Here is a 126042-nt window from a genome sequence, read left to right on the forward strand (position 1 = left end):
GAGAAGGATTGGTGTTGATTTTTTTTAAAAATGTAATAATCACTAATGAAGTTATCTTGTTCTAGGCTTTTCTTTGTTGGGAAGTTTTTGATTACTGATTCAATTTATTTCTTTGTTACAGAGCTATTGAGATTTTCTTTTCTTTTTGAGTCAGTTGTGGTCATTTGTCTTTTTCTAGGAATTTGTCTATTTCACCTAGGTTACATAACTTGTTGGCATATCATTGTTCATAGTATTCTCCTATAATACTTTTTTCATTTCTGGAAGGTCAGTAGTAATGCCCTCACTTTCATTATTGATTTCAGTTGTTCAAAGCTTCTCTCTTTGGTCATTATAGCTAAAGATTTGTCAATTTATCAATCTTTTCAAAGAACCAATTTTTGATTTTGTCAATTTTATTGTTTTTCTATCCTCTATTCACTTATCTCTCTTTTAATATATACTATTTCTTTCCTCTACTATGTTTGGGTTTAGTTTGCTCTTTTTTTCTTGTTTTCTTAAGGTGTAAAAGTACATTACTGTTTTAAATCTTTTTTTATTGTAAACATTTATAGCTATAATTTTCCCTCTGAGCACTGTTTTCACTTCATCCCATAAGTTGTTGTAGGATGTTGTGCTTTCATTTTCATTTATTTCGAAGTATTTTAAAATTTATTTTGTAATTTTTTTTACCCATTGGTAGTTTAGGAGGGCATTGTTTAATTTTTACCTATTTGTGAATTTTCTAGTTTTCATTGTATTATTCATTTCTAGTGTCATTCCATTGTGGTCAGAAAAGATACTTTGTATGTTTTTGATCTTGTTAAAGTTTCTGAGGCTCATACTATGACCTAACATATAGTCTATCTTGGAGAATGTTCCATGCAAGATGGAATGAAGAACTAAAAACACAGCACAAGAGGATGTATTCAGTGTAGGTAAAATACCTTAAGAAGGAAATTTGTAGCTCCATTTATATTGGAATCCCACTGTCTACTCCTTTGGTTGTACTTTCCCATTCTACAGAGATGAACAGTATATTGAAATTTTTTTTTATTCTCCTGGTTTTCTTTATACTTTCGTTATTAATGACTGCATTTCTAATCAGAATGGATCTCACAATGTAGGTGTTCTTGTATTCCTTACTATTATTACACCATCTTAAGTTTCTGAGATGCTGATTCCTGTAGTTATATTTCATTGATGTTTCACCACTATGCATGATTCCAATTATTATACCACAGTGTATTTTTGGTGCTCTACTAATAGGCATTTCTTTCCTAAGGATTTATTATCACAATGTACCAAAGAATATTCTTGTTATTTTTTTCCTTGTGCTTACATGTCAAATACTTTTTCACATTGTGTACCAAGATTGTGCAATTGCTGGATTATTATGTAGGATCACACTCAGCTTTACTACATACTTAGTAAGAATTGCCATATTGCTCTCCAGAGTAGCTGTACACTCACCAGTAGAACCTATCATTTCCATTTGCCCAAATCATGCGTCTAAAGGGGAGGTTGCCTTTCTGGTTCCAAACATGGGCTCAGCAGTTAGGTAAACAGGGGAGATAATAATGCTTTTGTCTCTCAGTGACCGAGTGAGACTAAGCAATCTATGTAACTTCTCTCAGCCTCACCTTCTTGAGGTTTAAAAAGAAATTCTCAGCCATTAGAAACGACAAAAACCCAGTCCATGCTCATGGATTGGAAGAATTAATATACTGAAAACATCAATGTTACCCAGGGCAATGTACACATTTAATGCAATCCCTATCAAAATACCATGCACTTTCTTCAGAGAGTTAGAACTAATTATTTTAAGATTTGTGTGGAATCAGAAAAGACCCCCGAATAGCCAGGGGAATTTTAAAATAGAAAACCATAGCTGGAGGCATCACAATGCAGATTTCAGGTTGTACTACAAAGCTGTGGTCATCAAGACAGTGTGGTACTGGCACAAAAACAGACACATAGATCAATGGAACAGAATAGAGAACACAGAAGTGGACCCTCAACTTTATGGGCAACTAATATTCGACAAAGCAGGAAAGACTATCCACTGGAAAAAAGACAGTCTCTTCAATAAATGGTGCTGGGAAAATTGGACATCCACATGCAGAAGAATGAAACTAGACCACTCTCTTTCACCATACACAAAGATAAACTCAAAATGAATGAAAGATCTAAATGTGAGACAAGATTCCATCAAAATCCTAGTGGAGTACACAGGCAACACCCTTTTTGAACTTGGCCACAGTAATTTCTTGCAAGATACATCAATGAAGGCAAGAGAAACAAAAGCAAAAATGAACTTTTGGGACTTCATCAAGATAAGAAGCTTTTGCACAGCAAAAGAAACAGTCTACAAAACTCAAAGACAACCTACAGAATGGGAGAAGATATTTGCAAATGACATATCAGATAAAGGGCTAGTTTCCAAGATCTATAAAGAATTTATTAAACTCAACACCAAAGGAACAAACAATCCAATCATGAAATGGGCAAAAGACATGAACAGAGATCTCACAGAGGAAGACTAGACATGGCCAAAAAGCACATGAGAAAATGCTCCGTATCACTGGCCATCAGGGAAATACAAATCAAAACCACAATGAGATACCACCTCACACCAGTGAGAATGGAGAAAATCAACAAGGTAGGAAACAACAAGTGTTGGAGAGGATGTGGAGAAAGGGGAACCCTCTTGCACCGTTGGTGGGAATGTGAACTGGTGCAGCCACTCTGGAAAACTGTGTGGAGGTTCCTCCAAGAGTTAAAAGTAGATCTGCCCTACGACCCAGCAATTGCACTGCTGGAGATTTACCCCAAGGATACACATGCAGTGAAATGCCGGGACACCTGCACCCCGATGTTTCTAGCAGCAATGTCCACAATAGCCAAACTGTGGAAGGAGCCTTGGGGTCAATTGAAAGATGAATGGGTAAAGAAGAGGTGGTATATGTATTCAATGGAATATTACTCAGCCATTAGAAACGACAAATACCCACCATTTGCTTCGATGTGGATGGAACTGGAGGGTATTATGCTGAGTGAAATAAGTCAATTGGAGAAGGACAAACATTATATGGTCTCATTCATTTGGGGAAAATAAAAAATAGTGAAAAGGAATAAAGGGGAAAGGAGAGAAAATGAGTGGGAAATATCAGAAAGGGAGACAGAACATGAGACACACCTAACTCTGGGAAACGAACTATGGGTGGTGGAAAGGGAGGTGGGCGGGGGGTGGGGGTGACTGGGTGACGGGCACTGAGGGGGGCACTTGATGGGATGAGCACTGGGTGTTATTCTATATGTTGGCAAATTGAACACCAATAAAAAATAAATTTATAAAAAAATAAAATAAAAATAAGAAATTCTAACTCCTGCCTCAAGGGAGCACTGTGAATAGTTCAAGAAGAAATCTTTGTAAAGATCCCAACATGATATTTGGTGCATCATTCACAATGCCAATGTTTGCTTCCTTCCCGTCCCAACTGCTCTGATATTTAACAAGGATGTTATTTCTCAACCTCAATAGCATTACCGTGTTTTAGTGAGCATTTGTGAATGTAGGAAGAAGAGAACCACATATACTCACTTATTTAACATAACTACTTCAGTGCCATCTCTGTGATGTGCAGTGTAGTGGAGCTATGCTGGGGCAAAGTCCTTACCCTTTCCATGGAACGATTCTGTTTTTCCTGTCCTCAGTTAGTATCCTCTGTGTTCACATCAGGACTGCACACGACCTAGATGTCTGGAAAAATCTTTATGTCCAGGAAGAGGTGACTGGGGAGCTGGGGAGGGATGCTGGAATGCAGGTCAGAAGCTCTTCCTGGGTCTCAGTACCTGATTCATCCCAGGGTAAGTTCCTTCCCCTGCATGTCCTACACTGTCACATGGGTGTTCACTGAGCATCTGTCATTCTTCACACCCCCGGTGGCCCAGGGGCTGCAAAAGTTAAGGTAAGTTTCACATGGTCCAGGTCCTTATGGAAGTTATGTTAACTTTATGGAAGTTATGTTAACCTCTGTAGTACCTCCTTAATGTATACAGAGGAGGAAGGGAATCGTCAGAGACTTCCCAAACATGAGCTGGGCCTGACTCAGTGGGCAGGACTAATGGGAACTGAATGGGAAGGAGATGATGGGGAGTCCAGCCTGACTCCTAAAAAGTGGGGGCACCCAGTTGAGCAGACATGGCTCCGAGGTAACTAATTGGACACTCCAGGGGGTGAGACCATCTTGGTTTAGGAGCAATTGCAGGATTATTATGTATTTTCCTCTTTGTGAATTACATGATCTAGGAAGTCTGAGTGAAATAAAAGCCTTGCCTGACCTAGGAGATACTTGGTTGGAGGCATGTCCTCCTACCATTATCTCACCACCACTTTTTCTGATGCAGGCTTGGATACTAAGAACAGCCAGGCACCACTTCTTTCCATTTTATTTTATTTTGGAGGGGTGGGGACAGTGTCTAACCTTGTCTGCTCCAGGTCTGAGGTTTCTGCTTTTAGATATGGCCACTGATGGGGGTGAAGTGTCCACATCTAACCACTGTTTTTTCCCAGCACAGGAATTACAGGACAGTGGGATGTCAAGGGAACGTAAATGTTTAATAGAGAATTTTGATTGTTTCTTTAATTTTTCCTCTTTTCCAAGTTCATTTATATATTTTAGAAATGTATTTTCGACAGTATTCCACAAAGTAAATTATTTAAAACTTTCAGACCTGAAATTCTACCTCTAGAAGGTTCATATGCTCTTTGCCATAGAACACTGTGTCTGTAAAAAGAAGAGACTCATTTAAGAGCTGTCATGGGATCTTTTAGAAGAGGGAACCTCAATCCACAGCCTCCACAGCTTCTTTAGAGTACGCGCCCTATTGAACAACTCTGAGGTTCCGTTGCCCAACTGGCCCGTGTCCTGGTCATCCCTCTCAAAAGTGGAAGAGGTGAATCCTAGGACAAAGCTTCAGATAGGACAGTTGAAAGCTCTAGAGTCTTCAGTGCACTGTATGAAGCCACACAGCCCATGAGAATTCACTCTCATCAGGTTCCTTACAAATGTAAACATGTATCTGGAAAGGGTGAGCTGGTGGAATTACTAGATGATTAGAGATAATCAAACCATTATTTGTGTCTGAGGAAACTTCCCACAGGAAGTGAAGTTTAAACTGAAACCTGAGGGAGGCACTAATCAGTGAAAGAGGGGAGCGTAGAGCTAATCTGAGCCCTTAGCCAGGTATCATGATCAGGAAATACTCTATGACTTGGTTTGTCCCTGAGGAAATCCTGTGTGGAAATCCACTACCCAGCAGTTGGGCATCTCTGGAAAACTGTGTACCTTCACAGAACAATTATAGAGGTACCTGAACCCATTCTTTCTTTGCTCTGATCCCAGGCCTGTATTATGATTTTCATCAGTGGAACCATAGAAAAGAAGAAAACTGCTGAATGAAGAGATTTAGTCATGATTTTGTTTTACATACTCTTTTACAACTCACAATGCAAAATAGTTTTAATAGAAACTTTTTCCAAATAATAGTTTTCATTGGAGAAAATTAAAAATTGGAGACTAATATCATCTAATGATAAAATCCAGAATGGTGACATGGACATCATTTACCAGGAAAGGAGGGGCCCTGTCAGAAAGAATTTTCTAGAAGTTTACTTGGAAAATGAAATAATCTAGACGGAGCTCCCAGACATTAAATCAAATTAAATCATGTGACAAGAAATTTTCTCCATCTTCCTCCAGCATATGAAAAGCTGTGTTTATGTGTGTGCATGTATGTGTGTGTGTGTGTGTGTGTGAGAGAGAGAGAGAAAGAGACAGAGATAATGTTAAAAATGTATAGATATATAGTGAGGCACATGTATAAATGGTTGCATACAGATATATATTTTGTAAAACTTTCTGTAATTTCCCTTTAAAAATTACATGTGTATGTATATTAAATGTGTGTACATATAATATAAAGATATATTTTGACAATATTATTTTTATGATCAAATTTCCAATAAAGAATAAACTACAATGTTATGAAACCTTATCTCACTTTTTCCTGATTTCAAAGTTATATGCATTTGTTTCAAAATTAAATGCAGTGGAAAAATGTGTATTTATGTTAAAAAGGTTTTTGTTATATTTCTTTGATTCTAATACATAGCAAGATGTCCATCCTTGGTAATTTAGTTTATATTCTCCAGATATTTGTCTATGTGTATAGTACTGTATAGGTAGGTTTACATGAACACATATATTGTGTTCACCTAAATCTCTAGATTTTAATCAGTACATATTGTTATTATTATATCCATCTATGAGATGAGGAAAGATAGGCACTGAGAGGTTTAAGTATCTTCCCTAAGGCCACACAATTGTTATGTGTGCAGAGCTGTGACTGAAACTCACCATATTACCTCCAAAGTCTCTGCTATTATTACCTTCTTGCTCATCTCCAAAGCACCTATGCCATCTCATGTATTCTACATTTTACTTCTTGTTTACTGTCTATTATCAATTCTACTATATCATGAGCTCCATAAAGGCAAAGACTTTGTTCATTTTGTTCATGGTTGTATACCAAAGCATAGACACAGAGTCCTGTAGCCACCATGTAAAAATCTGATATTAATATAGCCACCACAGTTTTCTTATGCTTACTATTTGTGTGGTATATCTTTTCCTCTCTTTTTATTTTCAGCCTATTTGACCTTTATATTTAAACTGCATATCCTATAGACATCACATATTTAGATTGCATTTTAAATCCATTCCTATATTTTAACTGCAGTATTTAGTCTATTTACACTTAAAATAAATATCAATAAAATTAATATTTTATTTTTTTAATTTTTATTTATTTATGATAGTCACAGAGAGAGAGAGAGAGAGAGAGGCAGAGACACAGGCAGAGGGAGAAGCAGGCTCCATGCACCGGGAGCCCGACATGGGATTCGATCCCAGGTCTCCAGGATCGCGCCCTGGGCCAAAGGCAGGCGCTAAACCACTGCGCCACCCAGGGATCCCAAACATCAATAAAATTAGATTTAATTGTAATACTTTGTTATTTTTAATGTATCTCCTTTAATTTTTTTCTGTTCTTTCTTCATCTTCTTTTAGATTAAATGGATATATTTTAGAATTCCATTCTAAATTCCATTTGAGAGAGTGAGAGTGAGAGAGCACAAACAGGGGAGCAGCAGAGGGCAAAGGGGAAGCAGGCTTCTGGTGGATCAGGGAGCCCAATGCCGGGCTGGATCCCAGGACCCTGGGATCATGACCTGAGCTGAAGGCAGACACTTAACGGCCTGTGCCACCCAGGTGCCCCTTTTAATTTTTCTTTATATGACACTTTGTTTTGCTTTGACTAGTGACAAATATTTTTGCTGAATAAAAATTTATAGATTGACAGGTTGTTTTTTTCTTCTTTTAGTTCTTTAAAGATATTTTCCAACTATCTTCTGGCCTCCACTGTTTCTGAAGAGAAATCAGTTATTATCATCTATATTGTTGCTACTCTGTATATAATGGGATATCTTGACCTCAACTGCTTTTACCATTTTTCTCTTTGTCTTTGGCATTCACCAGTTTGTCTGTGATGCGCTTAGGTATGGTATTCTTTGTCATTGTCTTGCTTGGGATTTTCTCGGCTTCTTGTATCTGTAAATGTATGTCTTTCACCAAATTGAGGAAATTTCCCTCATTATTTCTTCAAACACTTTTTATTCCCCCTTGCCTCCCTTGTCTTCTTGTCTTCTGGCATTCAGGGTACACGTATGTTAGACCTTTGGTATTGTCCTTAGGTTATTGTGACTCAATTTTTTCTAATATTTTTCTCCTGTTATTCAAACTATATAATTTCTATTGATCTCACTTTAGGTTTACAGACTCTTTCCTCCATTACCTTCAGTCTTTTGTGAAGCTCATCCAGAAATTTGTTTCCTTTTAGATATATTTTTGAGGTCTCACATTTCCATTTATGAATATTTTCCATTTCTCAGTTGAAATTTCTTATATTTTCATGCATTATGAGAATATTTTTCTTTATATTTTTGAACACTGCTATAATAGATTTTCTGCTGTTTCCAACATCTAGCTCATTTTGGGGTCAGTTCTATTGATTACCTTTCCAATTTAGTATGGGTTACTCTTTTCTGCTTTTCTCAAATGTCAAATAATTTTGGGTTGTATCATGGATATTATGAATGATACCTTGTAGATTCTGAGTTTTGTTTCTCTAAGGATTATATTTGTTTCAGCAAGCAGTTAACTTGGCTCAATTTTGAATCCAATCTTTATCTCTCTTGCAAATAGCACTAACTGAAATATTTCAGCTCAGGCTAAAAGAACAGAAGCTTAGCATTTTCCTCATCATGTGTATGTAGTTCAAGGGTCAACCAGAGGTTTGGGCAGAAGACTTTATGCAGATTTTGTGGTACCTTCTTTGTGACTTTCACTTTTCAGTGAATTCCTTCCTCATTTTCCAGCTGCTGTGGTTGTCCCCAAATCTGTCCATTGAATCGTAAACTAGTAAGACTATATAGATGTCCATCTGACACTTCATGTGTAACAAGGCAAAAAGTCATAAAAACAGGCAGTACTATTTTTTTCCAGAGTTCATAATTGGGAGCTATGGGAGGATTGGTCCAATATGAGTTACTCTGCCATTACTGGATTTGAAACATATACTGTGCCTTTAATTATGAAAAAAAATGAGCCATTGGATGTCTTGCCCAAAGAATTTGGGAGCTATTTAATTGTGTAAGCAAGGACTGTCTACTTCAGTGGAGATAGAGGACAGAAATACAGATGAATTCTTTAGTTAGTGAGAAAAAAGTATATGGATTTCACATATATATCTCTATATTTAGGAAAGTGAAACATAAAATGAATCATTTTTACTGGAATGCCTTGCAAGGAAATGTGTGAGCTTTTATAATCAATTATTGGATCTGTCTTTCTTCTACAATGCACACTGTCTTAAACCATAGGAAGTGACAGGAAGCTCCCCTCATCTATACTCTTACCAAAAAAGAACTCTGCATATGTGTGAACATACATACACATGCATGTGTGAGATATTTATATATTTATATATAGTAGAAGTATAAAGATAGATATATTTTCTTTTTTAAACTTATTAATTAATTTCTTTATTGGAGTTCAATATGCCAACATATAGCATAACATCCAGTGCTCATCGCGCCAAGTGCACCCCTCAGTGCCCATCACCCAGTCACCCCAACCCCCACCCCACCTCCCTTTCCACTACCCCTTGTTCATTTCCCAATGTTAGGTGTCTCTCATATTTTGTCATCCTCACTGATCTTTTCACTCATTTCCTCTCCTTTTCCCTTTATTCCTTTCGCTAATTTTTATATTCCCCAAATGAATGAGACCATATAATGTTTGTCCTTCTCAGATTGACTTATTTCACTCAGCATAATACCCTCCAGTTCCATCCACGTCAAAGCAAATGGTGGGTATTTGTCGTTTCTAATGGCTGAGTAATATTCCATTGTATACATATACCACATCTTCTTTATACATTCATCTATCGATGGACACCAAGGCTCTTTCCACAGTTTGGCTATTGTGGACATTGCTGCTATAAACATCGGGGTGCAGGTGTTCCAGTGTTTCACTTCCTCTGTATCTTTGGGGTAAATCCCCAACAGTGCAATTGCTGGGTCATAGGGCCGTTCTATTTTTAACTCTTTGAGGAACCTCCACACAGTTTTCCAGAGTGGCTGCACCAGTTCACATTCCCACCAACAATGCAAGAGGGTTCCCCTTTCTCCACATCCTCTCCAACATTTGTTGTTTCCTGTCTTGTGAATTTTCCCCATTCTCACTGGTGTGAGGTGGTATCTCATTGTGGTTTTGATTTGTATTCCCCTGATGGCCGGTGATGTGGAGCATTTTCTCATGTGCTTCTTGGCCATGTCTATGTCTTCCTCTGTGAGATTTCTGTTCATGTCTTTTGCCCATTTCATGATTGGATTGTTTGTTTCTTTGGTGTTGAGTTTAATAAGTTCTTTATAGGTCTTGGATACTAGCCCTTTATCTGATAGGTCATTTGCAAATATCTTCTCCCATTCTGTAGGTTGTCTTTGAGTTTTGTTGACTCTTTCTTTTGCTCTGCAGAAGCATTTTATCTTGATGAATGAAAAATAGTTCATTTTTGCTTTTGTTTCCCTTGCCTTTATGGATGTATCTTGCAAGAAGTTACTGTGGCCGAGTTCAAAAAGGGTGTTGCCTGTGTTTTCCTCTAGGATTCTGATTGATTCTTGTCTCATATTTAGATCTTTCATCCATTTTGAGTTTATCTTTGTGTATGGTGTAAGAGAATGGTCTAGTTTCATTCTTCTGCACATGGCTGTCCAATTTTCCCAGCACCATTTATTAGATATTGTCTTTTTTCAAGTGGGTATTATTTCCTGATTTGTCGAATATTAGTTGACCATAGAGTTGAGGGTCCACTTCTGGATTCTCTATTCTGTTCCATTGATCTATGTGTCTGTTTTTGTGCCAGTACGACACTGTCTTGATGATCACAGCTCTGTAGTACAACTTGAAATCCAGCATGGTGATGCCCCCAGCTCTGGTTTTCTTTTTCAATATTCCCCTGGATATTTGGGTTCTTTTCTGATTCCACACAAATCTTAAGATGATTTGTTCCAACTCTCTGAAGAAAGTCCATGGTATTTTAATAGGGATTGCATTAAATGTGTAGATTTCCCTGGGTAACATTGACATTTTCACAATATTAATTCTTCCAATCCATGAGCATGGACTGTTTTTCCATCTCTTTGTGTCTTCCTCAATTTCTTTCAGAAGTGTTCTGTAGTTTTTAGGGTATACGTCCTTTACCTCTTTGGTTAGGTTTATTCCTAGGTATCTTCTGCTTTTGGGTGCAATTGTAAATGGAATTGACTCCTTAATTTCTCTTTCTTCAGTCTCATTGTTAGTGTATAGAAATGCCATTGATTTCCAGGCATTGATTTTCTATCCTGCCACACTGCTGAATTGCTGTATGAGTTCTAACAATCTTGGGATGGAGTATTTTGGGTTGTCTAGGTACAGTATCATGTCATCTGCGAAGAGGGAGAGTTTGACTTCTTCTTTGCCAATTTGAATGCCTTTTATTTCTTTTTGTTGCCTGATTGCTGAGGCTAGGACTTCTAGTACTATGTTGAATAGCAGTGGTGAGAGGGGACATCCCTGTCTTGTTCCTGATCTGAGGGAAAAGGCTCCCAGTTTTTCCCCATTGAGAATGATATTTGCTGTGGGCTTTTCGTAGATGGCTTTTAAGATGCTGAGGAATGTTCCCTCTATGCCTACACTTCAAGAGTTTTGATCAGGAATGGTTGCTGTCTTTTTTCAAATGCTTTCTCTGCATCTATTGAGAGGATCATATGGTTCTTGTTTTTTCTCTTGTTGATATAATCAATCACATTGATCGCTTTACGAGTGTTGAACCAGCCTTGCATCCCGGGGATAAATCCCACTTCGTCATGGTGAATAATCTTCTTAATGGATTGTTGGATCCTATTGGCTAGTATCTTGTTGAGAATTTTTGCATCTGAGTTCATGAGGGATATTGGTCTATAATTCTTTTTGGTGGGGTTTTTGTCTGGTTTTGGAATTAAAGTGATGCTGGCCTCATAGAATGAGTTTGGAAGTATTCCATGTCATTCTATCTTTCCAAACAGCTTTAGTAGAATAGGTATTGCTTCCTCTTTAAACATTTGATAGAATTTCCCTGGAAAGCCATCTGGCCCTGGAATTTGTGTCTGGGGAGGTTTTGGATGACTGCTTCAATTTCCTCCCTGGTTATTGGCCTGTTCAGGTTTTCTATTTCTTCTTGTTTCAGTTTTGGGTGTTTGTGGTTTTCCAGAAGTGCATCCATTTCTTCTAGATTGCCTAATGTATTGGCATATAGCTGCTCATAATACGTTTTTAAAATCGTTTGTATTTCCATGGTATTGTTGGTGATATCTCATTTTTCATTCCTGATTTTATTGAGTCTTTTCTCTTTTGTTTTTTAATAAGGCTGGCTCATGGTTTCTCTATCTTATTAATTCTTTCAAAGAACCAACTCCTGGTTTTGTTGATCTGTTCTACAGTTCTTCTGGTCTCTATTTCATCGAGTTCTGCTCGAATATTTATTAACTCTCTTCTTCTGCTGGGTGTAGGATCTATTTACTCTTTTTTCTCCAGCTCCTTTAGGTGCGAGGTTAGCTCTTGTATTTGGGTTCTTTCCAGTTTTTGGATGGATGCTTGTATTGCAATGTATTTCCCCCTCAGAACTGCTTTTCCTGTATCCCAAAGATTTTCAATGGTTGTATCTTCATTCTCATTAGTTTCCATGAATCTTTTTAATTTTTCTCTAATTTCCTGGTTGACCCTTTAATCTTTTAGCAGGATGGTCCTTAACCTGCACGTGTTTGAATTTTGTCCAAACTTCTTCTTTTGATTTAGCTCTAGTTTCAAAGAATTATGGTCTGAAAATATGCAGGGGACAATCCCAATCTTATGGTATCCGTTAAGACCTGATTTGTGACCCAGTATGTGGTCTATTCTGTAGAACGTTCCATGTGCTCTTGAGAAGGATGTGTATTCAGTTGCTTTTGGATGTAAAGTTCTGTAGATATCTGTGAAATCCATCTGGTCCAGTGTATCATGTAAAGCTCTCGTTTCTTTGGAGATGTTGTGTTTAGAATACCTATCGAGTATAGAAAGAGCTAGATTGAAGTCACCAAGTATAAGTGTATTATTATCTAAGTATGTCTTAACTTTGGTTATTAATTGATTGCTATACTTGGCAGCTCCCACATTCGGGGCATAAATCTTCATGATTGTTAGGTCCTCTTGTTGTATAGATCCTTTAAGTAGGATATAGTGTCCCTCTTCATCTCTTACTACAGTCTTTGGGATAAACTTTATCTGATATAAGGATGGCTACCCCTGCTTTCTTTTGAGGACCATTTGAATGGTAAATGGTTCTCCAACTTTTTATTTTCAGGCTGTAGGTGTCTTTATGTCTAAAATGAGTCTCTCGTAGACAGCATATAGATGGGTCTTGCTTTTTTATCCAGTCTGAAACCCTGTGCCTTTTGATGGGATCATTAAGCCCATTCACGTTCAGAGTTACTATTCAAAGATATGAATTTAGTGTCATCTTAAAACCTACACAGTAACTGTTTTTATGGATTGTTTCTTGGACTTCCTCTTTCTTTTATAGAGTCCCCTTTCTTGCAGAGCTGGTTTGGTGGTCACATATTCTTTTAGTTTCTGCCTATCTTGGAAGCTCTTTATCTCTCCTTCTGTTCTGAATGAGAGCCTTGCTGGATAGAGTCTTCTTGTCTGCTTGTTCTTCTCATTTAGGACCCTGAATATATCCTTCCAGCCGTTTCTGGCCTACCAGGTCTCTGTGGAGTGGTCTACTGTTAACGTAATACTTCTCCCCATAAAGGTTAGGGATTTCTTGTCTCTTGCTGCTTTAAGGATCTTCTCTTTATCTTTGGAATTTGCAAGTTTCACTATTAAATGTCGGGGTGTTGAATAGTTTTTATTGATTTTAGGGGGGATCTCTCTGTCTCCTGGATATGAATGCCTGTTTCCCTTTCCACATTAGGAAAGTTCTCAGTGATTTTTTCAAATACACTTTCTGGTCCTCTGTCCCTCTGGAACCCCAATTAAACGTAGATTTTTCTTTCTGAGGCTGTCATTTATTTTTCTTAACCTTTCCTCATGATCTTTTAATTGTTTTTCTCTTTTTTCCTCAGCTTCCGTCCTTGCCATCAACTTGTCTTCTATGTCACTCACTCGTTCTGCTACCTCATTAACCCTCATCGTTAGGACCTCCAGTTTGGATTGCATCTCATTTAATTGATTTTTAATTTCGACCTGATTACATCTAAATTCTGCAGTTATGAAGTCTTTTGAATCCTTTATGCTTTTTTCCAGAGCCACCAGTAGCTTTATAATTGTGCTTCTGAATTGGCTTTCTGACATTGAATTGTAACCCAAATTCTGTAACTCTGTGGGAGTTTTTGATTCTTTCTTTTATGGTAAGTTCTTCCTTCTAGTTATTTTGCTTAGTGAAGGGTGGCTAAAAGAAAATTGTACTGGGAAAAGGAAGGAAAAAGGGGGGATAAAGGGGGAAAAGAAAGAAAAAACAAAAAAATCGAGGAGGGGTATTCTCTGATTCTATATATTGTAAGTCCCTCGACTCCCCCTGGAGCTTTCCAGCGCTGCTTGGTTAAGAACTTGCTCTTCCCCTGTTCTTCCAGCTGGTCTTCTGGGGGGAGCAGCCTGCTGTGCTGATCTCAGGTGTGTGCACCTGGGGGAGCTGCCCCGCCCTTGCCAGGTGCATGGTTCAGAGGGGAGGTGTTTATCCTGTGAGGCCCCTTCTCCCTGGCGGCCCTGCTCAGTCTCAGGCACAAGGTGACACCAGGAGGAACAACAGTGGTGGCGGCCAGCTCTCCAGCCCTGGAGTCAGCTCCCACAGTAACTGCAACAGTCTCCTAGTCTGCAGTGGCCTGGATGCTCCAGGGGCGGGGGGTGCTGATCTGCATAGCTCGGGGCTACTGGCAGCAGGAGTGTCCTTGCTGTCCTGGGCCCTCCTGGCCTCTGCCTGTCCTGGGGGGAGCGCCGGATCCTGGGCTGTGTCCCCTGGAGCCTTGGGCTCCGGGGCCTGTACCGCTGGAATCGCGCTCCTGGGGCCGAAGCTCCCTCTGCGCAGAGCCGCTGCCTGAGCCACTGCCTGAGCTGCTCCCGGGGCCCCGCTGGGCACGAGCTCCAGCCCTTTAGGGAGCTCGGCCTGTGGTGTGTGGCGCACTCTCCCCCGGGGCGCACTTTCTCTGTTAGTGACACCGGGATCCTGGGGGCTCCACTGTCCCTCCTGGGATCCTGCCTGAGTTCCCTGAGTTCCCTGTGAGTGCCTTTCTTCCGGGAAGATTGGTAAAGTTCCTGCTTCTCCGGGACTGGGTTTTCCTGTCTTGGAGGCTCTCGCCCCTGGCTTTAGCCCAGATCCTCTTGTGGCCCCCTCCCCTACTGAATGCTTATTTATTTATTTTTTTTTTCCGTCTTCCTACCTTGATAGAAGCGTGAACTCTTCTCACTGTAGCATTCCAGCTGTTCTCTCTTTAAATTTCAGGGCCGAATTTGTAGGTTTTCAGGATGATTTGAAAGCTATCTAGGTAAGTTGGTGGGGACAGGTGACTTGGGGATCCTACTCTTCCACCACCTTGCCCCCTCCCCAAGATAAATATATTTTCAAAGGAAAATGCAATCTTATCATACCATATGTTTACAACATGTCTCTTTCAGATAACAACATATTTTCCAAGTAATTGAGTAAATTTCTAAAATAATTTTTAAGGTTTAATTCACACATTTAGCCTATATTTAGAATTTTTTATTTTGTTTCCTTTCATTAATTACAAAATTCATGTTTGCTCAAAACAAGTTATTATCTTGTATTTTCCTTTCCCTCCATCTATGCTATGTATTAATTTGGTTATATAAATTATACATCTATCTACCTATCTATATACGTAAGGAAACTGTATCCAAATATTAACTTTGTTTATCAGTAGGTATTTGGATTGCTGATTATTACCACCTCTATACTTGATTGTACTCTCCAGCAATTTACTGCTATTACAATTGCCATTTAAATGTCCACTGATACATGGTTCCATTGCAGATGGTTCCTTGGTTCTTGCCTTGTAGGGAACTCAGGGAATTCTGAACATTTGTCCCACATGTGTTATATTATTTATTCCTGTGAGAAAGGTAATTATCATCTCCATTCTCTAGAAAAGGAAACTGAAGTTTGAAAACAGGAAGGATATTGTCTAGGGTCACATAACTCCTTGAGGAAAAGACAGAGATGATAACCAATGCCTTTCAAACTGCCAACCCCATATTCCCTCTAGGATACCACCCAGTTCAGCTATAACATAATCCCTCAGCTGTAAATTACATGCTTACAAAATTCAGAATTTTTTTCAGATTGGAAAAGCATTAAGATGAAGTGAAAGGAGCTTATGTTTTAGGCTTGATTCGGCTTTCAAGGACCTTACCCTCTTTGTCCCTGCTTTACTTTCCTCATTTGTATAGTGGGAATTGTCAATCTGGCCTCCATTCATTGTAGTTAGAATTAAAGGATCTAAAAGATGCTGGCATGAGGTGAAAATCTAAAATAGTTTATCACCATTACCATAGGTATTCTTTCCCCATTAAAAAGACTGCTTTTATAAAACTACCTCAGTAACTCAAGAACTGGCTGACTCATGAGGCCATATGCTAAGGCCATTTAACTCTTATCTGCATGATAGAACCTATGAAGTCAATCCAGCAAGTTAAGACGACCAATTCTTGAGACTGAAAGACCACAAGGTTTCCAGTTGGGAGGTTTCTGGATGCTGGGAAGTCAAGATCCAGAGCCCCTCTTCTGTCTCTTTCAGGATAGATGTCCTTGTGTGCCTCAGTTGGGTTATATGTAAAGTAAGACTAATAGCATCTTACTTATAGGATTGTGGTGAGGAGAAACTGGGAAAACCCATAGAAAGTGTTTGGTGTATAGCAAAAAATGCTAGTCTGGACCTTAGCCACCTCTTCCATCCTCCCATAAAAGAGATGCCTGATACCATAATTCTTCTAGAGTATGTCTGGAAATATAACCATGGCAAGGAATATATATATATATATATATATATATATATATATATATATATGTTGCAAATGAGAATCAGAGTGATTTCTAAATGGTAAGGTGGCTTATCCAAGGGTTTTGAGAAAATGAGAAGCCATCTCTATCTATTTCTGCCATCTTCCACATTGGAGTATGTGGCTCTGATCTTTAATGTGGGGTCCCACAGTTTCTGCACACTATTCTGGCTTCTCAATTCTGATGCCAGAATGCTTACATCTGCCAAACCTCTTAGTACAGGGTCAGAGAAGGTAACCAATGCATGCCACTGACATTTGTATATATACATACAGAAATGCCTATACATTTATACAGGTACACACATGTGTAGAAATCCTCACAATAATAAGAAAAAGAAAACAGTGGTTATTGCTGAGTAGGGACATTGATCATGATTTTTTTCTTTCTGATAATTGTCTCTATTTTACACATTTTAAAATTTGGATATATTTTCCAAACATAATATAAATACATGTGAAGAATGTCCTATTGTTTAAAACTAAAAAAGTGCGGAACCTCTAGGATTTTTATAGTTTTTGTCTTAAAAATCTTCCATCCATATTTGGGTATTCCATCCATTCTGAGTTTACTTTGGGTATGGTGTAAGAAAATGGTCCAGTTTCATTCTTCTGCATGTTGCTGTCCAGTTTTCCCAACACCATTTGTTGAAAAGACTGTCTTTTTTCCCATTGGATATTCTTTATTAATTTGTTGAAGATTAATTGACCACATGATTGTGGGTTCATTTCTGAGTTTTGTATTCTGTTCCAGTGACTTATGTGTGCCTGTATCATGCTATTTTGATCACAGTGGCTTTGTAATATAACTTGAAGTTAATAATTGTGATGTGCCCAGCTTTTTTCCCCCCAAAATTGCTTTGGCTATTTTTTTTTTGTGGTTCCATATAAATTTTAAGATTGTTTGTTCTAGTTCTGTAAAAAATGCTATTGATATTTTGATAAGGGTTGTATCAAATTTATAGATTGCTTTGTGTAATATAGACATTTAAAATATTTTATTTTATTTTTTAAAGATTTTATTTATTCATGAGAGACACACACACACACAGAATCAGAGACAGGCAGAGGCAGAATCAGGATCCATGCAGGGACCCCGATGTGGGACTCTATCCCGGGACTCTGGGATGACGCCCTGAGCCAAAGTCAAATGCTCAACCGCTGAGCCACCCAAGCATGCCTAAAAAGATTTTATTTATTTATTTGAGAGAGGGATGGAGGGAGGGAGGGAGGGGGGAGAGAGAGAGAGAGAGAGAGAGAGAGAGAATGAGCTGGGGGAGGGGCAGAGGGGAAGGGAGAAGTAGACTCCCTGTTGTGCAGGGAGGCCAACATGGGGCTTGATCCCAGGACCCCGAGATCATGACCTGAGCCGAAGGCAAATGTTTAACTAACTGAGCCACCCAGGCACCGCTAGTATAGGCATTTTAACAATATTTGTTCTTCCAACCTATGAGCGTGGAATGTCTTTCCATCTTTTTGTGTTCTCTTTCATCAGTGCTTTATAGTTTTCACAGTACAGTTCTTTCCCCTCTTTTGTTAGGTTTATTCCTAGGTATCTTATGGTTTTGGTGCAATTTTAAGTGTGATTGAGTCCTCCATTTCTCTTTCTGCTGCTTAATTATTGGTGTATAGAAATGCAACAGATTTCTGTATGTTGATTTAGTATCCTGTGACTTTACTGGATTTGTATATCAATTCTAGCAATTTTTTTGGTGGAGTCTTTTGGGTTTTCCATATAGAGTATTATGTCAAATAGTGCAAATAATGAAAGTTTGACTTCTTCCTTGCTGATTTGTATGTTATTTATTTATTTATTTATTTATTTATTTATTGTTGCCTGATTGCTGAAGTTAGGACTTCCAGTATTATGACAAATAACAATGATGAGAGTGGATGTCCCTGTTTTGTTCCTGACTATGGACAAAAAGCTCTCAGTTTTTCCTGATATTAGCTGTAGATTTTTCATATATGGCCTTTATGATGTGGAGGTATATTCCTGCTACACCTACTTTGTTGAGGGTTTTATCAGGAATGGATATTGTACTTTGTCAAAGGCTTTTTCTGCATCTATTGAAATGATCCTATGCTTCTTATCCTTTCTATTTTTAATTTGATGTATCACATTGATTGATTTGTGAATATTGAACCACTCTGGCAACCCAGGAGTAAATCCCACTTTATCATGATGAATTATTATTATTTTTGTAATTATTTTTTAATGTATTGTTGGATTCAGTTTGCTAGTATTTTATTGATAATTATCGCATCCATATTCATCAGGGATATTTGACATCAACCATAGTTTCTTCTTTCTAGATATGTCTCATGAGGCAAGGAAACAGAAGCAAAAATAAACTTTTGGGACTTCATCAAAATAAAAAGCTTCTGCAAAGTGAAGGAAACAATCAACAACACAGCTAAAAGGCAGCCTACTGAATGGGAGAAGATATTTTCAAATGACATATATGAAAAAGCATTAATATCCAAAAATATAAAGAACTTACAAAACTCAACACTCCCAAAATGCGTAATCCAATTAAAAAATGTGTGGTAGACATGAACATTTTTCCAAAGAAGACATCAAGATGTCCAGCAGACATAATGAAGAGATGCTCAATATTACTCATCATCAGGGAAATACAAATTAAAACTACAATGACCCCGAGATCATGATCACTTCACACCTGCCAGAATGGCTAAAATCAACAAGACAAGAAACAACAGATGTTGGCAAGGATGTGGAGAAAGGGAAACCCTCTTGCACTGTTGGTGGGAATGCTAACTGGTGCAGCCACTCTGGAAAACAGTATGGGGGTTCCTCAAAAAGTTAAAAATAGAACTACCCTAAGATTCAGCAATTACTCTGCTAGGTATTTACCCAAGGAATACAAAAATAATCATCTAAAGGGATACATGCACCTGGATATTTATAGCAGCATTATCTATAATAGCCAAATTATGGAAATATCCCAAGTTTCCATTGACTGATGAATGGACAAGAAACAGTAAATATTTACAATGGAATATTACTCAGCCATAAAAAGAATGAAATCTTGCTATTTGCAATGGCATGGATTGAGCTAGAGAGTATTCTGCTAAGTGAAATATGTCAACCAGGAAACAGATTCTTAAGTATAGAGAACAAACTGATGGTTATGAGAGAGGTCGGTGGGGGCATGGGTTAAATAGGTTATGGGGATTTAAGAATGCACTTGTGATGAGCACCAGGTGTTGTATGGAAGTGATGAATTACTGTATTATACACCTTAAAATATTTTCTACTGTATGTTAACTAACTGGAACTTAAGTAAAGACTTAAAAAAATAAAATGTACAGGACCCCTGACTTTATAATATTTGTGGGAATTTATCTTGGATAAACTTTGCTTGATAATGCCACTTGATAAATAATGCCATTATGGATTTTGCTTGATAAATAATGCCACTATATACTTCATAAGTGTGTGTTTTTTAAAGCAGTAGTTGGGATAAAAGAATGGAGTGAGAGAACTGAGGAAACTGTCAGAAGAATTGTTAAAGCAATGGCTTTTTGTGGCTTTGACTGCCTAGCACAGACAGAGGGCTGATACTGAGACTATGGGGGTTGAACAGAGGGATGTGGCAAATCTGGAGGTTAATGTTAAGGTCAGCAAGAGCATTGGCAATAGAACTGAGGAATGAAATTCATACTTACATTAGTTTTTCCCTGGGAGTTTCCCTCCTGGAGGACATCATCACCCTTTCTGCATTTAATCATTGTGCTTGGGAAGGCAGTTAGGATCACAGAAGCCTGAGGTGTAGAGAAGAAGCAGAAGTGTTAAGACATAATACATGACATCGGCTTGCTTGGGAGCTGAGGGATACTCCAGTGCCTATTGTATGCCAGGCACTGTGGCTGCTACCTTGTCTGGCTTGTCAGATTTATCCTCTATATTACTGTGGTGTAGGGAGTTATCACATCCATTTTCTAGGTAAAGAGACTAGGACAAAATTCAGTGAATTATCTTGTCTGGGGTCACACAGCCACTAAATGAATAATCAATCAGAGATGAGAGCCAAAGTCCTAACTGCCAATCCTATATTCCTTTCAGGATACCATGGAGCCTCAATTAGAAATCCAATAGTTATAAGTCAGGTGATACAGATATACTGACTTACTGTGTAAGGTAGTGGATATTCTTTATTTTTGATAATCAGGTCCCAGTCTTTTCTCTCTGATGAGTTAACTGCATCATCTTGGACAGTTCCTTGGAGTTCTCATTTCCCAGTTGAATTACATGTAAAAGCCCTGGATTTAGGGAGGATCTTCTAGTCCTATTTAACTTATTTTTTAAATCAGTTTAATGTTTCACTGTTTCCTCATTTTAGCAATTAAGGTATCAATGTACAGGCACTCACTCAAGAACATCAGATGCAGACCTTTTCTAAACTCAATCTTAGCTGATGAACAGATGTGAGATAAGAGGTTCTGATTGAAGTGGATTTCCAAGACCTGGATCTGCTTTGTTCCATGGCAGACACACACACACACACACACACACACACACACACACACACACACACCAATGGGGTGTCAAATATAAGGAAAGGAGGGGACCTAGATGTGTGAGATGAGTGACAGCCAGGTCCCACCATCAGGACAGTCAGCTGTTTGGACCACCCTGAATGCACTTCCAGTTTCATCAAGCCTGAAGTCTTTTGTCTCTCTAGTCTGTCTCTCCAGTTGTGTTTGTGTGTCTGTATAGGAGGTATACAAAATATCTTAGCGCAGTGGTGACAGAAGCCTTAGTGTTAGCAAGTGCAAAGAGCAGAATCAGACTGCACTTTGCCTTCCTTTAATTCCCTCAATTTTTGGGAGGTTTGAAAAACTTTTCACATACTTGATTGCCATTTCTGACTTGAATGGCTTGTTTTTATTCATTGCCAATTCATTTTCTTTATGTTCCTCTCCCATCATTTTATTGTTTGGTTGGATGTTAGGGACAGTGTTCCACTGAGCTGGGAACAGAAGAAGTAGTACATTCATTTTACAAATATTTGTGGAGTGCCCACTTTGTATCAGGCATTGTTCAAGGTCAGGAGAATCAGCAGTAAAGAAAACAGTTACAAATTCCTGCCACCCTGAAGCTTATATTCTGGTAGTTATTGATTTTAAATATTGGAAAATTACTTATGGTGTTCAAAAAGAAATTTATTGGCACTGTTCTAGATGCAAGCGATATAGCGGTAAACAAAACAAAAATTTCTTTCCTGCTGCAGTTCCATTTGGGTGTCAGTCTGATAATTTGAACATGGTGGACCTAAGCATCTTTGAATTAAAAGTTCATTGACCAAAACCAGTGGGCTCACATGTTTATTTAAAAAAATTATATATTTTTTAAATTTTTTTATTTTTATTTATTTATGATAGTCACACAGAGAGAGAGAGAGGCAGAGACACAGGCAGAGGGAGAAGCAGGCTCCATGCACCGGGAGCCCGACGTGGGATTCGATCCCGGGTCTCCAGGATCGCGCCCTGGACCAAAGGCAGGAGCCAAACCGCTGCGCCACCCAGGGATCCCCAAAAATTATATTTTTTTGTGATGGTTTATTGAGATAGTATTCACATATCATATAATTTATCATTTATAGTATTCAACTCAATGGTTTATAGTATATTTACAGATATATGCAACCACAATTTTAGAACATTTTCAGCACCATAACTAGAAATTCTGTACTCTTTAGCTATCATTCTCTTATCCTCTCATTCTTCCCATAGTCCTAAGCGACCACTAATGTACTTTCTGTTTATATGGCCATGCTTATTCTGGACACATGATATAAATTGAATCATACCATATTGATAGTCAACAATTTATGACCTTTTGCATCTGGCTTCTTTCACTTAGCATAATTTTTTCAAGGTTCATCCATGTTATAGTGTGTATCATGTACAAATAGTATTATGTAGTGTGTATCAATGTACAAATAATATTCTATTATATGGATATACCACATTTCATTTATCCATTTATTCAGTGATGGGCATTGGGTTATTTCCACATTTTGGCTATTGTAAATATTGTTGCTATTAAGTTTAGTGTGTAAGTTTTTGTATGAATGCTTATTTTATTTTTTAAAGATTTTATTTATTCATGAGAGACACAGAGAGAGAGGCAGAGACATAGGCAGAAGGAGAAGCAGGTTCCCTGCGGGGAGCCTGATGTGGGACTCCATCCCAGGACCCTGGGATCACGACCTGAGCCAAAGACAGACGCTCATCCACTGAGCCACACAGGTGTCCCTGAATGCTTATTTTAATTCTTCTGTGTATATAACTAGAAGTGGAATTGCAGGCCACATCTTCATTTTTAAACCAAAACAGATATTATTTGTGCATAATTGACCAAAAGGAATGCACAAGTAAATAAACAGAACTGTTTTCATGGCATTACCAAATAGCTGATATGAACAAGAGCCAGCATGGAATATGGACAAATAGGATATCTGAAATTTTGAGAGAGGGCAGTTAGCAGTTAAGTTAATGTTGTCCCATACTTCACAAATAAAAGTTACAATTACAGAAAGCAGCCCGAGTTACTTTTGTTACTGAAAATACAAATTCACTAAGTCCATTCCCTGATTTTAGGCACTTAAAGTTGTATTAAATATTTGCAACACAATTCTTGTAAAGACATAAAGCAAACCACTCTGAAAACAGGCAAAACCTGTCTTTGAGTTTCCTAATTCAGACTACTGTATATCTCTTAAAGTGAGCTGGCACAGTTGGAATGCTATTCTTATATAACTTCACTCATTGGGTCAGAGGAAAATATCATAGCCAGAGGCAACTTGACACAGAATTGAATTTATTTAATACTTATTGTATTCAATTACCCCATCGTGACCTGCCAAGAGGAAGAATACAATCCTTTTTCTGATAAGAAAAGATGACATTACTAAATATAGCAAATGAAAGTTCAAAATATCCTATCAAACATTCTTGTAGTCTGTCATTAAAAAGTCACTTCAAATATGCCTCTCCTTTAAGTGCTTAAATGTTCTAGAATGTGTGTGTATATATTATATATATGTGTGTGTATATATACATATATATATATAATATTCTACTTAGAAAGGTTGTGTAGCACATTAGTGATGTGACATGGAAAACTTATAACTCCAGGAAGGCTAAACTCAAAACCTAAGGTGGCCACATTGGTAATGTAAATAATGAAAGTTGGTATATGTAAAAATCAAGGAAAGAACATTTGCTTCTACATGTGAATACTCTCCCTCCAGTTTTCTTGAAATGAACAACACTGTCTTTTGGTACCCTACTTTTGGTTAAATGGAGGCAAGAAATATTTCAGTTTTCTCTATACTGCAAGAAAATCAATAGCATAAGAGCAAAATAGAAACTAATGTTCTGTGTCAGTGTGAGGAGTCACACATTAGAGAGTGATAAATACTATGGTGGATGTCTGATGAAGGAACTGCTATCAGCTCCAGCCAGCTGTTTTCCTGAGAGAATGTAAAAATGTAGGCCCCATGTGGCCAAACCCAATTTCTCAAGATAAGCCAGAAAGCTGTATTTATATATGAAATCTCCCATTTTTTAAGTGTTGACAATTATTTAAATAATTAAACGTTATGTGGAAAAAATTGTGGCCTTCAGGTCATTAATTTTTGTCCTCTGTTGTAAACTAATATGAATTGAAGGAATATAAGACATTTAAACTAGATAAGTTAAAATCAAAAGACAGATTTGATTAATATTTCACAATTATCAGAATTAATATTGTGAAAATGTCAATGTTACCCAGGGCAATTTACACGTTTAATGCAATCCCTATCAAAATACCATGGACTTTCTTCAGAGAGTTAGAACAAATTATTTTAAGATTTGTGTGGAACCAGAAAAGACCCCGAATAGCCAGGGGAATTTTTAAAAAAGAAAACCATATCTGGGGGCATCACAATGCCAGATTTCAGGTTGTACTACAAAGCTGTGGTCATCAAGACAGTGTGGTACTGGCACAAAAACAGACACATAGATCAATGGAACAGAATAAAGAACCCAGAAGTGGACCCTGAACTTTATGGTCAACTAATATTCGATAAAGGAGGAAAGACTATCCACTGGAAGAAAGACAGTCTGTTCAATAAATGGTGCTGGGAAAATTGGACATCCACATGCAGAAGAATGAAACTAGACCACTCTCTTTCACCATACACAAAGATCAACTCAAAATGGATGAAAGATCTAAATGTGAGACAAGATTCCATCAAAATCCTAGAGGAGAACACAGGCAACACCCTTTTTGAACTCGGCCACAGTAACTTCTTGCAAGATACATCCACAAAGGCAAAAGAAACAAAAGCAAAAATGAACTATTGGGACTTCATCAAGATAAGAAGCTTTTGCACAGCAAAGGATACAGTCAACAAAACTAAAAGACAACCTACAGAATGGGAGAAGATATTTGCAAATGACATATCAGGTAAAGGGCTAGTTTCCAAGATCTATAAAGAACTTATGAAACTCAACACCAAAGAAACAAACAATCCAATCATGAAATGGGCAAAAGACATGAACAGAAATCTCACAGAGGAAGACAGACATGGCCAACATGCATATGAGAAAATGCTCTGCATCACTTGCCATCAGGGAAATACAAATCAAAACCACAATGAGGGATCCCTGGGTGGCTCAGCGGTTTAGCGCCTGCCTTTGGCCCAGGGCGCGATCCTGAAGACCCGGAATCGAATCCCACGTCGGGCTCCCGGTGCATGGAGCCTGCTTCTCCCTCTGCCTATGTCTCTGCCTCTCTCTCTCTCTATCATAAATTTAAAAAATAAAAATAAAAAAAAACACAATGAGACACCTCCTCACACCAGTGAGAATGGTTAAAATTAACAAGGCAGGAAACCACAAATGTTGGAGAGGATGCGGAGAAAAGGGAACCCTCTTACACTGTTGGTGGGAATGTGAACAGGTGCAGCCACTCTGGAAAACTGTGTGGAGGTTCCTCAAAGAGTTAAAAATAGACCTGCCCTACGACCCAGCAATTGCACTGTTGGGGATTTACCCCAAAGATTCAGATGCAATGAAACGCTGGGACACCTGCACCCCGATGTTTCTAGCAGCAATGTCCACAATAGCCAAACTGTGGAAGGAGCCTTGGTGTCCATCGAAAGATGAATGGATAAAGAAGATGTGGTTTATGTATACAATGGAATATTACTCAGCCATTAGAAACGACAAATACCCACCATTTGCTTCAACGTGGATGGAACTGGAGGGTATTATGCTGAGTGAAGTAAGTCAATCGGAGAAGGACAAACGGTGTATGTTCTCATTCATTTGAGGAATATAAATAATAGTGAAAGGGAATATAAGGGAAGGGAGAAGAAATGTGTGGGAAATATCAGAAAGGGAGACAGAACATAAAAACTCCTAACTGGGAAACGAACTAGGGGTGGTGGAAGGGGAGGAGGGCGGGGAGTGGGGGTGAATGGGTGACGGGCACTGAGGGGGACACTTGACAGGATGAGCACTGGGTGTTATTCTGTATGTTGGTAAATTGAACACCAATAAAAATTTAATTTATTAAAAAATTGTCTTTGTATAAAAATAAAGTCAATTAGAAAATCATAAGTAGAAAAAGAAAGGGAATGAAATTAAAAACTGAAACATGAAGAAGCTGACATTACATACTTTATCCAGATATAGTTGATTTAGTAACCATATATATGTAGATATATGAAAGTTTTCATTGTTTGGGTTATATGGAGATTAATGCAAATGTTTACCAAAATTTCAGAACTATCAAGGATAAATATAATATTCAATGAGAAAAATGGGGACAATACAGCCAGCCTCCCAAAAGCCCTCCTAAAATAAGAATCGTTCTCATTTTTGACATGCCATGAGTAGTGTAAATATGGCTTTCTTGTATTATACAGGGATTCTCAGTTTATAGGCTCTTGTACAATGACCACAGTCTCTTTTTTGGCAAGAAGTGATGATCTGTATTTCATAGATCAGGAAATCAAGGCACAAACCATGGTACAGAGAAAAGACTAGGAATAAATAAACTTTTATTCATGCAAATCTCAATTACAAGTTCACATAGTGAAGGCGGAAATGTTAACCAGATGTCTAGAATACAGAATGTCAGCACTAGTCTTTGCTAAGCCTTGAATACTATTTTAAAAATCTTATTAATGTAAAAGACTCCAGATATTTTTTGCCTTCATTTATAAAGTTTTATCTGCTAGTACATGGACTGGACAGTGTTTACAGAGAAAAAAATCTATTTGTCATTTGACTCTGAAAAAAACTCCACCAGTTCAAAAATCTCACTGCCAAAACTAAGCAGGAAGCATACAAAAACATAATTTCTAACTGAATAATTTTTCTCAAAATTAAACATTTTATTTTAATGTACTCACTAATGAAAGATTGAACGACAATATTTTTGCTTGTTGGTAATATAAATACAGACCCATACAAACTGAGAACAAAATGAAGGTTGCCTTCATTCCTATTTAAAGGATGTTTGACTCCCATCCTCCAAGAAAGCAGTCTCAACATGAATACTTTGTATTAAATTCTCAAAATAAATATGGCTGAATACAAAGCATCCTTGTTCTCCCATTGACCCAATTCATTTTCATACACTGGAAATAAAAATGGTTTGGCAGAAGGCATGAGAACAGTGTGTAAGTTTAAAGTGAAGAAGTGAATGTCCACAACGAAAAGGCAATAGACTGTCTACTGAAAATATTAACTTCTACATTGAACATTAAACTGAGAATTCCAAAAAAAAAAACAAAAATAAAATAAACTGAGAATTCCAATTTTACTATTTTCTACTATAATGGTGCCCAAATTTGATCACTATGCACTTAGATCAGCAAAATTATGTAGGGTCTTTATCTCTGTATAACTGCTCTAGTTCTCACTGGCTTCTGTTGCACCTGGCTTTGCCTACTCCAGCATTCTTTGTTCCCCTGATAATAGTCTCTCAAGTTAGCCTTGTCCTACAGCCAACCATTCTCCATCACGAGGTTTTGGTTATGTGAGTGGTGGTGGATGGGGTAAGAGGCAAAGGGCAGTGGTGGCTTACTTGATCCTACTGCCAGCAACCTGGCACTAGGTTGCTCCCTGCACTAGTGATTGCTGAGATGTGACAGATTTTGGCTGCAATTTTTCCCAGCCCTTTTATCAATGTAGTATTTTCATAAATAATTAAATGTATCTTTATTATCATATGTACATACATACAATACTTTATCATGTGTATGTATAAATGGAAAATAGTAGTGAAGGAGATAGATATTGCTGAGTAGCAAAATTCCTGCCTAACAGGATTTTGATGAAGAATATCAGATAAACTAAACTATAGAAAGTGTCTGGTCCTCTTTTCTATAAAAATGGGATTTTGATGTAAATGAAATAGCATGCCTGTAATAAAGAGCATATGAAAATATACACAAAAGACATGAAATCTATGCACATTTTTGAGCTTTGGTGCTATTTTTTTTCAGTGTAGTATATGTTTCCTGATGGGGTTGGAAAGAGGAAAGGATGTTAAATAATGAGTTATCTTGTTTGATTCTCTAGTCCTCAGTTCAACAGCAGAGAAACACATACACATACACACACTCACTCTTACATATAGAAAGGAATTGTAGTCATATCTCCAAGTGAGCATGACCTATAGGTAGTTGGAAAAGAGTCTGGGGATCAGAGGGAAGACTGGGAATGACACATGGACTCAAGCTACCTGTGTCCCACATATACGTGCTGAACAAATGAATGGCTGTAAGTCATTATCAACAAATGAAACTATATACGGTTTGAATATATATTATATCTATATATTCTATATATTTTTTCATATATATGTATAAATTCCTATGTATTAATTAAACATATTTAGATCTATTTATTTCATATTGCCTTTGTGTCTGCAAAAATTGATACTTTTCCTTTGCAAAAAAGATAGCATATTGAAATAATCACCACCTGCTGGTCAGAACCAGAATATATCTCTGTATATCTCTGGAGGTGGCTATGCAAGAATTTGGGGAGGATCTCTGGCCTGACCTAACAAACCCAGGTTTTTGGAGACTTGAATGGCACCGGCAGGCCTTCCTGCAGAATCAGATGCTACCTGGTTCTCTGAACTTGTGACAGGAAGTTCCATCCCTGTTTAATAAAGAGAAAGCTGCCAGTGTGAGTGTCTCTGAGGGAATGTGTATCTGTATTATGTGTGTGAGCATTTGTCTATGTATGTGGCTATTTTTGGCCATATCCTTTTAGACACACTTGTACATATACATATACATATACTTCTGCACTTTGGGGTATTATCACAATAACTGGGATTACATTGTGTATACCTCATGTGTTTATTTTTTTAACTTAGCAATTAACTATGAATTACTTTTCAGGTCAACAGATTATATGAAATCAGGGATCAGATCATAACAAGTTGTTTCCTGTTTTCCAAGATTTATTCTCATTTACCTTCCTCAATTATAAAGCTAATGTATGTTTGTAATTGAAAGAAATCAAACAATATAGGTACATTTACATGGAAAATAAATGATCTTATTTCTACCTCCTTTCATCCTGCTGAACTATCCTTTGTCAATGGTGTGGAGCACATTTTGCAGATGCTTTTCTGAAATGTATATGTGCAATATACAAGCAGATGCACAATATGTATGAGCAGATATGCACACTTTTTTTGTAAGAATGGGGTGGCAGCAAACTTTATCATGCAATTTATCTTTTTTAGCTATGGATAAAATTACTAGGACTTTTATTTGTAGGTTTATTGTTGTTGGATATCTTTTCATAAGTTTACTTACATTCCTATAGTTTTTTTTAGATATTTTGTTTTCATTTATGTATCTCTTTCCTGATTCAAGAGAATTGCTTGTGTACAAATTATGTGTTGCTGTAAATGTGAATAATTTCCCTTCTAATTTTTCATACATCTTTTAATTTTTAAAGCTCGTTGACTTTTATTTTTTTTATCTTTTTTTAAAGATTTTATTTATTTATTCATAGACACAGATTGAGAGGGGCAGAGACACAGACAGAGGGAGAAGGAGGCTCCATGCAGGGAGCCCGATGTGAAACTCGATCCCGGGTCTCCAGGATCACACCCCAGGCTGCAGGCGGCGCCAAACCGCTGCGCCACCGGGGCTGCCCTAGTTGACTTTTATGATGAACTCATTTGACATTGTCAATTCATTATCAAGGTTTTGAAGGAGTGTTTTGAAAAATGTTTATTGCTGAACTAAGGAGTTAATCATGATTTTGTTTTACATACTGTTTCATACCCTCCATTCAAAGTAGAATGTTTCATCTCGCCAAATGAGTATTTTCCATTGGAAAATAAAATTTAATTAGAAGCTCATGCCATCTGGTGACCAAATCCAGAATTGCAATTTGGCCTCACTTGAGCAAGAGGCCTGAAAATGAGGGAGAGAGATAAAGAGGCTTTCCCGGTGGAAGCCCTCTGGAGAAAACTTTCTGGGGTTTATATGGCAAAGGAAGTATTAAGTGGTGATACAGAACCCATGAATATTAACTCCTGTGATAGGGAGTTTTCTTTGGCCTTCTCTCAGATTAAATGAAGGAATGCATGTATGTGTATGTTATAAATATAAAGCTGTGTGTAACTTTTTTAAAAAATGATTTATTTATTTTAGAGAGAGGTGGGAAGGGCAGAGGGAGAGGGGAGAGAGAGTCCCAAGCAGACCTTGCTACCCGATGCTCTAGATCCCATGACCCTGAGATCATGACCTGAGCTGAAGCCAAGAGATATTTAACCAACTGTGCTATCCAGGTGCCCCTGTGTGTAACTTTTCCATTTTATAATATATTTAACACATTTAATGTTTGAAAATATATAACTCAGCATTATTTTTAAAGGAATTTTAATTAATTAATTAATTGATTAATTAATTAGTTTATTTATAGCATGTGCTGGCAGAGGGGCAGAGAATCTCAAGCAGACTTGACGCTGAGTGCAGAGCCAGATGTAGGGCTTGATCTCACGATCCTGAGCCGAAATCACGAGTTGGATGCTTAACCAACTGAGCCACCCAAGTGACCCAGCCTTAGTTTTGTAAGTAAAAACACAACTAGCTTTATCTTTTGCTCTCATAATTTTATCTTACTTTATGAATTAAAGATCACTGCACAGTGGCACCTGGGTGGTAGAGTTGGTTAAACATCTGGCTCTTGGTTTTGACTCAGGTCATTATCCCAGGGTCATGAAATGGAGCCCTACATTAGTCTTCACACTCAGCACAGTCTTTTTGGAGTTCTCTCTCCCTCTCCCTCTGCTCCTCCCCACCCCTGCCCCATCTCTAAAATAAATAAATCAATCTATAAAAAACATCAGTGCACATGTACCCCAAAGTCCCAGAAACACAGAAGAAATATATATTTGTGAGAATTATCTTATATCTCCCTTCTTCAATTTCCATGTCCCACCTCTAAATAATCACTTGATATATTTGTTAATATTCTCCATATATGTTGGTGTGGGATTGTTTATAATTTAAAATATGACACATGAAAATAGAAAATTTTCAAAAATTAGGTTATGTTGCACATTATGTTCTATATCTTGTTTATATATCTCAATGCCTCTGTTACATTTATTTTCATTTAGTTTTTGGTGTGGTTGAGCAATTTTACACGTCTGATTGCCATTCATTTTTCTTCCTTGAATTACCTGTTGGTACATGTGAACATGACTCTTTCATTTAGTCAGATTTCCTTTTTTGGAAATTAATGGTATATTAATTATGTCTGTAAATTATTTCGCAAATGTGTTGTGTCTGGTACAGACCCTTCTCTCTGCACTGATCCCCTACCTGCTTATTTTCCCCCTGGACTTACACTACTGAACTGTGACCAATCCCTTCTGCCTTTAGAAAGCTGACCTTTACTAGCACCCAGGTCTTACTTCTGAGATCCAAACCACTGTTCTAGGGGCATTATATCTGTGTACATTGTGGCCCTTTTGCTCTGACCCTGGGCAGTTTTGTTCACTAGCCTTCTCAGTGCAGAGTTGTAGACGTTTAAGTATGGCAGCTCTTAATATAAATTGTATATTTTAAAATAAGAAAGAAGGAAAACAGTCATTTCAGAATAAGGGTCATTATTATTTTATTAGTTTCATAAACAGTATTTAAAAATAACATCTTTGGGATTTTATTCCCTTAGCCAAATTAATATGTCAGGATACTAATCCTCTGGCCAGGACTCCCACACCAACTAGAAGATACTCATTATTAATTATTTGATGTATATGCTGTTGTTCTTTTCCAGTATATATCCTAATAAAATGCACAGATATTTATCCAAATATAAACTATATATTTTTACAAACTTGTGATCACTCTCTCATATTGTGTTGATATTTACCTGTTTCACTTAGAATGAGAGCTCATTTGGCATTTCATTGGTTATATGGTTGGGCATGTTTTTAAGGATCTTATGGGGCATTGAATGAGATTTTATGGGGCATGTTGCTTTGAATGAGAATTCTCTGTTGTAATCTTTGGGTCATTTTTCTGTTGATTAAAAGATTGAAGATGCTAACCTATCTACAATGTATCTTCCAAATATTCTCCCCACCTTTTTATATACTTTGTACTTTCAAATTTCGCTATATAGATGGTATAGCACATATACACAGACATGTATATACAGTGTGTGTGTATATATATATCTGAAGTATATATACAGACACATACTACCATATATATGTGAATATATATATTCAAATATAAAAGCAGTAAAGCTCATTGTTCAAGCAAAACCCTAAATAATACACTTAGCTTCATTGACTCCTTGCCCACATAACAGAGCAGGAAAACACTGGCACTTTGCGTAATTCCAGGTTTTAAGCTCCTGAGCAGTAATTTACAAGGTTATTTTCCCTGGGGAAAGTTATTTCACTTCTCTTAACTCTTATACCCTAATCTGAATAATGTCAACAATGAACAGCAACCTGAATAGCTGTAAGGATTAAGTTAAAGTATAAAGTACTCACTCACTAAAGTCTCTGTATAAATGTCAACAACCTTTTCTCAGTTCACCCTCCAAAAAGAAAAACAGCTCTGCTGTCAACATCAACCTTGCTTCACACCTCAGTTGATATAGATCAACTATATGGTTTGTACATCTGGGCATCCTGGCACAAGGTTCCATCTGTGTAATGAATATCTCATTGAGTAGCCATGTGATCATGACTCTAGGAGAGTTTAAAACAGTCAGTACTTAAACTTTGAAAACCCAATCTTGCAAAGGGAAGCTGTTGGATATATTGTGGGGAGAGAGAGAGAGAGAGAGAAAGAGAGAGAGAGAGAGAGAGAGAGAGAGAGAGAAACACCCTATTCTTGCTCCTGACTCCATGTGTGACTCTGGAAAAGCATAGTGCTCTGTGGGCCTATTTTGACAATCTGTAAAATGGAAATAACAATACATTCCTCACAGGGCTCTGGTGGAGAGAAACAGAGAAAAGCCTATAGAAACATCTGGCACATTGTAGGACTTGGGTAAACATCAGTAGTGCCCAGCCTGTCTTCTCCCTCTCATAAAATATTTGACTTTAAAGAGCATATCTCCCATAAACCAAAGAGCATATCTCCCATAGAGAGTATCCAGAACTGTAGCCAAGGAAGAGAAGCATACAGACATTTACCTGGTGCAGGAGCTTTAGTGTCATTCCTGTGTTGTGGGGTGAATTAAATGAGGAATTTTGAGAAAGGTAAGAGAATAAATTGCTGTTATTCCTGGTGTTTTCCTGTTCCCTCCTTTCACCTTCTTGCTTGTTACTGGTGGAGCAGTTTCTGAGCCTCAGAAAAAGAGGGCATATATGAGGAAAAAGCAATAAAAGGTCTACTGGAGAGAAGAGTAGCTTCAGGAGGCCTGTGCCCATGCCAAACCACAGGATCTAGAGTGAGTCACTTCCCCAGTGCTGGCCTCAGCCATAACACAGAAGAAATATAACATAGGAAAAGTGGTTCAGGAAGTGGGTTTGACCATGGGCTCTTTGAGTTACAAGATGCATGATCTTTAGTAAGCAGGTTCCTCTCTCTGAGTCTTACCTTCTTGTATTTAGTGGGAGTCAGGATGGTACCTGTCCCTTAAAGTTGTAGTGAAGATTAAATGAAACACTACATTGAAAGCAATCAGAGCAAGTGCTGAGTACATCTTTGTGTCATTCATTCTAATTATCACTACTCCCAGCCAGTTGAAAGGGGAGTTGCGCAGGTGGGCTTCACATTGCCACATAGTGTAATAGTTCTGTGGTGCTGTAAGTTCATCACTGCTGGGAACAGAGTGGTTGACATGCAGATTAAAGGAACATTGTAGAAAGCTCATGAGCAGGACCAGGTATTTATTTCCATTTTATAATATGAAACAGGTGTGACATTTCCAAAGCTACGGATTAAGATGCATTGTTCAAGAACTGGGACAGGTACAGTTGTAAAGGTTCAATAAAAATCAAAAGTTAAAAAATCGATACATGTCTTTATATATCTGTCCAAGCCCATAGAATGTATACCACCAACCGTGAACCCTAATGTAAACTATGGACTTTGGGTGATTATGACTTATCAATGTATGACTTATCATCAGCGGCAATAAATGTGCCACTCTGGTGAAGGATGTTGATAATGAGGGTGGTTATACATTTGTGGGAGCAGGAAGCAATTTTCCCTCAATTTTGTTGTGAACTTAAAACTGCTCTGAAACAGGGGCACCTGGGTGGCTCAGTGGTTGAGTATCTACCTTTGGCCCCAGGGTCCTGGGATCGAGTCCCACATCGGGCTTTCCGCAGGGAGCCTGCTTCTCCCTCTGCCTATGTCTCTGCCTCTCTCTCTGTGTCTTTCATGAATAAATAAATAAAATATTTTTTAAAAATTGCTCTAAAACAATAGTCTTTTAAAAATCAAAGTTAAATGCTTTCCTTGTACCCAGTGATTTAATACTAATTATAAAAATTAAGAAGATGGTTATAACATAAAAACTTCATATATGATATTACAGTTCTATGAAACGTCGGTGTAATGTATATACTCTATGTGTGCATATATGCAAACAAATTAAAGATGAAGGAATGAAACACAGCAAAGTGTTACTCTTTTTTTTCCAGTGATGGTGGGATTGCTGATTATTGATGTTTTCATCTCTGTAGTTAATGTATTTTAATTGCTTGGTAAAATGAATATATATTTAGGATAATGAACTTCAGCCCTGAAAGTTTTATTTGCTACTTATCAAAAATATCAAATATACTAAATATTACAAAAAGCTGTAAAATAAACAAATGTGTACCGACAACCTAGGTTAAGCAATAAATGTGACATATGCTTTGAGTCCATCCCCTTAATTGCACATCTGTCTTCCCTGCCCCCCAAATGTAACTAATAACTATAATGAGGTGTTTGTATGCTCCATAAATTGCTTTATACTGGAACTGTGAATGAAAACATCCCTTAAAAATGTTATACACACACAAGAATAAATACATATACATATATATTCATACTGTATGTGTGTTTGTCTTCCATTTGATAATTTGATATTATATTACATTTTTTGGATGTATATAAGGCCTGACTCCTGTGGTTTTAAGACATTCACTTTTATTACTATACAATATTACATTGTAAGAATGAATCACAATGCATTTTTTGGACCACCTTTGATGGACATTTTGTTTTTTTCTACACCTTTGCTCCCACAAACAATGCTGAAATGAACATTATTATAGATGAAGCCATGTGCCCACTTGCCGGATATTCTCTAGTTCCTTACTACTCAAAGTGTGATCCATGCAATAGCGGTTTCAGCATTACCTGGCATATTAGTTAAGGTTTTCCAGAGAAACAGGGCCAATAGCTTATGAGTGTGTGTGTGGGCATGTGTGTGTGGGCATGTGTGTGTGTGTGTGTGTATTTCCCTTTTATCTTTCAGTTTTATTGTGACATTATTGATGTACAGCACTGTGTAAGTTTAAGGTATACAGCATAATGGAGTGACTTACATATATTGTAAAATGATGACAGTGGGTATACTTAACATCCATCCTCTCACATAGATATTTTAAAAAGCAAAAAAATTTTTTCTTGTAATGAGAACTTTTAGGATTTCTTCTCTTAGTAATGTTCAAATACACCATAAAGCAATGTTAACTATAGTCATCATGTTGTACATTACATCCTCATTACTCTTTTATGTTATGATTGGAAGTTTGTACCCTTTGATTACTTTCATCCAATTTCCAGACCCTCTAATCCGCTGCTTCTGGTAACCACAAATCTGATCGATCTCTCTCTTTTTTAATGAGTTTAATTTGCTTTGTTTTTGGATTCCATATATAAGTGAGGTCATATAGTATATGCCTCTGTTTTTCTCTGACTTATTTCACTTAACATAATGCCTTCAAGATGCATCCATGTTGGGATCCCTGGGTGGTGCAGCGGTTTAGCGCCTGCCTTTGGCCCAGGGCGCGATCCTGGAGACCCGGGATCGAATCCCACATCAGGCTCCCGGTGCATGGAGCCTGCTTCTCCCTCTGCCTGTGTCTCTGCCTCTCTCTCTCTCTGTGACTATCATAAAAAAATAAAAGTTAAAAAAAAAAAGATGCATCCATGTTGTCACAGATGGTCAAGTTTTTTCTTTTCTATGGCTAATAGTTTATATATATACATAATTTATATATACATTTACATATATATATAATCCTCACAATGCACAAGGGTTCCCTTTTCCCAACAATTGCCAGCATTTATTATCTCTTGTCTTTATTTTTTAAATATTTTATTTATTTATTGGAGGGAGAGCATGAGCTGGGAGGGGAGAAGCAAACTCCCTGATGAGCAGGGTCCTGGAATCAGGACATGAGCCAGAGGCAGACACTTAACTGACTGAGCCACCCAGGAGCCCCTATCTCTTCTCTTTTTGGTGATAGCCATTCTCAGCAGTGTAAAGTGGTATCTCATTGTGGTTTTGATTTACATTTCCCTGAAGATTATTTTTTTAAACTTTTTAAAAATTTTTATTTATTTATGATAGTCACACACACACACAGAGAGAGAGAGAGAGAGAGAGAGAGAGAGAGGGAGGCAGAGACACAGGCAGAGGGAGAAGCAGGCTCCATGCACCGGGAGCCCGATGTGGGATTCGATCCCGGGTCTCCAGGATCGCGCCCTGGGCCAAAGGCGGGCGCCATACCGCTGCGCCACCCAGGGATCCCCTTCCCTAAAGATTATTGACGCTGAGTACCCTTTCATGACCTTTCAATGTCAGCCATTTCTATATCTTCTTTGGAAAAATGTCTTCAGGTCTTCACTCATTTTTAATCGGATTGCTTGCTGTTATCGAGTTGTATGAGTTCTTTATATATTGTGGATAGTAAACCTTTATATGGCATATGATATGGGCTTTGCAAAATTTTCTCCCATTCCATAGGGTTTTTAAAAATTTTGTTGTTGATCTTGTTTTTTTTTTTTTTTTTCTGTGCAGAAGCTTTCTAGTTTGATGTAGTTCCACTTGCTTATTTTTTATTTGGTTGCTTGTGCTTAAGGTGTCATAGCCAAGAAATCATGGCCAAGATTCATATCAAGGAGCATTCTTCCCTGTTTTTTTTTCCAGGAGTTTTGTGGTTTTAGTTCTTACAAATGGTGTAACATAGAAGTCTAGTTTTATTCTTTTACATGTGAATACCTAATTTTCCTAGCACCATTTATTGAAGAGATAGTCTATTCTCCACTGAGTATTCTTGGCTTGCTTGTCAAATAATAGTTGACATATATGCTCAGCTTTATTTCTGAGCTCTCAATCCTGTTCTATTGATCTATGTGTCTGTTATTATGCCAATACCGTGTGGTTTTGATTACTATAGCTTTGTGATATAGCTTGAAATCAGGAAATGTGATACCTTCCAGTTTGTTCTTCTTTCTTAGGATTGCTTTCATTATTTGGTGTCATTTGTGGTTCCATATGAATTTGAAGATTTGTTTAAGTTTCTGTAAAAAAAATCCATTAGAATCTTGATATGGATTGCATTGAATCCATAGATAGCTTTGGGTAGCATGGGCGTTTTAACAATATTAATTCTTTCCATCCACGAAACAGGATGCCTTTCCAATCATTTATATTTCCTTCAATTTCCTAAATCAGTGTTTTATAGTTTTCAGTGTAGTGACCTCTCACCTCTTTGCTTAAATTTATTTGTTAGTATTTCATTGTTTTCAGTACTAGCATAAATGAGATTTCTTTTTTCTCTGTTTCAAAGCTTTATTTAAATTCTAAGGAGTGATCATAAAGTATGATATTGATTTCAGGAGTAGAATTTAGCGATTCATCACTTACATATAACACCCATTGCTCAACACAAGTTGCCCTCCTTAATACCTATCACTCGTTCAGCCCATCCCTTACCCACCTCCCCTCCATCAACCCACAGATTGTTCTCTATAGTTAAGAGTCTCTTATGGTTTGCTTCCCTGTCCTTTTTCCCCCTTCCCCTATGTCCATCTGTTTTGTTTCTTAAATTCCACATATGACTGAAATCATATGGTATTGGTCTTTCTCTGACTTATTTCACTTAGCATAATACACTCTGGCTCCACCCACATTGTTGCAAATGGCAAGATTTCACTCTTTTTGATGGCTGGGTAATAATCCATTATATATTTCACCTCTTCTTCTTTTTTAAAAGATTTATTATTTATTTGAGAGAGAGTGGGGGGAGGCAGAGGGAGAGTCTTCAGGCAGATTCCCTGCTGAGCATGGAGCCTCAAGTGGGCCTTGATCTCACCAGCCATGTGATCATGACCTGAACCAAAACCAAGAGTTGGATGCTCAACTGACTGAGCCACCCAGGCTCCCCTACACCACCTCTTCTTTATCCATTCATCAGTTGATGGACATTTGGGCTATTTTAATAATTTGATCGTTGTTAATAACAACACTATAGACATCGGGATGCATGTGCTCCTTCAAACCAGTGTTTTTGTATCCATTGGGTAAATACCTAGTAGAGCAATTGCTGGGCTGTAAGGTAGTTTTATTTTTAACTTTTTGAGGAAACTCCATACTTTTTTTGGCAATGACTGCACCAGTTTGCTTTCCCTTCAACAGTATAAGAGTGTTCCCCTTTCTCCGAATCCTCGCCAACATCTGTTGTTTCCTGTGTTGTTAATTTTAGCCATTCTGACTGGTGTGAGGTGGTACCTCATCGTGGTTTTGATTTGTATTTCCCTGATGATGAGTGATGTTGAACATTCTTTCATGTATCTGATGGCCATCTGGATGTCTTCTTTGGAAAAGTATCTGATCATGTCTCCTGCCCATTTCATAACAGGGTTATTTGCTTTTTTGGGTGTTAAGTTTGATAAGTTCTTTGTAGACGTTGGATAATAACCCTTTATAGGATATATCTTTTGCAAATTTCTTCTCCCATTCTGTAAGCTGCCTTTTAGTTGTGTTGATTGTTTCCTTCACTGTGCAGGAGCATTTTTATCTTGATGAAGTCTCAATAGTTCATTTTTGCTTTTGTTGTAAATGGGATTGTTTCCTCTTTCAGGAATTCACTGTTGGCATATAGAAATGCTACTGATTTTTGCATGTTAATGTTTGTGTCCTGCCACTACTGAATTCATTGATTAGATCTAACAGTTTGGGGTAAAATCTTTAGGATTATCTTTGTATAAAATCATGTCATCTTCAAAAGAAATAGGTTAACTTCTTCCTTTACAATTCTGATGCCTTTTATTTCTTTTTAACACCTAAATCCTCTGGGAAGGACTTCTGGTACTATGTTGAGTAGAAGATGTCAAAGTGGGCACCTTTGTCTTAATCCTGATCTTTGAGAAAAGCTTTTAACTTTTCACCATTGAGAATGATGTTAGTGGTGGGCTTGTCATGTATGGCCTCTGTTATGTTGAGATATGTTCCTTCTATAACTAATTTGTTAAGAGTTTTTATCACGAACAGATGTCAGAATTTGTCAAAGCCTTTCTCTGCATCTATTGAGTGATCACGATTTTTTTTCATTTTATTAATACAATGTATCACATATACTGATTTGCAGATGTTGAACCATCTTCACATCCCAAGGATAAAGCCTACTTGGTCTTGGTGAATTATCCTTTAATGTGCTGCTGGAATTGGTTTGCAAGTATTTTACTGATATTTTTTGCATCTATGTTCATCAAGGATATTGGCCTATAGTTTTCTTTTCTAGTAGTGTCCTTTTCTAGTTTTGATATAAAGGTAATGCTAGCCTCGTAAAATGAATTTGGGAGTGTTCTTGCCTCTTCAATTTGTTGGAAGAGTTTGAGAAGGATTGACATTAATTTTTTTTTTATCAATGTTTGGTAAAATTCACCAGTGATGCCATCTGGTCCTGTACTTTTGCCCAATGGGAGGGTTTTTTGTTTTGGTTTTTTTTTTTTTTTTTAATGATCATCCAATCTTCTTATGCGTAATTGGACTGTTCAGGTTTTTTTTTTTATTTCTTCTTGATTCCATCTTAGTAGGTTGTATGTTTCCAAGAATTTTTCCATTTCTTTTGGGGTTATCCATTTTATTGGTGTATAGTTCTTCATTCTTTATTTTTTTTCTTGATTAGGGAGTTGGCTCATGCTATTGTGGAACCTGACATGCCCCAGGTCTGCAGGATAGGCTGTCACGTGGCTGAAGACCTAGGGAAGAGCTGCAGTTCAATTTTGAAGGTGGTTTGCTGGCAGAATTCCCCCTTCCTTTAGGGAGGTCGGTCTTTTCCTCTATTCAAGCCTTCAACTGATTGAACCCGACCCACCCACACAATGAAGAGTAATCTGCTTTTTTTTTAAACTGCTGTTGCAAGGTAACTTTTAATTTTTTTTCTTTTTCTATTCATTTTTTTAATAATAAATTTATTTTTTATTGGTTTTCAACTTGCCAACATACAAAATAACACCCAGTGCTCATCCTGTCAAGTGCCCCTCTCAATGCCTGCCACCCATTCACCCCAACCCCTGCCCTCCTCCCCTTCCACTACCCCTAGTTCGTTTCCCAGAGTTAGGAGTCTTCATGTTCTGTTTCCCTTTCTGATATTTCCTACCCATTTCTTCTCCCTTCCCTTATATTCCCTTTCACTATTATTTATATTCCCCAAGTGAATGAGAACATATAATGTTTGTCCTTCTCCGATTGACTTACTTCACTCAGCATAATACCCTCCAGTTCCATCCACGTCGAAGCAAATGGTGGGTATTTGTCATTTCTAATGGCTGAGTAATATTCCATTGTATACATAAACCACATCTTCTTTATCCATTCATCTTTCGATGGACACCAAGGCTCCTTCCACAGTTTGGCTATTGTGGACATTGCTGCTAGAAACATCGGGGTGCAGGTGTCCCAGCGTTTCATTGCATCTGTATCTTTGGGGTAAATCCCCAGCAGTGCAATTGCTGGGTCGTAGGGCAGGTCTATTTTTAACTCTGAGGAACCTCCACACAGTTTTCCAGAGTGGTTGCACCATTTCACATTCCCACCAACAGTGCAGGAGGGTTCACTTTTCTCCGCATCCTCTCTAATACTTGTGGTTTCCTGCCTTGTTAATTTTCCCCATTCTTACTGGTGTGAGGTGGTATCTCATTGTGGTTTTGATTTGTATTTCCCTGATGGCAAGTGATGCAGAGCATTTTCTCATGTGCATGCTGGCCATGTCTATGTCTTCCTCTGTGAGATTTCTGTTCATGTCTTTTGCCCATTTCATGATTGGATTGTTTGTTTCTTTGGTGTTGAGTTTCATAAGTTATTTATAGATCTTGGAAACTAGCCCTTTATCTGATAGGTCATTTGCAAATATTTTCTCCCATTCTGTAGTTTTGTTGACGGTATACTTTGCTGTGCAAAAGCGTCTTATCTTGATGAAGTCCCAATAGTTCATTTTTGCTTTTGTTTCCTTTGCCTTGGTGGATGTATCTTGCAAGAAGTTACTGTGGCCAAGTTCAAAAAGGGTGTTGCCTGGGTTCTCCGCTAGGATTTTGATGGAATCTTGTCGCACATTTAGATCTTTCATCCATTTTGAGTTTATCTTTGTGTGTGGTGAAAGAGAATGGTCTAGTTTCATTCTTCTGCATGTGGATGTCCAATTTTCCCAGCACCATTTATTGAAGAGACTGTCTTTCTTCCAGTGGATAGTCTTTCCTCCTTTATCGAATATTAGTTGACCATAAAGTTGAGGGTCAACTTCTGGATTCTCTATTCTGTTCCATTGATCTATGTGTCTGTTTTTGTGTCAGTACAACACTGTTTTGACTACCACAACTTTGTAGTACAACCTGAAATCTGGCATTGTGATGCCCCCAGCTATGGTTTTCTTTTTTAAAATTCCCCTGGCTATTTGGGGTCTTTTCTGATTCCACACAAATCTTAAAATAATTTGTTCTAACTCTCTGAAGAAAGTCCATGGTATTTTGATAGGGATTGCATTAAACGTGTAAATTGCCCTGGGTAACATTGACTTTTTCACAATATTAATTCTGCCAATCCATGAGCATGGAATATTTTTCCATCTCTTTGTGTCTTCCTCAATTTCTTTCAGAAGTGTTCTATAGTTTTGAGGGTATAGATCATTAACCTCTTTGGTTAGGTTTTTTCCTAGGTATCTTATGCTTTTTGGTGCAATTGTAAATGGGATTGACTCCTTAATTTCTCTTTCTTCAGTCTTATTGTTAGTGTCTAGAAATGCTTCTGACTTCTGGGCATTGATTTTGTATCCTGCCACACTGCTAAATTGCTGTATGAGTTCTAGCACTCTTAGGGTGGAGTCTTTTGGGTTTTCTATGTAGAGTATCATGTCATCGGTGAAGAGGGAGAGTTTGACTCCTTCTTTGCCAATTTGATTGCCTTTAATGTCTTTTTGTTGTCTGATTGCTGAGGCTAGGACTTCCAATACTATGTTGAATAGCAGTGGTGAGAGTGGACATCCCTGATTTGTTCCTAATCTTAGGGAAAAGGCTCCCAGTGCTTCCCAATTGAGAATGATATTTGCTGTGGGATTTTCATAGATGGATTTTAAGATGTTGAGGTATGTTCCCTCTATCCCTACAGTCTGAAGAGTTTTGATCAGTAATGGCTGCTGTATTTTGTCAAATGCTTTCTCTGCGGCTATTGAGAGGATCATATGGTTCTTGGTTTTTCTCTTGCTGATATGATGAATCACATTGATTGTTTTATGAGTGTTGAACCAGCCTTGTGTCCCGGGGATAAATCCTACTTGGTCATGGTGAATAATTTTCTTAATGTACTGTTGGATCCTATTGGCTAGTATTTAGTTGAGAATTTTTGCATCCATGTTCATCAGGGATATTGCTCTTTAATTCTCCTTTTTGATGGGTTCTTTGTGTGGTTTTGGAATTAAGGTGATGCTGGCCTCATAGAATGAATTTGGAAGTACTCCATCTCTTTCTATCTTTCCAAACAGCTTTAGTAGAATAGGTATGGTTTCTTCTTTAAACGTTTGATAGAGGAGGAGGGGCAAGATGGGGGAAGAGTAGGGTCTCCAAATCACCCATCCCCACCAAATTACCGAGATAACCTTCAAATCATCCTGAAAATCTACGAATTCGGCCTCAGATTTAAAGAGAGAACAGCTGAAACGCTACAGTGAGAAGAGTTCGTGCTTCTATCAAGGTAGGAAGATCCGGGGGAAAAGAAATAAAGAAACAAAAGGCATCCAAGGGGGAGGGGCCCCCCAAGCAGCCAAGTTAAGGCCGGGGCGAGTGCCCCCAGGACAGTAGAGCCCCGTCCGGAGAAGCAGGAGCTGCACCAATCTTCCCGGGTGGAAAGGGGCCCGCAGGGAGTTAGAGCAGGACCCCAGGAGGGCGGGGATACCCTCAGGTTCCCTGGGACACTAATAGACACCTGCGCGCCCAGGAGAGTGCGCCGAGCTCCCTAAGGGCTGCAGCGCGCACGGCTGGACCTGGGAGCAGCTCAGAGGGGCTCGGGCGGCGGCTCCGCAGAGAGGCGGCTCCGCGGCCGGGAGCGCGAATCCAATAGCGCAGGCTCCGGAGCACAGGGCGCGGGACACAGCCCAGGATCCGGCCACCCCCGGGACAGGCAGAGGCCCGGAGGGCCCAGGACAGCGAGGACGCTGCTGCCCCAGCTGAGAAGATCAGCGGCCCCGCCCCGGAGCCTCCAGGCCCTGCAGACGGAGAGCTCCAGAGTTACTGTGGGAGTTGAATCCCGGTTTCCAGAGCTGGCCCCGCCACTGGGGTTGTTCCTCCTGAGGCCTCACGGGGTAAACAACCCCCACTGAGCCCTGCACCAGGCGGGGGGCAGAGCAGCTTCCCCAAGTGCTAACACCTGAAAATCAGCACAACAGGCCCCTCCCCCAGAAGACCAGCTAGACGGACAAGTTCCAGGGGAAGTTAAGGGACTTAAAGTATACAAAATCAGAAGATACTCCCCCGTTTTTTTTTTAATTTTTGATTTCTGATTGCTTCCCCCACCCCTTTTTCCCCTTTCTTTCTTTTTCTTTTTTTTTTCACTTTTTTCCTTTTTTTTCTTCCTTTTTTTTCTTTTTTCTTTCCTTCTTTCTCTCTCTTTTTCTCCTTTTCCCAATACAACTTGTTTTTGGCCACTCTGCACTGAGCACTCACTCGTTCTTCCACCTCGTTAACCCTCGTCGTTAGGACTTCTAGTTTGGATTGCATCTCATTCAATTGATTTTTAATTTCTGTCTGATTGGATCTAAATTCTGCAGTCATGAAGTCTCTTGAGTCCTTTATGCTTTTTTCTAGAGCCACCAGTGGCTCCATTCAGTGCTTCTGAATTGGCTTCCTGACATTGAATTGTAATCCAAATTTTGTAACTCTGTGGGAGTGAGGACTGTTTCTGATTCTTTCTTTTGAGGTGAGGTTTTCCTTCTAGTCATTTTGCTCAGTGCAGAGTGGCCAAAAACAAGTTGTATTGGGAAAAGCAGAAAAGGAGAGAAGAGAAAGAAGGAAAGAAAAGAAAAAAAAGAAAAAGAAAAAAAGGAAGAAAAAAGAAAAAAGAGAGAAGAAAAAGAAAAAAGGAAAGAAAGGGAAAAAAAAGGGTGGGGGAAGCAAAAAATCAAAAAGAAAAAAAAAGAAACAGCACAGGGGAGTATCTTCTGATTCTGTATACTGTAAGTCCCTTGACTTCCCCTGGAACTTTCCAGTGCTGCTTGGTCAATAAGTTGTTTTTCCCCTGTCCGTCTAGCTGGTCTTCTTTGGAAGGGCCTGTTTTGCTGATTTTCAGGTGTTAGCACTTGGGGGAGCTGCTCTGCCCCCTGCCTGGTTCAGGGCTCAGTGGGGGTTGTTTACCCTGTGAGGCCCCAGGAGGAACAACCACAGTGGCGGTGGCCAGCTCTGGAGCCCTGGATTCAGCTCCCGCAGTAGCTTCAGAGCTCTCAGTCTGCAGGGGCCTGGATGCTCTGGGGGCAGGGCCGCTGATCTGCTCAGCTTGGGGCAGGAGCGTTCTTGCTGTCCTGGGCTCTCCTGGCCTCTGCCTGTCCCTGGGGGAGGTCGGATCCTAGGCTGTGTCCCCGGCGCCCTGTGCTCCCGGGCCTGCGCTGTTGGATTCGCGCTCCTGGCCAGGCAGCCCCATCTCCGCAGAGCCTCCGCCGGAGTCCCTCCGAGCTGCTGCAGGGTCCAGCAGTGCACACGCTGCAGCCCTTTAGGGAGCTCGGCGCACTCTCCCCAGGCCCAAGTGTCTGTTAGTGTCCCAGGGAGCCTGAGGGCATCCCCGCCCACCTGGGGTCCTGCTCTAACTCCCTGCAGGCCTCTTTCCGCCCGGGAAGATTGGTGCAGCTCCTGCTTCTCCGGGACGGGGCTCTCCTGTCCTGGGGGCACTCGCCCCGGCCTTAGCCTGGCTCCTCGTGGGGCCCCTCCCCCTTGGATGCCTTTTGTTTATTTCTTTTTCCCCCCCGTCTTCCTACCTTGATAGAAGCCTGAACTCTTCTCACTGTAGCGTTTCAGCTGTTCTCTCTTTAAATCTGAGGCCGAATTCGTAGATTTTCAGGATGATTTGAAGGTTATCTAGGTAATTTCGTGGGGACAGGTGACTTGGGGACCCTACTCTTCCCCCATCTTGCCCCTCCAATCGAGTAATCAGCTTTGCTCCAAGTCTACTGATTTAAATATTAATCTGATCAAAAACAATCCTCGTAGCAATCACCAAATAATGTTTGGGCAAATATCTGGGTACCACAGTCTACGTAAGTTAACACAGAAAATTAACCATCACAGCTGGGATCCTGTTACAACTGCAAAATTTCAGACCCTGCCGCAGACACTCCTCTCTCCAACCCCCAGAAATCATGCCATCCTACCATTACATTATTGCCTTTCTTTGATACCGGTTAGGGTGCTAACAGCCAGACACCATTTCTCCCTGCTTTATTTCAGTGGGGATGTGAGTGTCTAATCTTGTATGATCTAGGTCCAAGGTTTCTGCCCTTGGTTATGGTCACTGAAGGGGTGATGTGTTCACATTCAGTGACTGACTTTCTCCAGCACAGGAATTACAGGGTGGTAGAATCATAGGGAGCAGTGCTTGAAGAGAAATTCTCTGATCATTAAAGAAATAGTACCATTAAGGCCTTATGAGCAGGCAAGTAAGATAAATAGAATCCATATTTAGGAAGCTAAGCAGCAGTTATACACTAGAGCTAGGGGTGGAATTTCCCTTAGTTTGTATTTCCAAGAAATTCACACATCCCTATACAGATTCCTCGTGTAAATGTACATAGAGAACTAAAAAGTGGCAAGTGGTAAGAGATAACGTATGTGAGACCTGCCAATAGAGGCATAATTTGTAAACTGGTGGTACCTCACTTATGCCATCATTTATAGGATGGTAACTTGAAATTTGGTACTACTATTATTGTAATTTCAAAAATAATGCCTGCTTGTGGTCTAAACACATGGACATGGAGCACCCTTGTCAGCTCTCTGACAAATGCACTGGGCAAACAGGCTGACTCTTCCTCACTTTCGGTGCTAAAGTGAGATCCCTCCCACAGTGCACCTTCAGAGCTGGGGAGGAGGCAGTACAGGGGGTGGATGAAAAGACAAATGTAAGCATGGTGAGAGGTGTGAACAGGCCCATTTCCCGTTCACCTGTGTGCAAATCATAAAATTGTTGACGGTATGCCTTTGAATGCATTCAAACGATTAGGAATAAGAAGTGAAATATGTGAGTCCTCGTCTTCCTTCCTTCCACAACCCTCACTAGCTGGTAGGCAGCCCTTGCAAAGCCCCTGTTGTTTTAGGTCACATGCCTGCTTCTGCAGGCCTCCAGGTAGAGCATCTGACTGAGTGACACTCTTTCCAAAGGCTAATCCCTGGAAGCAGCGTGTGTCCTTTCTCATCAGAATTTTTTGACACACTACCTATGGAATTAGTACCTGCCAGGGACTGCCAGGGTGAATAATGTGGGGGAGAGGGCAGGGTCTTTCAGTCTTGGACTCATTAGCTCATGTTGGGACAGAGGAAGAGAGATGCAGGACACACAACATACAACGTGCAGCATCATTCTTTATTATGAAACTAAACAGCAATCATATGAGTGGGGAAAATACATGGAACAACTGATCCTCCCGGTGGTATGTCACCTGGCCTGGAACGTAACTTTGGCTTCTTGGTCAGCCAGGCCTCTTTTCCCAGTCATGGGCATTGGCATAGGCTGGAGAAAAGAGAAACGATGATGTGGATATCCAAGGCTTCTTTTAGGTGACTTGTTTGAAGGCCTCCTCTGGGATCTTGCTCTCATTCTGGAGGAAAGGATTTGAGACATCAGAAGAGCCAGAATCCAGAGTTTCATCCCCAGGCCACCCAGCCTCCACCTTCTTTGCCTTCTGGAAGGCCCAGAAGCACCCATCTGTAGCCTGCTTAATGATTCCCAGACCTCACCTTGAACACAGTGAAGATCTGACCAGCTCTGGTGTAGTTCCACTCATTTTCCTGTAGGCACCTGGAATGGGAGAACAGGTGATCTCCATTAGTACCACAGTACAGACGTGCTGACCTTGCAACGCTAAATCTATGCCACTCTTTTGCCAGGATGCATGTACCAGTATGAACATTATGTGTAATGATGAAGAAAGACCTAGTGAAAATGTCTATCACTGGCCCACTAGAATTTATGCCCACTAGAATTCAAAACAGAAAAATAGAGCTCTCTAAAAGAACAAGGGAACTTAATGTATTTTGATAAAGAAATTCAAGAAAATTTAAAAAGTATAAGTTTCCAATCATTTTTTGAGATATAGTACACATAACTTATTTTATTATTTTTTATGCACATTACATTTTAAAGTGTACAATTCAGTGTTTTCTTAGTCATAAAATTGTGCAACCATCACCATTATCTAATTCCCAAATAATTTTATCACCTTAAAAAGAAACTCCTTAAACATTAGCAATGACTCCTTATTCCTCCTCTTTCCCCAGACCCTAGAAACCACTAATCTGCTTTTGGTCCCTGTGGATTTGACTATGCTGGGCATTTCATATAAATTGAATCATACAATATGTGACCTTTCGGGGCTGGCTTCTTTCAGTTAGCCTAACGTTTTCAAGGTTCATCCATGTCATGGCATATATCAGCACTATATTCTTTTTTTATGACTGAATAATGTTCTACCATGTGGACGTACCAGATTTGTTTATCCATTCATCAGCTAAAGGACATTTGGGTTGTTTCCACTTTTTGGCTATTACAAATAATGCTGCTATGAACATTCCTGTACATGTCTTAGTCTGAACACATGTTTTCATTCCTCCTGGTAGATACTTGGGTGTGGAATGACTGGGTCATATGGTAACTCCATGTTTAACATTTTGGGGAGCTGCCAAAATGTTTTCCCCAACCCCTGCTCCATTTTATATTCTCAACAATAATACATGAGAACTCCAGTTGTTCCACATCTGCACCAACACTTGTTATCATTCATTTTATTGTAAAGCCAGCCTAGTGGGTGTGAAGCAGTAACTCAGTGTGTGGTTTTAATCTGCATTAAATCCTTAGTGACTAATGGTGCTAAGAAGTTTTTCATGTGCTCGTTGGCCTCTTGTATACCTTCTTTGGATAAATGTCTATTCAGGCCCTTTCTCCACGTTTTAAATTGGGTTGTTTGCCCTTTTACTGCTGAGCTGCAAGAGTTCTTCATATACTCCTGTCAGATATGTGATTTGCAAATATTTTCTTCCATTCCTTTGGTGGGATTTTTTATTCTTCTGATAGTGTCCATTGATGCACAACAGCTTTTAATTCTGATGAAGCTCAACTTATCTATTTTTTTTTTTTGGTTCCTTGTGCTTTTGGTGTCATATATAAGAAACACTTGCCTAATTAATGAAGAATTACACCAATGTTTTCCTTCATGATTTTTATAGTTTTAGCTCTTACCTTTAGATCTTTGATCCGTTATAGTCTATGTTTGTACACGATGTGAATCAGGGGTCAAAATTGATTGTTTTGCATGTGGATATCCAGTTGTCCCAGAACCATTTGCTGAAAAGACTATTTTTTTTCCAACGGAACTTTTCAGTACTTTTATTGACAATCAATTGACTGTAAATGTGAGGGTTTATTTGTGGACTCTCATTTCCACTCCATTGATTCATGAGCTGTCCATATGCCAGCATCGCATAGTTCTGATTACTGTACCTTTGCAGCAAGTTTTGAAATTAGGAAGTGTGAGACCTCTAACTTTGTTCTTTTCTTTCAAGCTTGTTTTGGCCCACTTACATATGAAGTTTAGGATAACCTTGTCAATTTTTGCAGAGAAGCACTGTTACATGGATTTTGAATCTGTAGATTGCTCTAGGTATTACTGCCACCTAAGAATATTAAGCTATTTAGCAATATTCCAACTAATAGAAATGGAACGTAGTTCCATTAAAAATTTTTTTCAACAGTTTTATAGATTTCAGGGTATAAGATTTGTGCTTTTGTTACATTTGTTTCCAAATATTTTACTACTTTGATGCTATTGTAAGCAGGTTTATTTTCTTAATCTTATTTTTGTACTGTTCATTTCAAGTACATAGAAACACAAATAGGTTTTGTATATTGGTCTTTTATCCCAGAATCCTACTGAGTTTATTAGTTCCAGTGGTTGTTTTGGTGGGTTCTTTCAGATTTTCTATATATAAGACAATGTTACTGAGCATTGTACTATTTTTAAAATACTTCACATATATATACCATGATACATTTTCCATGGGCCCACCTTTTTTTTTGAAAGTAAACTATCCTAAGTGCTATTTTTCCAAATTTCCTGTGAGTTTCTTTGATTCACCCTCCTCCACCCACATCACTGTCCCAATTCACCTTTTCCCCATGCACACCCAACACTTACTTCTGAGACCACTCGAGTTTCATCCCAGATTGAGTGGAGAAAGCCTGTACCATTTCCTGCTGCTCCTGGGAGAGGGTGACCATGGAGCTGGAGGTCAGTGTAGGCTCTTGTTTGGAAAACACACTCTGAGTCTCATCGGGGGTGGCATCTCTCACAAACAGCTCATCATTCACGATGCACAGACTGGAGGGAAAGTGGGCCCTCAGACAAGTGAATGGATATACAGCTCTAAGTCCTCAACCATGATCCTGGTCTCACTGCCACTCAGCAACGAGATTCCTTCCATACCCCTACTATGCTTGCCCCCCAGGTTCCTAGGCTGGTACTTCCACCCCCCCCACAGAGCCTGCGTTTGCAGGAACTACCTACTAGCCTCACTAGATGTATACTTAATCTGCAACCCAGGGAAGATTTTACACTCACATTTATTCCTTATAAAAGCCCAATGGGATGGACAGTCTAATCCCCATTTTCCAAGGAAGACAATGAGTCACAGAGAGGTCATGTGACTTAACCAAGATGACACACACCTAGTGAGTGCTGGGATCAGGAAGTGAACCCAGTGCTCTAACTCCAGAACCCATGGTGTTAACCACCAGACTAGACTGCTCCTGTTGGCTTTTCACAATACTGAGAAAACCAAGATGTCTACAACACCACACTCCCACACCCCTGAGCTCAGGCTGAGATGAGCATTACCACCTACAACGTAGAACTTACGTGGAATCACTGACAGGGGTAGCGATGAAGGTCCGGGTGAAGGCACGAATGGAACCCTGAGACTTTCCTTCCACTTCAACAACAAACAACAGTATCCCCTTAGAATCACACATGCTTTACATGCCCACACCGTGTTCCCCATTTGGAGTCTGAGTTTATAATCATGCTGAAGGGGACAATTGTCCAATGGGAGTCAGGGTGTCTGGTATGGGGATGGCAAGACTAGGAGCAATCTGTTCCCAAGTGACAGGGCCTCTACTAGGTGCTATGGCAACCATTTCACAAATTCGTTTTATTCATTTTTCACAGATGTCTGAAAGGTGGGCATTATTAGCTCCATTTTGTAAATGAAGAAATTTAGAGGTTAAGTAATCACCCCAAGTAGTTCTCAGAGTAAGGATCTGGGATGGCAGCCATCAAACTCCACAGACTGTGTCCCTAATATCCAAGCTGTGTGGGACAGACAGGCATAGATCCAGGTCAAACCAGGATGGTCTTAGAGCAGAGTGGAGGAAAGAAAACTCAGAGGGAATAAGAAAATAAGGAAAGGGATGAAGGAAGCTGGGAGAGTTCTGAGAGTGAGCCCAGCCAGTGGCAATGGAGCAGTGGGGCATCTGGGGAGGTGCTCTATGCACACTTACCTTCCCTGAACACCCCACTGACAGAGAAGCAGAGCATCTTCTCCTGAAAGGGAAGAGGCCGGGGCTAAGTCACCTACATGTCCTACCCTCCTGTGGCTTTCTGGGGCTGCCTTTGGGAGGAAGCAGGTGCTCACCGTCTGGAACCACATGTCCACCATGAAGGAGCTGAGGTCATGCTGTGTTTTGGGAAGCATATAGAGGGAGCACAGGATGTCATATTTTGTATGCTTCAGCAGCTGAACACATAGGGCTATTAGGGGAAGGAAAACCAAGCAAAGGTTAGGGGTGGCCACACCCTGGGCCCTATAATTATCCCTTCACCTCCCTTTCCCTGCTCAATCTTCCCCATCACACACGCACAGAAGTCCTTGAGATTCTTCATATTCCTGTTTTCCTTGAAGTACTCGCATAAGTTGCTTCTAGGAGAGAAAGAGAAACAGAAGGTGGATGTCTGGCCAGTGTGGGTGCTTCCAGGAGCTTTCTTGTGTCTCCTGGGGAGACAAAGGCCCCAGGAGCAGAGCGTGAGCTATGTCTACTCACGGCACTGGGTCTTTGGAATTGAAGGGAATGGCCAGGGAGAAGCAGGCCTCATCATGGTAGGCACCGAGGAGACCCTGACGGTTTCCAGAGTCATAGATCAAGTAGTACCTGTGGTGGAGTAATGAGGACTGTCTATCTCTGTGGTCTAGACCCCAAATGAGATTTCAAGATCCAATCAGCAGTCCTGAGCTTGGATAGCCTTGCTCATCCTAGCCATCCCCTTCCCCAGATTCCCAGGAGTACTTACTGCTGCAGGAATTGCAAGACTAGATTTTTCAGTTCCTCAGATCCTTTGTAGCTTTCCTGGAATAAAAAGACATTTGAGACTATGTGGCTGATAAAGCCTCCCTTGTAAAGCCCCAAATGTTTGATCATTTTCCCTCACCTTGGAGGGCTGTATTGAATATGGCATGTCAGTATCAATGATATCTGGTGGGGTTAAGTCCTGGCCATCCTAGAGAAAAGAAGAAAAAGTCAGCAGTGGAGACTAAGGAGGTGGTCATGGATGATCAGGGGAAAAGAGGAGTTCATGAGAGGGTGAGGGTCAGAGGTCAGTTATGAAAGGGCATTGGAAATTATATGAATAAGATTACAGTGGGTGTCTTCATCATGTCAAGACATCAAGTCTTTACTATTATATGCAACTCTTGCTTGTGTATGTGTGCATTTGTTTATATATGTGTTGGAATTTTTCCAGATCACATATTCATGTCTTTTTCAGGAGTCCTGGTCCCCTAAAATGGATAATTACACAAGCATGTAATCTAGGCAATACCCAAAAGGCTTGAGGGCAGGTGTGAAGGTGATAAATGTTAGTAAGAGACAATGATGAATGTAGGCACTTACCAGGCGTAACAGCTTGGGAAAACAATCCCTGATGGCACTGTCCAAAACCCAAAATAGAAAGAAATGACTGATAGGTCAGGGTTGTGAAACCTCCCTCCTTCCCTTTCCCCCCTCCCCTCCCTCTCTTTCCACTGGGTAGCTCCCACCTGACTGCCCTTATTCCCTTCTTCAGTGCCACAAGAAACAACATTTGGAGCCCAGGCACCAGGGCTGTCATCCCCTCCCTACCTCCCTTCATTCCTCCAGATCCCTATCTAGGACTCCAAAGAGGAGAGGGAATAGAGTGGGAGCCCAGTTCTCTGCTACCTCACTAGGGGTCCAGCATTCTTCAGGGGCACGACATCACTCCTGACATGAAAGGCCCAGGATGCTGGGGCAGGGAGGTGAGTGAGGCAAGGCCCAGGAGGCAGGGAAGGAGAGAGAGGGGGATGAAGACAGAAGAGGGGTTGCAGGTAGGAGGGGAGAGGTAGTAGAGACATAGAGGAACTAGAGATAAAGAAGGAAGAGAAAGCAAAGCAAAGGGAAGGGAAAGAAGCTCGACCATGGTGGTAGGGATCAAGTAGAAGAGAGAAGTGGTGGAAATGGCTCCACAGATGCAACCCTTTCCTTCATCTGCCCTGGTTGGCCCTAGCTCCAGAGGTGGGAATGGAAAACATACAGATGTTGGGCTGGAGGTCCATTAGATGCTGGTTGAAACTTTTTCACCTGTGTGACCTCAGACTAAGCTGGGCATGAGAAACGAGACAGCCACGTGGGCAGGAGACCATCCCCAGAAGTAGAAGGTCAAGCTCCAGGTCATCATGTGCCTGAGGGTCTTTGGCCTCCTCACATGATCACTGCCTGCCCTCCTGATGGCCTCTGCGCACCTGTGCCTGTTTCAGTTGGTTTCTACTCCTGAGGAATCATATCTGTCCTGGGCTACACAGAACTTCTCTGAAGGACCAGTTGGGATGATATGATGTGTGGAGGGAGATGACGAGGATGTGCCCTAAGAAGCCTGTCCTTCTGTCTCCTCAAGTACTTCTGCTCTTTGCCTTCCATCATTGCCTTGGAAAGCCCTCTGCTTATTGGCAGCCACCTGCTTCTGTCTCCTTTACTCAAGGATCCCTGGTTTCTCCCTAGGAGGGCTCAGCTCCTGGGTCCGAGGAATGGATGCCATGATGGCAGCCATTCATAGCTTCGGCCTTCAGCATGGGGCAGGAAAGCCACTATGGCAGCTTGAGATTAGAGTGGGGAACTCTTTTGGAGAAGGGAAGGAGGTCGCCTCTCAGAAAAAGGGAGGGAAGCCCCATCTCAGCAGGGAGTAGGAAGGCCTGTCTCAGCATTAAGCTTTGGGCTGGAGGACCCTTCTCAGTCCAGGGCACCAGCTTGTGGCTCTAGGGTAGTCATTCCTGGTCCTGGTGAGGAAGAGCAGCCCTGTTTCCTGGAGCACACTCTTGGAGGGTATTCTAAAGAACACTGAATGCATAAGGAGTGCACTTGATATAATAGTAAGCTGTGGTGTTATATGCAACCGATGAAGCACTAAATTCTACCTCTGAAAATAATAATATACTATATGTTAACTAAATTGAATTTAAATAAAATTTTTTTTTACATTTTTTAAAAAAGATCACTGAACACAGAGAGATGGAAATAGACCCCAGACCAGAACAGGTGAGCAGGTCAGAGGAAGGAAACTCCTTACAGGTGAGGGGCACGGGGCACAAAGAAAGGAGAAGGTGGGGCCTATGGTCCTTCCAGAGGACCAGGGTTGCACCTTCCTGCATATATGCATTCTCAAGCAGTTCAAGTTCCCAGGGCCAAAGGTTCCCAGGAAGGGTGACAGGGGTTCACACTGACCTTATGTAGGTGGGCTTGTCTGGAAAGGTGTCACACAAGGGGTTTCCTTCTAGCCAAAGCTCTTCAAGATTCAGCCCTTTCATCTTGTTTAACTCCCACACCAAGTTCAGCTGAGAAATATGAGGAGGAAACTGGAAAGGAGTCCCAGAGAAAGAGAGACACACGGGGGCCCCTGCACCCTTAGCCCTCACCTTTCCACACAGGTACCTTCTCTTGCCTCCTGTCATTGCTCTGATGAGCACTACCACCCACTATGAACCCCAACTTTGATCTAGCTTCCTCTTCCCACCTCATTTTTGGAGAGGTTCAGAATCTTGACTCTGGGGGCCTTCTGTATAATGTCAGACAGGCCATCCAGCCCATACAGTTTGTTGTTGCTCAAGTTCAAAGATAATAGCTGTTGGTAAAGAGGAGTTAGAGAGACAGTTACTATCTAGGGCCTCAGAGACAAATCTGTTCTCCACCTCATGAGTTCCACCCCCTAACGTTAATAACAGCACTGGGTCTAAGGCCTCACCTCAGGGAAATTCTCTTCAATGATCTGTAGGGTGGCAGCCATGCAGTTTCTTCGATTCAGGATTATATCAATATCATGGCCCACCAAATCTTCAGGAAGTAAAGAGGAGGCAATCAAAAGGCTGAGAGTGGTCCAGAGCCAGCACTAGCCCCTCTCCACATTACCATCTCCCAGTCTCCCTCCCAGGTAGATACCTATGGTCTAACCTGCCCTAGAATTACTACCATCAGGTAAGTATACCTGGGTCAAAGCGGAGACTCTGGAGATCAAGAGCTTGCTGGGAGACATCATAGCGTTTGTTCATGGTCAGCTGCAGAGAGAGTTAGAGCCACTGGAAGACTCTGATGGGGATAGGGAAATTGGGGGCTGGAGGAAGAAGAGGTGCGTCTGTGTGTGTGCACACAATGGACCTTGAGTCTGCATTACCTTCAGCTGTTCCATTTCTTCTGGCTCCAACTTGTACCGCACAGAGTAGGGTACACTTGAGGGATTGACAAAGATAGATATCTGCAAGAAGGAGAGATGGGTTAAGCACCAAGAATTTCATTCCAAAGATGTCCAGCCCCTGCTCTGTCCTTCTGCCACAGGACTAGGTAGAGGTAATACTCTAAACACAAACCTTCCGGTTCTCCTCGTCAAAAATCTTGTAGCTCACATCCTTCAAAGCAGAGGCAGTGCAAACATCCTGGACAAAGAACCGGGCCTGGTTTTTAATGTAGTGGAACTACAGGAAGGGGAGGCAATGATAATTTTAGAGCATAGAGTCATTCTACTCGGTGGGCTCCCCCTGCCCACCACTTCCCTGTGCCCACTCATCTGGCTTCACCATCCTCTTACATCCACTGGAACAAAGGGGACACTGCAGTGTCTCTGGATTGAATTCATTAGCCATGCCTTGTCATACTTTCTCCCATAGGGAATCTAAAGGTTAAAAGAAGGGATGGGGGTAAAGAGACACAACATGGAATTAAAGCTGGAAAACAAACCCAACAGCATCCTTGTCTGACCTTCTACTGAGCTGTACAGAGCTTCTAAAGAAAGAAGCAATGGCATTATTTCTTATTTTTCTGCCAAATGTGGGTTTCCTAAACCCTCCAATGGAGAGAAATTTCCATTGGAAATCTCTCCTCCAAATATTGCCATAAGGTTGTATAATGTGGTCTTCCTTTTTAATAAGGTCCATGATAGTCTAATATGCAGACCTTGCCAAGACACTCACGGTGATCTTGAACCAGCTCCCTGAGATTCCATCTTGTGTGTTCTCTTCCACTTCTCTCTTCAGATTTTTTCTATCTCTCCACACAGTAATATGGATATGGCCTTCATTATGCCATTTCACTCTCCTCTTGTTGCGTTGGGTGTTATAAGGAGTGCTGTGGGGGGGAATTGGAGAGGAGAAGGGTGGCCATAAATGTAAGTCTTCTTCCATACACCCTCACTACTCTGTCACCAGGACTACAATTAAGATTGTTTAACCATTATTCCACTTCTAGCATTCTTCAGTTTTCCAGTGAGAGAAGAAAATGAAGACCAGGGAGAGAAAAAGAGTTGCAGAGTCCCAGGGGCTGCTACATGCAAACCAGGCTGCCTGTTCACTTACTGTCTTACTTGGGGGTCCTCCTGGACATCCCCCATCGACACATTTTCATTATCCTCCTGGAGGTGTGAAGGCTGCGGCTCATATCCACCACGTTCATAATGAGAGTTCCTCTTGTCAAAATTACCTTGGAAAGAACTCCAAACTTTCTTTCTTCCTTGAGGTGAGCTACCACCATCATTGTATTCTCAAAAGGGGAACAAAAATACAAGTTTGAAGACATTATCAGTGGTCCACTTAGCATGTAGCATGTCTTATGCTAACAACACAGTAGGGCAAGCAGGGTGTCAACCTGCCCTCAGGGTTCAATCCCACAAATCTCAGAAAGGAAACTCCTCTGCCTGCCCAGATAAAACACCCTTATTTCATAGATGGCACTATCAGGGAGGAATCATAGGGGAGGAGGCAGAGGAAGAAGAAACTGTACTGAACCTTTTAAAGAATGAAGCATGATTTATTAAAAGAGAGAGAGAGAGAGAGAGATGTGTGTGTCCCTGTCTCAGAGGAAAGTAAAAGTGTGTGCATGAGCATCTGCATGTATGTTAATCTTATCTGTTTTACATTTGTATAATTATATTACAGATACATGTGTTTCAAATCACATTGGAAAGTGCATTATCACACAAAAGTGGACTCTAATGTACATTTTTCATGTATTATGTACTATATATGTATATCTAATTTTTGCTTCTTGTTTTTTTTAAATGCCCTGTAATTTTTTTTACATCTTGGCATTTTAATATTTGAATTGATTTTCACATTTAAAGTATTAGAATTCTCTATACAGTGTATTTCTAATTAAAGGCCAAATTATCCAGTGGAGCATAGCTTGGGATTTAGGACAATTCCAAGATTTGAGTCCATGCTGTACAGCTTCCCAGAAGAAGCACATATAGGAGACTATTTCCTAAGGATATTTACACCAATAATATACTTCTCCACTAGGAGTGCAGTAGAGTCTAATTTCCTACAGTATGCTTGACCATTCAGAAGTTATTCTTATGCTTTGACCCACACATTTCACTTTTAAAATTTATCATAAAATTATTCTATGCTGAAATACATACGTATAATTATATCACTGTGCTTTTTATAGGCTCTTTGACAGAAAGACCAGTGGCTGATATTGACAGAAGAGGGGTAGAAATTATTGTCTCTAGAATCAAGGATAGATGGGGAAGAAGGAGCATGGGTACCTGACATACAGAGGAAAAAGGCCAAGGGATAGATGTATGGGCCAGAAAGATGAGGGTAATCACTGGGAAGAGAATGAAACACAAATGGAAAAAAGCCTATGAGGAACCAAATTCATCCTGGCAATATGCATCATTCTAGAAACGTTCCTTTCTTTCCATGTATAACTTTTCTGTCTCTGTTACCTCATTTTCAAGCTGACCATCAGAGAAACAGTTTACACATAGTCTAAGAAAAGATAGATCATATAGGGGAACAGCATGCAGTGATGAGTCTCTTGGACAGAGGGCTAGAGTTCAGATCATGTCGGTCCCAGATACTACAGCTATGATTGCCCACTGGACTTTGGGTACTAGCCCAGTGCTCATTTTAGCACCAACACAGAGTCACACATCACTGGTTATGGGCATAGGATTTGAGGTCAGATCAATCAGAGTTTGAATCATGCTACTAAATTCTATGGTTCAGGGAAAGTAACTTTGACTCACCTTGTTCTTTTTCCCTTAAATTGAAAACAGTAACAGTTTGCCTCATAATTGTGAAAACTGAGTTAATATATGGAAATACGTAGAAAACACATGAAGAAAGCACTGTAAGTAAGTTATCTATTGCTAGGTCAGTACTTAGTACAACATCTGGTGCTCAGTAAAGGATGAATGTGTGTCATTTGCATTCATTGTTACTAGTCCTCTGGGAAATGAGAAGGGAAACGTGTATGGGAGAATGTTGTGGTGTCAGCTATTAATGTATTTCATAAAGTAGGAACAGTAAAACAGGATAGCCCTGGTGGGAAATGATATGCATTGATCTGATTAAGAGAACCAAAATAAAAAGCTTAGACTCTGAAAGAGGCATACTGAAAGATCTGAAAGGGAGCTTACATTCTCAGTTCCAATATTTTTGCTAAAAATGTCTTATTATTTAAAAAGGGTGGGGCATCTGGGTAGCTCAGTTGGTTAAGTGTCTGACTCTTGATTTCAGCTCAGGTCATGTGAGATCAAGCCCTGCATTAGGCTCCATGCCAAGTTTAAGATTCTCTCTCCCTCTCCCTGACCCTTTTTCCTACTTGTACTCTCTCTCTTTCCCCCTCTCTCTCAAAAATAGTAAAATTAAAGTGATAGGTTCAAAAACTAAAACAGAATACTCCTGACACCTTATGACACTATGTGAAAAAAAGAATACAAAACTGTATATTACAGAGTGATATCAGCAACATGCTTGACCAGGAAGCTACATGCCTTCTTCCTCCACAGAGACACTGAGTTAACAACAATATATTAACCAGAATACCTCTGTAAGAACTCTGGAGATCAACAGAAAATACAGCATCCAAGCCCTTATTATATATATATATATATATAAGGGATTTTATATAAAAGGGATTTAATAAATCCCTTTATAAATTTATAAATCCCCTTATAAATTTATATAAAGGGATTTATAAAATCCCTTTATATAAAAGGGATTTTAGCAAAGGGTTAGTGAAATTCATGTTGTTTTTCAGGATATTTCATGCCCCTCTGCCTTTGTATAATACCACAGAACAACTAGGAGGAAGCCGCCCATATTTCCTCTCCTTCCTTGGGATGGAAATAAGAGTGGACCATGTATTCAACATTCTGGCTTATTAGGAGGCTGATCCAGGATGATCAGAGGGAGAGACATAGGCAGAAGGAGAAGCAGGCTCCCTGCAAGGAACCCAATCTGGGACTTGATCCCAGCACCCTGGGATCAGGTCCTGAGCTGAAGGCAGATGCTCAACCACTGAGTCACCCAGGCATCCCTCTGTCTTGTTTAAATTATAAAAATTACTGGACTTGCATAAAAGTTTAGAAAGTGCTGAAAACAGAGGTGAATACTAGATTAGAGCTTCAGTTTCATACGCAGATGCCAGGGAGAGCAAGAGACCATAAAAGGTATGAAAAGTCCTAGAACTTCCAGCAAGGTTGACCTTAGTGAAAGTCATCCCCTGAATGAAGCCTGTACACAACAACTGGCAGAAGTGGTTGCCTTTTCAAATGCCCAATTCTTAAAAAATTACAAGGCCTACAAAGAAACAGGGAAATATGGACCAATTAAAAGAATAAAATTAAAAACTCCAGAAACTAACTGTAAAAAAAGGTAGAGCTATGAGTTATCTAACAAAGAATTTAAAATAACTGTCCTAAAGATGTTCAATAAGCTAAAAGCGAAAACAGACAACTAGACGAAACAGGAAAATAAGGTCTGAACAAAATGAGAACATCAACAAAATGATAGAAACTACTAAAAAGAGCAGAAATTCTGGAGCCAAAAAACACAAGAACTGAAAATTTTGTAAGAGGGGTTCAACAGTAGAATTGGTTAGGCTGAAGAAATAATTAATGGGTTTGAAGACATATCATTTGAAATCACTGAGTCAGAGAACCAAAAGGTAAAAGAATAAAGAAAAGTAAGGAGACCTATGGGACTTATGAGACATTATAATGAAGAACAATATGTGCATTAGAGGAATCCCAAAAAGAAAAGAGAAATGGGTAGAAAGCTTATTTGCAAAAATAATGGCCCAAAACTTCCCAAACTGGAGGAGAGACATGGACATGAAGATTCAAGAAGCTGAAGAAAGTCCAATAGGATAAATTCAAAGAGAATAGTAATCACTACATTATAAAATTGTCTAAAGTCAAAGACAAGGAGAGAATCTTGTAAGCATCAAGAGACAGGCAATTCATCATGTACAATGGAACTTTTTACAAGATTATCAGTTATCAGCCAAAATGTTGCAGGCTAGAAAGCAGTGAGATGATATACTCTTAAGTACTAAAGTAAAAAATTAAGTATCAACCAAGAATACTATATCTGGCAAAATTTCCCTTAACAAATGCAGGGGAAATGAAAACTTTTCCAGATAAACAAAAGCTGAGGGAATTTATTATCACTAGAATTTATCTTCAAGAAACACTAAAGGGAGTCCAAGTTAAAATGAAAGACTAGTAACAGAAACACTAAGCTGTATGAGAATATTAGGGTCTTCAGTAAAGGTAAATACATGGGCAAACATAGTAACCTGTACTATTGTAATTTTGGTGCATTTAATGACAATGAGAATTTAAATGACAGAAATATTTTTAAAAACATAAATATGTTAATGAATATACAATATATAAAGACGTAATGTGCAACTTCAATAGCATATAGTGGGGGTGTTGGAGGTATAAAGCAGTAAGTTTTGTATGCAACTGAAGTTAAATTGTTAATCAATTTAAAACAAATGCTATAACTGTAAAATATTTTATGTAATTACAATGAGAACCACAAAGAAAATATCTATAGAATATATGTAAAAGCAAATGAGAAGAGAACAAAAGCACATCACTACAACATATCAATTAAATACAGAGGAAGAGAGTGACAGAGCAAAGTAGGGATAAAAAAAGCCACAAGACATACAGAAAACAATGAACAAAACGGCAATAGTAATTTCTTCTCCATCAGTTATTGCTTTAAATGTAAGTGGTTTTATCTTCCCAATCAAAAGACGTAAATTGGTTGTATGGATTGCAAAAACAAGATCCAACTATATGCTGTCTACAAGAAATTCACTTCTATCTAAAGACATACATAAACTAAAAGTGAAAGGGTAGAGCAGCAATGGCTATACTAATACCAGACAAAATAAATATACATTAAGTCAAAACTGCCAGAAGAGAGAAAGGTCATTTTACAATAGTAAAAGGAGCAATTCACCAAGATGATATAACAATTATTTATGTATTTATGCACTAAACTACAGAGTTCCTAAATATATGAAGCAATCTTTGATAGAACTGAAGGGAGATATAGACAGCAACACAATACTAGTAGGAGACTAATATCTAACTTTCAATAATGAATAGAACAAACAGATGGAAGATCAATAAGGAAATAGAGGGTTTGAGCAAGAGTATAGATTAATTGGGCCAAAACAAACATATACAAAACACTCCAACAACAGCATACATTCTTCTCAAGTGCACATGTGACATTCTCCAGGATAGAGTGCATGTAAGGCCACAAAATCTTTTTTTAAAGATTGTATTTATTTATTCATGAAAGACACAGAAAGAGAGAGGCAGAGACACAGGCAGAGGGAGAAGTAGCCCCATGCAGGGAACCCAATGTGGGACTCAATCCTGGGACTCCAGGATCACGCTCTGAGCTGAAGGCAGATGCTCAAACGCTGAACCACCCAGGCATCCCACCACAAAATAAATCTTAACAAATTCAATAAGAATATTGAAATAATACAAAGCATCTCTTCCAATCACAATGGAATGAAACTAGAAATCAGTACGATGGGGAAAACTGGAAAAATCCATGAATACATTGAAATTAAACAACACACTCATAAGCCAATGGGTCAAAGAGGAAGTCACAAAAGAAATTAGAAACTATTTTGAGACAAATTAAAATGAAAATGCACCATATCAAAACTTACAGGATGCAGCATAAGCAGTACTAACAAGGAAGTTTATATTTATAGTTTTAAGTGTGTACATTAAAAAGATGAAAGATCCCAAATCAACAACATACTTTTATACTTCAAGAAATTAGAAAAAGGACAAGCTAAACCCAAAACTAGCAGAAGTAAAGAATTAAATAAGAGCAGAGATAAATGAAATAGAGAAAAGAAAAATAAGAAAAAAAAACAGTGAAACTTTAGAGTTGGTTTTTTGAAAAGATAAACAAAATTGACAAACCTCTAGATAGATTCACTAAGAAAAAAAATAAAGCTCCAAATAACTAAAATCAAAAATGAAAGAGTGACATTATAGCTGATACTACAGAAATGAAAAGCACTGTAAGAGTATACTATGAATAATTGTATACCAACAAATTGGAAAACCTAGAAGAAATAAATTCCCAGAAAAACAAGACTCAATCACAACTGCAGTAGAAAATCTGAACAGGGATCCCTGGGTGGCGCAGCGGTTTGGCGCCTGCCTTTGGCTCAGGGCGCGATCCTGGAGACCCGGGATCGAATCCTATGTCGGGCTCCCGATGTATGGAGCCTGCTTCTCTCTCTGCCTGTGTCTCTGCCTCTCTCTCTCTCTCTCTCTGTGACTATCGTAAATAAATAAATAAATAAAAATTAAAAAAAAAAAGAAAATCTGAACAGATCAGTAGGGAGCAAGGGGAGTGAATCAATTATCAAAAGCCTTCCAACAAGGGAGGCGGGGCAAGATGGCAGAAGACTAGGATTCCCCAAGTCACCCGTCCCCACCAACTTACTTAGATAACTTTCAAATCATCTTGAAACATACAAATACGGCCTGAGATTTAAAGAGAGAACAGCTGGAATGCTACAGTGAGAAGAGTTCGCGCTTCTATCAAGTACAACTTCTTTTTAGCCACTCTGCACTGAGCAAAATGACTAGAAGGAAAAACTCCCCACAGAAGAAAGAATCAGAAACAGTCCTCTCTCCCACAGAGTTACAAAATTTGGATTACAATTCAATGTCAGAAAGCCAATTCATAAGCACAATTATAAAGCTACTGGTGGCTCTAGAAAAAAGCATAAAGGATTCAAGAGACTTCATGACTGCAGAATTTAAATCTAATCAAGCTGAAATTTAAAATAAATTAAATGAGATGCAATCCAAACTGGAGGCCCTAACAACAAGGGTTAACGAGGTAGAAGAATGAGTGAGTGACATAGAAGACAAGTTGATGGCAAGGAAGGAAGCTGAGGAAAAAAGAGACAATTAAAGGATCATGAGGAAAGGTTAAGAGAAATAAATGATAGCCCCAGAAGGAAAAATCTACGTTTAATTGGGGTTCCAGAGGGCGCTGAAAGGGACAGAGGACCAGAAAGTGTATTTGAAAAAATCATAGCTGAGAACTTCCCTAACTTGGGAAGGGAAACAGGCATTCAGATCCAGGAGATAGATCCCCCCTAAAATCAATAAAAATCGTTCAACACTTCGACATTTAATAGTGAAACTTGCAAATTCCAAAGATAAAGAGAAGATCCTTAAAGCAGCAAGAGACAAGGGATCCATAACTTTTATGGGGAGAAGTAGTAGGTTAATAGCAGACCTCTCCACAGAGACCTGGGAGGCCAGAAAGGGCTGGCAGGATATATTCAGGGTCCTAAATGAGAAGAACATGCAGCTAAGAATACTTTTTCCAGCAAGGCTCTCATTCAGAACAGAAGGAGAGATAAAGAGCCTCCAAGATAGGCAGAAAGTGAAAGAATTTGTGACCACCAAACCAGCTCTGCAAGAAATATTAAGGGGGACTCTGTAAAAGACAGAGGAAGTCCAAGAAAACAATCCACAAAAACAGGGACTGAATAGGTATCATGATGACACTAAATTCATATCTTTCAATAGTAACTCTGAACGTGAATGGGCTTAATGACCCCATCAAAAGGTGCAGGGTTTCAGACTGGATAAAAAAGCAAGACCCATCTCTTTGCTGTCTACAAGAGACTCATTTTAGACCTAAGGACACCTCCAGCCTGAAAATAAAAGGTTGGAGAACCATTTACCATTCAAATGGTCCTCAAAAGAACCAGGGGTAGCCATCCTTATATCAGATAAATTAAAGTTTATCCCGAAGACTGTAGTAAGAGATGAAGAGGGACACTATATATCTTGTTGGATCTATCCAACAAGAGGACCTAACAATCATCAATATTTATGCCCCGAATGTGGGAGCTGCCAAGTATATCAATCAATTAATAACCAAAGTTAAGACATACTTAGATAATAATACACTTATACTTGGTGAATTGAACACAGTGCTTTCTAGAATCGACAGATCTTCTAAGCACAACAACAAAGAAACAAGAGCTTTAAATGATACACTGGACCAGATGGATTTCACAGATATTTACAGAACTTTACATCCAAAACACAACTGAGTACACATTCTTCTAAAGAGCACATGGAACTTTCTCCAGAGTAGACCACATACTGGGTCACAAATCAGGTCTTAACTGATACCAAAAGATTGGGATCAACCCCTGCATATTTTCAGACCAAAATGCTTTGAAACTACAATTAAATTACAAGAAGAAGTTTGGACGGATTTCAAATAAGTGGAGGTTAAGGACCATCCTGCTAAAAGATGAAAGGGTCAACCAGGAAATTAGAGAATAATTAAGAAGATCCATGGAAACTAATGAGAATGAAGATACAACCAGCAAAAGCAGTCCTGAGGGGGAAATACATCGCAATACAAGCATCCATCCAAAAATTGGAAAGAACTCAAATACAAAAGCTAACCTTACACCTAAAGGAGCTGGAGAAAAAAACAGCAAATAGATCCTACACTCAGCAGAAGCAGTGAATTAATAAATATTAGAGTAGAACTCAATGAAATAAAGACCAGAAGAACTGTGGAACAGATCAACAAAACCAGGAGCTGGTTCTTTGAAAGAATTAATAAGTTAGATAAACCATCAGCCAGCCTTATTGCAAAGAAGAGAGAGAAGACTCAAATTAATAAAATCATGAATGAGAAAGGAGAGATCACCACCAATACTAAGGAAATACAAATTATTTTAAAAACTTATTATGAGCAGCTATACGCCAATAAATTAGGCAATCTAGAAGAAAGGGATGCATTTCTGGAAAACCACAAACTACCAAAACTGGAACTGGAAGAACTAGAAAACCTGAACAGGCCGATAACCTGGGAGGAAATTGAAGCAGTCATCAAAAACCTCCCAAGACACAAAAGTCCAGGGCCAGATGGCTTCCCAAGGGAATTCTATCAAACGTTTAAAGAAGAAACCATACCTATTCTATTAAAGCTGTTTGGAAAGATAGAAAGAGATGGAGTACTTCCAAAATCGTTCTATGAGGCCAACATCACCTTAATTCCAAAACCAGACAAAGACACCACCAAAAAGGAGAATTATAGACCAATATCCCTGATGAACATGGATGCAAAAATTCTCAACAAGACACTAGCCAATAAGATCCAACAACACATTAGGAGATTATTCACCATGACCAAGTGGGATTTATCCCCGGGACGCAAGGCTGGTTCAACACTCGTAAAGCAATCAATGTGATTGATCATATCAACAAAAGAAAAACCAAGAACCATATGACCCTCTCAATAGATGCAGAGAAAGCATTTGACAAAATACAGCATCCATTCCTGATCAAAACTCTTCAGAGTGTAGGGATAGAGGGAACATTCCTCAACATCTTAAAAGCCATCTAAGAAAAGCCCACAGTAAATATCATTCTCAAACTGGGAGTCTTTCCCCTAAGATCATGAACAAGACAGGGATGTCCCCTCTCACCACTGCTATTCAACATAGTACTAGAAGGCCTAGCCTCAGCAATTAGGCAACAAAAAGAAATAAAAGGCATTCAAATTGGCAAAGAAGAAGTCAAACTCTCCCTCTTTGCCGATGACATGATATTGTACTTAGAAAACCCAAAAGACTCCTCCCCAAGATTGCTAGAACTCATACAGCAATTCGGCAGTGTGGCAGGATACAAAATCAATGCCCGGAATTCAGTGGCATTACTAGACACTAACAATAAGACTGAAGAAAGAGAAATTAAGGAGTCAATCCCATTTACAATTGCACCCAAAAGCATAAGATACCTAGGAATAAACCTAACCAAAGAGGTAAAGGATCTATACCCTTATAACTATAGAACACTTCTAAAAGAAATTGAGGAAGACACAAAGAGATGGAAAAATATTCCATGCTCATGGATTGGAAGAATTAATATTGTGAAAATGTCAATGTTACCCAGGACAATTTACACATTTAATGCAATCCCCATCAAAATACCATGGACTTTCTTTAGAGAGTTGGAACAAATCATCTTAAGACTTGTGGGGAATCAGGAAAGACCCAGAATAGCCAGGAGAATATTAAAAAAAACCATAGCTGGGGGCATCACAATGCCAGATATCAGGGTGTACTACAAAGCTGTGGTCATCAAGACAGTGTGGTACTGACGCAAAAACAGACACATAAATCAATGGAACAGAATAGAGAATCCAGAAGTGACCCCCAACTTTATGGTCAACCAATATTTGACAAAGCAGGAAAAACTATCCACTGGGAAAAAAGCCTCTTCAATAAATGGTGCTGGGAAAATTGGACAGTCACATGGAGAAGAAAGAATCTAGATCATTCTCTTACACCGTACACAAAGATAAACTCAAAATGGCAAAAGATCTAAATGTGAGACAAGATTCCATCAAAATCCTAGAGAAGAACACAGGCAACACCTTTTTTGAACTTGGCCACAGAAACTTCTTGCAAGTTACATCCATGAAGGCAAAAGAAACAAAAGCAAAAATGAATTCTTTTTCCTTCATCAAGATAAAAAGCTTCTGTAGAGCAAAAGAAACAGTCAACAAAACTAAAAGACAATCTACAGAATAGGAGAAGATATTTGCAACTGACCTATCAGATAAAGGGATAATATCCAAGTTGTATAAAGAACTCACTAAACTCCAAAGGAAAGAAACAATCCAATCATGAAATAGGCAAAAGACATGAACAGAAATTTCACAGAGTAAGACATAGACATGGCCAACAAGCACATGAGAAAATGCTCCGCATCACTGGCCATCAGGGAAATACAAATCAAAACCACAATGAGATACCACCTCACCCCAGTGAGAATGGTTAAAATTAACAAGCCAGGAAACAGCAAATGTTGGAGAGGATGTGGAGAAAGGGAACCCTCTTGCACTGTTGGTGAGAATGTGAACTGGTACAGCCACTCTGGAAAACTGTGGAGGTTCCTCAGAGTTAAAAATAGATCTCCCCTACGACCCAGCAATTGCCCTGCTGGGGATTTATCCCAAAGATACAGGTGCAGTGAAACGCCAGGACACCTGCATCCCGATGTTTCTAGCAGCAATGTCCACCATAGCCAAACTGTGGAAGGAGCCTCGGTGTCCATCGAAAGATGAATGGATAAAGAAGATGTGGTCTATGTATACAATGGAATATTACTCAGCCATCAGAAATGACAAATACCCAACTTCTGCTTCGGTGTGGATGGACCTGGAGGGTATTTTGCTGAGTGAAATAAGTCAATCTGAGAAGGACAAATATTATATGGTCTCATTCATTTGGGGAATATAAAAATTAGTGAAAGGGAATAAAGGGAAAGGAGAGAAAATGAGTGAAAATATCAGTGAGGGTGACAAAACACGATAGACACCTAACTTTGGGAAATGAACAAGGGGTAGTGGTAGGGAAGGTGGGCGGGGGATTTGGGTGACTGGGTGATGGGCACTGAGGTGGGCACTTGGCGGGATGAGCACTGGGTGTCATGCTATATGTTGGCAAACTGAACTCCAATCAAAAAATAAATTAAAAAAAAAGAAAAAAAAGAAAAAAAAGGAAAACAACAACAACAACAACAACAACAACAACAACAAACCTAACAATGTAAAGTCCAAGACCAGATGCCTTTCACTGGAGAATTCTATCAAATATTTAAGGAAGAATGAATGCCAAATGAAACTGCTCCAAAAAATTAAAGAAGGAACACTTCCAAACTTATTCTATGAGACCACCATTACCTTTATACCAAAGCCAGACAGAGACTATAGGAAAACTATAGGCCAATATTTCTGGTGAATATTGATGCAAAATCTTCAAAAAATGAGCAAACCAAATTCAACAGCATATTAAAAGATTTACACATCATGATCAAATGCAACTTATCCTTAAGATGCTTAAGATAGTGGGAATCCCTGGGTGGCGCAGCGGTTTAGCGCCTGCCTTTGGCCCAGGGCGCGATCCTGGAGACCCGGGATCGAGTCCCACATCGGGCTCCCAGTGCATGGAGCCTGCTCCTCCTTCTGCCTATGTCTCTGCCTCTCTCTCTCTCTCTCTCTCTGTGACTATCATAAATAAAAAAAAATTTTAAAAAAGATGCTTAAGATAGTTCATCATGTGAAAATCAATGTAATATGCTACATTAACAGAATGAAGGACAAAAACAAACTGATGATTACAGTTATGCAGAACATCATTTTACATAACTTAACACATTTTCATAATTAAACACTCGACAAAATAGGAATGGAAGGAAACATCAGTAATCAGGAGAGGGATGCAAATATAGACCACAATGAGATATCACCTACACCTATCAGGATGGCTACAAAAAACAAAAAATATACAGATCAAGTGTTGGTGAGGATGTGAAGAAATTGGAAGCCTTTTGCACTGTTGATGGAAATACAAAATACTGCCTTTATGGAAAATAGTACAGAGATTACTCAAAACATTAAAAATAGAATTACCATATGACCCAGCAATACAATTCTGGGTATATAGTTACAAGAATTGAAGGTAGAGTCTCAAAGAGATATCTACATATGCATGTTCATACCATTATTTATAAACAGTCAAGAGGTAGATGGTAAAATGCTCATTGACGGATGAATTTTGGTATATACATACAATAGGATATTATTCAGCCTTAAAATGCAACAAAATCCTGTCACATGATACAAGATGGATGAACCTTGAAAACATTATGGTAAACTAAATAAGCTGGTCATAATAAGACAAATACTGTATGATTCCACTCTTATGAGTTATCTTAGGTATTCAAATTCTTAGAAATGGACAATAAAATGGTGGTTATCAGGGGCTGGGGGAAAAGAGCAAAGAAAAGTTGCTGTTTAATATATAGTTTCAGTTTTGCAAGATGAAAAGTTATGGAGATTGATCTCACAACAATGAGAGTATACTTAGCATTGAACTATATACTTAGAAATGATTATGTTGGTAAATTTTGTGTTCTGTGTTTTTTTTACCACAATTAAAAAAATATACATTATAATACATTACTTAGAAGTAAATATTAGTGATTTTGATTTATAAATATAAAGAAGTCAAGATAAAAACATAAGAATGTCAATTGTGTTTATAAATGTGTGGTTGGAATGCAGATAGTTTTAGACTTTCATGTTTACCACTTCACTTGTATACAAGGCTGGGTTCAGGTTTTGTCAGGTGCTCAGGGGGAAGCACTATTCCTATTGACTCACTACACAGTGAAATAGAAACAATTTATTATTGATAATCAGAATCCCTCTGTCTTCTCTCTGATTAATAAGCTGCAACAATTTGGATAATTCACCAAATTTATCCTGGTCCCAAATTACTTATATGTAAAAATCAGGGATTAGAGCTAATCACCATCTTGATCAGGATATAAAGCATATACCACACTTCAAAGGTTCCCAATAAGTCTATCTCTCATCTCCATGTAAACCTTGATCTAAATTCTGTCATTACATACTCATCTTGCCGGTTCTAGAATGTCGTATGAATGGAATCATACATTCTGTATGCCTTTGTGTCTGGATTCCTTAAGTCAGCACAATGGTTTTGAGATTCACCATGTTTTTGCCTTTTTATTGTTCAGTAATATAGCATTGTATGTATCTGTATACCTTTGATATTGTTTCAATGAGATTTTAGGAAGAAATGAAAGTAGATCTTTATGTTAAATCAGCCATTTTTCTTGATCAGTTTTCTATTGTTTTATAGTGGATATAATTTCTTCCTTTATCACTCCTTTTCTCTCTTGAAAATATTATCTTAAGGTCCCGTTCAGCTTTTTCTATTTTTAAAATATTTCTTTAGTGCAAATAATTTGATTTGTTGAGTTTGTTCTGTTGCTTCCATCCTTACCCTGGGTTTTGATTATCTCTTGCAAAGAAAGCTTCACTGCCAAGTCAGTGCTGTGCTCATGGGTGCTTGGCTTTCATCTACACCTTGTTTATTACTATTGGCATATTATATATATTTATTAATGTAATATTATTATTCCAAAACTATAACTATAAAATTTTCAAATGAAATATAGTTAAATACTTGCATTACCATCATTTAAATTACTCAGTTCTGAACCTTGTTCATACACCGGAGCCACTTGGGGATTTTGAAAAAAGAGGGAGGAGTTAAGATGGCTGAGTAGTAGGGGGATCCTAAGCTTGCCTCATCCCTTGAACACAGCTAGATAAATATCAAATCACTCTGAACACCCAAGAAATTGATCTGTACTGAGAGAACAAAACTGCATATCTATAGGAAGAGAAATGATCACCTCGTGGAAGGTAGGAGCTGCAGAGAGTTGATTTAGTGGAGAAAAGACCTGCAGGTGCTGCAAAGTGGAGGGTGCTTTGATCAAGGAGAGAAGGGGAAGGGGGTGAGAGAAAGGGAGGGGGACAGCAGATAAGGATTACACAAGAAAAACATCCCCCAAACCACTGACTGGGAAAAGGAGAGGGGTTGAGTACCGCAAGTTATAAGCAGCAGAGTGCAAAGTCTAAAGTTTTAGAAGTCTATGCCATCACCAGGGTCGTGCCTGGGGGCTTAGTGGTGCTCCTGTGGGGACGGAGGGCAGAGACCCTGGAGTAGGCACTGTGGTCTGAGATCCCCTAGGTCACACAGTGAGAAACAGTTCTTGGAGTGCATTTGGGAGTGATGGCACAGCCTTACTGGGGACAAAAGAACTGGCAGTGCCAACATGCTGCCCTGTTGCCTAGCACAGGAACAAAGACACAGGTTGAGGGCAGCAAACCTTGGTGCCAACTTTTTGCCGTGCTTTATCGCAAACTCCAAACCGCATCATGGTTGTGCCACTGCTCCTCTGGGACAAACCCTCAAACCACAGATTTGTGGTGAGACCCTCTCCCAGAGGACCAGTGTAGGTTCAGGCCATGTGGGTCTCTAAAATTTCGAATTTTGAAACCCAGCTGAATGCCTGAGATAAAACACAGGAGTACTGTGCCACCTGGCAAGCAGACAGCTCAGACACAGGCAGGGTGAAGGCAGGGATCTGACAGAAGCCAGAGACACAAGAGGAGTGACTGTATGCTCTTCTGTGAAGAGTGGCAGGTGCGAACTCCCTGCTCCAGAGAGGAGAGTTGGTTGAGGCCATTCCCTATTCCCTCCAATCAGCATTGAAAGACTTCAGTGAGCAACACAGTGCCCCCAGCGGAGGCTGGAACTGCTTACAACAAGCCAGGGCCCTGCACCTGGCTGGAGCATCTTTCCTTAGGCAAGTCCTCCCATGAATCAGTGCAGCAGGCCTCACCCCTAGAAGATCAGCATAAACCCCTTGCAGGCACCAAGTTTACTGATCATAGGGTGCTGCAAAGCTTCAGCTCTAGAAGAAGTAGGATCTAGCTTCTTCTTTTTTAAAATCTAGCTTCTTTTAACAAGCAGACCAAAGGACACCTAGTTATGCCACACAGTGAACAAGGCCTCAGACATGAGAATTTCAAATAATTCTCATGTGTCATAGAATATTATTCTTTTAAATTTAAGAAATAAAAAATAATAATATAAAGTTTTTTTTTAATATAAGAGGACTATTGAGAAATAATGCATGAAAAGGGAAAGGTACTGTTCAATCCTAATTAGTTACAGAAATGCAAAGAATTGGAAATAATAGCAAACCAAATCCAGCAATGGGTAAAACAGATAACACAACATAACAAAGTTGTGTTTAACTCAAACTTTCAGTGTGGTTTAACATTAGGAGATCCATAATATAATCCAGCATATTAATAAGATAAAGGAGCAGGGAAAGGATAATCATCCCAAAGATTTCAGAAAAAAAAGGCATACAATAAAATTCAATAACCAATCAAGATTAAACAGCAACAACTCTCAGCTAACCAAGAATAGGGCAATATTTCTTTAAACTAATAACAGGTATTAAAAAAAAAGGACTACAACGAACACCATACATAATTGTGAAACATTAAGAGCATTCCATAATATATCAGAAGAGGCAAGAATGTCTCCTTTAATCAGTTCTTTTTTTAAGATTTTATTTATCTGAAAGAGGGCCTGAGTGGGGAGATGGACAGAGGGAGAAGGAGAGAATCTTAAGCAGACTCCAATCTCAGGCAGACTCCACACTAAGCGCAGAGCCCAACATGGGGCTCAGTCTCACAACCCTGAGATCATAACCTGAACCAAAATAAAATCAGTCGCTCAACCAACTGAGCCACCCAGACACCCCTCATATAATCAATTCTGTTCAACATCTTACTGAGTCTCCTAGGCAGTGAGTGAAGTTAATAAAAATAAATAAATGCATACATACATACATAAATTAGTAAGTGTGTAAAAGTGAAGAAACAAAACTGTCTTCATAAAAAACTTCAGAGAACCACAGAAAAGTATAAGAATAGAGATTAACCAATTTATTGGATGTAATACTAATATACACAAAAGAATTTTTAAAATTGAAAATAATATTTCATCATGAATATATCATTTACAATAGCAAAAGGATTTGGTTCTCTGAAATATTCTATGAATTGGCCCACACTTGGCAACTCCTTCACTTGTAAACTCCATGATGTTCTGTTACAGCAGCCTGAATGGACTAAGACACTACCTCTCTCTTTGATATTCAAATTACATATTAGCATAGTTATCTTAAAAATATGACAATATAAAAATCCTTTTACCTTCACTTCTGTATTTTTTATATTTCTCATATGGAAGAACATATTTTTGTTGTTGCTGTCTTTCAGACATAGCATTTTGTATGTCAAACCTGGAAGTGCTGAAATGAGAAAAAAATAAAGTGGATATAATATAATAAAAATATTATACATGACAATATTCTTTATCTATCAAACAACATTTCAAAACTCCACAAATGAAACACAATCCTTTACTTGTTGAATTTTACTCATTCACTACCATCTATATGTTCTTTATTAAATGTATCACCTGTAATTTTAGTTAATATTTTTTCTTAAACAAATTTACTATTTTTTCCACATGAAGAACAGGAGGAAGGGAAAGTTTTCAAGGATTCTAAGAAGCAATGGTTAGAAAATCAGGAGGAAAGTCAGAAGCAAAGAGTGTCTGATTGGCTTAGTTTAAGCCATTTAGAGATCTCTAACACAAAAAATATGCACCCAATGTGTACTTTGAAAAACTGTTGAACTACAAAGCAAATATAAGAAAGACATTTTAAAACTTCATATAATGGCTACTGTCACACTTAAAAATATTTTTGAGCATAGTTGAGCATTTCATCTTTATACTGAAAAAATATCCAATTTTTAATTTTTATTTTATTTTATTATTTTTATTATTTTTTATTTATTCATGAGACAGAGAGAGAGAGAGGCAGAGACACAGGCAGAGGGAGAAGCAGGCTCTATGCCCGGAGCCTGACGCGGGACTTGATTCCGGGACTCCAGGATCGCGCCCTTGGGCCAAAGGCAGGCGCCAAACCGCTGAGCCACCCAGGGATCCCCAATATCCTTTTTTTATTTTTAAGTCTCTCTTCTTCTGTTTCTCTACAGAATTAAAGAGAAAGAAATTAAGGTCAGATTTGGAATTGTTTATATGAATTTGCATCTAGAAGGTCTTCCGTGTCTTTGATAACATGGCCAGACAAGGGCAGAGGAGTCCAATACAGACCGCTAATATAGCAGGGTGATAATCAAGAATAGGGCTTTAGTGTGGGGGTGGGGAAGAGGGAAGGGAAGGGGGTCCCACCGCGTTTCTAGAGACGAGAAAATCGACAAGAAATCTAGAGAAGTCCATAAACCCCTCCTGCGTCCTCTCAGGGCAATTCTCTGAGTAAACATCTAGTATTTACTGGTGCCCCACCCACTCAAGTGCGGCTTGCCACGGAGGGCTATAAAAACTGATGGAAAGGTTGGAATCTGAAACACTCTCACGAAATTCTCCCTGTGCCAGGGTGCAAACCGTGGTTATAAAGGTCTTTTGTACAAATAGGTCTGACTCCAAAAAGCTAAGTTGAAGACACTTCAGGAGATTCCACACACTTAAAGGCACACTCTCACACGACCGGAGGGAGCTCACATAACTGTAGGATCAGCGTAACCCGCAGTTGTTGGGATCTACCTGACTTCCAGGGCCTTGACTGGCAGGGTCCACATGACAGAGAGATCGAAGTCGCCTCACGGTTCAGAATACCTCAATTTTCGCTTGACTGAGAAAGCTGAGCCTCACGTGACCATGGGATATAGACGACCAACAGCGATTGGGTAGTGGAGTGTTCACGTGACTGCCACGCACTGGAGACATATGGCTGCGACTAAGCTCTACAGAGTTCCACGATCCTTATGTGATAAGGACAAATAAACCTGATATATGGCCATAGCATCCATATACGACCATCAGAAGCAGGACACCCATGTAACTTTGAGAGCCGAGACTTCCAGATGCCACTAACTAGTAAGGGCCACATGTTTGGAAGAATCCACGCGATGGGCAGGATTTAGGAGTCCGTGGTGCTGTAGTGATTTAAAGCTGAATCTACCGCAGGATCACAGTGGCAACCAGTCCAGATCTGAGACCAGGTGAACTCAAGAGTTCAGAAGCCCATGGTGTTGACATGACCAGTATGTCTTGGCCTGCCACATAACTGTCATGTCCACATGATGGCCGTATTCATGTGACCACAGCATTAGGAACTCACAATGCTCACATGCTGGGTCAGCTCCGTGACATTTGGGTACAATAACAGTAGGGCTCTCTCAGGCTGCATGTTTTAGGAGACCATTTTCTTCATGAGATCCGGAGATTTGAGATTGCGCACATTCCTGGGCTCCCTAGTGATGATGGCGGCTCCAAATGACCTTCCTCAGCACACAAGCTTGGGTTTTACCTGCCCCAACCCTTCTTTTTTTTTCACCCCTTCTTTAACATGCTAATCCTATTTTTCTTTTTTTTAAATGGTACAACCACTTTATTTTTTTAAAAGGTTTTATTTATTCATTATATATATATATATATATATAGAGAGAGAGAGAGAGAGAGAGAGAGGGAGAGAGAGAGAGAGAGAGAGAGAAGCAGGCTCCATGCAGGGAGCCCGACATGGGACTTGATCCCAGGACTCCAGGATCACGCCCTGGGCTGAAGGCAGCGCTAAACCGCTGAGCCACCTGGGCTGCCCTCCTGTGTATTTTTTTAATAAGACATGAAATTTAACACATAAGTTAATACATAGCAATGAAACAGGTCCTCCCTAAAACTATAACAATTGCCATACTTGGGCAGCCCGGGTGGCTCAGTGGTTTAGCGCCACCTTCAGCCCAGAGCGTGATCCTGGAAACACAGGATCGAGTCCCAAGTCAGGTTCCCTGTGTGGCGCCTGCTTCTCCCTCTGCCTACGTCTCTGTCTCTGAGTCTCTCATGAATAAATAAAATCTTAAAAAAAAAACAATTGCCATACTATAAAGATTACTTCAAAAGCCTAGGCAGTTAAACAGCGAATACCCACCATTTGCTTCCCTGTGGATAGAACTGGAGGGTATTATGCTGAGTGAAGTAAGTCAATCAGAGGAGGACAATCATTATATGGTTTCACTCATATGGGAAATATTTAAAAAAAAACAGTGAAAGGGATTATAGGGGAAAGGAGAGAAAATGAGTGGGAAAAATCAGAGAGGGTGACAAAACATGAGAGACTCCTAACTCTGGGAAATGAACAAGGGGTAGTGGAAGGGGATGTGGGCAGGGGGATGGGGTGACTGGGTGACAGACATTTGAGGGGATCACTTGATGGGATGAGCACTGGGTGTCATACTATATGTTGGCAAATCGAACCCCAATTTATATATATATATATATATATATATATATATATATATATATATATATATAATATCAAGTAGAAAAAAAAGCTTAAGGAGTGGTTACAGATAAGCATTATTGACCTAATTTCATGCAAGTCTAAAAGAAATTAAAGTAAATCAAATAAGTGAATTTTAGCTGTTAATTTGAAAAAATGTAAAACAGTTACTATGTGTCAAGGGCTTAAAATCTTAACTCATTTAATAGTGGTAATTCTATACAGTAGGTACTATATTATTCTTATTTTCACAGATGAAGAAGTTGAAGCACAGATGTGTTAAGTCATTTACCTAAGAAGTCAGAATTTATAGGTGTCAAGATCAGGATTGACACTCTGGATCCAGACTTTGTGTTCTGATCACTCACCAGATTCTCCAAAGAAAATTAATACTAATTCAGCCTTCCTTATTCAGACTAAGTGGAAAGCCATCCTCAGTTTCTGAAAAGTTGAGATAATGGAGGACCTCTTTGAAAGAATTTAAATAAATTCAAGTACTACCAGTAATTGAAACAAATAAAACATTTTTAAGGGCTAATTTAGGCCCTTAGATTTATTTTAACATGTAAATATAATTGTAATAATATATGAAGTATTCATTTATATAATAGGTGGTACATAATGCTAAATGCTAGTTGAAAACATCTCCTTTTTTAAAATAAACACCAAAAAGAGAAATTTTGTAGAATTTTAAAAAAGATTTTATTTATTCATTAGAGGAACACAGAAAAAGGTAGAGATATAGGCAGAGGGAGAAGCAGTCTCCCCATGGGGAGCTCAAGGCATGACTTGATCACAGGACCCCGGGATCAGGCCCTGAGCAGAAGGCAGATGCTTAACCACTGAGCCACCCAAGTGTCCCAATATGCAGAATTTAAACATCATATCTGGCTCTTGGCTAGAATTACAAAAATTAAAAATGGGTGGAATCTGAATTAGATATTACTGTGTTTCTACTTTGAGCTTTCCTAGAGCAGAAAAGGGGGAAAAAGAACATACAATATAGATTTTTTTAAATTGCAGTTTTATGAACACCTCTTTTGCTGATTTGTGTGGAAAACTGAAGCTTTGTTATGTAGATCCATAATATATTTGTTTTTTTAAAGATTTTATTTATTTATTCATAAGACACACACACAGAGAGAGAGAGAGAGAGAGAGAGAGAGAGAGAGAAAGGCAGAGACATAGGCAGGGGGGAAAGCAGGCTCCATGCAGGAATCCCAATGTGGGAATAGATCCTGGGACTCTAGGATCACACCCTGAGCCAAAGGCACATGATAAACCACTGAGTCATCCAGGCCTCCCTCCACAATATATTTGATGTGGCCTTTCTCATTTACTGACTTTGGCAAACTTAATGCTATACTGGCAATGGTATTATTTTGCTGGATCCCTTCAATACAACATAATTACATAAATAACCTGAAGAAAATTCAACAGACCAAATTTTTCAGCATGATTAAATTTTAATATTTTAATAAGGAGGACAACAAACTGGTTTTTAATTTTTTATTTAAATTCAATTTTTATTTAAATTTTTATTTAAATTCAATTTGCCAGCATAGAGTATAACACAGACTGTGTGTTTGTAGGTTTTTTTTTAAATTGGAGTTCGATTTGCCAAAATATAGTAAATCATCCAGTGCTCATCCTGTTGAGATGCCCCCCTCAGACCGGTCACTCAGTCACCCCGTCCCCCTTCCCAGATCCCCTTCCACTACCCCAGAGTTAGGAGTCTCTCATGTCCTGTCACCCTCTCTGATATTTCTCATTCATTTTTTATACTTTCCCCTTTAATCCCTTTCAATATTTTTTATATTTCCCATATGAATGAAACCATATAATGTTTGTCCTTCTCCGATTGACTTACTTCACTCAGCATAATATCCACCAGTTCCATCCATGTTGAAGTAAATGGTGGGTATTCGTCATTTCTAAAGGCTGAGTTGAATTCCATTGTATATATATACCATATCTTCTTTATCCATTCATCTTTCGATGGACACCGGGGCTCCTTCCACAGTTTGACTATTGTGGACATTGCTGCTACAAACATTGGGGTGCAGGTGTCCAGGTCTTTCACTGCGTCTGTATCTTTGGGGTAGATCCCCAGCAGTGCAATTACTGGGTCACAGGGTAGCTCTATTTTTAACCTTTTGAGGAACCTCCACACAGTTTTCCAGAGGGGCTGTACCAGTTCACATTCCCACCAACAGTGTAAGAGGGTTCCCATTTCTCCACATCCTCTCCAACATTTGTTGATTCCATTCCGGTCTTCTTAATTTTCCCCATTCTCACTGGTGTGAGGTGGTATCTCATTGTGGTTTTGATTTGTATTTCCCTGATGGCAAGTGAGGTAGAGCATTTTGTCATGTGCCATGAGTATGTCTTCTTTGGTGATATTTCTGTTCATGTTTTTTTTGCCCATATCATGATTGGATTGTTTGTTTCTTTGCTGTTGAATTTAAAAAGTTCTTTATAGATCTTGGATACTAGCCCTTTATCTGAAAGGTCATTTGTGAATATCTTCTCCCACTCTGTAGATTGTCTTTTAGTTTTGTTGACTGTTTCTTTCGCTGTGCAGAAGCTTTTTATCTTGATTAAGTCCCAATAGTTTATTTTTGCTTTTGTTTCCCTTACCTTCATAGATGTATCTTGCAAGAAGTTGCTGTGGCCAAGTTCAAAAAGGGTGTTGCTTGTGTTTTACTCTAGGATTCTGATGGGTTTTTGTCTCACATTTAGATCTTTCATCCATTTTGAGTTTATATCTGTGTATGGTGTAAGAGAATGGTCTAGTTTCATTCTTCTGCATGTGGCTGTCCAATTTTCACAGCACCATTTCTGAAGAGACTGTCCTTTTTCCTATGGATAGTCTTTGTTGTTTTGTCGAATATTAGTTGACCATAGAGTTGAGGGCCCATTTCTGGGTTCTCTATTCTGTTCCATTGATCTATGTGTCTGTTTTTGTGCCAGTACCACATTGCCTTGATGATCACAGCTTTGTAGTACAACTTGAAATCTGGCATTGTAATGCCCCCGGCTCTGGTTATTGAAAAAATATTCTCCTAGCTATTTGGGGTCTTTTCTGATTCCACACAAATCTTAAGATCATTTGTTCCAACTCTCTGAAGAAAGTCCATGGTGTTTTGATGGAGATTGCATTAAATGTGTAAATTGTCCTGGGTAACATTGACATTTTCACAATATTAATTCTTCCAATCCATGAGCATGGAATATTTTTCCATCTCTTTGTGTCTTCCTCAATTTCTTTCAGAAGTGTTCACTAGTTATAAGGGTATAGATCCTTTACTTCTTTGGTTAGGTTTATTCCTAGATATCTTCTGATTTTGGGTGCAATTGTAAATGGGATTGACTCCTTAATTTCTCTTTCTTCAGTCTCATTGTTAGTGTCTAGAAATGCCCCTGATTTCTGGGCATTCATTTTGTATCCTGCCACATTGCCAAATTGCTGTGTGAATTCTAGCAATCTTGGGGTGAATTCTTTTGGGTTTTCTAGGTACAGTATCATGTCATCTAGGAAGAGGGAGAGTTTGACTTCTTCTTTGCCAATTTGAATGCCTTTTATTTATTTATTTATTTTTTGTTTTGTTTTCTGCTTGCTGAGGCTAGGACTTCTAGTTCTATGTTGAGTAGCGGTGGTGAGAGTGGATATCCCTGTCATGGTCCTGATCTTAGAGGAAAGGCTCTCAGTGTTTCCCCATTGAGAATGATATTTGCTGTGGGCTTTTTGTAGATGCCTTTAAGATGCTGAAGAATGTTCCCTGTATCCCTATACTCTGAAGAGTTTTGATGAGGATTGGATGCTGTATTTTGTTAAATGCTTTCTCTGCACCTATTGAAAGGTTCATGTGATTCTTGTTTTTTCTCTTGTTGATGTGATCTATCACGTCAATTGTTTTATGAGTGTTGAACCAGCCTTGCATCCCGGGAATAAATCCCACTTGGTCATGGTGAATAATCTCCTTAAAGTACCGTTGGATCCTATTGGCTAGTATCTTGTTGAGAATTTTTGCATCCATGTTCATCAGGGATATTGGTCTATAATTCTCCTTTTTGGTGGGGTCTTTGTCTGGTTTTGGAATTAAGGTGATGCTGGCCTCATAGAACGAGTTTGGATGTATTCCATCCCTTTCTATCTTTAGAAGAGCTTTAATAGAATAGGTATTGTTTCTTCTTTAAACGTTTGATAGAATTCCCCTGGGAAGCCCTCTGGCCCTGGACTTTTGTGTCTTGGGAGGCTTTTGATGACTCCTTCAATTTCCTCCCTGGTTGTTTGCCTGTTCAAGTTTTCTATATCTTCCTGTTCTGGTTTTCAAATGTGTGATTTTCCAGAAATGTGTCCATTACTTCAGATTGTCTAATTTATTGGCGTATAGCTGCTCATAATACGTTTTTAAAATCGTTTGTATTTTCTTGGTACTGGTGGTCATCTCTCTTTTTTCATTCCTGATTTTATTAATTTGAGTCTTTTCTCTTTTATTTTTAATAAGGATGGATCACGGTTTATCTATCTTATTAATCCTTTCAAAGAACCAACTCTTGGTTTTGTTGTTCTGTTCTACAGTTCTTCTGGTCTCTATTTCATTGAGTTCTGCACAAATCTTTATTAACTCTCTTCTTCTGCTTGGTGTAGGTTTTATTTGCTCTTCTTTCTCGAGTTCCTTTAGGTGTGAAGTTAGCTTGTGTATTTGAGTTTCTTCCAATTTTCTGAGGGATGCTCTTATTGTGATGTATTTCCCTCTTAGGACTGTTTTTGCTGTATCCCAAAGATTTTGAATGACTGTGTCCTCATTTTCATTAGTTTCCATGAATCTTTTTAATTCTTCTCTAATTTCCTGGTTGACCCATTCATCTTTTAGCAGGATGCTGTTTAACCTCAATGTGTTTGAGTTTCTTCCAAATTTCTTCTTGTGATTGAATTCTAGTTTCAAAGCACTGTGGCCTGAAAATATGCAGGGGACAATCCCAATCTTTTGGTATTGGTTGAGACCTGATTTCTGACCCAGTATGTGGTCTATTCTGGAGAAAGTTCCATGTGCACTTGAGAAGAATGTGTATTTAGTTGCGTTCGGGTGCAAAGTTCTGTATATATCTGTGAAATCCATCTGGCTCAGTGTATCATTTAAAGCTCTTGTTTCTTTGGTGATGTTGTGCTTAAAAGATCTGCCATTTTCAGAAAGTGCCATGTGGAAATCTCCTACTATTAGTGTATTATTTTCTAAGTATCCCTTTACTTTGGTTATTAATTGATTGATGTACTTGGCAGTTCCCACATTAGGGGCATAAATATTCATGATTGTTAGCTATTCTTGTTGTATAGACTCTTTAAGTATGATATAGTGTCCTTTTTCATCTCTCACTACAGTCTTTGAGATAAACTTTAATTTATCTGATATGAGGATGGCTACCCCAGCTTTCTTTTGAGGACCATTTGAATGGTAAATGAATCTCCAGCCTTTCATTTTCAGGCTGTAGGTGTTCTTAGGTCTAAAATGAGTCTCTTGCAGACAGTAAATAGATGCGTATTGCTCTTTTATCCAGTCTGAAATCCTGTGTCTTTTGATGGGATCGTTTAGCCCATTCATGTTCAGAGTTACTATTGAAAGTTATGAATTTAGTGTCATCATAATACCTATTCAGTCCCTGCTTTTGTGGATTATTTCTTTGGGCTTCCTCCTTCTTTTACAGAGTCCCCCTTAATATTTCTTGCAGAGCTGGTTTGGTGGTCACATATTCTTTCAGTTTCTGTCTATCTTGGAAGCTCTGTATCTCTCCTTCTATTCTGAATCTTAGCCTTGGTGGATAAAGTAATCTTGGCTCTATGTTCTTCTCATTTAGTATCCTGTATATATCCTGCAGCATGCCAGGTCTCTGTGGAGAGGTCTAAATATTAATCTAATATTTCTCCCCATATAAGTTAGGGATCTCTTGTCTCTTGCTGCTTTAAGGATTTTCTCTTTATCTTTGGAGTTTGTAAGTTTCACTATTAAATGTCAAGGTATTGAACAGATTTTAGTGATTTTGGTGGGGGGAACCTCTCTGTCTCCTGGACCTAAATGCCTGTTTCCCTCCCCAAATTAGGGAAGTTCTCAGCTATCATTTGTTCAAATATGCTTTCTGGCCCTCTGTCCCTCTTGGCGCCCTCTGGAACCCCAATTATATGACAATTTTTCTTTTTGAGGCTGTCATTTATTTCCCTTAATCTTTCCTCATGATCTTTTAATTGTTTTTCTTTTTTTTCCTCAGCTTCCTTCCTTGCCATCAACTTGTTTTCTATGTCACTCACTCATTCTTCTACCTCATTAACCTTAGCCGTTAAGACATCCAGTTTGGATTGTATCTCATTTAATTGATTTTTATTTTCGGCCTGGTTAGATCTAAATTCTTCAGTGATGAAGTCCCTTGAATCCCTTATGCTTTTTTTCAGAGCCACCAGTAACTTATAATTGTGGTTCTGAATTGGCTTTCTGACATCGAATTGTAATCCAAATTCTGTAACTCTGTGGCAGAGAGTACTGTTTCTGATTCTTTCTTTTGTGATGTGTTTTTCTTTCTAGTCATTTTGCTCAGTGCAGACTGGCTGTACTAATGGGCTGAGTCAAGAATATCAACCATGACCTAAGTAAATTTCACCCTAGATGATTCTGACAGGGTCAGAGACCAGAAATTGAAAAGAAAGATCAGAATGAAATAAAACAAAAGGAACACTGAAGTGAAAAACAAATTTTAAAACAAAGTAATAAAAAGTAAAAGGCCACGAATCCCAAAGAAGAAGAAAAAAAAGGGGAAAAAAAAGAAGAGAAAAAGACAAAAGAGTAGAAAAAAATAAAAAAAATAGAAGATAAAAAGGGGGGGGCTGGGAGATGGTGTTGTTGACGAAGTTGTAGTGGAGGGAGAATGTAGTCTACCTGAGGTGTCCTAGAGGTTGATCCTCTTCGTTCTGTGTTATTAAGTTCTGTATGTTAGAAGATGCTCAGTTCCATATTATATAAACCAGCAATACTTGTAGAAAGCCCCAACATTGACCATCAAAACATAAACAAGATAAAAGAGGGGGGCAGAATGGGAATGAAGAGAGAATATAATCTCACAGAATGAATCCACACGGTATACTACTGGGTTCTGGGTGCATGCTGGTCATGGTTTAGAATGTATTAACTTCCGCCATTGTAGAACAAAATGAGGCAGATAAAACACAAAATACAAAACACAAAAAAACACATATCTTGTATTTCCCAAATTAAGTTGAATATGTTGAAGGGAATCCAGAAGTGGAAAATATATCTAAGACCTATAATTGTAGAAATATGAAAGTCAAAAAGGAAGAAACTTAAAAATGAATAGATGGTAAAATATTGTACTTAAGGTGGGAAAAGAGAAAAAAATGGAAATTTACAGTTTGATATAAAAATGAGTTGTACTGAAAAAAGGAAGAAAAAAATAGGAGGGGTACCGTCTAGTTTATATACTATAAATCTCTCTGACTTCCCCTGGAGCTTTCCCGCACTGCTTGGTCAGGAGCTTGCTCTTCCCCTGTTCTTCCAGTTGGTCTTCTGGGGGAGGGGCCTGCTTTGCTGATTTTCAGGCATGTGTATCTGGCAGAGCCACCCGGCCTCCTGCTGGTGCTGGGCTCAGTGAGAGCTGTTTACCTCCTGAGGCCTCTGTTCCCTGGTAGCCCTGCCTCTCCCAGGCACAAGGTGAAATAAGGAGGAACAACAATGGCGGAGGCCTGGTTTCTAGCCCTGGACTCAGCTCCTGGCTAGTAACTAACAGTCTCCCAGTCTGCAGTGGCCTAGATGCTCCAGGGGAGGCGTGGGTGCGCTGATCTGCACAGCTTGCAGGGCACCCAGGGGCAGGAGAGTCCTCGCTGTCCTGTGCCTTCCCAACCTCCGCCTGTCCCAGGGTGATTGCAGGATTGTGGGCTGTGTCCACTCAGCGCCCTGGGATCAAGGGCCCTGTGTTGCTGGAATTGTGCCTTTGGGGCTGCGGCTCCCCCAGGGAAGGGGGCGCAGACCCCTCCGTCTGGAGCCGCCCACCTGACCGACAGGTTTCTCCCAGATGGCCCACCGGGTGCGTGCTCCAGCCCGTTGAGATCTGCCCACAGTCTGTGGTGCGCTTTCCCCTGGGCGCACTTCCTCTATTAGTGAATCTGGGAAACTGGAGGCTTCACTGCCCCTCCTGCAATTCTGCCCGATTTCCCTGCTAAGCACTTTTCTGTTGGAAAAGAATCTGGTGCAGATTTTTTTAAGTTCTTGCTTCTCCAGGGCTGGGCTCTCCTGTTCTGGAGGCTTCTGCCGCCCGGCTTTAACCTGGCTCTTTGTGGGGCCCCTCCCCGACTCGATTCTTTTTAATTTTATTTTTTTCTACCTTCTTACCTTGTTAGAAGCAAAAACTTTCTCTCTATAGCATTCCAGCTGTTCTCTCTTTAAATCTCAGGTCGAAGGCAGCTCAGGTGGGTCAGTGGTTTAGCGCCACCTTCAGCCCAGGGTGTGATCCTGGAGACCCGGAATCAAATCCCACGTCGGGTTCCCTGCATGGAGCCTGCTTCTCCCTCTGCCTGTGTCTCTGCCTCTCTCTGTGTGTCTCTCATGAATACATAAATAAATAAAATCTTTAAAAAAATCTCAGATCGAATTCGTAGGTTTTCAGGATGGTTTGAAAGTTATCTAGGTAAGTTGGTGGGGCCAGGTAAGTTGAGGACCCTACTTCTCTGCCATCTTGCCCCGCCTCTCTCTGTGTGTTTGTAGTTTTAGGACTACTAAAGGAACTTGTGAATTTTTTAAGTGAGTATAATTTGTGCAAATTGTGGTGTCCTATAGATAATTTTGAAAAATTATTTGTGGGACACATGTAAATGCAAGCTATGAAAATGGAGCCACGTATTTACAATAAAACTTATTATGAAACTTCAAATTGGATTTAGGAAGCATCTATATACAATTGCAGGTTGGAGTCTGACATCAAGACCTGATGTCAGCTTCTAGCTGTCTAGCTTCTGTAATTACCTACAAATGGACAGATCACAGTGTAAGACACGGCAAAAGTACACCTAGCCCACCTATGCTCAAATGACTTACACATATTGATGATGATTGAGATCAGCTTCTTTCACCAAAAGACAAACACTATAGTTCTAATTGTAGCTTTTCTTCAGAAGAGTTGGATTTTCTCCTGTCAGACCTTACAGTCAGTCATATCATTTACTTTTTTTTTTAATTTTTATTTATTTATGATAGTCACACAGGGAGAGAGAGAGAGAGGCAGAGACACAGGCAGAGGGAGAAGCAGGCTCCATGCACTGGGAGCCCGACGTGGGATTTGATCCCAGGTCTCCAGGATCGTGCCCTGGGCCAAAGGCAGGCGCCAAACCACTGTGCCACCCAGGGATCCCTCATTTACTTTTTTCTCTGAGATGATTACCAGGAATTTTTTAGGATTAAAAAATATTTTTAGTTACATCAATGGGTTCTTGTCAGCACTCTTTAATATACATTTGGGGGGTGTGCTAAGCCTGTGGATAAACATCTATATGAACACAGCTTATATGTGCTAGACAGTTTTTACACTGCATTTATCATGTGCTGCATTTACTTAGGTGAAACAGATTGGTAAGTCATTCACCTGAACATTATTTGGCAAGATTTACTGGTAACAACTTTTACTACTTTTATATTTTTGTTTTATGGTGAACATTTTAGAGGTCAGTGCTAGTGGCTTTTGGAGGAGTGGCTTGACCTAACAAATATGGAAAAGGGGGATAACAGGCCATTGTGATCTGTTAAATGAAGCATAAATACCCAAATGCTTTTGGTTCAAAAACAAATATGTACAACTGAACTAGAGATCTTATGTGAATTTAATTTAGAAAGTAAAAAAAAATTGACTTCCCTGATAACTTTATACAAAGAATTCATCAGATATGGCAATATCTTTACAGAAATTGTAATCAAAACATATTTTTTGTTTCTTTAAGAAATTCATTATTTAACTAGAAGTAACCTTACTGTCAGTGTCAAGCAATGGGAAAATTAGAGAACCAGTTGTAGACAATGCTCTGTGACAAAGTGCTCAATATGCTCCTGTCCGCCAATATACTGTAAAATTTAGCAGCTACAGATAATAAGCTCATTCTTGGCGATTTCCACAGCATGGAAATAGAAAATTACATCCACAATGAAAATTCTTTGAGGCCAAAGGATGTAGAGGAGTGAGAAAGTAGGGATTCCTTACAGAGTTTTTGCTCCTGATCTGTGCCACTTGTGATAGTATGACTCTCTGATACAGTTTGAAAGCCCCATTCACATGAAGACAAAAATATACATACACGAAGGCAAAAGAAACAAAAGCAAAAATGAACTATTGGGACTTCATCAAGATAAGAAGCTTTTGCACAGCTAAGGATACAGTCAACAAAACTCAAAGACAACCTACAGAATGGGAGAAGATATTTGCAAATGACCTATCAGATAAAGGGCTAGTTTCCAAGATCTATAAAGAACTTCTTAAACTCAACAGCAAAGAAACAAACAATCCAATCATGAAATAGGCAAAAGACATGAACAGAAATCTCACAGAGGAAGACATAGACATGGCCAACATGCACATGAGAAAATGCTCTGCATCACTTGCCATCAGGGAAATACAAATCAAAACCACAATGAGATACCACCTCACACCAGTGAGAATGGGGAAAATTAACAAGGCAGGAAACCACAAATGTTGGAGAGGATGCGGAGAAAAGGGAACCCTCTTATACTGTTGGTGGGAATGTGAACTGGTGCAGACACTCTGGAAAACTGTGAGGAGGCTCCTCAAAGAGTTAAAAATAGACATGCCCTATGACCCAGCAATTGCACTGCTGGGGATTTACCCCAAAGATACAGATGCGGAATCCCTGGGTGGTACAGCGGTTTGGCGCCTGCCTTTGGCCCACGGCGCGATCCTGGAGACCAGGGATCGAGTCCCACGTCGGGCTCCCGGTGCATGGAGCCTGCTTCTCCCTCTGCCTATGTCTCTGCCTCTCTCTCATAAATAAATAAAAATTAAAAAAAAGGATAGTTTAAAAAAAAATAAGATACAGATGCAATGAAAGGCCGGGACACCTGCACCCCGATGTTTATAGCAGCAATGTCCACAATACCCAAACTATGGAAGGAGCCTCGGTGTCCATCGAAAGATGAATGGATAAAGAAGATGTGGTTTATGTATACAATGGAATATTACTCAGCTATTAGAAATGACAAATACCCACCATTTGCTTCGACGTAGATGGAACTGGAGGGTATTATGCTGAGTGAAATAAGTCAATCGGAGAAGGACAAACATTATATGGTCTCATTCATTTGGGGAATATAAATAATAGTGAAAGAGAATAGAAGGGAAGGGAGAAGAAATGGGTAGGAAATATCAGAAAAGGAGACAAAACATAAAGACTCCTAACTCTGGGAAATTAACTAGGGGTGGTGGAAGGGGAGGAGGGCAGGGGGTGGGGGTGAATGGGTGGTGGGCACTGAGGGGGGCACTTGACGGGATGAGCACTGGATGTTATTCTGTATGTTGGCAAATTGAACACCAATAAAAAATAAATTTATTATAATAAATAAATAAATAAATAAATAAATAAATAAATAAATAAGTGTGGTTCAAAGCTTTTAAAGTTATCAAAAGGGGATAATTTAAATGGTCTCGGCTTGGCTTTTGTTATCCACTCAAAGTAACAATTTTTTTAAATATTTATTTATTTATTCATGATAGACATGGAGAGAGAGAGAGAGGCAGAGACACAGGCAGAGGGAGAAGCAGGCTCCATGCCGGAAGCCTGACGCGGGACTCGATCCTGGGACTCCAGGATCGCACCCTGGGCCAAAGGCAGGCGCTAAACCACTGAGCCACGCAGGGATCTCCTCAAAGTAACAATTTTTTGTCACCTAAAAATTAATCTTTGAAAATATTGTGAAATCAGTTTTTACTTAAGCAGCCACCCGTTTTCTTATTATACTGTCACACTTCAATCTACTGCTGGGAGATATGTTTGCAAATGATATAAATGAGTGGACCTAGCCAGCTTTCTTTAGAAGAAAATTAGGCTTGGGGACTAAGTGATATCGATGGACTTTGTATTTCCATAATATTACCACAAAATTTCTTAATTATCTACTTCACATAGTCTGAGCCCAATTATAACCTAAAATGTACAAGATAATCTACCTGTATTTTTTTTTACAAAATCTACAAAAAACATGGCATATCCTGTGCTCTCTGAAAACTGACAGACACTTTCAGTAGTCCACTAGAACTAGATTCTGAAATCAAAATTTAGCCCAGTGTATCTGTTTTTATATGGGATACTTTTATACAAACCAGCAGTTAAAAGTCTTTCAAATGATATAAATTAATACATGCAAATTGTCAGAGTAGAAAAATGGAAAATTTAGATTTAAATTCACTCAAGTCCCTTATGGGATGATGGACCTTGAAACACAAACTATATGAATAAGTGTAATTGGAAATTAAATAATTTTGACATCTGCTAATCTAACCATAAAATCATACACTACACAATTTTTAGTTGGTAAATTCAGTAAGCACGCACTCAACATCCTAGAACAAAGTCTCATAAGGCAGAAATTTAAAAATACTGCCGATGAAGGAGCTAATTTTCTTGATATAGCTTCTTAAAGGGAACATATTCTTTGAAAGGGATTGTAGAATGTAGCTTATAATTTGTTTCTTATAATAAACTTATTATTGATAAAATATTATCAGTAATTAGACCTGGTGAAAAGGAAGGATAAATAATGTTTTAAAAATTCTTTTGTTAAATACTAGTAAATTAAATCCAACAGTACATTAAAAGAATAATTCACCACAATCGAGTGAGATTTATTCCTGGGCTTCAAGGTTCAGTATTTGCAAATCAGTGAACGTGATATACCACATTAATAAAAGAAAGCATAAAAGCCATATGATCCTTTCAATAGGTGCAGGAAAAAAGTCTTCTATTAAAAACAACAAAAACTATGCTACTTGTTATAAAATCAGTGATTGGCCAGGTTGCTCAGTTGGCTTAGTCAATCAATCATGACATTAGTAAAAAAATGAAACAAACATGTTTATTCTTATTTATTTATTTATTTTTGCAAGAACACTTAACATGAGATCTACCTTCTTAACAGATTGTGTACCAACACAGTATTGTTATCTATAGGCACAATGTTGTACATCAGATCTCTAGAGTTTATTTATCTTGCATAACTGAAATTTATACACGTTGATTTAATAGCAACTCCCCATTTCTCCTTCTTCCTACCTACCCCTTGATAACCACCATTCTCTTCTTTGCTTCTATGAGATTGACTATTGTAGAAGCCACATATAAATGTAATAATGCAGAAAAATGTCCTCAAGTTTCCTCTATGTTGTTGCATATGGCAGGATCTTCTTCTTTCTTAAGGTTGAATAATATTCCATTGTATGTATATATCACATTTCTTTATTCACTTATCTTTCTATGGACCTTTTGGTTGTTTCCACATCTTGGCTTTTATGAATAATACTACAATGAACAAGGACTGCTAATATCTCTTCAAGCTCCTGATTTCAATTATTTTAAATACTCATAAGTGAGATTGTTGTATCATATGGTTGTTCTGTTTTTAATTTTTTGAGTAACCTCTATACTATTTTCCGTAGAAGGTGCATTATTTCACATTCCCACTAACAGTGTACAAGGATTCCAATTTTTTCACATCTTCACCAACGTTTATCTTTTATTTTTTTGATCACAGCCATTATAATAGATATGAGGTGATTTCACTCCGGCTTTAATTTGCATTTCCCTGATGATTAGTGACATTGAGCATCTTTTCATATACCTGTTGGCTATTTGTGTGTCTTCTTTAGAGAAATGTTTACTCAAGTTTTTGGCACAAAGAAAGACAGCAAAAGAGAAAAAGAGGGATAAAAGTACTATAAAACACACAAAAAACAGTTTTTCAAATGGCAATAGTAAATCCTTCCTTATAAATAATTATTTTAAATACAAAACTCAAAAGAAATAAAGTCACTGAATGAATAAAACACAAGATCTAAATATACGCTGTCCACAAGAGACTCACTTTAAATTTAAGAACACACATAGGTGAAAATAAAGGGATGGAAAAAATATTCTATGCAAATAGCAATTATAAGAGAGCAAGGTGGCCATGTTTACATAAGGCAAAATTGATTTTAAGTAAAAACCCGTCAGAAAAAATAAAGAAGAATATTATATAATGATAAAACGATCAGGAAGATATAACAATTATAAATATATATGTATCTCACATCATAGCACTTAAATATAGAAAACACACATCGGCAGAAAGGAGAAATAAACAAAACAGTAATGGTAGACAACTGCAATACTCAACTTTTTACTACTGAATCGATCAGCCAGACAGAGAATTAAAAAAAAAATAGTGGATTTGAATAACACCATGGATCTAATAGACATATACAGAATTTTTAACCCAACAACAGAATATACATTCTTCTCACGTGCCTATGGAACATTCTCCAGAATAGATCACATGTTAGGTTACAAAGGAAGTCTTAATAAATTTAAGAACATTGAAATAATTCCAAGTATGTTTTCTGACTACAATGCTATGAAACTAGAGATTAATTGCAGACATGATCAAAGTGTACATAATGAAAATTTTCTTTTGTTTTTGTTTTTTTTTTGTTTTTTTTGAAAATTTTCTTAATTAAAAAGTAAAAATAAAAAATAGAAAACTAGAAAACTCATAAATATGTGGAAATTAAACAATGCAATTTTGCACAGCCAATAACTCAAAAAAGAAATTAAAAGAAAAATATCTAGAGAAATATGAAAACAAAAACACAACATATTAAGTCTTATGGGATACAGCAGACAGTTCTTCTCTACTATAAAATAGCCCTCTATCCATTTACGCTTTGTCACATTGATCTGAATTTCATTTTTAAGAGCTTAGTGCTGTATGGAATTATTTGTTGACTGGCTTATTGTGTGTCTACACCACTAGAATGTAAGCTCCAGGAGGGCAAGGACCTTGTCTGACTTTATCACTGTATCCCTAGCTTATGGTAAGTGTTGAATAATTACTTATAGAATGAATATCTGTCATTTCCTTCTAATCTCTGCAAAAATATTCTCTCCTCTTTCTCAACATCGTAAACCTCTCATACTCTACCTCCCTATCTACAAACTTGTATTCATTCTGTTAACAAATTATGTGCCTAGGATTCAGATTGCCTTTACCCTATGCTTGTATGTCCTATGTTATTTTGCAGCTTTTATCTTTACTAACAGACTTATGGGATTCAGCAAAAGCAGTACAAACAGGGAAGTTTATAGTGAAAACATCTACGTTAAAAAAGAAAAATCTCAAGTAAATAACCTAGCCTTACATCTCAAAGAACTATAAAAAAGAACAACTAAAAAAGTAAACATGACTAAACTAGTTTGACTGTGTAGATGCAGCCTGAGACAAAATGTGAAACAAAATACACCACACAATTTATCTATAAGATATAAAGCATATTTATTAAAAGCTTACATTTTATCTTTTTAGAAAGATCTTATTTATTTGACAGAGAGAGAGGGAGAGAGAGCACAAGCAGAGAGAGTGACAGGCAAAGGGAGAGGGAGAAGCAGATCCCCCGCTGAGCAGAAATTCCCAATATGGGGCTTGATCCAAGGACCCTGGCTGGGATCAGGACCTGAGCTGAAGGCAGATGCTTAACCCACTGTGCTACCCAGGCACCCCATAGTTTATATTTTATCTTGATGTTTGGTTTTCATATCTGTATATTTGCAGTTTGAATTATTATCTTATTTTAGATTTTCTTTCACATGTGTATTTTCTGTTAAGACAAATATTCCTTTTAACCTATAGGTATACCTTGTTTTATTGTATTTTGCTTTATTGTGCTTTATAGATACTGTGTTTTTTACAAATTGAAGGTTTTTGGCAACACTTTCTCACATTTTGGCATTTGGCATTTTTCCAATAGTATTTGCTCATTTTGTGACTCTATGCCCCATTTTGGTAATTCTCACAATATTTTAAACTTTTTCATTATTATGGTAAACTGTGGTCAGTGATTGTGACTCAGTGAAACCTCAGGTTATGGATTAGCATTTTTTAGCAATAAAGTATATTTAAATTAAGGTATATAAATTTATTTACATAATGGTATTGCACATAATAGACTGTAGTTTAGTGTAAGCATAACTTTTATATCCATTATGAAATTGAAAAATTCATTTGACTCCTTTCATTGAGATATTCACTTTATTGTGTTCTGGAACCAAACCTGCAACTTTTGAGGTATGCCTATATTTACAAATATGTATATTAATGGAATATATTCTTTAATTTTAGTACATTTATATGAGACTGACTTTCTTCTAAAAGGCCAGAGCTTTTAAAGATATTCCATGTTGAAATTTAATGATGTTCTTTAGAGAAAATTTTTGATGACTATAAATGGTGATAATTTTCTTTGCTCCTATCTTTCATACCTTTATGAAATCTGTGTTGGGATGCCTGGGTGGCTCAGTGGCTGAGCATCTGCCTTTGGCTCAGGGCATGATCCTGGGGTCCCAGGATCGAGTCCCGCATCAGGCTCTTTGCAGGGAGCCTGCTTCTCCCTCTGCCTATGTCTCTGCCTCTCTCTGTGTATCTCTCATGAATAAATAAATAAAATCTAAAAAAAATCTCTGTTATATTTTTACAGACTGATAAAGCTTGTAAAACAGTAACTATGAAGAATTCATTCTCTTATTGTAAAACTATCCTTATACAACAACATATAAATATAACAGTGAAGAAAAGCCCTGCGAAAACTTGAGAAAGAAAATGAGATTTAAGCATACCACATTGAATGTCTTTGAGATTCTTCCAAAATTTATACTGTGTGAGTGAGAGCTTTAGTGCTTTGTAACTACACATTCACTAATTCAGTGTTAGTAGTTCCTGAATAGAAATATCTGTCTTTGTTTACTGGATAGAGAGTATTTGAAAACGAGTAGAGGTTAAGTATTGTGGGTATTATGCTTATATTGATAAATGTGCTTTGAGTTGGTTCCTGCAGGTGACATCTTTATCTATCTACACAGTATTCTTTCCTCACCTTTCTATTGGGCTCAAATTTTCACTAGCATACCTCTTCTCTCATACAGTTCTGTGTTTGGGAGGAATTTGACCACTAGTTCTAAGAGTGGGTCCAGAGTTAGTCTAATTGAATCCAGTAAACCTATGCCCCTGGACACAGTGATTGGTTCAAGTTTGAGCCTGAATCTTTATATGTTTGAGTCACTGGATCAATTAACGCTGAAGCCTCCTCTACTCCTAGACTCTTGATTATATAAGCAAATCAATTTCCTTGTTGTATAAACAAAAATGACTTTTACTGTTACTTGTAACTTTGTTACTTACTGCTTTATATATTTCTGAAGCTATGTTATCAGCTGAATGTAAATTCAGAATTTCTATCTTTTTAATACATTTTCTTTTATAATTATATGGTAGCCTTTTTTATTTCAAATAATACTTAATGTCTATTTTCCCTGACACTACTACAAATAAACCATCTTTCTCTTAGTTTTACTGGTCCTTGATAGTTTTATCACTTTATCTTCATCTTTTCTGTGACAGGCTTTATATACAGGCTTTTTTTTCTGTACCTGCTTTATAACCTGCAAAACTCTGCAACATGTTCATAATGCTTGTATTAGACTTTTTGGGCTACCATGACAAAAATACCTCAGGCTAGATGGTTTAAAAACAGAAATTTGTTTCTCACAGTTCTGGAAGCTTAGAAGTCCAAAATCAAGGTGTTGATATATTTGGTTTCTTCTGAGGCTTCTTTCCTTGGTTTGCAGATGTCTTCCCTCTTGCTGTCTCTTCACATGGTTGTTCCTCTGTGCATGCACGCTACTGGTGTCATGTGTGTGTCTTCAATTATTTTTAAAAAATGGACTTATTTAAAATTTTTATATTTGAGTATATTTGACACACAATGTTACATTAGTTTCATGTGTACAACATAGTTATTCAACTTCTCTACTGGTTATGCCATGTACAAAGAAGTATAACCATATTGTGCTATTAAGATATCACTGACTATATTCCCTATGTGGTGCCTTTTATTCCTAATTCTTTCCATAACTGGAAATCTGTATTTCCCACTCCCCTTCACTCAGTTTGCCTGTGTGCCTACTTCTCTCCCCTCCGGCAACCTTGGTTTGTTCTCTGTATTTATAGGTCTGATTATGCTTTTTGTTAAACTCCTTTTCTTATGAAGACACCAGTCAGAATGGATTAAGGCATATAACAGCCTCACTTTAGTTTAATCACTTCTTTAAAGATATATTTCCAGATATAGTTATATTCTGAGGCATTGGGAATTAGGGCTTCAAGATATGACTTTTGGGAGAACATAATTCAGTCAAAACCAAGCCCATGTTAAGATGACAAGAGAGCAGAAGCAAGAACAATGAAACAGAGCAGGCAGGAGGATGGCATGTTAGACTTCTTTATTCTACAGCTTCTCCAGATTCTCAAATGGTCAATAACTCCCAAGTACTGGACTGGGAAATTTGTTTTGCCACTACCTTAGCCTGAATCTGAAGGATGGGAATCAGTATATTACACAAGTTAATAATTCATAGCTTAAAGTTTAACTTTTCCTGTTATCAATATGCCTTCTATTTTCTTTCAAGACACTCAATTTTCCTTAACTTTAGTTTCCTAATTACATATGGACTTAAAATAATTAGTCACGATCCTCAAATTATTGGAAGAATTAAATGAAATTTAAGTATATTTCTGCACATAATAAGGCCTAAGTGTTTTATTGGGTAGAATGTTTGGAAAGATCGTTCCTCAGCCTTTTATTTACACAATGGAGAGGCTCCTGGTGAACAGCTTTCTATTCTAGGTCATGCCACAGCATTGTCTATAAGACATGCAGAAGAGGAAGAGTTGACCTTGTAAACTGGGGTTAGACACTTTAGGGGCCCAATTATCTCCCTTACTCCAGAGCACCTTGCACTTCTCTATATAGACTCTTAAGCTCCAGGAAGACAGAGGCATTGCCTGAATTTTTCATGGTCCTATTTCCCTTCTTATCATTATGCTTGACCTGCACTGGATGCTTGAATGAATGAATGAATTAGTTATATTCCATGTATATATCTTTCTTCTCTCTCATGGTTAATAGCCCCTGGCAGACCAAGACCCTAGTCGTGGAGCCAGTGGTCCCAAGTGATTCAGCAAAAATTTATGGAAGGGAACCCTATGCTTGCCTCTAACTTGATGAGGTTCAGAGAGGCATACTGGATATCTTGGCCTTTGTATCTTCAGAAAAACCTTTACATACACTCCCTGAGCATATTATATAGGTGGCCTGACGGTAGATAAAGATTAAGTGAAACTTCTGAAGGTGATCTAGCTTACTCAATAGGAAGAAGCAGTCAAAAGGGAAGCACTGGGGCTGTGGGTCATTAAGAGGTTACCTGGTTATTCATTTCCACTATCTATGTAAAGAACTGGAAGTGGAACCGTGTCCAAAGATGTAGGGTTACTTCTTGGAAGAATTCCAGCTCCAGCTTTCCAAGGAAATCCTAAAGGCTACAGAATGACATGTGGTTAATGACTAGTATCCTATAACAGAGAACAGATGCTTCTCAAGTCTCTGAAATATGTAAGAAGGAAACTCAGACAAGTGTGAGAAACCAAATAAACTACCCACAATAAAGCCCTTGGATATTTCCACAGGTTATAAGTTATACTGAGGCCCTTGCCTTAGGATTGGCCATGAGTTGGTCTGCCTCTGTCTCTTCCAATGTTTGAGTAATGACTATAGGTGTAGATGAGGTCTAAATTCATTCCTCTCCATTGGTGTTTTTAAGTTGTAAATTAACTTCAATCCCTATAGCTTTGATCTCTTGTGAGTAAATAAGATGATGATCTGTGACCTTGACTTTCAGTTCAGTGCATCAGAACAAATGTAAGATCAGTGGCAATGTACCCTTAGCTCTCTTTTCTAGTCACTAGCTTGGTTCAGACTCACTGGCCATCCCTACAGTGGCACTTCTTAAATCTTCCTCAGCATCTCTTGTACATGTCTGCCACATCTAAGAGCATAAATAATACTTTTAAGCATTTCAACTGAATATTTAGCTCTGAATTATACCGGGTGCTTTCTTATCTAAGGAACTCAAAGCAATGGTTTCAAGGCCTCTCAAAGATTATAAGTTGTTCCACCAGTGAATTTGGGCACATGTTTTGATCCTTCATTCCCTCTGGTTCCAGATCACTTACCCTCAACTGCGAGGTATTAAGAGAGAACTCCTCCTGAGCATGCACAATTGAGCTTTCCTCAGTAGGCTCTGCATCTCACAATCCATGAGATTTAAAGAGTCTTGCCTGTTCACCTCAATTGTACTATTGTAAGATAAAAGAAAAATCATGAGTGGATCTTCACGGTGCTCAACTTTCCTCCCAGGTCAGGCCAGAACCACTCTTCACAGTGGCAGACTCAGGAGAGAGTCCCAAAGTTCTCCCTTGTTCTTCCTTCCACCCTGCAATTTTTGACAAGATATCTACAGTTACTTCTCTGCCCATGTTATCTCTTTATATGCCATGCCTTGCTACTAGGTGATTTAGATGAGAATCATCATGATGGTCAATTTTATGTGTCAAGTTGACAAGGTCACAGGGTGTCCAGATATTTTGGTAAAATGTTATTTCTGAGTGTGTCTGTGAAGCTATTTCTGGATGAGATTAGCGTTTGAGTTGATAAACTGAGTAAAGCAGATTTTTCCTCTTCAATGTGGGTGGCCATAATCTAATTGGTTGACTGCCTGAATAAAATTAAAAAAAAGCAGAGGAAGGAAAAATTCTCTCTCTTTGCCTGACTATTGTGCTGAGTATTGGTATTCTCTCATCCTTGGACTGGGACTTATGCCATCAACTCCCCTGGTTCTCAAGATTTCAGATTTGGACTATAACTTGTATAACCAGTTCTCCTAGTTCTCAGACATTCAGACGCAGACTGAAACTACACAATCAGCTTTCCTGGGTCTCCAGCTTGAAGTATTTGTGGGACTTCTCAGCCTCCATAATTGTATAAGCCAATTCCTTATAATAAACCTTTTAATCTATTATCTATCTATCATCTATCTATCTATCTATCTATCTATCTATCTATCTATCTAATCATCTATCATCTATCTATCTAGCTATCTATCTATCATCTATCACCTTTTATTGCTTTTGTTTCTCTGGAGAACCCTAATACAGTTGTTAACTCATGATCTTATTTCTGCTTTTGCTGGGCCTCAGGAATTCTAAATTACACCAAACATAATTTTTGTTTTCCAGAGTGTCTGTGCCAGTTTGCCCAATTCCCACCAACAGTGCAAGAGGGTTTCCCTTTCTCCAAATCCTTGTCAACACCTGTTGTTTCTTGCATTGTTGATTTTAGTCAATCTGAATCACTATATTGTATACCTGAAACTAATATTACACTGTATGTTAAATAACTGGAATTTAGATAAAAACTTAATAAAACACTAATATCTAATAAAAAAACAATTTATTGGAAAAAAAAACAATTTATTGGCTTTTCCTCAAGATGGACTTTAAAACTAAGAAAGCCATTTTAATGAAATCCCCTGAACAAAGCAGTCTTTTATCGGTTTCATTGGTAATAGTCCATGTACTAAGAGGGGTTTTTTTTTTTTTGCCTCCTTTCATAGAGCAGTTCTTTTGAAATAGTAATGGTCCCTTTCCATAAGTTAAGAATATTCTTCTTTCTGTTCATTCAGATGTATTTATATCCATTAATTTGCCCAGATGAGAAAACATTTATCATTAATATCAATAAGATAAAAAAATTGTCTTTTATAAGGCTAGTTAAATTGGACACTAAAGCATTAGAAAAAGACAATATAAACAAGGAAAATTATAGTACATGTATAATCATAGATATAAAATTCTAAATAAAATATAACCAAATTGAACTAACCAATGTCTTATAAAGAAATATGATCACAAAGGATTTATTCCAGAAATGAAAGCATAGTAAACTATTAGAAAAATCTATCCATGAACTTCTGCTTATTCCTGGAAATTTGAATACAAATGCTTTTTTGATCCCAGTAGAAAACCTCCTCAAATGAAGGAGAGGCGGGGCAAAAGGAGTCAGACAAAAAAAAATCTGAGCAAAATTTTGGAAGCTGGGAAACAGAGGGATCTGTAATAACTCTTGAGCAGACCACAAGAACTAAACACCAAGTCCCTAGGAAACAAATTGCAGACTCCTAAAAGATTCAGAAACTGGTAGTATTAAGTACTTTTCAAGGCAAAGACCAGAGTATGAATCTGATTACTGGAGGATTCGTTAAAGGCATCTAAAACAGAGCATTTAATCACCCTTACATTTTGTACTATTTGAAACAGCTGGGATTCCCACCTCAGGCTTAACATTAACCCAAGTTTTTTTACTTCCTCACTCTATTTTACTGGTTACTGTAATAGCCATTGCACCTTATCCTAAACCAGGTAGTTCAACATTCTGTGGGCATTGGAGAGGGGTAAATGTTTGTTTCTTTGTTTGTTTTCAAACCAAGCTGCCAAAAAAAGACCAGAGCAATCTAGATCTTCTCTTCTTAGGACTGGCAGGCAGTCAATTGAGCAGGCACAACAGGGGGCAAGCACTGAGTAAGAGTGGGAAGCAGCAGGTACCTGCCAAAATTCATTCAATATTTTTAAAACCTCTCTGAAGAAGGTTGGAGCATCTGCGGCAGCTGTGCTTGTGGCAAGTTTGAAACGTCTCTCTAAGCTTCTTCAAAATTACTCCATTTCTCTGAAGGTAAAGCCCATATTTAATCACTCAACTTTGGTTGAAATAATTTACAATACCGGCAGCAACCTTATTGATGCAGTATATTATTGGAGCACTTAGGGTCACTTCTGACAGCAGGTGCTGAAATCGATCTCCCACCCCTCAACCAATGATAAATTTAATTACAAACATATTCAAGATGTCTTTTATTGATATCCTCAGGGGTACAATGAAAGAGGTTACCTGGCACATTATACAATAAACCTTTATCAAACTCTTCAGCAGGCAGTCTTGCCTCTGTTCCGTGCAGTCTTAGGAGATGGAAGAGCATCAGCCCCTGTCTTTCTTGAACCATCTCCTTCTCTCCAACTCTCTGTCCTAAGCAGAGCCATTTACTTCTCTCAGCTTCTTATGTCTGAATCCTCACATACATCACCCTGTTTTAGCTCATAGAGATTCCTTTTTTATATCCCCCTCTCTTTAAAGTATGAGAGTTGCATATAATAAATGTTTTTCTTTTTCCATTGTCGCATTGATTTTCTCATTTCCTTCTCAAAACTTCCAATATAGCTCTCCTTCACCACAGGGATTTTTCCAGCCCATGGCCCACAATATCCCTTTTCAACAGATGGTGTAGGCTGGAGCTATGATGTTTCTGGCTAGTGCCAACAATTACAGCAAGTCCATTTTTCCCCATGAAACGTCAAGTGTGTTCCCTGCTGCCTATTTTTGGCCAGATCAAAGCTGTTTGTCTAAAAATCCTTTCCTTCATAATACCAGTATTTACCAATGCTTGGGTGGGGGAATTGTGTTTGTTGGGTCTTCTATATAAAAGGTAAGGATAGAGAGGTCAATTATGTTTCTGAAGCCCATTCCTAAGATTCCCAGAGAGTGAAAATTTGGGGGCCTGATTACTCAGTTGTGAAATTTGAAACAGAGAATGTACATTTGAGGTAGGTTTCTGGGAAACAACTGTCCTAGGCTATGAGTTCATTCTTTTATCCAACCAATGATTATTTTAACAGAATTTTTTGTGTATAATTGGCATGCAATTAACTGTATATTTAAATTGAACAGCTTGTTAAGTTTTGACACATACATGCAATCATAACTGCTATAAAGGTAATGAACCCCCCAAATATCTCATGTTCCTTTCTAATTCTTCCCCATTCCTTCCTACACCCCTCCACCACTCCCAAACAAGCACTGATTTGCTTTCTGTTACTATAAATCAGTTTGTATATTCTAGCCTTTATATAATGGAAAAATACAGTCTATACTCTTTCCCTTCTAGATTATTTGATTTTGCACAATTACTTTAAGATTCATCCATGTAGTTAAAGTGTATCAATAGTTTGTTCCTTTTTACTGAGAAGTACTCCACAATTTGTTTTTCCATTCACCAAGTGGTAGATGTTTCACTCGTTTCTAGTTTTGAGCTATATGAATAAAGCTGTTATGAAATTTATGCACAAGTCCTTGGCTGGACATATGCTTTCATTTCTCTTGAATATCATCTAGAAGTGGAATGGATGTATTATATTGGTAGGTACAGTATAAGTTTAACTTTTTAAAAACTTTTAAACTGTTCTTTAAAGTGGTTGTACCGGGCAGCCCAGGTGGCTCAGCGGTTTAGCGCTGCCTTCAGCCCAGGGCGTGATCCTGGAGACCCGGGATCGAGTCCCATGTCTAGCTCTCTGCATGGAGCCTGCTCCCTCTGCCTGTGTCTCTCTCTCTCTGTCTCTCATGAATAAATAAATAAAATCTTAAAAAACAAAAAAAAACCCACAAAGTGGTTGTGCCATTTTACATTCCCATTCAACCAATAATTATTGAAGTTCTACTATGTTGCAGGTACGCTTCTAGATGCTTGAAATATAGCATTAAACAAAAACAGACAAATATGCAAATTCTCATTCAGAAGAGCTGGAAGGGGTCCCAAGGTGGTCTCAGGAAACAATCTTTAAGATTGAATTTAGTATGCTGGATATTTATTACAGAGTTCCATAGGGACAAAAAACTATAGATTGGAGGAGAAAGAAGTAGGATTAAATCAAGGAAAAGTCAGGCTATGATGCAAACCTAGTAATAGCTTTTGCCCACTCCATGTGGAGTTGAGGAGCTAAAACGTTCTGCTAGATTTGTCAGGCATTGGGACTACCCTACCTCCATCAGTGAGGAACACCATAGGAAGGGCATGACTATGGTCAAGACAGCTTTCTGTGGTAGAGGCTATCCCAGAAACCGTTGATAGCTGCAGGCTATCTGCTGATATCAATTGCCACAGGCAATTCTGAAGGGGATATCAAGGCAACATGACTCTGATTTCCTCACTGTCTCTACCAATTTTTCTGATTGGATCCACTTCTCCACATATGTCCAGAAAACCCAGTGGGTCTGTATAACTGAAGGAAACTTAGAAGATAATAATTACCAGCCCATACCTGTATCTGGTCTTGCAGCCACAACTAATACCCATATCTTTCTTCTACTACACATTCTAGATTCCCTTCATCTTCAGCCCTCAAGTCTGGTGGTTGTAATGGGCATTATTTAGACCCTCATCCCTGGTCATCTTATTCTTCCCTGGCCAGGGTTTCTCCATGGTCCTTTTACTGTCAAAACTGGGCAGGGGAGTACCAAGAAGCATTCAGTGGATTGCTTGGTAGCCAAATATATTTCTTCCTGCCCTCAATGTGTAATAATGTCCATACATTCTCCTGATAAGAGTAAATTACCTCTGCCAGGAGAGTGACTCTTCTTTTTTCAGGACGGTTGATAAGCACAAGGAGGACAAAGTGCATGAGTAGAATTTATACTTTATAATTCGATAACCCAGAGTTCTAGAAATCAGGAACCCAAATTGGAATGATGGCAAGTGAGGGGTCCTACTTACACACCCTTGTTTTCCAGATCCATATGCTATCCTTTTTGAGGACCAGAATCATACAAAAAGTCTTTTACTCATGGTATATACTGAGTCCTAGATGATGACTCCCAATGGTATTAAAATACTGCCTTTAAACAGGACTTCACCTTGGTGTTCAGCAATCCATTCTAATCCTTTATTAGGCAGCAGCAGCTTCTGGGTGGTTCAAACTGTCATATGACCAGTAAATTCCATGTTAGTGGGTCCATTTCCATATGTTGCTGCTATAAAGTGTGTCTTTTTGTTTGATATAATGTTTTCTGGGAATTCCATGACAGTAGATCAAACACTATATACTCTCAGATAAAGGTGATGGCTAAGACCCTGCAGGCCATTACCCACAGTATGTATATATTCCTTTCAAAAGAGCCATTGGCTTTTTCAGAGTGAAAAGGCACAATCTATTCAAACAGTCCCATATTTGGTGCTCAGCATTGGTTTCTGTTCCTGGAAGATTAAACATTCAACAGTAGCAGAGTTGTATCCACCAGGATAAGTCAAGACCCATACTATTAGACGCAGGTATAAACCTCTATCTCTCCCACTATGGCCACTTTGTACACGTTACCATCAATATGAATAAACACAGATATTAAAAATTTACTAGCCCATGGACTTTGTTTATATCTCCCTCACACACACACACACACACACACACACCATTTTCTAGGTTTTCCTCCAATCTCTAGTTGAACTCATGTTCCCAATAAAGCCCTCCTTTTCTCTGGGCTAAAACAAATGTCATGGGCTTCCTGATGGGGCTTGCCATCACAAAATGATTTTTGGATATCCTAAAGGAAGGAAATCTTTCTCTTGTCAGGTTAGAAAAAAAAAAACAGAGGAGTTGGGAGGATATTGAGTACTTGCTTTGCTAATCCCTCATTTGTCCTGAAGTTCCCTGTCTTCTTATGAGGTGGTAGCCAGAAAATCTTAAAATGACACCATAAACTTATGTTTGTGGAGTGCTGGCTTTCTACATATCCCATAAATGTCACTCTTGAAAAATTTATGTGCATTTTGTTACTTATGTTCCAAAGATATTCCAAATATTTTAAGCCAAGGTTGTGAATAATTATGGGCACTTCATATTGGTGAGATATTTGGGGAAATGAAAGTCTTGTGTCCTGGCCTGATTTCTCCCTTGACTTTTATGTTGATGGCAAGCTTCCTGCCCCAAATATATTTGCATTAGAGCCAGCATTTTACAATGGATATCTTCACCAAAGTGCCATTCTTCAAGAACTGTTATAGTTATTGAAACTTATCCTTTACTTCTTTATATCTTTCTCTAATTTACATGCATGCATGATTTTCTCTCTAGCAACATGATGAGCTTCATGAAGAAAGTGACAGGGATCTTAAAAGCCTTCATACCAGCTTTGTGCAGTGGCAGTATCGTAGCCAATGAGGTTTATCCCAGGCGCGATTATTGCTAATTGAAAAGCCTTCATACCAATGTTCTATATTTCCACCGTAGGGGTTACATGTGAGAATGAATTTATCCAAATTTATTGAATTATACACCCAAAGTGGATGCATTATATTGAATATAAGCTATAGCTCAGTAAAATTGATTTTTAAAAGTTTTTGTATTTGTGGGGAACCAGCTGCAGAGCCTGAGAACTGAATCGTGTAGTCCTCAGCACAGTGGGGATACGGAAGGTCCTGAGTCAGCATACTGGCTCTTGACCACATTGTTCTCCAGATACAGCTCCTTTGCTCCCCCTTCTTTGAGTCAATAGTCTATTCTTTTATCTTTTGAAGTAAACATGTTTTTCTCTGCTTCCCAAAGTTAATCATTCCTATAGCCAATCTGCTAGATTTCTTGATAAAAACTGGAGGAGACAAAGCCTCGGGGTCCGAGTCTGAGTCCAATTCCAGTTTGAATCCGAGTCTGAGTCTTGGTCCCACTGTCACCCAGATTAAAATTCAGTGAGACTCTGAGTCTTTCTTCATATTGTCACCTCTATCCTGGATCAGTGGCATGTATCCTTTCCAGAATTTACAGCGGAGTCTTGCTTATATGTGGAATCAAGTATTTTATGATTGAATTTTCTGTTAAATTGTATAGTTGTTTTGTTTTGTTTTTGCTGTAGCCAAGAGTATTCTCAGGAAATCCAGACTTATATATATCCAACAACATGGCTCCACCCAGATTTTTTCATAGGCTCCACAAACAACATGACCAAAACAGAACTGTCAATTTCCTGGCATTGCACTAAACCTGACCCTCTACTCAATTCCACATTTAAGAAAACCATCCTAACCCAGTTGCAAAGATCCACATTCCAAAAGACACACTTGATTACTTTCTATCCTTCACCACAAGTTTAGTACTTCTGAAAAATATCTCATTTCAAACTCCTCACCCCTTCCATTGCTAAGATTCTGGTCCATGCCACTGTAACTTCTCACTCTCACATCTGTAGTAATTTCCTACCTCATTTCCTTGCTCCTATATTTCAGTCTGTTCTATAAAGAACATTTTGAGTGACCTTTAATAAAGCAGATTCTGATAATATTTCTTCCTTACTTAAAATGCCTCAATGGTGCCATCTTAGTAAGAACAAAACCCCAAGTGTTTCCCATGGCCCATAAGGCCTTCTGTGACCTGGCCCCTCCTACTACTCTAATCTCATTTCCTAACACTGTTGTCCTAAGGCACATTGACTTCCAAGCTATTTCCTAAATGTGCCAAGCTTGTTCATACTTTAGGGCCTCTCTTTTGGTGATCCCTCTGCTGTTCCCTGAGGTTCTATATCTTCCCACAGCTGACTACTTCTTATTGAGTATCAGATAAAAGTCATTTCTTCAGAAAATTCTTCCCTGCCTTCCCCATCCTAGTATCTCTCTATCGTATTTCCCCATATTATTTTCTTAATAATATTCCATCCCTGAGGATATCAACCCTTTAAAATATAAGCTCAATGGGAACCAGGGCCATGTATTTCAGGTTCTCTTCTTTATCTATAGTACCTATCACAGTGCCTCTCACGTATTGGTAATTTCTAAATATTTGTTGAATGAATGAATGACATTGATTAAAAAGATGCATGCTAAGGTGTGATGAGCCAAGCAGTCTGGAACATGGGATTTGGGAGGATGGGAAAGTGATCTTAGATATTTCTAAAATAGTAGTTTTGTTTGAACCCATGAAAATTGCGGTTTGAAAATTGGGTAGAAAGTCCATAATAAATTGAGGGAGTGCTTCTAGTTGCCTTGAGTATAAAAGTGTAGCATATATTCTATACCAATTATCCTTCTTTCTTAATAATAGAATCCAAAATTTATTGGGGATAGTAGTGTTCCCAGTAAAAGACCATATTTGTAGCCTTTTTTGCAGCTATGTGAGGCCACATGACCAACTTCTGCCCAACAAGGTGATTGTAAAAGTACCGTGTGGTAGTTATAGGAAAAAAGATAAAAGGCAGCTGAACTTCTCAGACCAAGGTAGCTCTTACACCATCTGTTGTGGACTGAACTGTGTCCCAGCCAAATTCATATGTTGAAGCTCTAACCCCCTATACCCAGAACATGACTGGATTTGAAGATACAGCCATTAAAGAGGTAACTAAGTTAAAATGTGGCCATTAGGGTAGACCCTAATCCAATATAATTAGAGTCCCTATAAGAGGAGTTTAGGAAATATGGAGAGATACCAAGGTTGCATATGCACAGAAGGATGACCATGTAAAGAAGGAGCAAGAAAGAGGGTGACTACCTGCAAGGCAAAAAGAGAGGCCTCACAAGAAACCAATGTTACAAATACTTGGATCTTGGATTTCTAGTTTTCAGAACTTGAGAAATAAGTTTCTGTTGTTAAGCCACTCAGTCTATGGTATCTCTGCCCTAGCAAACTAATATACCATTAGATAAGGCTTTCATTATGACAGCTCTTGAGAATCAACTGGGGAGCCTTAAAAATACTGATGACGAACTAGGGGTGTTGGAAGGGGAGGAGGGCGGGGGGTGGGAGTGAATGGGTGACGGGCACTGGGGGTTATTCTGTATGTTAGTAAATTGAACACCAATAAAAAAAAAATACTGATGACTGGATCTACCCCTAGAGATTCTGATTCAGTTTCTCAAGTCTGGGCACTGGAGGGGATTTTACTGTATATCCAGAGTTGAAAACCACAAGTCTAAGAGAAAAATGTTTTGCATCCTATAGAGGAGGTTGAGAGCATTGGATCTAGGATCATGTAGAAGGCATTTCCCTCCACCCCATATATCTCTCCTTCCACTGTTTATCTTCATCCCACAGCTCCCTTTTTTTCTTCTATCCAGATCCCCACTGATGGACCCAGAGATTTTCCCAACTCCATCCCATTACAAATCCAAGATACATCTTAATTTTTTTAAAGATTGTATTTATTTATTTATTTATTTATTTATTTATTTATTTATTTATGAGAGACACATAGAGAGAGGCAGAGAGAGATAGGCGCAGAGGGAGAAGCAGGGTCCCTGCGGGAAGCCCAATTCAACGCTTGATCCCAGGATCCTGGGATCAGGCCCTGAGCAGAAGGCATATGCTCAATTACTGAGCCACCCAGGTGTCCCAAGATACATCTTAATTTGAGGAACATTAAATAGCGTCAGCCTCAGTTTGGGCCCCCTGTGCCAAGAAAAGTAAGTTTTGAGGAGCCTCACCCTCTCTTATTTTGACTGGTAGCCTGAGCCAGGGCTCAGAAGCTACCATCTGGCCTCTTAATCCAATTAGACAATGCACAAAACTCAAGAACCTGAGATTTTACTGATGGAAAGTAAGCATATGAAAAAATATTTAGCATCTTTAGTCATCATGGAAATGCACAATAAAATATGAACATACTTATTAGAATGGCTTAAAACATAGTGACAACACCAAATGCAGACAAGTCTATGGATAAACTGAGTCACTCAGATATTGCTAGTGAGAATACAAAATGGTAGGGGCACTCTGGAAAGCAATCTGGCATTTTTTCCTCAAAGCTAAGCAGGTAATTAATGGATAATACAGCAATTGCACTCTAGGCAATTTACCCAAAGAAATGAAAATTTGTGTTCACCTGAAAACCTGTACATGAATGTTCATAACGGTTTTATTCATAATAGTTAAAAAAGTAGAAACAGCCCAGATGTCCTTCAATAAGTGAATGGCTAAACAAACAGTGATATATCCATACAATGGAATTCTATTTGGCAATAAAAAGGAACAGATTATCAATACACTTAACAACTTGGATGGCTCTCAGGGGAATTATGCTAAGTGAAAGAAATCCATTTAAAAAGGTTATATACTATATGATTCTACTTATATGACACTTTTGAAATTATGATAGTGTTTGACAGAGATTAGGGATATGGGGCCAGGGAGAAGGTAGGTGTGGCTATAAAGAGTAGCATGAGGGAAGTTTGTGGTAATGACACAGTTTTGTATTTTGTTTGTAGAGATAGTCGCAAAGCCTACATAGTTGGTAAAATGCATGAAATTATGCACGTATATTATACACAGACACTCTAACACACAAATGAGTGCGTGTAAAACTTCCATACCATACCCCTACTTTGTTTGCCTCCCAGACTCCTTGGCTGGTACCTCTAGCCTTCCCACAGAGTCAACGTTTGGAGATTGTCTGCCAGCTTCTCTGCATTAATAGGTTTATACCCAAACCAAGGACAATTTTATTTATTTTTTTTAAATTTATTTGGTTATTTTAGAAAGAGAGTGCAGGGGCAGGGAAGGGCATAGGGAGAGTGAGGGGGAGAGAAGCAGACCCCCGCTGAGCACAGAGCCAAATGTCAGGCTTAATCGCATGACCCTGAGATCGTGATCTGAGCAGAAATCAAGAGTGGGATGCCTAACCAACTGAGTCACCCAGTTGCACCCAAACCAAGGACAATTTATACCTACATTTACTCTGTACAACAGCCCAAGGAGTAGACAGTCTAATTTCATTCTCAGAAGAAAATATTGAGTCACCGAGAGGGCATGTGACTTAACCAAAGTAATACCCCTGGTGAATAGTGGGGTCAGGAAGATAACCCACATTTTTTTTTGATAACCCACATTTTAATTCCAGAGCCCATGCCCTTGACCACCAAGCTAGACACTTCGGGTGTACCTGTTTGCTTTTTACAATACTGAGAAAATCCCAACAACAACACTACATTCCCACACCACTGAACACAGACTGGGCTGAGTGTTCAACCTACAATATACCACTCACCTAGAATTGCTCCTAGGGGTAGCAATGGAAGTCCAGGTAAAGGCACGAACAGAACCAAGACATTCCTTCTACTTCAACAACAAACAACAAACAATACTACCTTAAAGTCATACGTGCTTCACACCCTTACACAGTATTCTTCAGTCAGGGTCTGACTTGATATTCACGTGAAGGGGACAATTGTTCTCTGGAGGTCAGAGTGTTTGGTATGGGGATGGCAACAATAGGAATAATCTGCTCTCGGTTACAAGGACCATCCTATGTGCCAGGTCCTGTGAAAACCACTTCAGGAGTCATTTGATGCATTTTTCACAGTTACCCAAGAGATAGATACTATTAGTTTCATTATCACACGAGGAAACTTACAGGTTAAATGCCCAAGGTCACAGAGTAAGGACCTTGGATGAGTGCCATCAAACTCCACAGCCTGTGTTCCTAATGCCTGAATTGTGAATGGCAAACATGCATGATGCAGGTCATACTACGATGGTTTGGAAGCAGAGTGGAAGATGGAAAATACAGCAGGAATATGAAGAAAAGGAAAGGGATCAGGGAAGCTGGGAGAGTTCTGAGAGGGAGCCCAGCCAGTAGAGAGGGAGCAGAGGAGCATCTGGGGAGGGGCTTTATGCACATTCACCTTCCTTGAACACCTCATTGAAAGAGAAGCAGAGAATCTTCTCCTGAAAGGGAAGAGCCCAGGTGTTAAATCAACTAAATGTCCTACCCACCTGTGTGGCTTTCTGGGGCTGCCCTTGGGAGGAAGCAGGTGCTCACCGTCCGGAACCACATGTCCACCACGAGGGAGCTGAGGTCGTGCTATGTTGTGAGCAGCACATAGGGGGAGCACAGGATGTCATATTTTGTATGCTTCAGCCGGAAAACACACAGGGCTATTAGGGGAAGGAAAAAGTAAGTGAAGGTCAGGGGTGGCCACACCCTGGGCCCTACAATTATCCCTTCACACTGCCTTTCCCTGCCTAATTTTCCCCATTACACATGCACAGAGGTCCTTGAGCTTCTTCATATTCCTGCTTTCCTTGAAGTATTTGCACAAGTTGCTTCTAGGAGAGAAAGAGGAACAGAAGGTGGTGGTCTAGCCAGTGTGGGTGTTTCCAGGAGCTTCCTTGTGTCCCCTGGGGAGACACAAGGCCCAGGAGCAGAGTCTGAGTTCTGCTCATGGGCTGGGTCCTCAGGGTTGAAGGGAATGGCCAGGGAGAAGCAGGCCTCATCATGGTAGGCACCAAGGAGACCCTGACAGTTTCCAGAGTCATAGACCAAGTAGTACCTGTGGGGGAGTAATGAGGACAGTCTATCTCTGTGGTCTGGACCCCAAATGAGATTTCAAGACCCAGTCAGCAGTCCTGAGCTTGAGTGGCCTCACCCATCCTAACTGTCTCCTTCCTCAGATTCCCAGGGGTACTTACTGCTGCAGGAATTGCAAGACTAGACTCTCCAGTGTCTCATATCCTTTGTAGATTTCCTGGAATCAAAAGGCATTTGAGACTATGTGGCTGATAAAGCCTCCTTTATAATACCTCAAACATTGTTTGATCACTTTCCCTCACTTTGCAGGGCTTTATCAAGCAGGGTTTGTCAGTATCAATGGTAACTGGTGGTGGTGACTCCTGGCCATCTTGGAGAAGGGAAGAAGAAGTCAGTTAGTGAGACCAGAGAGGTGGCCCTGGATGCTCAGGGCAAAAAGATGAGCCCAAAAGAGGGTGAGAGCCAGAGGTTAGGTATGAAAAGGCACTGGAAATTACACAGACAAGATTACAGTGGGTGTTTTCATCATGAGGTCCTGGAAGTCTTTACTACTATATTCAACTTGTGTGTGTGTGTGTGTGTGTGTGTGTGTGTGTGTGTGTGTGTGTGTGTTTCTGTGTGTGTCTGTGTGTGTGTCTGTGTCTGGACATTTTTCCAGAGAGCATATTCATGTCTTTTTCAGGGGTCCTGGTTCCCTAAAATGGATAAGGGTCTGACACAAACATGTAATCTAGGCAAGACCCAAAGGGCTAGAGGGCAGGTGTGGAGGTGATCAATGTTAGTAAGAGACAATGATGAATGTAGGCACTTACCAGGCGTAACAGCTTGGGAAAACAATCCCTGATGGCACTGTCCAAAACCCAAAATAGAAAGAAGTGACTGATAGGTCAGAGTTGTGAAACCTCCCTCCTTCCCTTTCCCTCCCTCCCCTCCCCTCCCTCTCTTTCCACTGGGTAGCTCCCACCTGATTGCCCTTATTCCCTTCTTCAGTGCCACAAGAAACATTTGGAGCCCAGGCACCAGGGCTGTATTCCCCTTCCTACCTCCCTTCCTTCCTCCAAGTCCCCACTGAAGGCTCCAGAGATAAGAGGGAATGGAGTGGGAGCCCAGGGCTCTGCTACCTCACTAGGGGTCCAGCATTCTACAGAAACATGGCACCCGCCCCCAAGGATGGCCCAGGATGCTGGGGCAGGGAGGTGAGTGAGGCAAGGCCCAGGAGGCAGGGAGGGAGAGGGAGGGGGATGAAGACAGAAGAGGGAATAAAGGTAGGGGTGGAGAGGTGGGAGGGACATAGGGGAACTAGAGATTAAAAGGAAGAGAAAGCAAAGCAAAGGAAAGGGAATGAAGCTCTATCATGGGGGTGGGGGTCAGAGAGGAAGAGAGAATATGGGGGAAATAGCCCCATGGCTGCAGCCCATTCCATCACCTGCCCTGGTTGTCCCTGGCAATCTAGGTAAGAATGGGAAACATGCAGGTGTTGGGCTGGGGTCCCACTGGATGATGGTTGAACTTTTGTCACCTGTGTGAACTTAGTCTGAGCCAGACATGAGATACAAGGCAGCCTCGGGGACAGCAGGCTTCCCCAGAGGGAGTAGAGGGTCAAATCTCAGGTCAGCATGGGGCTGAGGGTCTGTAGTCGCCTCTTATGATCACTGCCTTCCCTCCTGATGGCCCCAGTGCACCTATGCTTGCCTCAGATGGTTCCCAGAACTGGGCCTGAGTCCTCACCTTGGGCATATTCTTTTCATGGATCTGTAGGAAGGGAGCCATGATGTTTCTAGGATTCGGTACCATTTCAATATTACTGGTAATCAAGTATCTGAGAAGCTGAGAGGAGGGAATCAGAAGGCTGAGAGAGGCCTGGCTGGTACAGCTCCAGTACCAATACCTCCCCACGTTACCATGCCTAAGTCTCCTTCCCAGCCTGGCCCTTCTGCCCTCCCCTGCCCTAGGATTACTGCTGTAGACATACAAGGGGGGGTGAAGTGGACTCTCTAGATAAGAGATTGATGGGAGACTACATATCATTTGATCACGGTTAGCTGCAGAGTTAGAGATATGGTCAGTGTCTATTGAAAACTAAACAACACGTTTTTAAATAACTGATGGGTCAAAATAAGTCTAGACTTATTTTACAAACAAATTATTGTTCATTTGGTTATCTTTGGTAAAGATGAGGGCTACTATCAAGACAAAATATGTTTCAATAACACATATTTGTAGATATTAGATTTTAATACTATTTGTTGTAAACTGGATTAAGTCCTGATTCCTTCTAGTGTTCTCCAATGCCTGGCTACAACACTCCAAACTAAAATTTTGATTTTTCTCCAATCTTTGTGACTTGAAATCATTTAGGAACTAAAACTTCCCTTTTCTTGAAGTCCTGCAAACTAAATATGAATGACTTGATGTAAAGAAATCCCCACAATAGCTCATTAATAGACAGTATTTGTACTTATTGCTCTATGGGCCACTCAAAAGATCTCCAAAGACATTTGAACTGCAAAACAGGAAGATCTGTTAGATTGCCTCTACCTGCCCTCACTCTGTCTAAAAATGCTTCAAGTCTGACATCTAGAGGTCTCATCAACTAGCAACCCTCAGAACACAGAAACTGGCTTAACAACTGATCCAAACATAACCATTGTTTTTCTTTTGTTTCCATAGAAATTCTTGTTATTTAATACCTGATTACTTGAAACATAGGTGTACCTTTGAGAATATAGCTGCATCACTGCCTCCTGAAATTAGTTTGACTAAACTGACCTATTGCTAGGACTAAGTGACTGGATCAATGAGATGTAATAATTCACCTGCTCAATATTTAATATGTGACACTCCCAAGGAAGTATTATTGGAGGAAACTGAAGGGGTTCATGACAGCCCCCACCTCAGAAGATGCCACTTTGGCATGTGCATTATTTTGAGCTAAAGGCACTTGAGAATGTGCAGACTCAGCAGACAGTTCTGTCCCTCTTTTAACCGCACAGAAATATCTAAATTGGGGAGTCTTTCCCAGAATAAGAGTTATTAACAGAGATAAATTTTATCTGAGTGATCCTATATGGTAGGTCAAACATCTAATTGCCAAACACCTGCTCCTGTTACCACCCTGTGAAGTGCATTCCTTTCCTCAGAAATCCCATACCCCTACCGCATTCTCCTTGGTTCAGAATGACATATATATATCTCATTTTGTGTGATTTCCTTGAAATTACCATGACTGTGGATTCCTCATACATACACCTATTGAATTTGATTTTCTACTGTAAATGAATAAATAAATAAATAAATAAATAAATAAATAAATAAATAACCAATGAGTCAAAGTGAAGTCTCAAGGGAAATTTTTAAAAATGTAAACTGGAAGGGCAGCCCTGGTGGCCCAGGGGTTTAGCGGTGCCTTCAGCCTGGGGTGTGATCCTGGAGACCGGGATCGAGTCCCACGTCGGGCTCCCTGCATGGAGCCTTCTTCTCCCTCTGCCTCTGCCTTTGCCTCTGTCTCTGCCTCCCTCTCTCTCTGTCATAAATAAATAAGTAAATAATCTTAAAAAAAATAAAAAAATAAAAAAAATTTAAACTGGGGCAGCCCGGGTGGCCCAGCGGTTTAGTGCTGCCTTTGGCCTACGGTGTGATCCTGGAGACCTGGGATCGAGTCCCGTGTCGAGCTTCTTGCATGGAGCCTGCTTCTCCTTCTGCCTATCTCTCTCTCTCTCTCTCTCTCTCTCTGTATCTCTCATAAATAAATAAAATCTTAAAAAAATGAAAATGAAATATTTAAACGGAATGAAAATTCATTATCAAAATTTGTCTGATCTAGCAGTACTGAGAGCTAAGTTTTACCACTAAATGCATACATTAAAAAAACACAAAAGTGTCTCAAATCAATAATCCAATCTTTGACTTCAAGAATCTAGAAAAAGAATAGCAAAAGAAATCAAGACCAGAATAAGGTAGACAAAAATAAAGAGTGTAAATCAAAGAAATTTAAGAGAAAAATAATAGAGAAAATTAATGAAACGAGTGCCTGATTCTTTCCAAAAGATCAATGAAATTGTCAAACCATGGGATGTGATGAGCACTGGGTGTTATACTATATGCCTGCAAATTGAATTTAAATTAAAAAAAATAGGGATCCCTAGGTGGCGCAGCGGTTTAGCGCCTGCCTTTGGCCCAGGGCGCGATCCTGGAGACCCGGGATCGAATCCCACGTCGGGCTCCCGGTGCATGGAGCCTGCTTCTCCTTCTGCCTATGTCTCTGCCTCTCTCTCTCTCACTCTCTCTGTGACTATCATAAATAAATAAAAAAATAAATTAAAAAAATAAAAATAAAAAAATTGCCAAACCTCCAGCAAGATGGTAAGAAAAGAAAAGAGAGAGAGAGAGAGAGAGAGAGAGAGAGAGAGACAAATGACCAAAATCATGTTTGAAAGAGGATGTCATTATAGATTCTGCAGGCATAAAAAATATAATCAGAGTATACTATGCTACGGGCAAGTCTACACACATCAGTTTGACAACTTAGACAAAACTGACCATTTCCTTGAAAAATACAATATACTATACTATAACTCACCCTATGTGAAATAGATAATTTGAAAAGTCATCTATTAAAAAATTGAAGTTGTAATTCAACAACTCTCCCAAAAATCCAGGCCCATATGATACTACTGGAGAATCTGAAGTTAAGGTGAGAATTAACATCAATTCTACAAAATCTCTACCCAGAAAATAAAAGAGAAGGGAATACTTCTCAATTCATTTTATGAAACTAGTAATACCCTAATATCCAAACTAGACAAAGGAAATAAAGAAGGAAAGGAAGGAAAGAAGGAAAGAAGAAGGGAAGGAAGGAAGGAAGGAAGGAAGGAAGGAAGGAAGGAAGAAAGAAAGAAAGAAAGAAAGAAAGAAAGAAAGAAAGAAAGAAAGAAAGAAAGAAGAAAGAAAGAAAAAGGAAGGAAGATGGGGGAAGGAAGGAGGGCGGGAGAAAGGAAGGATGATGGAAGAAAAAAACACTCTACATATCCCCCATGAGTATAGATGTAAAAATCCTTAATGTATTAGTAAATGGAATTCAGCAATATGTAAAAAATCATACACCATGACCAAGTAGGGTTCATTCCAAGGATGCAAACATGTTTTTCATTCTGTTACTATTGTGTATTACATTTATTTTCTTTCTTTTTCTCCCTTATAGAATAAAATTTGTTTATTTATTTACCTATAGAATAAAATTATTTTTGTTTTCTAAAAAAATTTTTTTAATTTTTATTTATTTATGATAGTCACACAGAGAGAGAGAGAGAGACAGAGACACAGGCAGAGGGAGGAGCAGGCTCCATGCACCGGGAGCCCGATGTGGGACTCGATCCCGGGTCTCCAGGGTCGTGCCCTGAACCAAAGGCAGGCGTTAAACCGCTGCGCCACCCAGGGATCCCCTTTCTAAAAAAATTTTATTTAAATTAAATTTAGTTAACATAGAGTACATCATTAGTTTCAGATGTAGAGTTCAGTAATTCATCAGTTGCATATAACACCCAGTGCTCATCATGTCACATGCCCTCATTAATACATCGATTTAAAAAAAAAGATTTTATTTATATATTCACAAGACACACACACACACACACACAGAGAGAGAGAGAGAGAGGCAGAGACATAGGCAGAGGGAGAGGCAGGCTCCATGCAGGGAGCCAAGCCTGATGAGGGACTTGATCCCAGGACTCCAGGATGATGCCCTGAGCTGAAGGCAGACGCTTAACCACCGAGCCACCCAGGCATCCCTATGTTGATTTTCTAATGTTGAACCACCTTTGCATAAATCCCACTTGGTCATCATGGACTTACTTTACCGTTGGATTCAGTTTGTTAGTACTTTGTTGAGGATTTTTTCATCTATATTTATTTTTTATTTAAATTCAATTAGCCAACATATAGTACATCATTAGTTTCAGATGTAGTATTCATTAATTTTTAAGTTTGCATCTATATTTATAAGAGATACTGGTCTGCAGCTTTCTTTTAGTGTCAACATATTGACATGGTATTTGGGTAATGCTACTACGATGAGTTAAGACATGTTCCCTCCTCTTCTACCTTTTGGAAGAGTTTGAGGAATATTGGTACTAATTCTTTAAATGTTTGATAGAATTCAACAGTTGAAGGCATCTGGACCTGGGCTTTGTTGGGAGATTTTTTTCAATACTGATACATTAAAAATAAAACAGGAACCTAATAAAAATGGTAGTGCTGTTTCAGACTTAAATGACTATGTATGTAAATACTACAATATTTATGGCAGTTTACTTGAAAAAGATGTCAAGATCTCTTGTAAAAGTGGGTGTCTAAAGGGTTAGAATTTGTGAGTTTCCCTGAAGTGGTGGAAGAGAGGTTACCTGAATCAGACAGAAAATTCTAACACCTGATGTGGATGGGTATGGCTCATAGCAAGCACTGTGAATTGAGGGAGCTGGTAGATGTTTGGGGTATGTGTATACCCTTTTGTGTGTTCTTAGGTGTTCATCTGGGTGCAGATTCCTTCTTTCACCTAGTGTTTCTCAGAAATCAACTGAATTTCAGTGAAACAGAGTAATGTTTTCTAAAACAGACTTGTTTATAAAACAATTTGAACATAATACCCTCACTGATAACATTACTACAATAATTTTTCCTAGTTATTTTTAAATTCAGGACAAAGTTATTGCCTAGGTAGTAAGATTAGGCATGAAATATATATTATTTAATTATAATATATGTCTAATTACAATATATTTAATTATTATATGTTATAATATAACATATAATAATATATTATTATTATATAATATAACATAATATATAACATAATAATAATATATATAACATAATATATATTATATAATATATATAACATAATAATAATATATTATTATAATATATTATATAATATAATATATACTATTATATTATGTAATAACATAATAATAATATAATAACACTTTTTATCTTATACCTTGTACAGATTTTCTTGCTGGTAATTACTACTGTTTTTATTTTTTAAAAGATTTTATTTATTTATTCAGGATACACAGAGAGACAGAGACAGAGACATAGGCAGAGGGAGAAGCAGGCTCCTTGCAAGGAGCCCAATGTGGGACTTGATCCCAGGACACTGGGATCATGACCTGAGCCAGAGGAAGATGCTCAGCCACTTAGCCACCCAGGCATCCAATTACTACTGCTTTTAATAAGAATTCTAGGTTGATATCAGTTTCCCTTCTCTCTACTGATTTTTTATATATCAAGGATATTATTCCTGTATCAGGCATGTATGTGGGCAATTCTTTCTTCCCATCTCATCATCTTTTCATGTGCAGTTTAATACTATCTTTCCCCCAAGAGGTTGTTTTAAAATTTGAATAGATTTGTATAGCTAAGAATTTATACTGTTCTTTGTATAAAAACATTTGACTAATATACTAGGGGCACAGAACATCACCCCCAGGTTTATCAGAGTAATAGAACATTGCCCATCTCAGAAGCCAAATGGTCCTGGGGAGCATACACAGCCTGGGCTTTGAGGAGGGGCGTTTACAAGATTTGAGTCTCTACCTCACTGTTCCCCAAGAGTTGTTGACCCTCTGATTTTCCCTTTCCTCTTCAATGGACCAGTGAATGTAGTACCTGCCTTGAATGGATTTTGCAGGGATTTGACATAACATGCAATGCTATTTTTTACTATCAACATAATCAGGAATGCTGGTTGGGACAAAAACAGAGAAAAACCAGTCATTTGGGTGATTAAGTGTCACCCTTACCAGTTAACCTTTGGCTTCTTGGGTGAGCTGGACTTCTCACCTTAATCGCAGGCCAGAGGAGAAAGTTTAGGATCAGGAAGATGATAAGCCCAATGTCTTCTTCCAGCGTTTTGGGTTTCAGGATCACAAATAGCTTTATTAAGGCCTTTTTCTGGGATCTTGATGACAACGTGGAGGGAGTGATGGGAGGGAATCAGGAGATCAGCATAGCTGATCCTGAGTCTCATCCTTCTCACTTGACTGAAATTCCCAAACCTTATTTTGGGCACAGCAAAACCCCATAAGGCTCTGGTGTAGTACAAGTGATTGTCATGAAGGCATCTGGGGTGGAGGAAGAAATGACAACATCCATTAGGATCAAAGTAGAGATACTCTGACTGCACAGTGCCATTTCCTGATCTCTGCGACAGAAACATGCTCCACATTTACTGCATCATATGCAGCAGAATAAGCTCTGTGGCAGTGTGTCATGGGAAAAAATTCTGGTACCTAAATGTCTGTCAAAAAAAGGAACAGGTTCCTGAAATTCATAAAAGTAATGTACAACTGTTCAAAACAACTAGCTAGCTTATATGTGCCGAGAGGGAACTGTTACATGTAATAACTAGTGAAATAAACAAGCAAAACAAATTACCTGCAAATTCCCATTATTCACTCCCTTAATCCTTCCAACACACCCATCCCTGTACACTGCAGTCACTTACTATCTTATCCAGGGGCCCTCTTTGGCATCATTCACTTCTAGAGGGATGAAGAATGAATCCTAGAACTACTTTGTTCAGACCATTTGTCATACCTCCCTTGGAAAACACCCCAGCATCTTGTTCTTTGAAAGAAACTAATTTGATATCATGCTCTGAAATTGGAAAAAAAACACAGAAAAATGAATAAGTGAAAAAAGACAATACAAAATAAGACACAAAGTAGAAAACACAAAATGCCAGAAACAAAATCCTGGGATATTATCATGGCTAATGAAGAAATATCACTGATTATTATAATCAAAAAAGAAATATAGCACAGAAAATTGGAAGGCTGCGCTGTATCTCCTGGAAGATGAGAAGTTGGGAGAATTCACAGCCCAAGAGAGAGCAAAAACATCAGGAAGGACTTGGACAGAGGGTCCATTGTGAGGAATTATCCCTGCTGTGATGTTTTCAGGCTGGGTGACCTGGAATAAGTTAATTAATGTCTGTAACCCTCACCTCCATCCTGTGCTCTAGGTGGACAATTGAATATGTGGTGTTATATTTTAAGGGCCATAGTGAGTTCTCCACATGAAAAAATGAAAGATCGTCTGAAGAAAATATCCAGAATGAAGCATGGGGAGAAAAAATGATGGAACATACTGAAGGAGAGAGGGCAAGAATGAAAGATAATACAGTGAATAATTCTAACACATTTAACTGGAATACCAGAAGGAGGGAGAGAGAACAGTGAAGTCCTCCAGTTGTTAAATATGACATATTTGTCTATTAATTTATATCTTTAATTTCTCTCAGCTATCTTTTATAATTTTCAGTGAATAAGCTTTGCACTTATTTTGTTAAATTTTATTTCTAAGTATTTTATTCTATTTCATACTACTTTAGGAATTGATTTCTTAATTTCATTTTCTGATTGTTCATTTTTAGTATATAGACATTATTGATCTTTCAAAATTTGTGTATTAGTAGTAGTACTTATTTTATAGATTTCTTGGGATTTTCTGCATACAAGATCATGTTACCTGCAAATAAAGATGGTTTTATTTATTCCTTTGCAATCTATATGCCTTCCATTTCTTTTTCATATCTTTTTGCAGTGGCTAGTATCTCCCATACTATTCTGAATAAAACTGGTAAGAGCAAATATTCTTGTCTTGTTCCTGATAGGGGAAAACTTTCAGTCTTTCACCACTAAGTAGGATATTAGTTTTAGAATTTTCTGATAGAAGTGGCCCTTTATCAGGTTGAGGAAGTTCCTTGCTATTTCTAGTTTGATTTTATCCTGAATGGGTGTTGGATTTTGTATAGTGCTTTTTCTGCTTCTATTGAGTTGATCATGTAGTTTTTTTAAACACTCATGCAGGATGCAACAGTTAGTAGGCAAATGAATGAGACCATATAATGTTTGTTCTTCTCTGATTGACTTATTTCACTCAGCATAATACCATTCATTTGGGGAATATAAAAAATAGTGAAAGGGAATAAAGGGGAAAGGGGGAAAAATGAGTGGGAAATATCAGAGAGGAAGACAGAACATGAGAGACTCCTAACTCTGGGAAATGAACAAGGGGTGGTGGAAAGGGAGGTGGGCGGGGGGTGGGGGCGATGGGCACTGAGGGAAGCACTTGATGGGATGAGCACTGGGTGTTATGCTATATGTTGGCAAATTGAACTCCAATAAAAAATAGTTAGTAGGCAATAAGTTATATCTATCTATTGTCAAGCTTACAATCTTAATAAAAATTAAAACAATAATTACCTCTAATTAGAGGTACTTTTTTAAATTTTTATTTATTTATGATAGTCACCCACAGAGAGAGAGAGAGGCAGAGACACAGGCAGAGGGAGAAGCAGGCTCCATGCACCGGGAGCCTGACATGGGATTCGATCCCGGGTCTCCAGGATCACGCCCTAGGCCAAAGGCAGGCGCTAAACTACTGCGCCACCCAGGGATCCCTAATTAGAGGTACTTATAGTGACTTTTGTTTCTTTACATTTTCCTTTTTTATATAGAATTATTAAAATTATATCCTAAGTTTATACCAATAATCAAAATTTACACACTTTTGGGGACTTGGATCCAATAATTCGTGCCTATCAATACTTTTGCTATTTAAATGTTCACTGTCACATGGCTTCTTACAGGGGGGTTTCCTAGTTGCTGCTCTATAGGGAACCCAGGAAAGTCTGACCATGTGCCCTATATAGGTTATCTCACTTATTTCTATGAGGAAGATAATTATCATCTCCATTCTCTAGATGAGGAAACTGAGAAATAAAAAGCATATTGTCTAGGGTCATACGGCAACTGAAAAGAAGGACAAAGTTGGTAACAAATCCCTTCCTGACTGCCAACTCTTTATTCCCTCCAGGACACCACCAAGTTCAGCTATAATCTAAAAAATTATATTGGAGTTAAGGTCCTTCTAAACTCAAACCACTGTTCTTGTCTCTGTAACATATTCATTTGGCTTTAAATCATGAGCTTACCAGATTGGAAGATTTTTTTATATTGAGAAAATTATCATACCCTAAAATATGAAGGATATTATTACGTTTAACCATTTTAAATTTATAGACCCATTAAGCATACCATTTCCGGAAATTTATCTGGAAGAAATCGTTGCTTCCAAGTTTTTCTATTATAAAAAATATATATTTGCATGGGAATTCTCATCACTTATTAGGACAAAGAGGATGAGGTGAGGAAATTGAGGAAACTGGAAAGAGAATGGTTGATATTCTGGGATATGATTTCAGGCCAGCACCTTTAACACTGTTCAACATGATCTCATCCTCAGTTTCCTTCTTTTTTTTTTTTACAAGATAAATACACAAAAGTTATTTTACTTCTATATACTAAGTCATGAATATATAAACATCAAAATTAAAAATACAATACCATTTACAATCACTCCCAAATGATGAAATACTTAGGTAAAAATCGAACGAAGCACATACAGAACACATATCCTGAAAACTACAAAGCACTGATAGGTGAAATGAAAGATCTAAATAAATGGAGTAGGAATCAATTCTCCTCAAAGTGATATACAGATTGTAGTATAATAAAAATATATTTAACTGGTCCTTGTCCCCAGTTCCTGGCACAGAGCTCCTAAAATCCCCAGAATTTCCTGAGTGAGGGCGGCCTGGGTGGCTCAGTGGTTTAGCGCCTGCCTTCAGCCCAGGGCATGATCCTGGAGACCTGGGATTGAGTCCCACATCGGGCTCCCTGCATGGAGCCTGCCTCTCGCTCTGCCTGTGTCTCTGCCTCTCTCTCTCTGCATCTCTCATGAATAAATAAAAGCTTAAAAAAATTTCCTGAGTGAGCACCTTTGGAACACATCTGAGTTCATGCTAATGAGATGACTTGGGTTGGGGCCTCTGAATGTTTCAGGATGGAGCTGGTCATCAGAAAAACATGGGATTTAGAGGGTTAGAATATTCTGACCCACACCCAACCTCAAGGTAGGAGGGAGGGGCTGGAACTTGAGTTTAGTCACTAATGGCCAATGATTTAAAAACAATCATGCTCATGTAATAAAACCCCATGTAAAAGTCCCAAACAAGGTTTGGGGAGCTTCTCAGTTTCCTTCTTGACCTTCATTCTTACTATGCTTCCTCTCCCTGACTTTATTCCAGCCAAGATGGCCTCTGTGTGGTTTTGTGAATATGCCAATTATGCTGTGTCCTCTGGACCTTTGCATTTGCTATTCTCTCTATCTGGAATACTATTTTCAAAATACCCCTAGACTCTCTCTGTGACATCCTTAGGATATTTGCTTCAAAATCATTTTATCATTGAGGCCTTTCCTAGCTTCCGTACTCAAATTCCCTATTCATTACTTTCCTATCATGTATTCATTCCCTGACTCCCACTTTCACTATCCTCTTCCCTTATTTTTCTACTTAGCATTTTTCACTCTCCATCCTACTAATATTGTACTTAATTTATTTTCTGTCTCTCTCATTTATAAAAACAGAGGTTTCTGTCTTTTTTTGTTAACTACTATATCCTCAATGCCTATAATAGTACCTGCACTTAGAAGGTACTTAAAAGGGCAGCCCAGGTGGCTCAGCGGTTTGGCGCCACCTTCAGCCCAGAATGTCATCCTGGAGACCCGAGATCGGGTCCCACATCTAGCTCCTGCTGCACGGAGCCTGCTTCTCACTCTGCCTGTGTCTCTGCCTCTCTCTCTCTCTCTCTCTCTCTCTCTCTCTCTCTCTGTGTGTGTGTGTGTGTGTCTCATGAATAAATAAATAAAATCTTTTTAAAAAGGTGCTTTAAAAATAGTTGTTAAGTGAATTAAATTTCTATAAGATTGTGGTGACATGTTCCCACTTCTAAGGAATCGCAGAATCTTTAGCCATGGATTATGTGCCAGGCATGGTATTTGTTGTATGATAGATGTAACCTTATGTATGACTTATGATAAAAAAAATCTTCCTGGGCAGCCCGGGTGGCTCAGCGGTTTAGCGCTGCCTTCAGCACAGGGTGTGATCCTGGAGACCCGGGATCAAGTCCCACATCAGGCTCCCTGCATGGAGCCTGCTTCTCCCTCTGCCTGTGTCTCTGCCTCTCTCTCTCTCTCTCTCTCTCTCTCTGTCTCTTATGAATAAAAAAATATAAATCTTAAAAAAATCTTCCTCTGATAACCTTCTTGCCACTCTAGGTAATTTCACAAGAAATTTTCCAACAAATATATGCCAATTTGAGATCTTGTTGTGCTGCTAATTTGTATTTCAAAGGAACTGCAACTCCCAAATATATATGGATGGGAACATGGTTTTCCAGTCCCTTTCTAGGAACCCAGGAGTCATGTGCATCAGCCTCAGTTTTCAATACAAGTGTGTATGTGAAATATTTACACAAATAGATCTTCAACAGTGAGGAGGGAGCAGTGTATTTGTGATAGTGACAATGGTCTAACAGAAGGGTTGAGGAAAAGGCAATAAGACTACTTTTTCCTTGTAATTGATTAATTTATCAGGTAATTATTAAGGCATCACTGTATATTCCCTAAAAAATTAACAGGCAACCATAAAGCATGATATGTGAAAATGTCTTTAGGTGAGTCTTTTATTTAATATAGATACTAAATAAATCTCTTGAACTTTCAATAGGTTGTGGGAAGCTAAAGCCTGAAGTAGTATTTTAGGTTATATTAACTGGCCCTCTTTCAACTGAAAGAAAAAAAAAATACAGCACTGATGCCAGTGACATTAGGAGAACTACTGGATTCCTTGATATATACAGGAGCTTTTAAATGCCCTTATTTTCCCCAAATTATTTTTCCCAATCTCTTTTTATCTCAGGCTTATCAGTCTGTCTCCTGCTTGTCCTGGATATTGCCCTTTGCTCCTGGCTGATGCAGTCAATACTTTCACTTTTGAATGCTGTATTAGTTTACTAGGGTTGCTTCAAAATACCACAAACTGGGTAGCTTACATAACAGGAATTTATTTTTTCACACTTCTAGAACCTAGAAGTCCAATATCAAGGTGTCTTCTGCTTCTTCGTTTCCTGACTTGCAGATGGCCAACTTTTTGCTCTGACTTCACATGGTCTTTACTCTGTGTGCACATTATACCTGGTATTTCTTGTGTGTGTCCAAATTTTCTCTTCATAAGCCAAATCGGTTTAGGGCCCATCTTGAAAGTCACATTTTGACTTAATCATCTCCTTAAAGACCCCATTTCTAAATATAGTCACAATCTGAGGTACTGGGTGTTAAGATTTAAACATATGAATTTTGAGGGCACACAATTCAGTCTCTAACAGTCCACACTCTGGATACCCAAAATTCATGTCCTTCTCATATGCAAAATACATTCACTCCTATTTATTTTTTTATTTTTATTTTTAAAAAAGATTTTATTTATTTATTCGTGACAGACACACACAGAGAGAGGCAGAGACATAGGCAGAGGGGGAAGCAGGCTTCATGCAGGGAGCCCAATGCAGGACTCGATCCCGAGTCTCCAGGATCATGCCCTAGGCTAAAGACAGATGCTCAACTGCTGAGCTACCCAGGTGTCCCTCCTATTTCTTTTTAAAGAAGATTTTATTTATTTATTCATGAGAGACACACAGAGAGAGGCAGAGACATAGGCAGAGGGAGAAGCAGGCTCTCTGAGGGAAACCTGATGCAGGACTTGATCTCAGGACCCCAGGATCATGACCTGAGCCAAAGGCAGATGCTCAACTACTGAGCCACCCAGGTGCCCCCATTCACCCTTATTACAACAGCCCAAATATTAACCTATTCCAGCATTAATTATAAATCCTCAATCTCACCTAAATATATAAAGAATGAGTGAGAGTCAAAGAGATGATTCATCTTGAGGCAAAATCCCTGTCTTGTTGTGAACCTGTGAAATCAGATAAGTTAACCTGCTTCCAAAATACAATGGTAGGATAGACATAGGATACAGATTCTCATTCCAAAAGGGACAAGCTTGGAAAAAAAAAGGGATTACAGACCAAAAAACAAGTCTAAAACCTAGCAGGAAAACTCCATTTGTTTTTGAGGCCCAAGAATAATTCTCTTTGGCTCAATGCTCTGTCCTCTAGGTCCAGAGGGGTGGAATTTCCACTTTATGAGCCCACTAAGGTGGTAGCTACACCCCCTTGTCTCTGGGTGGTAGCTCCACTCCAAGGATTCTAGGCCTTGCCCATTGAAACCAAAGAGGTGGCCCTGCCCTCTGACACAGCCCCATTTTGGGGTCATTCTTATTTTTTCTTGAAAGATAGCATATGTTCACAGCTTGATACGTCTATTGTTCTGTCCTCTAGAATCCCAGAAGTCCAATAGCTTTTCTTCATTTTGTACCATCTTTGTCTTCTTCAGTCAAAGCTGGCAGTGTTTCTACTGGTATAACCCCATCTCTATTTCTGGCTTTTGCTGAGATTGCTGGTTAGACTATGAGTCATGCCCATAATCTCTTTTCTGGAGTGACTGTCCAATCAAACCTTTGTTGTTCTCTCCAGAACATGCTTTCTCATTTTTTTTTTTTTGCAATTGTGAAGTTCTGGTGTTTTTTGGTTGATGATTCTTGCTCCAGTTCACCTCTCTCTTCTTATATTTTATTATAAGCAGTAAAGAGAAACCAGGCAATGCCTTTACCATTTTGCTCAAAGTCTCCTATGTTAAATATGCAAATTCATCAACTTACATTTCTAGTTTCCACAAAATACTAGGACATAATTTGGCCAAGTTCTTTGCCACTTTTTAACAAGGATCACCTTTTCACCAGTTTCCTATAAAATAATCCTCTTTTCTTTTTGAAATCTCACCAGAATCGCCTTTAATGTCCACATTTTTATCAACAGTCTCTTCATGGCAATCTAGACATTTTCTAGCATGCATCTCAGAACTCTTCCAGCTTCTACCCATTCTCAATTCCAAAGCCACTTCTATATTTTTAGACATTTGTTAAGGTAGTACCTCACTTCTCAGTACCAACATTTGTTATGGGATTCTCCAGAGAAATAGAACCAGCAGGATGTTTACTTATTTGTTTGTTTTAAAGAATTAGGTCACATG

General features: G+C 39.0%; 1 protein-coding gene and 1 non-coding gene across 3 annotated transcripts; one reads left to right on the forward strand and one right to left on the reverse strand.

Moving 5' to 3' along the window:
• Nucleotides 1-47314: 47314 nt before the first annotated feature.
• On the reverse strand, nt 47315-75093 carry LOC112649461 (nuclear RNA export factor 2). Of its 2 annotated transcripts, XM_025431789.2 has the most exons (22): nt 74949-75092; nt 73529-73626; nt 56867-57050; nt 56486-56639; nt 56104-56187; nt 55886-55990; nt 55693-55773; nt 55507-55576; nt 55267-55355; nt 55039-55146; nt 54750-54859; nt 52908-52944; nt 52447-52515; nt 52309-52364; nt 52062-52169; nt 51882-51940; nt 51656-51771; nt 51522-51564; nt 50881-50953; nt 50161-50343; nt 47708-47768; nt 47315-47568 (listed from the first exon to the last, which is right to left on the reverse strand). In XM_025431789.2, exons 1-22 carry the CDS (start codon nt 74981-74983, stop codon nt 47524-47526), a joined length of 1968 nt encoding a protein of 655 aa, XP_025287574.1. In that variant the 5' UTR covers nt 74984-75092; the 3' UTR covers nt 47315-47523. The 2 variants fall into 2 exon arrangements, with proteins under 2 accessions (XP_025287574.1, XP_025287575.1); XM_025431790.2 differs by lacking the exon at nt 52062-52169 and having other exon boundaries at nt 74949-75093.
• A 28793-nt stretch (nt 75094-103886) lies between these two features.
• On the forward strand, nt 103887-104032 carry LOC112649551 (U4 spliceosomal RNA). The gene has a single exon (XR_003129620.1). It is a non-coding gene; the product is annotated as a U4 spliceosomal RNA (small nuclear RNA).
• Nucleotides 104033-126042: the final 22010 nt, after the last annotated feature.

The sequence above is a fragment of the Canis lupus genome, chromosome X (genome assembly GCF_003254725.2).
Source record: "Canis lupus dingo isolate Sandy chromosome X, ASM325472v2, whole genome shotgun sequence".
In the NCBI taxonomy this organism is placed as follows: Eukaryota; Metazoa; Chordata; class Mammalia; order Carnivora; family Canidae; genus Canis; species Canis lupus.

Excerpts from the sequence above, each read along its gene's own strand:
- LOC112649461 (XM_025431789.2), bottom strand. The coding sequence starts at position 74,983 with ATGTGGACCCTGCCAGTCAAGGCCCTGGAAGTCAG. Across the intron at positions 56,188-56,485 it reads GGAGCTGGTTCAAGATCACC|ATTCCCTATGGGAGAAAGTA; the intron begins GTGAGTGTCTTG and ends TTTAACCTTTAG. Across the intron at positions 54,860-55,038 it reads TGAACCTCTCCAAAAATGAG|CTGAACTTGGTGTGGGAGTT; the intron begins GTGGGAAGAGGA and ends CATATTTCTCAG.